The 144,179-nt window shown below is 31.8% G+C and overlaps 2 protein-coding genes and 1 non-coding gene across 3 annotated transcripts; 2 read left to right on the top strand and 1 right to left on the bottom strand.

The window, feature by feature from the left end:
* Nucleotides 1-26,114: 26,114 nt before the first annotated feature.
* LOC129231362 (cullin-1-like) lies at nucleotides 26,115-103,469 on the bottom strand. Its single transcript, XM_054865658.1, has 19 exons — nucleotides 103,349-103,469; nucleotides 101,453-101,612; nucleotides 99,863-100,030; nucleotides 97,714-97,764; nucleotides 95,078-95,168; nucleotides 93,381-93,544; nucleotides 91,562-91,724; nucleotides 81,731-81,969; nucleotides 79,733-79,839; nucleotides 74,048-74,096; nucleotides 67,171-67,302; nucleotides 60,866-60,986; nucleotides 54,948-55,024; nucleotides 51,798-51,929; nucleotides 50,494-50,586; nucleotides 36,580-36,624; nucleotides 36,277-36,498; nucleotides 32,287-32,400; nucleotides 26,115-26,582 (listed from the first exon to the last, which is right to left on the bottom strand). The coding sequence occupies exons 1-19, from the start codon at nucleotides 103,396-103,398 to the stop codon at nucleotides 26,508-26,510; spliced, it is 2,253 nt and encodes a 750-aa protein (XP_054721633.1). The 5' UTR covers nucleotides 103,399-103,469; the 3' UTR covers nucleotides 26,115-26,507.
* Nucleotides 103,470-106,277: 2,808 nt separating this feature from the next.
* LOC129231131 (uncharacterized) lies at nucleotides 106,278-107,015 on the top strand. Its single transcript, XM_054865378.1, has one exon. The coding sequence runs from the start codon at nucleotides 106,278-106,280 to the stop codon at nucleotides 107,013-107,015; it is 738 nt and encodes a 245-aa protein (XP_054721353.1).
* Nucleotides 107,016-108,369: 1,354 nt separating this feature from the next.
* On the top strand, nucleotides 108,370-108,454 carry LOC129231887 (small nucleolar RNA R12). Its single transcript, XR_008581313.1, has one exon. It is a non-coding gene; the product is annotated as a small nucleolar RNA R12 (small nucleolar RNA).
* Nucleotides 108,455-144,179: the final 35,725 nt, after the last annotated feature.

Raw genomic sequence — 144,179 nt, 5'->3', positions numbered from 1 at the left:
GAAATTGGGCACATCAGCTGCCTATTATTTTCCAGCAACGTTTCTGAATCGTTTTTACAGTGTTAGACTTGAAACATACATGTTTCTCTAATGGGCAACTATCTATCGCGTACTCACAAGGGAGAAAGTTATCATACCTCTTCGAGTTAGCAATAGACAAGTTAAGCAAGAATATCGAGCACAAATAAGTGCTTAGATAATTTTCAGTTTTCAAATAATGGAAACAATAGATCGAAGTCAATGTTATCTACTTCATTTATAAAATTAAATTTTTATATGTTTTTAATTTAGTTAATGTATTTTGTAAAGAAGTTATTGATTACAAACTATAGAGAAATCTGAGATGAATAAAGTGTAGTGTACATTCTAAAAGTTTATGTTGGTTTACGCTTAATTTCTACGTTCCGATATTTAACAATCAGTTTCGATATTTAATATCACTTTCAAGTTATTCTGCTTTTATTTTTGGCCGAAGTCGCACTTGCAAAATTTACTAACTGTAAGTATAGTGCTTTTAGCATTGAAAATTTAGTTAGTACTTACTAATATCAGTAAGTACTTAATTCAGTCTAACACGCCCATTATCAATCTCATATATTTTAAAATTTGCTAGACTATTTTAAGCTTTACTAAAAATATTAATTAGATTCTATCAAAATATAGAGCAAAAGAATATTTTAATCCATCTACTTCGCCAGAGCAACGCGTGGCTGGGTCAGCTAGTATTTTAATAAAGCTTAAAAGCACTGGACTTAGTTGTTCGGTTAAATTGATAAGTTTTTTTCGGTAGAGCGTTCGGCTATAAACTATTCGAACTTCGGACAAGTTTGGGCTGTCCGAAAGAATATCAAATTTATATTAGTATTACGCGTTACATGTACTCATAACATACAAACGTAATAAAATAAATGCAGTGGGATTGCTACTTGGTGTTTCGACTCCTTTATGCAGGCTACAGTTATCATTCGGATAAGTTGACTGTTAATTGAAGAGTGTTCTTCCTTTTTCTTTTAAAGCTTTGACTACAGCCAGACCACTCAGCATAATGTAAGCATAAAAAAGTATTAGATTTACCTAAAGGAAATCCTTTTTGCGCAGAAAAACATTTTCATTGTATGCCGAAATGTAGATGTTTCTAATAGCAGTGTTCGACCTTTTGTACAAATGAAAAAATACTACGCCTAATTAAAACTACAAGTTTCACCCAGTAAACCTTTAATTTTTTATTCGCACGAATACGATATAAAGCATTAAAATTATTATCAACTTCATTAGCAAGAAATCATTTTCTACTCCTCTGCTTTCTGCTGAAAAAAAAATTGATTTTGTCTTCGTTCGAAAAATTACACTTTAAAAACGGACTCAGTTCAACTGGTTTTGGTTAAGAGAAACATGTACGGGTATTTAAGCCGTAACGATTAAAGCAACCTTCTATGTGAAATAGTTCAATATATTCAAAGATAAAAACGCTCATTTTCAATCTAATTTATTACTTCTCTAGAATATTCGTTTCAATCGCTACGTGAGATCTTCGTCATTCTTTAATCAAATTCCATGCTTTGCGAAGAATTTTAAATCGTATCATGCTGGTTAATGACAAAACATAGAAGCATGCTCTTATTATTATTATTATTTTTTTTTTTTTTTTTTTTTTTTTGGCAAAAAGCTTTTTTGCTGTTTTTTTACTACGCATTCCTTCAATGAATAGCTTTCGAAAAGGAAGGCGCAATTGCTAGGTTTGTTGGGGTGTGGGGCTGTTAATTAGAATGGCGCCAATTCGAAACCGTGCCAATAAATATCTCTTTAATGTTTCTTTTTTTTCCCGTCATATGCTTACATGGGCAGGACTGTATTTGCCACAACCTGTTTTTTTACATGTACAATTATTGCCTTTTCACGAGTCACTACTCAGTCACACTTTTAATGATATTTATGTTTGAATTGAAAATATGTACGACCAAAAGGTGAGCGATGATCAAATTATCACAACGTTGTATTTAACGAGGTTTTGTTACTGATGTCTTTAAATTACATGCCTTCTCTTCTGCGCTTACTTTTTTTTTCGGTTCTTCTTCATAATGTTCTTCCTTTGAAATTCTTAAAGGGCGAAATACCTTATGAAACGATTCGAAGCACAGTGCGGAGTTCCGCACGGGTCAACTAGTATGGCTTAAAACAAAAGCTTCTGTAGGGCTTCCGATCCCCGTCCCCTTCGTTGGTGTGGAAATACTGCTGTATGTTCAAATAAACCTTCGCAGAAAGAAGAATTTGAAGAAAGAATTGGAACAACAAATATATAACGTTCCGATATACCCCGTAAATATTAAAACCATGACGTCGCGAAAAATTCTTTACTATTTATGACGCAGCTTGAAGAATTTGTATGTCCGAATATGGTAGACTGTTGAACAGGCCTGTGCCTATTGAAAAATATTTTCCTTAAGTTCAAACCACTGTGTTTACACACAAAGTTTGGCAGATGATGTAAACGTGAGGGTATTTGGCTTTACACGAGCAGTCTTGTTAATTAGCCAATTGTGTTTCCAGAATGACAAAACTTAATTTCTTAACTCCTCATGGTACTACCATCCATTAAAAAAAATGGCAACTAAAAATAACCTATCGCTCATTTTCGGGGAATTTCTTTGATTTCGAAGTTTCTTTCCGAATTACCCCGTTGTACACCCTATTTTACGGTACCAATCACCATCCTTTACAGTTCAATGTAAAAACTCTAAGACCGGCTATAGGGCTATAGATCCAGTTCAACAAAGCATTCTGTTTTAAAAAGCATAAACACGCGTGCTTATTTTCGAGCTGATTAACATGCATTACAGAACGAATTTGAAAATCTGCATTAAACTTCAAATATGAGCATTAGGTGGGTTAAAAAACGGACAATTGCTTTCCAAACAAGCGATCTTGACATTATTGCTCTTTCTAATTTCTAATCACGAAGGCAGCGGAGAAATTTTTTCCACGATTAAGTTTTATCTCTAGGCTGCATTGTAAATACCTTGTAATTGCGGGTTAAGATATAAAGGACAGAGGCCTCTGCGGCGTGGAGTTAAGAGACACGCTCTTACTTTAATGAACTAAAGAAATGCCTCGTAATTATCCACGAAAATTGCTCCACTAAGCAATATGTAGGTCAAACATTAGCCATGGACCTTATGAATTTCCTTCCTTCATTAATTTGAGGAATGTCAATGAAAGCCGTATTAGGCTGCAATTCGTGAAGAAATGCCAAACAGTTAATAATTGGTTGATAAAAATCAGTAATCAGCCAATGCTCTTAGACACGAATAAATAATTCGTTTACAATAAAACATTGATTGATCTCAACAAATCCAAAAGATTTTGGGCTTCTATTTAGATTTTGTGCTTGAAATAGATTTTCGCTGATTTTAGTTTTATGCTTAATGAAAAGAGTGGGAGGGGTCAAAATCGATGACAATTTTCCTGCAGGCAAGTTATCTGAGGAGGGTGTTTCAGTTCTATTTTGGGTTAGAAAAATTAGCGTGATTTACATATGGCGCTTACTGCAACGCTGTCCTTACTGAAAGAACGTATCTTTTTCTTTTATACCAGAATTAATACTTAGAAATATTTTTTTTAAAGTATGCATTCATAGACACATTTTTATTTGTATTTATATGAGTGGCATTCTCAGCACTGATGTACAGGAAGTTGTTTGTTTGCTCGTTATACAAATAAATAGTTGCTTCAAAATTTTAACTCAATCCATGAATGAATTTCGTGCTCCTCGAGGGCTCAGGAGCAGATGCGTTGAGATTTCTAATTTTTATGATAAAAAAACTAATTTTTATGTATTCTAAAGTAACCTTGAAATTCAAACTTTGGTGCAATCAAAATAATAGCTTTCTACCTTACTGGTAAAAAGCAATAATTTTGAAGGTGCTAAAATTCATTTTTATACTAATATGTATGGATATGCATAAACGTAAATGATTTCTTTTAGATTTGTGATAAAAGTTAACAGAAACTAATTATCCTTCTTCTATATCAGTGGTGTTAATGTTTTTACAATTTGGGGAACTCTTCGAGCATACCGTTGCGTTTTCTTGGTAGACCCTCTTAATGAAAGAGCAGAAAAAAAAAGTATGTCAAAGTTTTATAGTTCTCAAATTTATAAAATTATTATTGAATTTATGTTTTATCACAAAACAAACATCGGAATAAGATAATGAATGATAAGGTAATTTTTTTTTCTAAAGTGTATTCTATAACTAAGAAACGAAAGCAACAATATTTTAAATTCAAACAAATTGATGAAAATATGTTTTTAATTATAGATATAGCATAGCAATAACATTTTAAGTTATAAAAAAGTAACAGATATTTTGTGATGATTCAGCTGCGATTATTTTTCATTGCAAAATTTTTTTGTTTGAAATATATTTATGTTATCCATAAAATATTCATTTATATTTAATTTTACAAGGAAACCGTCTTTAAGAATTCAATCTTTTATTTTAAAAAATTTCATTTTAATAAAAATTTTTGGGCATTGGTTAGGCAGATAATGATCACTTGCGGATCCCCTGTGAAAATTCCAGGGAACCCTAAGGTTCCACTGAAACAAGATTGAAAATTTCTGCATCATACGAAGATAGCCTGAACATTTTCGAATGCTAATGGATTACTCTGTTATATTATTATTCTTTTCAGTAACAAAAAAAGCTTTTAAACTATAAATGCGAATTTTAAATGCGAACATTAAATGTGAATTATTAATTATTGCCTAGGCGTCGATGGTGCAGTTGAATAAATATTTCGCCATAAAGCGAAAGATATTAATAAAAATGACATATACGTGTTTTGGAGTTATAAGGAAACAAACTCGTGCTACCTCTTCATTCAGTGGTGATTTTTGAAAATATGCAAAAAAAATTTCAGACATTAGAAAAATGCAGGAATTAATTTAATTTACTAACCTTCTTCCTTTTAGGTGTCATGAGCTCACTGTAGTTTTGTTTTTTGTCATGAGCAGCATAAAATAATGTTTCTGAGCCTTGATTTTTTTTCTCGGTGCCTTTCTTGTCTGTAAATGTTTTCTAACCCGTACAGCTAATTCCCTGAATACACGTGATAAATATTTATCAATGGGAGAAAAAGAGCATCCCATTGTCAAAAAAAAAGTTTTAAAAAGGTACCCAGAAGAGCATTAGGTAAGCATAAGGTAAGTAGGTCACCCCCCTAAAACTGAAATATGGATGAAGTTTCAGACTTTTTTGCACTGATCATGTTAAATTTCAACACAGTGATTGGTTTTTGCACATATTTGGGATTCGTGGATTTTTTTTTTTTTTTTTTTTTTGTAGTTCATAGTATTTAGTCAAAAAAAAAATTCTGAAAAAAAAATTGCGAGTTCAAGCAACATTTTTCAAAGAAGTGTTTCCAGGTTAGTTTTTATTATTTTTTATAATAGTTAATTTTTCATGTATAGTTTAACTTAAAGTTCATACAGCAACGAGAATTTTTGTATAAAATATTATTAATAAGTGTTTAATATAAGGGGTCAGACTTACCCCGTACATTTTTGCTAAACGGGGTAAATGGGTCCCCCTATAATAATGGGGAATTCAAAATCAAAAGCAACACTGATTAAATATTTGTATTGGTGAAATACAAGATAACTCTGATGACTTAGTAGGAATTGGTGGTTTAGCTACGAAAACTGCTAAAGCTGGTGATAATGTACTTGTGAAACATACATGAGAGAAAATCATTAAGATTTAAGATGTTGAATGTTAGAAGTTGATGATACAAATTAAAAAATATCGTTGAATTTGCGAGAGCGAATAGAAATAGTGACTTTTTATTGATATAGTGCAGATGATGTTGGAATAATTACTGAAGATGAAGTGATAATGGTTCTTCCTCAGCTAACTTTACATAGTCGCAGTCAGTTACTGCTTCCAATGTCTTTTTTAACTTATAGTTTTGGCAAATACACTCAAATTGATCTTAATTAACTCTATTACGTTCATTAAACACACTTTTATATGTAAAAGTAAAATATAAACCTATAGACTTTCAATAAATTTCACAAATGAAATCGTTTTATTTTTGGTTTTAAAAATTTCCGTGATACAGATTTAAAAGACAGTAAATATCTCATAAATGGTTTCATTTACAAAAAAATAATTCACACTAAAAATTCACACTTTATCGTGTAAGACCCCCTTACCCCTTTTTTAGATGTGCTTCATTTAAATTTTAACAAAAGGGGGGTGAGGCACTTATACGGGAAAGTGGGACACTAATTCGATTTTTTTTTTTTAATCATAATCGTTAAGAATATTTAAAGCATTATTTTAGAAAATAATGACGAACTTTTGTTTATTAATAATGTCCAAGATAAAATAAGACAGTAAGTTTAAATTTTTTTGTTTCAAAACTTTTGTATAAGGTTTCATAAGCGAACTATTCTCAAAAGGGGTCCCACTTACCCCAACCAACCCTAACTAGAAAATCGGCCTTCAAGATATGACGGGTGAAAATTGTTTCTACTGCAGAACGAAGCAATTGCCTGTTTAGTGATATTTTGATAGCTGACATTTTAACCCTAACTCCATCGGATTAACCCTTAACTCCAGTAGATAGCGTTCATTGTTGACCACTTTTTCGTTTCTTCATTTCCCTGAAATGACAAATGACAGTCTTACCAGTAAAACAGTTGAGTTACCAGATCCAGCCCAGCCTTGTCACAATAAAGCCTTTCCCTGCGTGTTAAACATTACCAAAACATATTTTCAAATTATCATGCCGTGGCGCGAATTTCATTATTGATGACGTCAGGAACGTTACTCGATCATTGGCTATTATACATATGAGGATAATCTAACAGTCCCGTAGAAATCGGATTTTCTAAAACTTCTTTTACACGTTTCAATTAAACGTTTTCGTTTAAGTAGTTTTGAGCATCACACCATATACTTTAAGTCCCCCATTGTCCATACTCTGAATTCTGGCGTTCTCTTGCAGAAGTAAGCATGTTGGGAATTTCTGCCCGGATATTGGTAAACAAGCCTAATAGATTTTAAAAATCCCAACGAAAAACCGCAAGGGGTCAAAGTGGTGCAGCGGGCTGGGTACTTCAAATCGACTCAAAAGAATCGTTGATGTGATTGAAATATGAGCCGTTATCCATCTTGTTGAAACCAAAAATCTTTTTAAGTTGTGAGAAAAAGTAGGGACATTCTTAGTTTAAGGACAGTGAGGATTTATGCTAATGATATGATTTTCAAAATCATATCATTAGCATAAGATTTTGAAATATGATATGATTTTCAAAAACTGTTATACAAAACTTTAAAGATACATAAATAAATAAATTTTAAAACAATATTATTCATAAAAATGGGTTTTATGTATAATTTAAATAAGGAAGCTATGTTGCCGAACTCTGTATTACTTACATAGCCAGCCTGTTATTGCGATAATCAACGACAGAATGCGTGATGGGAACAGTTTGAAATGGAATTAATTCGTTGCTGTACGATAATGAACATGAAACGGGAAAGAAGCCACTGAGAGCAATATTTACATTTCTATCTGGGGGGGGGGGGGGAATATGACGTAGCTATATGTTAGCTCGTTTTAAATTCCCACTAAAGTCAATCTGTCTAAATGTGTGCAGAAACTTTTGCTTCAAATTTCTGATGAAGACAATTTGAATAATTATCTTAGCAAACAGATTTGACACGAATGAAATATGATTCTAGACTTACATGTGTTTATCTTTTATTACAAATGTTAGATGCATGTTTTGCATAGTAAGTATTATGATTAACAGTTTTTTTCCGTGCAAATGCGTAGATTTTTTTTTTTTTCAAAAATGAGTTATTTCAGTGAACGTGGATAGAAACTTCAATGAAACACACTTCAACGAAAATCCGACTAATATTTAACAACTGCAGAAAGTTTGCTATATCCAATACTTTGAAATATCATTCATATGCATTCAATAATTTTTTGGCATTGAAAGCATTTTGAGTTTTTTAATAAAAGTTCAATATTTAATTATATTTTCTTTTCTTTAACGTATGAAACACTTCGTCGACAAGGCCGCCGAGATCCAAGAGCCTCTCCCCCTTCCCACAAAACTTACACTTCTCCTATTCTGAACCGGGCCCTACCAAGCAGGGTTGCCAAGTTTGTCTAATATTAGTTAATTTTGGTTATTTTTGATCAAGCTGGGCTAGAAAAAATTCAAACGTTTTATCTAAACCAATCTACATTTCGCTTAATATTTATCATACATAACATGAGAAATACTAAGAAATGTAAAATTTATTGATCAGAAGATTTATAAGGAATATTAAAGCAATTTTTTAACATTAGATTTAGAAAAATATTTAAACATCTATGCTCGAAATTCCTGCGAGCGTCTATCTGCATGTCCGTAACGCCATCTCCTCCGAACTATCAGTGTCTACCAGGTCAATACTAGTACCGTTGGGATACATGACATCCGGGCAAGCCTTTCCGCTTTGTCTTACTCCTGTAAACTTTTATAGGCTGGAGATAAGAGGTTGGACATCTAGGGGCAAAAGCATTAAATGATCGATTGTCACCCGCCTTAGGCGGCATTAAGCAACCGCAGGTGGTGAATGGGGGTTGGCTACAGAGTTCAATGACCGAGACTAGGGCTCGACCGATGGCATGTTTTGGCCGATGGCCGATTGTTTTCCTCCAAATGGCCGATTGCCGATGCCGTTAGCCGATGGCAAAAAAAAAAAAAAAATCAAACAGAAATAAATTGATAAGAGTGTCAGGGATTTAAAGGATCATTGATTCATTTCACTTTACTTCCTTTCTACAAATAAAGAATTGTAATCACAAAAAAAAAATCAGATTTCGACCTAAATTTCTATTTTACGATTACCCAATCTATACTTCACAAGTTTTTTCGCCACATCTGTACCTGCATATGTACCTAAGAATATATAGATGACTGAAATATCCATTTTGAAAGCTTCCTCAGCTAATTATCGCAAATTCTCTTGTGATGTCGTCATGCGCGTAAAATTGCGTCACTCAAAAACGTTATGAAATAGTAAATTGAAAACTCATACTTAAGTAGTATGTTCTAAAAGTTCTAGGACAAGTTTTATAAATCCTTACCCTGAATAGTTCACATTACCGAAGCACATCTATCTATAAAATAGTCAGCTTGAACGACTATGCACTTCTGCCAACGTTCATGTAGCTTTTTTAAGTACTTCTGGAAGACATTTTTCGCAACCTCCTGTAAGGCCTCTTGCGCTGTTGCTTTAACTTCATCGTGGGAAAGAAGACGATTTTCATGTTGAGGATGCACGGCTTGATTGGTCAATACTCTGATATGACAAACCAATAAAAAAAGTTTCGTCGGAGTTAGCTCCATGTGACTTTTACCTGTTCCCAGCAAAAAACATTTGCATGGACGTCGCTTTCATCCGCCAGGAAAAGATAAAGCTGCATCATAGAAGGTAGCAAAAAATGGCTTCTAGGCGTGTTCCCAAAAGTTATATGAACACTGGCAGAAGTACAGTCTTTCAAGGTGACCTTTTGAAATTGGATGTGCTTCGGTAATGTAAACTATTCTGGGCATGGTTTTATACAGCTTGTCCCCGAACTTTTGGATCGTACTACGTACAATCTGCATAGAGTGTAGTTATGCTTCTCCTTTTTTTGACTGCTGTATGATGAAAGAGAAAGAACAACAGCCAAAAAAGAAAAAAAAAGAAAGAAAGAAAGAAAAAAAAGGAAGAAAAACAAAGAGACTGTTTAATAACTTATTGATTTGTTTTTTTTTTTTTTTTCTTTCTTTTTTTAATTGAACATTCAACTAAGATTTCAGTAATATTGTAATAATGTATGGATTTAGGTACATTAAACATAGTTAAAAAACGTTAAATTATGTTGTTTAATCATTAAAAAAAATAAGAATAAAACTATGAAACCGTCAACAAATTACGCAGTTAAAGTGGAAAATTTGCACGTAGACATTTTTTAGTCATCAAATTAACCAAAAAAAAAATGTTACAGATAAATTACAATATTAAATCAAAATAGGAATATTTTTATATTTATTTAAAATTTATGAATAGAAAAGTTTGCATTTTTCATGAAAGCTATAACAGTGACATAAATTTTACTGAAAAAAGAAATAGCCATGAAAAGAGCGAGGTTCTTTAAACGCCGCTACAATAAACAAACTCAATAATTACACCAAGTTAATAACTGAATACATATACTTCTTGATCTGATGTTTGCACACGTAATATTGAACAATTTGATTGTTTAATCTTTTATGAAGCTTTTCAAACAAGTTCAAATTAAATTTTTCAATTTAACAATTTTCTGAAATTTAAAAAATTGCATAATAGAAAATCCTTGAAAGTTTTCTATAAAAAACGAAAATATCTTATTCATTGATTTTATATTAATACATAAAAATAGCTACTTACAACAGAAAAAAATCGATCGCTATTTTAATGTTGCAAAAAAGATGGCGCATTACGAAATATAGGTGAAACAAGTATGAGAAATACGCAAAATGACATTTCTTGATTAAAATAAATAATCGCTAAATATTTAAGAAATGCTTGAAACGACGAGGGAGGGTTAGGGGGGGTGTCACCCACTGATTTTGGAGTAACTCACACTTCGGCCTCATTTTTACTTCCTTTTACAAAAAAAAAAGGAAGTATTGTATTCGCGAAAAAAATTTCACTAAAAAATCAGCCTTAATTTCCATTTTGCTCACCCCTAAATGAATGTTGAGTTTTTTTTTTTTTTTTTTTTTGAACCCGACCACACGCGGATAAGTGCCTAAGAACGTATAGAACCCGAAACATCCATTTTGACAATCCCCGAGTTAATTACAACGAATTTTCTCGTGACGTCCGTATGTATGTATGTATGTGCGTATGTATATCGCATAACTCAAGAACGGTATGTCCTAGAAAGTTGAAATGTGGTACGTAGACTCCTGGTGGGGTCTAGTTGTGCACCTCCCCTTTTGGTTGCAATCGGGTGTTTTTAGAGGGGGCTTTTGCCCCTTTTGGGGGGGGGGAATCATTGTTAATTTCGATGCAAACTCAAGTGGTGTTATAATTTGGCGGACACTTGACGATAATTTGCCAGTCTTTTGGTCGCCAAGTTTTGTTACCAACTTGGCGACAAATTTGGCGATTTAAAAAATATATTTATTATTTTTTTTAATCTGGTTTCAATTTAGCCACTGTTAGTGATATTTAGAGAGTTAACTATTGAATCACATTAAAATTGCCAATAATGGGGAAATAACATTAAGTTGGGGTAAAAAGAAGTCATGTGATGCACACTTTAGCTCGTTTTAGTACAGAACCGCTACCACCAACGCCTCGGAAGAGTTTCTGAATCTACTTCAGCACTTCCGAAGAAAAAATTCAAGTCCCTTTGATTTCCGAATTATGTCACTATTCAAAACGTCTTTAATCAATTTCTTACATTAATGCTCTAATGTCTTCCTAAACAATAGATAAAGTTTGAAAAAAAAAATCTCTAATTTTATGAATGGTATTAGTTTTAAACAACTCAGAAATACAACTAGAGTTTAATTTCAGAAATTGAGGGAGTGGGAGGAGGGGCACGCAAGTGTTCTCGGAAATTAAAAAAATAGTCATAAAAAATAGAGTTCAAAATAATCATAAACATTGAGCAAAAAAACCCTTTCAAAACTTGCATCCGAGTTTGTTTTGACGTGCAGTGGCGGATATAAAATATAGCAAATGTTGCAATTACGCGAAAGGCCTCATAACCGCAGGGACACCGTAGGAGTTACAAAAATGCTTCTCATAAATGTTTTACAACTTCTATGATAGAGAAATAGGGCCCCAAAATGTATTTCGACGGGTCTCAAACTTGTAACTCCGCCGAAGCGATACAGAAAAGACTGCATTACTGTGATTCATATTACAAATATCGAGAAATTAAAAATTACCATCGGTTCAACGGGAATCTAATAAAATAACACAAAAACCGGTTTCGCCATCTCATATTTGTTTCCATAGTCTCTAAATCGGTAATATATCACCAAATGATCGTCAGTCTGAGACGCTATATTAGTTTTGCATTGAAATAAGTAATTAATAGCCACAAAAAATGAGTAAACAGGCATTTCAGAACACGCGATCGAAAACAAAAAGGGAAGTGCACAACTGGAACGTACGCACACCCCACATGCGAAAATTTATCCTTCTACAGCTTAACATTTTTGAGTTATAACTTATGAGAGATACATACGTACATCCAGCTGCAAGAAACAAAACAATAATTAACTTGTTTGGTACCTAAGAATGCAGTATTAAAAATTCTTTCAGGGGTGACAGATAGGGGAGTCATACAGAAATTTAAGTAAACAATTTTGTATGAAAACTATAACTTCCTTTACTTTGTATTAAAAAGTAAAACAGCAAAGGTCCCTTTTTTTTTTTTCAAAAACATCGGCCAATTCCATCGGCTTTTCGATGTTTTTTAAGGCCGATGGGCCGATTTTTCCTGCAAGTTAGCATCGGCCGCCGATGCCGATGGCTAAATTGTTGAACCATCGGCGCCGATGCATCGGTCGAGTCCTAACTGAGACGAGCAGGGGGTGTGACCCCTGGTAAAAAAAATAAATTTTGCATAGAACAAAGCAGAAAATATCTAATAAGTATTTTGGAATGGTTGCAGTAGAGGATTTTCGATATAGGCAGAGCGGTTTCTTTGCAGGTTGGATATTTTAGGCTAATTTCACGAGGCCCTCGTTTCCGACTAGACTGACATGGTACCTCATCGGTCCAGTTCATCGAAATCGAATGAATACGACTATTTTTTTTATTAAATTACTTCATTTTTTACAACGAAAACGTTTTATAATAGTCTGATTAAAATGGTTGATCTGGTATTAAGATAATTGAAGAGAAATTGAAGCGACCCCTCTTTTGAATTACAAGAAGTTCATTCGGAGCTAAATGAGCTTACGTTCTTACATAACACCATTTTTCTAACATCAGCTACATATCTCTCTCAATTCTGCATTAAGGCTCTAAAGGACTTTTTATAGAGTGTTTTAGAATCTATAACAATTTACTGAAAAAAAGTATGTACATAAGGATTATGTTAACGGCTAAGTCTCGCGATTACAAACACCTGGTGCGTATGGCGCTGACGGACCGCACAGCTTCTTCTAGATAATTGGTAGCACAGTGGTTGATTCAGCTATGACAAATGCGTGACATGTTTTGCGTATAACTGATATAAGAACCCTGTTCATCCAATACTTTATGCTGTCATCATGTGACTTAGGATCTTTGCTTCAAGAATAAAAGGCTTCACTCTCTCCACCTTTTATTTCTTCTCAGTGGTTACAACGGGACATGATACCTGAAAACGGGGCTGTCTCGTTCAAAACAGGATGTATGGTCACCTTATGTATAATATCGGGCATTTTTAAGTTAAGTATAAAATATGAGAACTATTACATTTTTTACACAAGCGCTGTATAGTATAATACCTAGGCATTCTGCATTATGACAAATGTAACTTCGGCAAAGTATAACATGCAAAGATCCTGACAGGGCTATTACTTAAATGACGTGGATTCTTAAAAAATACAAATGATATTTCGAAAAACAATATAAAAGAGCCATTAAAAAATATATTCAAAATACGTAAAGAAAATAGAAAGTAATACTAAACAAAATTTTCCTATAAAAATAAGAAATAGCTTTCAACTCATTTGTTGCAATAGGGCAGACTTGAATGACATTTTAAATTACACTTCATTTGCCTTGACATGTAGCATTCGAAGCAAATCGGAGAGGCAAGAAGTAAAAACCAAAACTATAAGGAATCGGAAATACGAAGAATGAAAACTAAAAGTTATGCACTATCAAAACAGAATTTATTTAATATTTTTAAAACATGTTAATTTGCCTTTACCTATCTTACTGAATGTCTAAGTTAGTCTAACGGGAAAGTCATTGATTTAGTTGTACTCATTTGTGTACTGCGTGTGATGTAATAAGAAGGCAACTTGGAATGTATTTGATATCTATGACTATGTAAATAATTAATCGTTGCATTTTTTTTTTTTTTTTAGTTAACTGAATATTTGGTCATTTGACAAATGAGGCGTTCTGAAATCGATTCTGTTTCTGTTTCTCTCATTTTCAAACGCTTATTGAATTGTTCTACAATTAAACAATGTTTGTGTAAGTTATTATTTTTAACTATAAAATTTAAGTAACTTTGAGATGTAATAAAAAAATAATATCGGAAAGGAAATTGCCACACATTACACAAGATACATGATCGTAAAGCTTTAACAATTAGTGTCCCCAAGTTTAATTATATCATCATACATACAAATGACTGTATGGGGATACTGGTGTTTGTGTTTGTATAATCCTTATAACAATCCAGTTTACGTCGGATCTTTGCCAAACTAAGCACAGAGTGCGTAGTTATGTAATAAAATTTTTGGCCGATGGAATTGTGTTTAGGGCCAACTTGACTCAATATTGATTTCCTTTATCCATGGGTGCCCGCTAGGGTGGGCCGAAAAAAGGAAAATTTTGGAAAGCAACTTCTAATAGCAAAAAAAATTTGTGTATTGCCATCCTAAACATGGGGAAACTAATCAGAAAAAAATAAATATTTATGTCTTCAGATCGCGCATTGGCAGCAAAGTTTGAAAAAAATGTAAAAAATGGTCAATTTTCAAATATTTTTATAACAATCCAAATGCTCAAATTTTTTGTCCTAATTCCGTTTAAATGCTTCCTTTTAATAGTCTTTTAATTTATCTTTGAAAATATTTACACTCCTTTACAGTTTTTAGCTCGCGCATAAGCCGCAAAGTTACGTGAAATCAACCAAAAATCAACGTTTGTAGCTAATTTTGTATATTGCAGTATTTCTTCTTTTAGATTTCAGTTATACATTTTTTACAGTAAATGTGTACTATACAACTCTTTGCTGGAACTGCAACTATATTATGTTGCATAAACTACTCAGAACCCACTCCAAGTTGGTGATTGCACTTTGTGTTCCACCCTGCAGTTCCCAAGAAGAATGGTTATTGACAGGACTCACACATTTGTAAAGTAACTTACAATCATAATAACTACTTGGTTTTAAACAAGTTTCTACGTTTAGATCAAGGTTTGAAGTTGGACATGGGACTCAATTTTTACATTAAGGGTTGCGAGCATACGGTCTAGGAAGATTGGGCGCCGCAGATTGGGCGCCGACTATTGGGTGCCGCATATTGGGCGCCGGGAACTTTGGGCGCCGAGCATTTTGGGCGCCGAGCATATTGTGCCCAGTATTCCCGGGGCCTAAAATGCTCGGCGCCCAATGTTTCCGGCGTCCAAAATGCTTGGCGCCCAAAGTTATCGGCGGCGAATTTTGAAACGCTCTCAATGTTTACGGTACGGTAGCTACCGGTTAGTTAACCACGTGACAGCTAATGATCACGTGCTCCAATCAACTGCTTAGAATGGTAACCGGTTGATCATAGAACGCTGGGGTTAGTAACTGGTCGACCGGTGAGGTTCGTCGAACGCAAGGAATGCTTGCGTTCGCCGAGCTCAACTGGTAGCTACCGGTTAATCGATCACGTGACATCTAATGATCACGTGCTTCATATTAATACGGTAACCGGTTGATGATAGAAAGCAGCGGTTAGTAACCGGTTACTCAGTGGTCGACCGGTTAGGATCGCCGAACAAAACCAATTACAGTACATTGGCGAAATGAGAAATAAAAACGAGCGCGTTCTATTAAACAGCATGGTAACCTGGATACATTAAAGCAACTTCGAGTAAAATGCAAACAGAGCCGCCCCTTTAAGTTGTGAGGTAGAAATTGCAATGCGAAATATTGCTGTTTAAAGTTTTAGTTAGCCCCCCCTCCCCCAGGTGGGCACCCCAGCTTTATCTACGTCATAAACCAAGGAACTAGTATCTTAATAATTAGTTGTGCTTCAATACTTTCTTAATAGATTTCTCACAAATGAATAGTGTATAATTAATACTTGAATGATTACTTTACATATTACACAATAGAGTTAATGATTTAAAGTTGATATATATATAGTTACTGATATAAATTATCATCTTAAATAGCTAGGAGATTAAATTAGTATGTTATGCAATGCTCAAATAAATCATGTTTGTTTATCAAACACTGATGTAGTCCTCACAGATGAGGGCCAGCTTTTGTTTTTCTCTCGTCCTATGTCACTGCTTTTATCTTAACTTTGTGTTTTGAAACAGCTCTTGAAATACTCTCCCGTCCTATGTCACTGCTCTTACCTTAACTTCGCGTTTTGAAAGAGCTCTTGAAACACAGTTGAACTCAACTATAATGCACAAATGGACCGCGATAAGTCTTTGTTATAACCGGACACTCATAAGAAGTGGTTTGTAAAAATTGTTTTTTTTTTACTTCTGTACAAGTACCAAAGAAGGTGACTAATTCACTTTGAGCTGTCATTTTTCTTTTTCTTGTGATATTTTTCCTCGAGGAATAACAGAAAACATAGTCAATTGCGGGGCCTCCATGGCTCTGTGGTAGAAACTTCGTCTTCTAAGCCGAAGGTCGTGGGCTCGATTCCCATTGGTGCCCTGGGTGTTATTTCCATCTCTTGGGTTGCAAATCATTCCTGTGTGTGTCCGTAGGCAAGGCGCTTGGCACGCAGTCCTCTATGTGTGTGAAGTTGTTTAGCTTCCAAATAAGTAAAAATCATCTTTTGCTTCACAGACTGAGATAAAAGTTTCCTGCATATCAAACGACGATCAAGGCAATAGCACCCGATGGGAGGTCACTGAGGCATTAAAAAAATTTTATCATCGGCAAATTTTGTCTCACGATTCGTCAAAATTTGGAGCTCAAATTTATTATCATTGGGCAAAATTTTGAAGAACTCCAAATTTTTTTGGCAAATTGAGAATTTTTGCTCTATGAAAAACTTAAGTTCGAGGCACCCCTGAACAGGGGTGCCCACCTGGGAGGGCAGGTCATGGTGCAGACTGCAGCACTGAAATTTTCAGGGGGGGGGGGGTGTTTTGACAGGTACTTTTTTCTTTTTGGGGGGTTCTTGAGTTTTGGGGGGAGGCTTTGCCACATTTAGGGGGGTGCACCGTTGCTCTTTTGGGGGGGAGGCATTCCTGCCCCCAGATGAGGGTGTATCAGATTGAAATTCCTGATTTCTGTATTTTATAAAAGTCCTTAACTTTCATAATTAATTCTTTAGACTAATTTTATTCTCTAAAATCATCATTAACTTAAGACACGGATGACTTAAAATTTGAGTCGAATGAGAGCGACAAATTTAGAAGTCTAAAAGTCCTCAACTACACAATTAAATGAACAATACTACTATGATGGATATAATTTTATATTGAAAATACTGTAGTTAACAAAATATAATAATATCATGATTATTTCAAAATAAATATTGGATACATATTCTGATGTATATCGGTGAACCTTGGCTTATAGCAAGCAGTATTTTTGTAATTCATGAACTGTCAGTTCATTTCCTAGTCAGAAATTGTATTAGAATTTTGAATTCAACCGAAAGTTAGAGAAAAGACATAAATCATTATAACAAATGATGACACCGACCTTTTTTTTAATTCGTGGAGTAGAGTAGTATTTAAAAAGTATATATTTGCTTAATAGAATGTTATCATTTCAAGATATACTTCTGAGGATATTGAAGCTGAATGTCAAGAGAAAGGAAAAAATAAAAGCTACTACCGTTACGACAAATGTGAAGAATTAGAAGTTAAATAGCACTCGACAAACTTTGCTCCAAAAGTGCAGAAAAACTACGAACTATTTTGAAGTCACGGATGCAAATGATGATGTTTCTCGGACCCCACCTTCCTCGATAACAAGGAAACAATAAGACAGTTCAAATCAATTAACCAACTTCTATGGTACTGTATAAAAATATAAAAACAATAGAGCAAGTATTGTATAAATATATGTTTATGATTACTTTCACAAACTTGCTCTTTTTTACCGAGCACTCTTATGCTGTTATAATGAGCAAATATGACGGGTCCAAATAATGAGGGTCCATCGCTTCGTGCTTGTTATAAGAGAGTTCCACTGCATTACATATAAGTGAAATAGTTTATTTCTGTTACTATCCAGCTTTGCTTTCACTGAAGTAGAAAATTAATGTGCATACTTTTTAACCTTTTTAATACTTGATTGAAAGAATGTACATTTAAAAAACAAATATGCCTTGTAATACCACTTGTGACTGTGGGGATGAAATTGTAACACTTGTGGACTTTATTAGTTTAAATATTGTGCCACTTCTGCACTAGCTCCGGGGTTAGGAAGCATTGTGTTAACTGACAGGCAAGTTGTGCAATGGTATTTGGTCATGACTTGTACATCTAGGCAAATTGTCATGGATGATAGTGTTTTGATGAAAAAACATTTTATCCAAAGAGAAAACTTGCAAACTAATGTACAACTTTCAAGCTACTTGCTGGCTTTTTCTACATGGATTTATATAAATAGCCATGATTATCTTCAATGATGTAATAACATTTAAAAGACTCAAATATATTTAGTTTTAATGTTGAAGACATATCTAAAATTTCAAATATTGGTGAGGTAAGTGACAGATGCAAATTGTCACAAAATCAGTGATTTGCAATTTTTATGTGAACAGTAGTTTGCAAAACGTAGTCGTTTGCAGGAAACGTTTGCAAATTAAGACTGCAGTAACTCGTTTTTTCCATCATTCATGAAGACAATTTGGTTCTTAACTCTCATCAAAAAACAGGTTTGTGGTTTGTTTCGTAAAAAATTAAATATGAACAGGGGAGTCCCAAGCTAAAATTTTTGGGAGGGGGAAAATTCTCAATTTGCCAAATGAAGTTCCCATTTCACCTTTTACCGAATGATAAAAGATGGCTTGCATGCATATCATTCATGCATAACAGCTAATGAGAAGAAACGTTAGGCATTAAAAAGTGATTTAAAAATTTTTTTTTTAAAAAATTCACAATATCGTGATATTATATCCACACATGCCCGATTGTCCTCAAAATTTTCTGAACGATGATTTTTTTAGGTCAGAGTAACCTCTCATTGGGGTGCCCCGTATGTAAAATGTCACCATTTCTTCATAAGCTTGACAGTTTAAATATCAGGAGGCCTTTTGTTTTTTCGAGTCGATGAGATTTCGTTTTTTTTTTTGAGGGGGGGGGGGGGTAGATTTCAAATCTGCGAAGGGACTGCTTGCAGCTAAATTTGGTTCTGGTAGGATGAGTCACAGGTTAATTGAGTTAACCAAAAAGACTGGGAATACAAGGGGGTCAAAGGTGAGGCGAAACACAAAATTATGAAGCTAAAAAACCTAAAACAATCAGTAGTGTTTTCCATAAAAGCCTGGTTCTCCATAAAAGTCTGGTTTTCCATAAAAGCCTACAATTCATTTTAATAATTTTTGAAACTCTAAATGAAGTTTCCATAATTGTACATATTATCGCTTCTAGCAACAGTAAGATATCTTAGTGTTGTTTCTAGGCTATCTCACTGTTGCTCTGAGGAGGATTATATACAAATATAAATTAGGGTTATGACTTAACAAATTTTGACCAAAAGCAGATATTGATGAATTTTTTTATTCATAATCAGAAGATATCTATTTTCGGACCTCTTTCGTTGAAGTTTCACTTCATATACCACAGGTCGTGGGTTCTATTCCCCACCCATACCTTAGGTATTATTTCCTCTCTAGATGCTGTAAATTTTTCTTGTGTTGTCTTATTCGTAAATAAATAAAGAAGTCAAACCTCTCGAGGCAATTGCACGAATCTTTCCGTACTGTTCATAAACTATGGACCTAGTAATAACAACAGTTATTCGGTTCAATTCCAAAAATAAGTTCCGCACAATTCACATTGAAAATTCTTGAGTACTTTTAGTGCAGTCAAAATATACCAGTTGAAATGAACTTCAGATTTGCGAAAATTTATGTTCTGCCTCTCTTACACAATTCTGCAGTTAATTTCACCCCTCGTAGGGCAAAAATATTCGTCTGTAATATATTGAGAATGAATTTGTCAGTACAGGTTAAAAGTAGTTCCTGGCTACAGAGCCATTTAGTTTCAAAATTTTCGCCAACCAAAAAACCAGGCTCTTAATATGTATTTGAAATGAAAACTCTCAGTATCTAGTCATATCCTCAATTTAGGAATGAAGAAGTATGAATTGGTGATAACCTAATAATATTAGCAGCATATTTATACAGCAATATTTTTCCAAAAATAGTTATTATTCTTAACATTTCAGTGGCTGAAATAAAAATATTTGGAGATATAGCTTTGAAAAGACTGCGAAAAATTATTAGCTCCAGAAATATTTTTAGAAAAGGCAAAGAATCTGGAAATGGGAAGAAATTATTCATTTTCTCTTTCCTTATTGTATATGCTTCAACTATGACAGGAATATTTTTAATCATTAGAGAAGAAAATATGAAAGAGGATATAAAAATATGAGACTACAAATGAAGCATAACAAGATATGTTTAAATTTAATGTACATTTTTTCTTTTTTTTATTTAGGCTTGATCCTACAACAGTTCTCTCACTCCGCATAAACTGAGGGCTCTTAAATATAAACAATTTTTGAGCCAGTATAAAACAGCAATCAGGCCTCACAACATGCATTCTAATATTCACATGTTTGAGAAGTTTAAAATTATTAATAAATTAACACAAAAGCAATTAAAATGTAGTCATTTAACACACAGTACATAGTCAATTGCACATTTTTGTACTTTTCATTATTTGTTTTAAAAAATTAATCATTTAAAACAAAGAAAAAAAAATTCATTTTACATTGACATCTTAAATTCATTTAACATTATATTTTACATTATTAAAATAATAGAAGTCAAGATTGCTTTACACGTAGTATTTGAAAATAATGCTATAAAAAAAATAAATATCACTTTTCATTATTTCGTCACCTCAGAGCAACACTAAGACATGTAATCCCAGGAATAACACTAAGATGTCTTACTGTTGCTCTGAAGCGACGATTTGTTTTAAAGGATTTAGTCACTTAAATCAAAGCAACAAAAATTCCATATTACATTGACGTCTTTAATTCATTTTACATTGACGCCTTAAATTCATCTCACAATAATGCTATATTTTACATTGTTAAAATAATAGAAGTCAAGATTGATTTACACGTAATATTTGAAAAATAATCTAATAAATAATAAATATCACTTTTCATTATTTGTTTTAAAGGATTTAGACATTTGAATCAAAGCAACAAAAATTCATTTTACATTGACGTCTTAAATTCATTTTACATTAACGTCTTAAATTCATCTCACAATAATTCTATATTTTACATTGTTAAATTAATAGAAGTTAAGATTGATTTACACGTAATATTTGAAAAATAATGTAATAAATAATAAATATCACTTTTCATTATTTGTTTTAAAGGATTTAGACATTTGAATCAAAGCAACAAAAATTCATTTTACATTGACGTCTTAAATTCATTTTACATTAACGTCTTAAATTCATCTCACAATAATTCTATATTTTACATTGTTAAATTAATAGAAGTTAAGATTGATTTACACATAATATTTGCAAAATAATGTAATAAATAATAAATATCACTTTCCATTATTTGTTTTAAAGGATTTAGTCATTTAAATCAAAGCAACAAAAATTCATTTTACGTTGACGTCTTAAATTCATCTCACAATAATGCTATATTTTACATCGTTAAAATAATAGAAGTCAAGATTGATTTGCACGTTATATTTGCAAAATAATGCAATAAATAATAAATATCACTTTTCATTATTTGTTTTAAAGGATTTAGACATTTAAATCAAAGCAACAAAAATTCATTTTACATTGACATCTTAAATTCATCTCACAATAATGCTATATTTTACATTGTTAAAATAAGAGAAGTCAAGATTGATTTACACGTAATGTTTGCAAAATAATGTAATAAATAATAAATATTACTTTTCATTATTTGTTTTAAAGCAGAGGTTCCCAACCTGTGGCTCGTGACCCCCAAAGGGGTCGCAAAGTGTTTCTTATGGGGTCGTGACACTATCCCTACATTTAAAAATATATCACTGCATAGTCAAATTAAAATACATAGGGGAAAAATAGCACTATTTTAGAGTAGCATCAATACTTGAGAGCAATGGCAAATCCAGGAGAAAGACTTTGGGGCTGCAGCAACCCCCTCTCATACCAGTGTAACTGATCACCCAACGTGTCCTCTAAGATTAACTTAAACTTTGGTTAAGGGACTTCAATCTCCACAAATTTCCACGAAAATGTCACGAATTTACCTTCCTTTAATATCATCCAAAATCGTATGAAATTTCATTTTTGGAACTTCTACTTCTAAAAACTTCTGTGGGAGATTCTCTAAACCAACTCTTATCCTGAAAAGTATCCTGTACTTGCATTTTTAGGACTTAAATTTGGAACTATTCCGGGGAAGTGCTGCCAAACCCATCCCATCCCCTAACTTCACCAAAAATTAATAAGAAAAGGATTTTTAGAATTTTAATTTCAAAAAGAAATCGAACTTACTTTCCCAGTTTAAAAAATTATAGATTGCATAAAATTTCGTTTTCAGGACTTAAATTCCAAAAAAAAAAACAAATCTGGGTTGAACTTCTGAACATTTTTCCTTGTCATCACATATAACCTACTATTCTGTTTTGGAGGACTTACATTTTTAAAATTTCCTTGGGAGTACCCCCAATACTCTGTCCTCCCACATTATTAAAATTCATCGAAAATTTCATCTTTGGAACCTTTTTCTTAACGTTTATAAAAATGATCTATAATTGCATTTTTAGAACCTCCAATTCAGAAAATTTCCGCGGAAAAGTCTCCAGAGCTCCTTTTTTCCCCTTAACTTCAACAATGATGATCTACAACTGAGCTTATGTAGGACATATCATTTTCATTTTCGAAAAATTAGAGAGCATCCTGGAAACTCCTCCCCTATTGTTAAAAATCATCTAAAACTTCATTTTCAGGGCTTCAATTTTAAGAAATTTCAATGGGAGAGTCTCCGAGCTTGAGCCGTTCATAACAATATCTGAAACTCTCTTTTTCCGAACATGACCAGACATCTTGTAAATTGCAATTTTAGAACCATAATTTTGAATATTTTCCAGTTATATTTTTAAGAAACTTACGACAGTAGATCCATATTGTTAATTCTCTTTCTCGCTTATATAACGCACTTCTCTTAATTTGATTGCTCATATGCTAGTAATGACCCCCCCCCCCTCCAAGCAAAAATCTGAACTCTCTCTCACTCTAGCTATATATACATTTGGAAAAAATTGAGTGGCTACCAAACGCCCTCCTCCCAATTTTTTTACCTCGCAACTGCATAGTTAAAAAAAAAATTCCTTCATCCACGTCAAGGAAAGTTAATGACAGTAAGACTATATAAGGTTTTTATGACCTCAGTTCCCAAAAATCAAATCTTGCATTTGCCACTGCTAGGACGCAAGAATTTTGAAAGTGTCGAAATGTACATTTGAAGTTATAGAGACCAGCTTTGTTTTTTTTTACTTCTGCAATAATTGCAGAAATTAAAAAGAAAATCAGTAAGCATAAATAAAATATTTCAAGCACCTTGAGTTATTACATAAAATATGCAGTCTTTGTCTTCGCATACATGCAGACATACACACATATTTGTGTCTGTGTTTACATGTAGGGGGTCGCGGGTTGTTTAGTTGGTGAAAAGTGGGTTGTGACGCGAAAAGGGTTGGGAACCACTGTTTTAAAGGAAGAAAAATTCAATTTACATTGACGTCTTAAATTCATTTTACATTAGCGTCTTATATTCATCACACAATAACACTATATTTTACATTGTCAATAGAAGTCAAGATTGATTTACACATAATATTTGCAAAATAATGTAATAAATAATAACTATCACTTTTTATATATTTTTTAAAGGATTCAGTTATTGAAATCAAAGCAACAAAAATTTATTTTACATTAACGTCTTAAATTCATCTCACAATAATGCTATATTTTACATTGTTAAAATAAAAGAAGTCAAGATTGATTTACACATAATATTTGCAAAATAATGTTATAAATAATAAATATCATTTGTCATTTGTTTTAAAGGATTTAGTCATTTAAATCACAGCAACAAAAATTCATCTTACATTGACGTCTTAAATTCATTTTACATTAACGTCTTAAATTCATCTCACAATAACGCTATATTTTACATTGTTAAAATAATAGAAGTCAAGATTGATTTACACATAATATTTGCAAAATAATGTTATAAATAATAAATATCATTTTTCATTATTTGTTTTAAAGGATTTAGTCATTTCAATCAAAGCAACAAAAATTCATTTTACATTGATGTCTTAAATTCATTTCACATTAACATAATATTTTACATTGTTAAAATAATAGAAGTCAAGATTAATTTACACATAATATTTGCAAAATAATGTTAAAAAAATAATAAATATCACTTTTCAACGAACTGTTTAGCTCATTAAGACCACTGCATGATTCAGTGTATCTTCTTCTGTAAACAAAACAAAAGTCGACACAAAAAGATAAAATAAAAATGCGAAGGGGGAGCAGGTAGCAGGGGTGATTGTGTCCAGAGTTCAAAAATCCTGAGAAGTAAAATAACCTTGTTACATAAATAACTCATTTTCTTTCTCTTTCTTAACAAAAAGTGACTTACCACTAACTAATTTATATTTCTCATAAAAATTGATGGAAAACGAGCAAAGTAGCACAAAAGCTCCAAATACTGTTATAAGTTCCAAGTATGAATAACAGGCTAGACTCACAAAAGATCATAAATATCCTGAAATTTTCTGAGAGCAAATCGCAAAAAATCTAGGAATCTATTTTCTGCAGAGCACAATCACTCCTGGGAGAGTTAATAAAATAAAGAGTTAAATGAAGTGCAAAGTTAAATAAGTTACAGACTTAGAACTTACCTTATAAATTAACACAATTAACCCCTTAAGGAAAATGAGACATATGTGTCACCCAAGTTCAACATTTATTTTACAGATGATCAAATACAAATAATTTGTGAATTTTTTCATATTGAAAAATAAGCATTTTATTATTGGCCAAAAAAAAATGAATCAATTGTTTTTAAAATCTACTGCAATCTTTTGAAAACATCACAAATGAAAGATATCAGCATTGATACTGCCATACTTTTAATCATGATTAATTCTATTTGGAGATTAAATGCAAGTAATGTGAGCAACTATCCAAAAATTTCTAAGTTGAATATTAAATTGATCTAATTTGAGGAAACTGTTGAGATTTGAATCTCTTATGGATTATAGACACACATATGTCCCATCAATTTACACAAAACCTACAGTACCAATCTTCATAGAATTGGAAAAATGTGTTATTCATTTGCCATTCAATAGTTCTATGTATAAAACATTTACAATATGCCGCAAATCTTTATGGTCCTTAGAGGGTTAAAATGCAGTTGTTTAAACATAATTCACAGTCAATTGTACTTTATACAATATTTTTAAGGATTTTGTCATTTAAAAAAAGACAACAAAAACTCGATGACATTAATTTGTAAGGAGTCATATTTGTTAAAATCATAGAAGTGAGTTTATTTACACGCAAAATTTTCAAAATAATGTCATAAAATATAAATATCACTTTTCAATAAATTGTTTAGCACTAGAACACAATAGAGTATTGTACAATTTTCTGTAAACAAAACATAAGTCCACATGAAAAATTAAAAAAAAAAAAAAAGTGATGAGGAATACAGAGTAAAATAAGGTACAGATTTAAACTAGGTACAGATATAAATAACATATAGAATTAAACATTATAAATATTTCAACGAACTTTTCCTTTCAATAACTGTGTCAGAATAATTGGAAATATAGCCTCATACCTGTATTTTTCGCCATTGAGAGTGTAAATATATATACATTGACATATATATGTGCACAAACACAATGCGAAGAAGATACAGGTACAAAAAATAAGATAAAAATTTGCATAAGGAACAGATATAAGCAAGGTACAGATAAAAAGAAGGTTGAGATTTAGATCATTATAAACGCTTGAACTAACAATGTATCAGAATAATTAGGAATTAGTTTTACAATGCTCATGATTAGTTTTAGTCATTGTGAGTGTAAATATACATACATTGAAATATATATGTACACAAACACAATGTGCATTTTAAGCAGTGAAGGATGTTGTAATAAGTCATTTTCATAGAAAGGTTTATAAAATATTCGTAACAAAACAGGCAGAATTCCCAGTCCAAGTGCACATGGTTCCACCTTGTGTTGTGCTGTTGGTAAGGAAGAACTCAAACTATGTAATCACATTATTACTATGAAAATATTGTCATGCTAAATAGCTGTAAGTGTCCTTATCAGTACGTTCCAAATATTCCTTTTCTATTAAAATATCTATACATTTCTGAAAAGAAAATTGAAGCAAAATTAAAATTATTCAATAAGTAATCAATGCAGGTATTAGTAAGCTTGCATAGCCTGGACTCCACCTAAACTAAAAATTTGCTGCAAACAAATTTAAAACAGACAAAGCAAGGAAGTTTTTTTTTTTTTTTCTTCCAGCTTTTATTTCAAAATGGCATTAAAGAAGTTCGAATGGAATTCATTGAAATTGATTATTAAAAATGATTAAAAGCGTTCGATTTATATGGAAATATATTATATCAAACTAGAGAACTAGCTGCAATAAAAGCTATTGTTGTATGGATCAGTTTAGCTCCTCTATAATTTTCTACTTTTAGAAGCAACTTTAGAACAAAATCATAAGCTAAAAAGATAACTATCACTTTCCATTTCAAGTAAAATCTTGATTTTCAAAGATGTGAAGCCCAGACTAGTAAGCAAATGAGTTTTTAAAATGTTTTTAACTAAAAGTGGAACTTTTCAAAGAAAATGTTTTTGAATACAAACATAATCATAATTAAACACATTTCATAATAGCCAAAAGAAAAAAGAGAATGAATCACTTAAACTACATGTGTTCCATACTGGGGTTCTGCATTAATTCCAGATACATTTGTCATTAGAAAGCAGGTTGCATTATCGACCGTTTGGGCCAGTTTGTTTTAATTCCCGACTTCTGACAACAAAATGCTTTCTATACAAATATAGTCTAGTCTTACAGCCTTAAACTCAAAAAGTTCAAAAATTGTACTAAAATTACTTAATTTAAAATTACTTATAAAACTACCTTTTGGTGTTTTGGTAGAAATAATATTTACAAAAAAAAAAGAGTTTCTTCTTCTGAATTCTGATGAGTCATTGCTGATAGGTATAACAACCAAAGATATGTACAATGCAATTTTTGTCTAAGTTTTTAAACATTAGAAATTTTTGTTTCAGTGTTTTTTAATTAATCGATGAATAAGTCATCCATCCCTCCCCTCCTCCAACACTTATGAATTTTGTCCCAAATTTGACCTAAATTCTAAGGATTTTTTTTTTTCCAAATAGTGTCAGCCTATTCGTGTCAAAGTAATCCTGATCCTAGAAACACAAAATGAGTTTCTTAAACTAATCTCTTCATATCTCAGGAATGTTGAGAAAATGCATCTTTGACTAAAATGTCAACAAAATAAAAGAAAAGAAAACATTTATAATTTGAAACCAGATCAAAGATAAATATTCATGAAAAAAAAATCAGCAAAATGATAAGTTGATCTTCTTAATCTGTCAAATTATCAAGTCTTTCCTACATTGTAATTGTATCTGTCAGGTTACAGAAATTTTAGTCCAATATGAAAAAAAAAATCAAACAAATATTTTAAAAAAAAAGAGTCCTAGTAAAGATCTGAAGAATTTTAGGGTTTCCATGGTTGTAGTTTAGGAATATTTTATGACAAAATTTAACCCTTTCTTATTTCTGAAGGTGTGTTGTAAACAAGTCCAGCAATTTTTATCTAAAAATAAGTGTCAAATTATGGAAAAGTTGCTAACAAATTTGCTAAAGATATTACAGGGTGGCAACAGAGACTGTAAAAAAATGTTCCCCGACTTTCTTAATTAACTTCACCAAATTTCCCTGATTTACGTTATCAATGATAATGGTTTCCTTTCATTGCCCTACTTGAAAACGATTGCATATTAAATAAAATCCAGTGTTTAAAATGGTTTAAGCTGTTAATTAAACATATATTTTGAAAAGTTTTTTTTTTTTTTAGTAAAAATAATATATTAAATTATCTACAGAGAAATATTATAGGCAATCTAAAACAAATACTTGACTTCCAGTAACTAGTTAATATAAGAATTCCATGAAATGATTAAAACCACTCTTAGACATATTTAATCATGATAAAACTAAAAAGTTTATATGGAAATAATCTTGCACTGAATTTTCAAGCAGTATAATTGTTGCTGCAAGAATAACAAGTAATAGTGAAAGTATAGAAGTAATGTAGTTTTACTTACGTAAATAATAGACATATTTATGTAAAAATAAATTGAAATCTTTTAACAACCAGTCATATTGAGCTATTCTCTAATCAAGAACTTAGGTTTTAATGAATTAATGCAGCATCTTACTATTAAAAAATAATAAAAAAATTTACTTATGTACGCAACTCAAATTCAAATGATTTCATTATTTGTCGAAAAAAATCTTAGACTACTTTAGTAACAATCAACATTGAAATGCAAAAAACTAATTTCAAATGTGTACAGTAAAAACCCTCTAAAGTGGACACTAAGGGGACAGACATTTTTGTCCATAACAGAGGGGTGTCTGCAGGAGAGGGGTTTTACAATTTTTTTTTTTTTACATTATTCAATTTTTACTCTCAATTTAAATATCTTTATAATTTTCACTTTGGTGTCTAAATAAATTTTTAACTTACTAGTTTTTTAAATATACAGGGTGGTCCGTTTTAACCTGCAAGACCTTTATTTTCGCAATTGTTAGTCCTAGAGGTATACTTCCAATTGCAAAAATGTTCAAAATCAGATGCAAAGTTAAGATATTGTAAGTTTGAAGCAAAAATACACGAGTCAAAAAATACAAAATTTAACTTTTTATGCGGGCCCTAGGCCCCCTAACCAACATTTAGAGAAATAATCTCCATTGAAAACTATTACTGACACAAAAAACTTGACATTTGTGCCATCAAAACTCGAGGAGATATTCCAGTTCAAAGTTTTAAGGGATCATACACAAGATAAGATTGGAACTATTATTACTCTCTTCCAGTAAAATGACAGGTCGTCAAATTAAGAAAAACAAGGTATTAATATTTTTCATTGCTATTTAAAAATGAATGCAAATGTTATGCCGTTATACGCAAAAACAAACTAAAAAACCTGGAACAATTTGAAAAGCCCCGCTATGTATACATGTAATTTAAAACATTTGTTAACCACTATATTTTCCCCCAAAAAGTTTTATTGACGGCAAGTGGTGTGAGTCACAAAATGCTCTGTTTCATATCTCAGTTATTTCAAGACAATGAATAAAGGTAAGGGAGCTAAGTTATTAAAGATGGCTTCCTCTTTGCCTCTAGGGTTGTTTATTTTACCTAGCATTGAATGCGCGGAAGGAAAATTCAAGCTACATAAAATAAACTTTAGACAGAAAAGCAATCTTAGGAAGTACATCATAAGATTCAATACTTTGACCTTAAGGAAAAAAGATGCACAAATATGCGGCAGTGTATAATCACACCTCATTAATTTTACTTTTTTTAAACAAATGATTGGCGGAAAATGCGTAGGGAATTTCGGAACTTAATTTTGTTATGAAAAAAAATTTTTTTTTTTTTTCATTTAACCAATTTTCCCTGATTTGTTATTTTTTTGAAACTCGCGATATTTCCCCGATCAATAAAATTCTGACTTTTCCCTGATCTGTTGCCACCTGGTATCATTTTATCTTGTATTAATTGCACAGGCTTTTTTTTTCTTTAGGGGCAACAGTTTAGTAATTGTTTACACAAGAATGTTTGTTTCAAAAGATTTTTCTCACTTAGTTATAATATGTATTTCATGTTGAATACTTCTTATAAATTAAATGCTTGATAAACATGATTAATGCATCTGATATTAGTCCTTCAGAAAATTGCATACGATTACTATGCATATTTCCTTGTGTCCCATTTCATTGCTTTTCCAATACAATAACATAGGAATTTAATTGTGAAATTATCTTGATACAAGTCTTCCTTTTCAATATACAGTGAAATTCCATTACAATGAATACCAATACAACGAAATTTCCGTTTCAATGAAATACATTTCCAGTCCATATAGTTGAAATTGCATTATTTAAATTCCATTACAACGAAATTCCCGTTACAACAAACAAAATTTGCGGTCCCTTGAAGTTTGATGTAACGGGATTTCACTGTGTATCTTTATTTTGGAGTCTGGAATTTTCATCAAAGTGAAAATTTTTAAGGTTCAGTTTTCACTCAAATTGAACATTACTTTTCATGCACTATGTAAATGTAATGTAACCCAGCAAACGACCTTAAAAAGTAAAAAACAAAACTATAACCGAATATGACATTAAAATAGCACACAAAACAGCTAGGAATCTTACTACTTCATAATTTTTAGGTATGACTGAAACAAAATGCCCACTAAATAAAGCACCTCCATTTCTATAGCTCCTCAATCCTTGCATTGTAATAAACAAGTATAGAAGAGATAATTATTCTGTGAATTTGATAAGAACACCAAACTAACATCACTTCTTAAAAGGCGAGAGTGGTCAGAGAGCAAAAAGGAGGAAATCCAAAAAAAAAAACATTAAATCTGGCGGAAAAGGGATGATATCTAAAACTACAACAAAATAACCCCTTAAAGCCATGATATTTAAAAATTCAACGAAAAATGGCCCCAGTTTCAAAGGTAATACAATTTTTACCCATATTAATTATGTGTGAAATAATTTGGCAGCAACTAATACATGGCACAAATTGTTCTTTAATCATGAAATCCCAAACACTTTAACACAGTCTGTAAAGCCTAAACCATTTGAGATTCACCCCGCAAATATTTTATACATTCTTAAATATCTAAAAAAAAGTAAACCACGCCAAGTTTCATTAGCATCCAAGACTGGAATTCGGACCACATTTTTTGGATAACTTTTGCATTTTTTCAAAAGTAAATTTAAGAAATAAAAATCTTACTGAAATAATTAATAAAATAAGCAGATATAAGGTAGCATATAGTAAAAAACCTTCCAACCTTAAACAAGGTATGCCGTTTTGGCGAAGCACGAGTTTGACGTAGTTGGTATGTTCCCCCAACAAGTTTTCAGCAGATATCATTGAGAATAAAGATTCAAAGAGGAAAAATATCAAGAATAAGAAAACAAGGACCGAAATTAAGAAAAATCAGAATGTTTTCAGATTTTTAAGAAAAATAAGAGTTGTGAGGCTACAAAATAGCAAAAAACGAGGATTTTAAAAACCAACAGAAAAAGCTGGAATTCCAAGAGAAGCCGGAAGAATCTCATCCCTGTAATTTTGACTAATTTTACTCCAACAACATAACCATTCCTCAGATGGCAGGGTTTTTCTTCCTTTCCAATAGCTATTTGTTGTTTCTTTGAGGTTTTAGTGAAATGCTCTTTCTACTGCAATTTGTCAAGACCAAGGTTAAGTGAATGTTAGTAAAAATGTCATTTTAATCCAAAATCAACGACAACTGTGAAACAAGCCTTTACACATAACGAAAACAAGTCAAATAAATTACCTTTGTTTTAAAACTTATGCAGAATAAATGAAAAGAAAAAATTCACTTCTTCACACAAAATAATATTTATATCTTTTAAGAAAAGGAGAGCCCTAGAGACCGAAGTATTGATCATATTATCAAAGTGAGGTTATTCTCATTAGTTTTAAAAGGTGTATGAATTTTATGCATACAATTTTGTGCAATACAATCAATTTCTAATTTTCAGCAACAAAACTCATGACTTTTGGGTTTTTACCTGCCTCGAGATTTTCTTTTCTGTACATTTTTTGTTTGCATACAGTAAAAGTAAGAATACGTATTATAAACTAGCATATTAAGAAAATACATCATAATTTTAGACTATAAATAATGAATTTAGAAGTTCAAAAGAAAATGATTTATAATCAGACACATTTTAAAGAAATACTTACTTTAACAACAGGCACTCGAGGCTTAAACCGAGGAGATAACTGATTTAGAACTTCAACTAAAAGCTGTTGATGTTTTAATATTTTTCTCATTTTCATTATCCTCACAATAGCAGCCTAAATAAAAAAGTTACATAAAGCATACATTAGGTTGTATTGAAAACATCAAAATTTCCCAGATCTTTTTGCAGTAGCGAAGAAAAGTTATGAATAATGCCATCAATGAAATGTGTGAGAGATCTTAAAATCCTAGGTTGATATCTTCTGTCGCCTCAGTGGGCTGAAAGTTCAGAAAATTGGACTAAAAATGATTAAATTACAAAAATTAATAAATAATACCAGATACAGTCGTAACTTGGGGAAGCACTTATTTGCAACAACTTTAAACGTAAAAAATTTTAGAATTCTAGGTTCTTCAGCTGCCTTATTGGCATTGAATTTTGGAAATATTGACACATTTTGATACCTTTCTTTATAATTGTTTACTGTTTGCATAATGCACTATCAAGGCAAACTAGGTTTAGTATTCTGCCAAAAAAGTGAACACCATGCATAAAAAATCTTTTGGTGTTCCAAAAATGGGGCATTGAAACATTTGTCTACTTGAAAACTTTAAATGCGATGATTTTGGCATTTCTAATAATTACCATATCTGTAATGAGAAAATAACGACAAAATACACATACCAAGGCGAATTCCTTAAAAAACAACTGCAGTGGAAGCAAGTATAAAAACCATAAAGGAATTGAAGGAATACAGCTTTAAAAGAGTTAAAACCGCTTGAAACTCCTATATGTGTGTAGCGCAGGTCATCTGACCTTAGCCAGACCAAAGAGAATGGCCAGGTAATTAATTTACTGGTCACTCCTATTTGCTTCTTGGTAAGAAAATAGAAGTGTTTCACTTTTTTGACAGAACACCAAACCTAGTTTGCCTTGATTGTGCATTATGCAAGCAGTAAATAGTTACACAGAAAAGTATCAAAATGAGTCAAAATTTGAAAAATTCAATGCCGATAAGGCGGCAGAAGAAAACAGTCAAACCTTGATACCTCAAACCTCCTTGTCTCGACTCTTGATGTCTCGAAAATAACATTTCACTTGCATTTTCCATAAAAACTCCTATATATTTTCCATAGTTATCTCAAAATTTATTTTTCCAAACCCTTTATGTCGAAATTTTTGCACTGAAGCAAGTTTCTAATCTATTTTTTCTTTGGCAATTTTTGTAGTAAAATCAATTCCAGTGACAATTGCTTGAAGTTTTTCATCCCTTTTCTTGGAAATTTTGAGAATAGGTGATTAGGACAAGATAATAGGGGAGTGTGAGTATGAGGGGAAGTGCTGTAGTTCTCTTTATCTCAGTGTTTTCCAGAGAAGAGAATTTTTTTACATTTTTTGAGCATGTTGTCCACTAAGAGGACAGGGGGAGGGGTTGATTTTTTTGTGAGTTTTCAAGCAAAAACTGAAAATACATTCCTCATTTTCATCATTCTGCTTTTTGAACAAATACAAAATCTTTGCCGAAACGTTATTGAATGTGGGGGGGGGGTGGGGGGTACTGGTTGAAGATAAAAATTTTTTTTAATTTTTAGATGAAAAAACAAAGTTGAAGTTATTTGTTTCAAAATCTCATTCTGTACACTTTTGACAATTATAATAAATCTAATAAAATACTGAAGATTAACTTATTAATCATAATTCAAAGTGATCCCATAGTACAAATAATTGTATATAGCGTGTGTGTGTGTGTGTGTAATTGTGAGTTACTAGTGTAATTTGTTTTTCAAAACTTTCATAACAGGAAACCTCGATATCTCGAATTTTTTCCCCATCCCTTGAGATTTGAATTATTGAGGTTGTACTGTAATGGGAGATCACAACATTTCCGCACTACTGCAGAAAGATCTCGGAAATTTGGATTTTTTTCAATACAGCCTAGTGTACATGTCCAATAATAACATTTATAAAAACATATTTGATTTTGTAGTAGTAAAAACTCAAGAAGTTTCTCAATTTTAAAGTAATAGTTACAAAACATCTGTCACAAAACTTCTAATTGAGTAAACTTTAAAACAAGTGCTACATAATGTCCAAACACTAATTGCAAATTCATACTCTTTCAGTTCATGTTTACAAGATGCTAATTTTTGCTAGTAATATACGTGTGAAGGGAAAATTATTTCTATGACTTCACAAGTTGCATTGTAAAAGTCATAAAAGAGAAAAACCTGGTCCCCAAAATGATGCTTTTTTAAAACAATTAAATGAATTCGCTGCCAAGGAAATGCTTCTTACTAAACAATCGGGTGAAAATGGTAAATCAAATGAGAAAAGGTGAGGTGTTTCTAATGTCACATATGACTCATTTAGGGTAACGGCACCAGTCACAGACATGCTTAAGACATCGCTCTCAGGTAAAACTCAATTTTCTGAGCCTTTTAATACATTTTCAGGGTTCATACTCAACTTTGAAAATCAAAAGTAAGGAGTTTTTAAGGAGTTTCGCAGGAGTTCATTTTATTTTTTAAGGACTAGTTTCCTGTTTAAAGATGTTATTTTTTAAAACTTATTTCAGAAAAAATATGTACAACTCTAATATTATTTATTTTTGTTATCATACAAAACATTGAACGCACAAACATACTGAATTTATAGTAAAATATGCATTTACTGCATTTTCTTTGACGTGAGCCGCCTCAAAATCAAATTCAAATACAAGAGGGTTGGGTACATAAAAAAATTTATAGAAGCCAAAAAAAAAAAAAAAAATTTAGAATGGTACTTTAACAAATCTGCAAGATGTTATTTTACAAATAACTATCCGCATAATCGTTATAAATTTGGAAAAAAAATTCGGATGCAGAAAAGAAATTTGTCTAACAGAAAAATCAGATTTCCGGTATTAACAGACGAATAAATAGCGGAATTTTTGGTAAAGTTAGGTACAATGTAATCACTTCTATCGGATTGGCGATAGAAAAACAACTTTAAGGTCATGTAGAATAAAAAACATAAGGAGTTCGTAAGGAGATAATAGCAAAATTCAGGAGTTTTAAAGGCCCTTATTTTCTTTTTTTAAAAAGCAGGAGTTTATAAGGAGTTTGTCGGGAGCGTACGAACCCTGATTTAGACTTTTAAAACTGTTTTTCTCTCATGCATCTACATTTCATCTTATATTTGGCTGCTTCTGGATCCTTTGTCAGTGATCATAAAAGGATGAAAACCCCTTCACAAAACCAATACTAATGTCCGGCGATTCCCTTCCAAAAATTTTAGTGCTGTGAGCGAGGAATTTGCAATAACTATAAAATTCAGTACTCTAAATAAACTAGGGTTACAGTCGTTTCGCGCAAGTCAAATCTTGCTGTTGAACAAGTCTACTTTAAGGTCCTTTTTTCACTAAGTACAAAAGAATATATTGTTGCAAAGGCAAACAAGACATAAGTTTTCTTATGTCTAGTAGGGCAGATATGCTTTTCTCCACATGGGATCTAGTGACCACTTATAACCAAGGATTTTAAGGATTTCTTTTACTTTTTAAAGATGTTCATTACCAAATATTTTAATTAAATTGGGATCAGGGCAATGCAATTCATAATACCTATCTTCAGTTACCATCACCTACCACTAAATTGTGACTTACTGGCTAAAGCAAATTACAGCCGTTTTGAAGGCTAACAGTAGCATCCCACATTGTAGAGTAGGTGCTCATAATGTTTTGGCTCTTCAATGTATATGTAATTGTGAATGACCGAAAATGATTAACATTCACACAACAAAATCATCGTCAAAAGACTAAATATTTCCGATGCATTCATTGGAGAATGTTGACATTTATTTACCATTTATGGTAACATATATACCAAATGGTTCAGAATTGACCATTTGGTATATATGTTCAGAATCAAAAGACAATAGATGAGAACAACCAATCAGAAAAGAAATAGCTTCATTTTTAACAAAGCTATTCTAAGTAAATATGTTCACTCACCTGAATTAATAATTTCCTATCTTCTTCAATATGTTTATGTGTTGTTTCTTGTTCTATTTTCATTTCTGTTTTCATTGGAACATTAATGTTAACTCTTAGTTTCTTATTTTTGTAACCAAAGTAAAGCATAATTAATGATGATTGATGTAATTCATTTTCATCATCCTCACATGTTAAAAGCTTTGACTTCAACAAAATCTGCAGAACTTGTATTAAAAGATCCTAATGTCAAACAAAACAAAATTATATGTTAATGGAATAGTTCAGCATTAAAATTAAAACGTAAAGCTGAAAATGTCTTACATTTTTATGATCAAAAGTATCCAGACTGCCATTTGGTTCCTCCAACTAAAAATTTAACATTGTATAAGTTCAAAATTTCTGAAATTAAATATTTGTACTTATGTAGCAAGTCTAACCAAAAATGTTTAAAAGCTGTAAATGAAAACTTGTTATTTTCAAGTATCATGCACTCCCAGTTTGAAAACATCAATCCATTTCAGTAAATTCAACTTATTAAGCAATTAATATATACATTTTTTTTCAGTTATGTAACATTGAAATATTTCAGTAATAATCAATAAAATAAAATCATACTTTTTCCATTTTCAACAGGACTACTCATAAACTAAAGTCGAACCTACAATTAAATGTATTTTCCATAATGTTTTTTTCTTACATTACTTATGATTCAATAAGCTTTGACATGGTAATAGTTTTCTCAAGTGATTTAGCATTGTATAGATACCCCAGACCAGAATTGTTACCACACATCGTTAACTATGATGGTAGTCTGACAAAAAAACAATAAAAAATACTATCAATATACACTTAGAATGTTAAGATTCAAGCTACAAAAACTACCGAGTAGCAGAATAAAATAGTTTGGAAAATTTACATACAGAAGTAAATAATTTAAGTTTTTATATTCAAATAAATACATATTTCATATTTTTAATTTTATATTATTTTAGGTTAGGTACCAGCAAAATCTCATAAATAACTGGGATAAATAGCTGAAAAAATAGTATGTATTGGTACAATCAGTACATATGGCCATGTTATGCTGAAAGAAAGCTTCGCATTAAACTTAAATTAATGACACTTCAAACACAATTACAATGCACAGCTTCGATTTACTATATTTTAACTTTGGATAAAGCGAATAAAAATTCCCATTACATGCTCCAAAAAAAATATGCTTTTTACTTTTTCATTTATGTAACACTCAATTAAAAAACTTGGTTAACTTAAACCTTTTAATCATTTAAAAAGAAACAAATTTCAAACGCTGTACACATTGCTGCTCCTAATTTTATCACTAATAAATTTTTACAGCTAGTCTGAAATATTTATAGCTTAATGAATTATTCAGTCTCTTAATTTATTTTTTTTTCCATTATTCGTGCTATTTCTTTTGAAACTCTTGGGAAAAGGAATAAAAACTTAGAAAATAAAAAACTTTTGTAGGTTACCATTGTACCGTAGAGTTTAACTACACTAATTAAATAAACAACAAATTTTCAGTATAGTACAAAAAATCTCCATAATCACCTAAGTACTGTCAATAATAGACTACAAGCAATGAAATCACCTGAATAATAAATATTTTCTAACACTTTAACATAGAAAAAAACATTATTATTGAGAGTTTAATTGATATTCATTTTGTACATGGCTCAATTAAGGCAAAATGGTAATTGTTAATAAACTTTTAAATTTCATATTTCCTACTTGAATGCCTGCTACTACATACAAACTTTTTTATCTAGCAAATTTAAATTGATCAAATTACCTAAAAGATTTTATTCAACTGTAAATTATAAACCAAGTAGTCTAACTAAAATATTTTTCTAATCAATTTCATCAGTACTTGATTCTGAACAAGATATCTAAAATATTTGGAGCAAATATTCTATTTGTGAAAGGTATAAAAATATTACTTAAGAAATAGCACTGCTTGACTTGGTGAAAGCATGGAAAATATTTTGAGGAAAATCTGTGCCAAAAGAAAAGTAAATGATATACTAGCTGATAGTAACATCTCAAAGAGCCATTACAAATAGCTTAGTATCAGGTAGTAAGTCATAAGGACGAAAAAATTTATATCCTATTACAGTATCAAACTTATATCACGATGTTCTGACACATAACAATGTTCATCTTAAAATTATTATTAATGTAACTGAAAGTTTTCCTTTAAAATATTTGGTTCATAAATGTCACACCACAACAATTTTTTGTTTGTTTTTTTTTTTTTTTTTGGTTTTTAAAATTTTGTTCTTATGTAAGTAGAATTGCTTCAGCCTGATTTTGTGTTATAATGGTAACCATCATAAAACAAATACTAGGATACATGCTCCTTTCCCCCCCCCCCCCCATGCAAAACAAAACTTGTTTTCTGGTTAAATAAGGAAAAGCAAAAGGCTCGAGTAATAATAGATGATTTACACATTTTAGAACAAGAGTAGTTGTAACCTTTTTGGTTACAGGATCAATATCGAAGATTGAGTCACATGTATTAAGCATTTAAATCTCTTCCATCAAACAGTAACTTTATTGATTTAATAATTGCAAAATGTTTTACATATCCAAGTAGGAATTTTTCTGCATTTTCTTTTTTTCTTTTTTTTAACTTAAAAGACTTTTTTTTTTTCAATATGAATGGCTCTCTTGATGTTGAACTTATGACACATTTAGTTATCCTAAAATAAAAACAATAATCTGAATTTTCGATAGTCTACTTGCAATTGTTTTCACCTAACATAAATTGGCTCACATTTATAAATATAACAGACAGCAGAAAAATGGCAAAGCTAATTTTTTAGAAGAAAATTTCATTGGAAGTGGATGCTGAATAGTTGAATACCACAAACAGATCATATCTTTTGAATTTTACCAAATCATTCTGCAAAATCTTGTATTCATTCATTCATAATGCTCAACATTTGAAATTCGTACGTTCAAGCATTAAGTTTTGTTCAGTAAGTCACAAAAAAATCTACACATAAATTTTGCAGTTATTGTACGAGTTTAATGAGCAAAAATGTCCTACTGGCTTAAATTATGAATCAGCAATTTCTTTACACAAAACTTCAAAAACTGCCTTCATGACGGGAATTTTTAAATTTCTAAATGGTACAAATGATACAAGTGAATGTATAGCTTTCCTGTTTACATAACAGGATACATTACATGCCAGTAAAAAGGATCAAGTTCTCATTTCATATACTGTATACATCTGATCCAAACAATAAACATGTTTTATTGTTATCTAATATTCAGGCAATTCTTAAAGCAATTTATTATAATATTTAATGTTACCACTAGTTTGCTGTATTGCAAGTTGCAATACTGTTCTTACAACCTATTTTGTAATATTTTTAAAAAAAGGTAAAATATATGAATTTATCAGGATGAATAGTCCAGTCACAATACACACACAAAACAGTCGATGATAATTAAAATTAAAGTAACCTTGTTCAAACGAATGTAGATACATTATTAAAGTTTGGTATACACTGTACTACAACATGGGGAAAAGAAAAATGAAATTAAAAAATCACTCAAATTTTTATTGAAAAATGGTAATTTTTATACAGAAATGTTAGCACATAAAAGACTAACAAAAAAGAACATATATCAAAGCAATCTTTGAAAATGCCCATTTATAAATTCTGAAGAGGATGGAAAGCTAGGTGTGTTGAAAGGAAAATAAAGGATTTTGATAGCCATCTTTTGTCCAGAACGGCAATTAACAAAGTATGGCATTTCGACATTTTGCAATTAGACAAGGTACATTTTACTCTAGATGTAGCCATGAATAATCAGAACTATTTCACATCCAGTATTAAAAGTTAATTGCGCAGAAGTAGGCTCTAAATTCCAATTACATTACTGTACATTGTAGCTTTGTGATCAAATGATCGATGTTATTCTAATAGAATTCTGGTTCTATAATAGCCTGCAACAGGTTTATATACACATTATCAAAATAAGAAAATTAAACATTAAAATTTTAAAAAGATAACTTTGATTTAAAAAAATTCTCCAGTCCATTAGTTAAATTCATTACACAAGTAGTACTTTGCAGTTATTCATTATGTACTTAAGATTTATTTTTCCTACCTCTCAACATTAATATTTTAAAACAAAATTTTAACATACAGCAAAACCATCTACAATAAGTAATGTTTGGCAATAATAATTATTCCTTCGTAACATTATAAATTTTGCTTTCCTCAACAAGTACAGATATCTAAATAATTAAATTTTGTGAGTATGTATCAAAGAAAGCTTGTTATAAATTAATTTAAACATATAACATTTGCCTGGATACTTTTGATTGAATAATAATAATATAGTTTTATATTAATAATGCTTTTTGATACTATCTGAATGGGGGGGAAAATGCATTATTATTTGAGCCGTAAGGAAAATAATTTAAAGAAATTAAGATGAAAAGAATTTAACATGATTTCATTTGAAACAACCTTTTGATTTAAATGTATATGAAACATATAACAAGGGGAAGAAAACAAATAGCTTCATGCATAAAACTAAGTGATATTTATAAAGTAACCCACCAAAATACAGTGGATAGGTTCCTAGAATATGCTATCTTTTGCGAAATCAAGTTATTAGACCACAATCAAGTGAGAAAAGGAGGGGGGGGGGTAACTTTCAAAAATGATTAAAAACAAACATTTTAAAAAACAAAGTATTGTGCAAAAGTATGTATGAAACAAAATAACTGGAAGAAAAAAATACTATTCATTTAACTCTTTTCCCCCTTATCGCTTGTATTATTTTACTCAAAGGAGAAAGTATAGAGTTGAAGTGATACCCCCTTCACTTTTAAGATGCTTTTTTCTTCATTTTCAAGTTTTTCTCTTTCTAATCAACTCTTAAAAATTTTACTTTTGAGTTATTAGCTGATTCTAACAAGTTCATTGCAAATTTACTCTTTCAGAAATGGCAAACTTTGCCCCAGATATGTTAACAGTACATCACTTTTTATTAATGATATCAGAATCGAGTTATAAAAGAACTACAGTCAAGTCAAATACACTATAGTTCATTATTTCTTCACTTTTTTTTAAGCTAGTTAAGTTTTAAAAAGTGTTAAGCAAAAATTGGGTTATTTAGAGTGGATAAGAACAGTGCTAAAAAGAGGTATTTGTAATTTTCTTATTGTGTTAGAGTGAAACTGTATTATTACATGCAAGTTTAACTAGGTAAGCACTTGGTTTGCGTCCTTACCAAACTAAATGCTTATTAGAAGTCAAAATTATTCAGGATTAAAGGTTTTATTGATTTTGCTGAAAAATCTAGCACAATGTAGCTCTGACAGAGAAAATACCATAACTTCTTATTGTAGTAAATTCTTGTATATCAATTTGTGCATGTACTTTTTAAATGTACTAATGTGCATTCAAGGCTGCACATGTAATTGTGTACTGTCACTCTGTTGCTTAACAGAAAATAATTTTGCCTTACAAGTAAATAGAAAAGTCAGGATAAAGATTTAAGGGGTCCGTAGGACTCAGTACTAATTTTTGGAACAATTTAAGTATACCAAAAGTGAAAATGCCAATCTTATATAAAGTAAAACTTCATAAACAAAAAGCAAAGGTATCGTCAGAGCAGATGTACCAGCAAAAGTAACAGCTCTTAACTCTAATCACTAGATCTTTACATACTCCACATACTGGAACATTAGAAACAGAGCTCCTGGCCTTTACGACATATTTTAACAGCTGCACTTAATTTGCTTTTATTACCGTAAAATCCCGAATTCCCCCCCCCCCCCCCATTTTTAAAACAAAACTTATTAATTTCAGAAGGGGGGCTATAATCGAGGAGATCTTTTCGAAAACTTAGCCAAAACAGGGTTCCTACTTTTCCAGCAAATTAAAAAATAGGGCTTTTACATGGCCTTTTTATGGCACATTTTAAAACTATTTACGGCCACTTCAGGCCAATGTCGTACACCAATTTTCTTTGATGTCTTAAATTTATTTATATGTATTTTTTACCTATCATTCATAATTGATAGGCAATTTTGAAATACGCTAAAAAGCACTTTTTTTACTTGACAGCAGAGCTTTAAAATGTTATAATATAACTAAAGTTCTATGGGAGCTATAGAGTTAGTATGATAGCTCATTTTAAAGATAATTACAAACAAATTAATTAAGTATGTTTACATAACTTGAATAATTGTTGAGAATTCTTTTTCATAAAATGTTAAGTTTAAAACTTTTAAAAATAGGTTCTTTTTAAATTTTTGGAAAAAAAGACATGATTTTTATTGTACTTTAATGAATACAGAGAATTCAGAGTGGGATCATGAAAGGACTATTAGTTACAGCAAATAGTGCAGGACACATATGGGCAGTTCTCAAAAGGTGGGAACAAAAAAGTTAACTTTGAGCAATTTCAAAAATTTTCGAATTTGACATCAATTTTGATTTTATTCTATAGTATGCATACCTAGAACACAATATATGAACATGAAAAGACAGCAGGTATTTGTAAAAATTGTTAATTAGCAAATTAAATCAGCAATCTGTAGGTAACAGATTTTGGACATTGTTTTCCTGTAGGTAACGGATTTTGGACATCATCATAACGTAAGTTTCACCATTTTTGACAATTGTTAATCTGATTTTTAACTTTTCCAATGAAAATTTTATTTACTACTTTTTAAATTTTGCAATTTAATAATAAAGAGGATATTAATGAAATACTTGAATGGCTATACATGCTGCTCCTTACATATAATAAAGTTTTGGAATGATTTTGAAGAAATTGATGCAAGGTTAAAAATTCCCCTCTGGTAACCTTTAGCTTATCGTATACTGTGTTGTCGCCAACGGAGGTTTGCTTGGCGATTTTAGCGCAAAATGGCTTTCGGTTCGATCATAAGCAGCCATGTTTCTACTGTAATTTATGTATTGTTCAATGTGTAACATATTAATTATGCAGAATACCAATGGATTAAAGAAGATAACATTATAATGACGTTTTTTATTGAGGTTAGAAGACAGTAGATCATCAAAAATTATGAATAAATGGACAGAATTATCCACGTCAAGATCGTAACGCCATTTGGACATCTCACATGTACGTTTAAAAAAAATTATTTTTCTTCTAAGATACTGCATAAAAGCTTATGAAAACACTTTTAAACAATTAAAAATTGATTCCGAGGCTCGATAAACACCTTTAAAATGAAAACATCATATACTTAGTTCTCAAAAAATAGCATTGTAAAGATCGTAAATTTTGGACATGCATCAAATTTCAAACTTACTATTTTCTAAAATCGTTTACAAAGTGAATAATCTGTCTTTACTTTTGTTATTTGTGTAAAATATTAACAAAAAATTATTCAGTGTAAGATTCATACCTTTAAATTTTTTTTGAAACGTATGGAAATAATTTAAAAACATTTTTCTTTAATGGTACATTTGCTCAGTTAACGTTTTGGTATGTCCAAAATTGCGCCTTTTAGCAAAGAAAATATTTTTTAAGGGCATTTAAAGAACATTTTTTCCATAATTTATGTCAATTCTTGTCTCTATACAGTATTATAATTTAACTCAAAAATTTTTGAGTTAATTAAAATGAAAGTTATTTGGTGTTGAAGCTTCAAAGTTGAGGTCTGTGTTTGCTCCCACCTTTTGAGAACTGCCCATTACTAAAAGTTTCATTAATACTTTTAGTAACTGCTGTGTGTGAACCCTTCATGGTCCCACTGAAAATTTTTGGACATTTTTATTAATATGCATTAAAAATAAAACAGGATTTAAAAGGAATTAAACAACACCATCACAAAAACATTTGAATTTTTATATTTTAATATATTGTGGAGAACATTGTTTCTCAAAAATTATTCAAAAGATACAAACTTACATTACTGTAATTCTCTTTAGAGTGAGCAATTGCAAAACTCTTCTGCTTTCATAAAACATGAGCAAAATTTTGCAAATATTTTCCCATATTATTTGCTGTAACTGCAGAGTCACTCATAGTCCATTAAATTTATATTGGATGTATTCATTAAAATACATTTAAGATCAGATTTTTTTCAAAAATTTTTGGACATTTTAAATTTTGCAGAAAAGTTTCTTTTTTGAAAATTATTAAACTATACACACTAAACTCCTGATTATCTGCGGGGCGGATAACCCACTGGCTTTCACACATTCACAAACATGTTTTTTTGGCAATGATTAACTGAATGTAGGTAAATGCATATATTTGAACTGAGTGCAAAACTTGTTTCTAGACATCCCTTTTTTTTTCTTTCCCTTTCAATGGCATCAAACCTTTCATGTTCCCTGAAATTGGACTACTTGAAACCTGATTTTTAAATCTGCACTACTTACTGCTTTAAATCTACACTATATTTATTGATTTTTAAATCTATACAGCTTACGCGTGCAATTGAGTGATTGCACCAACCTTGTTCAAAAAACTTCTCTCCGTTTACCTATGCATTTTTGGTGTAACCTAGCTTGATATGTTTCAATTAATCTTATTTGCTCGCTTATGTGTGAAATCCATTTGCTATAGTGAACGACCCTTTTTTAGCTTTACATACATTTTTTATATGATGTTATTTTAGTTAGGACAAAAATATTTTTTTTCTACCTAAAGCTACTGCATAGACTAATGTATTCTTACTTTGCGGATTATCCACCAATTCGGTTATCCGCAGTCAACGTCCCACCCTATTCCACAAATAATCGGGAGTTTTCTGTATATAAAATGAAAGTGCATGTAAGTACCTTTAAAATGATCTATTATACAACTCTGTTTCACACGCAGAAATGGAAAACACTTGAAAACACTGCTGACAAGTAAAACAGAAGTTCTGTTTAACAACGTCCAAAAATTAATTATGCATCACTTATGAATGATAAATTTAAGACATCAAAGATTAAGGTTTCTGAAAGATTCATGAAAATCTGAGAAGTCAAATTGAGAAATTGTTTTTGGCTGATTTGACACAGAATGACACAAATCCTAAAAAAAATAGGGCCTTTGATTAATTTTTAGGGTTTTTGACTACAAAATATGGCTTTTAAAGGGGCCCCTACACAGGTCTAGACCAAGCCTGATCTGCGCTGTTGTGCAAATGCCTTTTGAGCGCCTTTATGCAGTGGCGTACCAGAAAAATCTAGTTAACACTTGGAGTGAGTTTGTAGTCAAATATAATGAGGAAAAAATAGGTTTGAAATTTAATTCATTGAAAAAAACAATGCGTAAATATTTAATTTTGGAATACAGCGTAAGTTTTTATTTCATATCTCAAAATTATTTCAAGTTTAGTAGCTAATCTGGTAAGTTGATGCATTTTGGAAAAAGAAAATATTTCAAATCTCAAAGTTAACAGTGCTCTAGTGAATCAGCACACACTAAATTGCCAGCCAGCTTGTACATGACAACGCCGCTTTACAAATTTCTCTAATCTCTAATTGAAGAATAATTAACCAAAGTTTTATACCTGTCAAAACATGGCAACAGAGTGCTGATTATATTTTTGAATTTATTAATTGAAGTGTAATAATGAGGAGTATTATATCCCACCTTAAAATCCTGAAACTGAAATCACCCCCCCCCCCCTTTTCCAGCAAGACCAATAATTCTAAAATATGGAGTCATTAAAAAGGCATTGAATTTAATATCTAAAACAAATATGTTCAAAGCTTTTTTTAATTTTACGCACAAATAGTTGAAGAGGGGGGGAACGACCAATTGTGGTCAAGTCCTTAATTTTTGGAACTAAGAAGTTAACCTAAATTATCGTCCACAATATAAAAATATTACGCACAAGTAAACAATATGTGAGTGTGCTTACCGTATTTTTTTAGGTATGATAACATGAAGCAGTCGCATTACCAAGAACAATAATTAAAAATCACAAAAAGACATGTTGCACAAATTGTAATACTACATATTCCATTGCAAGAACCAAAATAAGGAATACCTAATTTGTTGTGCCTCAAATGCTCAATCTTAGGTATTATAGACATACCGAAAGAGCATTTATAGCTCCACAACCAGAAGCAAATTCCTAATGTATGCATTAATTAGCATCACATATTTTCAGTGTAAAAGATTGAGCTTTTGAATAGCATGTTGAGACACAACAAGGCAATAATTTTTCCTTTTATAGATAGGTAGTGAGATGGATTGTTTGCTGCAATGAGCAGTATGATTTCACCGCCACCATTAGATGTTATGAAAATTTTATTTTTTAGTTTGGATATTTTCCCCCTATTTGGAGCATTTTTGACCTGTAGAGCTCAGCGCTATTTTGACTCTGGCGTTGTCGTGTGTCGCACAACCTTGCACATAGGGACGGCGCACAGTGGTTCAAAACGACAAAAAAGCGGAAAAAATTGAATAACTTTGAATATTCACAAAAAATGCTATGGAAAATTGTTAAAATTGCTGTATGGTAATATTTATCTTCCTGCTGGCTAATCGTATTCACTGCGAAGCCCCGATTTTTCGTCCCCCGAATCAACGTTTTCCCCGCGTTTTACGATTTTTATCATCAGGTCACAGTTTTTCCGTGTTATAGTAATATTAATTTAACCCGGATGGAAAGTTTATAGGTTATGATTTTCCCGCATTTTAAATTTTCCCTTGGCAATTAAAAAAAAAGGAAAAACTTTTTTAAATTAAGCAACGTGTTTCCTTCTGTGCATTTTTTAAACATAATCCACTCTGTTAAAAGTTAATCCATGAAAACAGAAATGCTACTGCTCCATCCATAGCCAACCTTGTGGACCCTTTGGCCGCCAATGAAGATGAACAAGATGAGGAAACACAACTTGTCTCTTCTTTCAATACTACATTTAAGAGCTTACTAATAGTGAAAGACTATTTTCTTTATCATAAAGACCAGGAAAAAACTGTGCAAAGTATTTCAATCCTGGATGAATTCAATGACTCATCATTACCGACTATTTTCAACCTAAACGCCCGGATTCGTAACTTAATGTGTTAGAATGATCTAAATTGGTATGTACAATAATGTTCTTTTCGTAAAATATCACGTTTTTACCTTTTTATAAGCGTCATCGTAGCAGCCTTTATTATTATTTTTGTTCCCTTATCTGATTTTTGCTTTCTATACATTTCCCATGCTTTACGTTTTCCCATAATTGTTTTTTTTTTTTTTTTTTTTAATTTGAACTGACGTTTTCCCATGTTTTATGTATTTTATGTTTGATTTAGGTCACTGAGAAACGTGAAATCGGGGTTTCTCTATAGTTCAAATTCATTTGTTTTTAGCGAAAAATATAAATGATGAGTTTTCCTGAATAATGAATTGATTCAGAAAAACTCAATAAATATGCATAAATATGTTTATATGCAATAAATATGTTTATTTAGAAAGACTATGATTGAATTACATTTTGTTTTCAGGGTTTAAAGAGTTCAAGGCCTTTTTGGAAGTAGCTATTGAATATGAAAATTTATCCCTTTCGAACAGAAAACATTTTTTTCTTTCAGCAGGAAAATGCTCATTTTGGAACAGCAAAACTTAATTTTAGGGCATCAAATACCAAACTTTTTATTCAGTACATTTTCTTTTTAGTTAAAAAATAATAATAAAAATAATAGCCTGTCCCTACGCAACAGGCACCATGTATGAAATGCACACATATCAATTGATGAGAGAACTTTAACTAACCAATAATGATCAATCTTTGATTTCTGAAAGTTTTATACTCATATAGACTAATACAGCGGTTCCCAACCCATGGGCTGCAAACAGCGTGTTACTGGTCCGTAGACACTGGTCGAGAATCTAAACTATCAAAATAAATCTTGGGCTCTTAATTTTCATTTTTGGCGAAAATTCACTTAGATGTACCCTCACTCTCACCCAAGAGCTGCTCTCCCTGGCTCATACCCAATATAGTATGTTAAAATAAAGATTTTTTCATATTTCTTAGGAACTTTCTCCTATAATTGAAGATGTAATCTCATGCATCAGAAACTCCTTTAAAGAAAATAGCAAAAGAAATTGGTATTAGCTTCAAGCTTTTAGGTAGGAATGCTCCTCCTTTGTTGAACTGGCATGATTAACCAGTGAATTGAGACACTTGAAGGATCTTTTGACAACATAACTATTTGAATAAGACTTTTTATTGCAGTTTTTTTTTTTTTTTCATGTAGAAATGCATTGAATATTGTGAGTTATTTGAGACAAACTATCCAGTTTCAATCCAGAAACTAATTTCTTCCAGTGATGTAGTTAGGGTGGAGTGGAGGGGGGAAGTCTGCCCCGGGCAGCATATTTTTAGGGGCAGTGATTCAGCACCTTTGATGTGGAAAAAAAAATCTAAGTAAGGGAATCATACTTTGAATCTATTGCTGGAGGCAAAGAAAAAACCCTTCAAAATGTAAGGTTTTGTTGTGACTACAACTGCGTTGCTCAGTGTTTAAAGTTTAAATATTTCCGTAGTGAGCCCCTGAACCTTCCTCATTCCCTTTATGTCCACTAAGACAGACTTAAATTGTATTTTTAAAACATAAATTTAAAAAAAATATTCGGGAAAAGACCCTAACTTCCTAACGTCACCAAAAGCTAAAACTGACTTCAGTTTTGATGAAGATTCCAAAGTCTATCCCCCTAAATGTTACTCTTAACTGTGATTTTTAATGTAAATTAGAATATTTCTACAAGATAGGTGCCTTTCATACCCATCCCCCCTCCCTTTTTGTAGGAAGAATACAGATAAAATTAGTTTCCCTTTTCTTCCTTAAATGAAGTTTTTCATTTGTTCAATAATTTTCAAAGGTTTACTGTATTAGATGTGGCTCAATAAAAGGGCGGCAAATAGAGGAACTGCCCCAGGTGGCAGAAACTAGCTGCGCTACTGACTTCCTTGTAGAGGAAAAACAGCATCAAAAATCCCATGTAGCTTTAACTTTGATGACTTTTACACATAAGGACAGTTATAGGAGCTGATACTACCCCTCCTTCCCCCAGAAAGTAAATTTTGGCTGTGCAAGTAAAATATAGTAGTTAGTGGACCTCAATGGCATTTTTTATAAAACTGATGGGCCGCATAACTAAAAAGGTTGGGATCTGCTGGACTAATACAGTATGCAAATGATGCAAATACACAAGTTTGATATAATTTTTGACAAAATTAATATTTGAAAAAGATAGACCAACTGAATAGCAAAATAAGTGATTTATTTGAAGAAACAAATTGGGTGGAATATGAATATCAATACAACTATAAATATAAAGAATAAATAATGAATAACATAATTAAATTGTAAAATCAATGTCAAAAAGTAACTTTTTAATTACTGTAGCATAATATTAGTTCCAAAAGATGTACACACAAATTCCTCTACAATGGACAATGTAAAAATTAAATGTTTCATCTTAACATCCTTAGGATTATGAGAAGCAAATTTTATGAATAAAGCATTCACCAAATACAAAATTTATTCTTTTCAGTTTAAATTCTGTATATAACTCCATTTATTTTTCTTGAATTAACTGAGTTCCTCTTAAGTTATGAGATTTAAACTTAATAATTTATGCATCAAAAAACAGGTAGAGGAAAAGTCATAGAAGGACAAGCTAGGCTGCCTGATTTGAATATTAACACTTTTACGGCTGTTCAACTGACTGTACGCACTAAACAAGACAGAGCTGAAGAGACTGAAGGCATTCTAAAAATTCAATACAGCTGAAATCAAGGATTTGAATGTGATCCAAAAATTGGCCAATAAGGTTGCTCTGAATAGAACTATTATTATTTCAGCAGAAAAGAGTTAAAAGATAATGAACTTGCCAAACAAAATAGATATAAGAAAAGAGTAATGGCAAACCTTAATAGAATACGGAGACTTTTCTACCTATTATAGACTTCTACAAATTATTTTCATTCAAAATTCTTAAAACTTAAAATAACTTCAGAGACTAACACATAACCGAGTAGCACAGAATCATGTTTTTAAAAACATTAACTTGTATTTGTTAAATATCTTTCCAAGCTCTAAGAGATTTAAGTTACAGGTTTTAATGTACTAAACAGGGACTGCAAAAACAAAAAAAAATTAAATACTTTGTACTGCAAAACAGAGAAAATATATATACACATATCTCAACAAAATAGTGAGAGTCATCGATGTATGATCCAGGTTTAACAAAATATATCTTACCATTTTTATTTGTGTACTTTCTTGCAGCTGTTGAACTGTAAATATATCACCAGTATTATACTGAAGTAGAACAGCCATTTGAAATGTAGAAGCCTAAAAGAAAGTTTTTTTTTTAACCTCTAATAAATAGGTAAAACAATTTATAATTAAGTAAAAATAACAAAAAATGCATACAGTGAACATATTTATAGTATATGTGCACAATGCATTCAGTTTTAGAGTTATTTTCTAAAAATCACTTTTCCATAAACCTTAAACACGGATTATAGCAATTTTTGATAATAAATTCAACTTGTTTTACATAAACTATCATTGAGTCGAAAATTTAATTAACAACTTATGTTTTATTTCTATTAAGTCAATGTGTAGTAGAATGGATTTATTAGCTGAGCAATAACCTTTTCTTAAAAGCAACCAAAACAAACACTTGAAATATGATGTAGAACATACCTAGACGAAAACTACCATAATACTAAGTTTTCCTATAAAATGTAACAAATAACAAGAAAATACTGCTGATTGCTAGTTTACTCTTCAATTTTAAATGGATTTGTAAAAAAAAAACAATGCATGTTTTTTGCTTTTAGAATGGAATGTAGTCTCTTTCACATTATAGCTATATAGCTCACAGTGCAAAGTATTCACACTTAATATTTATAACCCTGCTGTAAAAATATAAAAATAAATAATGCTAAAACAATATAAGTAAAATTAACATATTCGCAAAGAGCATTTCCATTTTATCATTTATCACCTAAGGTGTTATACTTCATTTGAAAATGCTATCTGACCACTAACTGGACAAGAAAACAAGCAATTTAAAAATGAGCTTCTTTGAGAAAACTGTAGACAGTCAAAAAAAATCAATAATTAACTTTTTTTTAAAAAAAATTCTGCATATTTTTATATTTTAAAGGAAATACACATACATAAATATAACCTAAGGGTTTATATTTTATTTTACAACAGCATGTGTGGCATAAATTGGTAAATTTAGCTAACTTCCTGAAAAATCATTTTTAAAAATGTAATTACAAAATTTTAAAAACGTGGAATTTCTCTTTAAATCAAATTTCTTTCAGCATTCTTAAAGAGGGGAACAAAATAATCAAGTTAACTATGTATTTATAATAAATAATTCATTCACATAATAATATTCTCAGAAGTTTTTTTTTAATATCATCTCATGAGTAAATATACTAAGAAAATAAAGTAGGTTATACACTGAAGTTTTTTGCTATTATTTATTTCTTTAACATGAAACTCAAAAGTAAATATTAAATGGCAATATGACGCAAAATTACCTGTAATGAATAACGATTTTTAAAACAATTAGTTACAAGTTCTCCTTTCGACATATTATACAGCCAATGTAGTTTTCGTCCGCTATGTTGACTACTGTAAAACGTAGTAAACCTCTGCACACTGCGTTCGAGCTGTTAAAAAAAAACCAAAATCTTTTAAAAACAATCAAACACATATAAGAAAAATAGGTGGACCCAGCTTTTTGGGTAGCAAGGAAAATCACTGAAAGTTAGAAAATACCGATAAAGTATGGCATAGCAGTGGCTAAGTAAGAATCTCAAAAAAAGTCAAGATTATGACACATTGAATATAAGTAGCAGTTGCGACTGCTGTGATTCCACGGGAACACTTTTGAATGTAATGGACATGGTTACAAAATCATGCTCATTCTTACAAATAATGAATGAATGGATAAATTGGAAAAGTCCTAACTAACACTTCTAAACAAATAAAGCAATTTATGAACAGAAACATAAAAAAAAGTTTTACTGTAGATATTACTAGAAGATTTGTACAAAAGAAATAAAACTTAAACAAGTGAATTAGACAAGCATAAAAGAGGTAAAATCCAAATAATAAACCACTGTGAAATATATATCTGCATAAGAGATTAAAAAATTTTATGCACACTAAAACTGTACTAAGAAAGAAATGAATGCTCTAGCCTTAAATCCCAAACAAAATTAAACTGGTAACAAAAGACAAAACATTTTGTCTTTCAAAAATCTTTCCAGAAAGTACTGCATTTGCTCTTCTAAGCAAATTAACATGTATTGTAACAGAAGGAAACACTTGGGATAGAAATTAGCTAACTGGGACAATTTCCATTCAAAAATTAAAGTTCTAATCAGAAATTCATTGCACAAATTTATTGTCACTATCTTTCTCCTTATCTTTGAAAAGTATGCATATTAGTGTAAATTATTTCACTATCCGTTACAACATACATTGAAAAAATATGAGTAACTAAAGCAAAGAAATTATAGCTTTTCATGTGCTAGTCCTAAACTCTATTGTTTTATATCTACTCTCGCTAATAGGTCTTCAAAATAGTGACACTAAACTAGTTTTCTATTTTTTTTTCTAACATTAACCTATGTTTACTCTTCCATCACACTGTGCAACACTGCTTTTGTTTCTAAGGTCATGAGAAGGAAATGCAGAAATCTGAACAGAACTTACATATATATATATATATTTTTTTTTCCCAAACTTAAGGGATCAGAAGAGAACATTAAATTTCAAATGAATAGTATATTTCAACCAAAATTCTACAGATGACAAAAAAGGGCTCCTGCTCAATTTGGGAAATGAAATTCTCTTATGTTTCCTGGCTTTCGAGAAGAAATTACATGAAATTCTAGATCTGATTCTTGAGTTATTGGCTTTCATGTGATTGTAAAAATTTCAAAATCCATTGACACAAAAAGGCAAAAAGAAACTATTAAGTCTTTTATTATCAGAACTTTTAATATTCTTTCTAAATTGCTTCTTTTTCCTGATACAGTAAGTCTTAAGGTAAGTAGTCATGAATACAAATGTCCTTTCTGGTGTTTTCACAATTTTCCAAGTTTATGATTAAATTATTGATTTTCTCAGTTTTTCTATCACTTTTTCTGATAAAAAACAAACTCCCTGATAATTCCAGGTTTTTCAGCTTCTTCCTTACTAGTGGAAACCCAAACAAGGATCCTACAAATGTGTAACTTTCAGAATGTATGTCTTATCTCTTACATAAAAAAGCCTCAAAATATAATCTGTTGTCACATGCTCATTGTAAGTTCTTTGGTAGTGATGTTAAAAAGTGTGTACATCTAGATAAAAGTGCTCTCCTTGCTCCTTGGAATAAGCACACATGTTCTTTTTCAAAGTTTTCAAGGAAGGCATCACGAAAGCATAATGAGACATCCTGCCACCCAGTTATCAGTCTTCTTTAACTCAGTCACAACTAATTCAGCATAGTCCTCAATTCTATAACTTCCAATGAACATCTACTTTATCAAAACGAATCCAAACTTCCTTCCTCTTCGCTCTGAGAAGCATGGAAATGTGTGTGTCTTGATGCTCAATAACTTTCTTATTCAAAGAAAAGAGCAGCTTTAACTTTAATTTCTGAAACTTTTGGGAACACATGTTTTAGATGCTCTAATGTTGTAGATTCTAGGTTCAACATAGCCACAAATTGCTTCACCCCAAGTCTCAATTTTATAAAACTGTCATTACTATTTTTGGAAGGTATACAAGTTATCCCACAGACAAAGAATGTAATTAAAACAACTTTTTGATGGCTATATTTCCATTAGGAAAGAAATATTAAGAAAAATATCAACAAACTATTGTTTTAAGAATGTAAAAGTTGACAGTATGTAAATACCACTATGACAGTTCAAAAAATGATGTTTCAGTTGTATAACTACCTCTTTCTACATACTTGTTGTTCAATTAAACAGAAAACAATACTATTAAACCAGAAACAGAAAAACAAAAAGTTTCTTAAATTACTTACACAGTCTAATTCATTAGAAGGAGAAAAAAAAAAATTTCTAAACCCTTCATGAGTTTTAAAAGAATTTTTGAGTGAAATCACATTTTTCTATGCATTTTAAATGTAAAATAGTTATTAAATTTTTTTTTAACTTTCATTATTAATGGTTATTGATTTGAACACTTAAAAGCATTTTCTAAGTGTAGAAATAAAAACATTTTAGAAATATGAAGTTGAATTTTTCATACTAGTCGATACGAAATTGAATGTTTCATACTTGTCAATAGCAAAAGTTAAAATACTGAGAGAATCACTTGCCTATGAAGTCATGATGAGAATCACTAGGTGCTGTATTATATCGTTTACAAGCCTCATAAAAAAACTACTCTGATAATTTTTGATTTTTTTTTTTTTTTTTTTGACACTTGATAAAATGAAATAACTATGCTGGTCACACTACTGCTTTCTCGCAAAAGAAGTGCCATGTGGTTTGTTTGTTTTATGGTGAGCTTTTGTTAACTATTTGGAGATATGGTAAATATTTAGTAAAAAGTAAATACAAATTTTCTACATCATTTACCAGCCAAAAACATTTGATTTGAATAAAAGGTAAACATAATTCAAAGTAGAATTTACTAATCTATATTACATGAAACAAAATTACCTCCTGAGGCAAAGCAAAAGTAAATGACTGTTGAAAAGGCCATGATCCAGAACTAAGGACTTGTATACTAAAATCCACTGTAAAACAACAATTGTTAAAACAAATGCACCACAAATATTAGTCACACTGATACAGTAAAGATTACCCATACCAACAAACTTCCTCAAGTGAAAACCAGGAAGATATATATTTCAAAAGTTTAGAAGTAATTTGCGCACAGTTTGAAAAAAGTATTTATGGATGAATAACACACTAACTCTGTTCAAAGTAAAAAGTTATATTGAATATCAACTACTACATATAGCTAGATACTAAATTTAAAAAAAAAAGAAACAAAAAAAAAATAGTTGTTTCACAATAGTATTTACAGTAGAACACTAATCTCATGCAAACTACGACTTTTTACACTGTTGGAAAAATTTGCTATTCAAATTGCAAAGATATTGTCTAATGAATGGAAAAGCTAAAAGTAAACATGAAACAAAAAGGGATAAAAAGCAACTCACAGCAGTTCATTTCATGTAAAACAATATGCTCATATTTCAAATGCAGCAAGGAGTTGAAATTTTTTAGCATAGTAGGCCAGTGCAGTTCAGGAAATCATTAAAAGGATAAACCAGAAACAGAAGATTTACTCAATGCACTAAAATTGCCAAGATACGTAATTTTTATGCTTAATGAGCAGAAGTTGGCGGTTAAAGATTGCTACAAAGAGAAGGTTTTATAGTTGTTTGGAATATTTTTATTCACTTCCATTTAATTTACGTTTTTTGCCACTAAAATGAAAGGTGAACTTTGGTTTTAAAATCCTGAAGGATGATGTGAAAATCAAGTATTCCTTGGTACACCCAAAATACTATCACACCTCTATTTTATGTGTGTATGAAAAACAGATAAACATGAGCCAATATACTACAAAAAGTTTAACTCATCCGGTGTTTGTATTCAAAATAGTTTATATATATATATATATATATATATATATATATATATATAATTCACATTTTTACGGATTTCACGAGAAATAAAAGATCAATTGCTCTAACTTTTTTCACATAAAAAATACACTCCAGCTGCTATTTTGCAACAAAAATCAAGTCTACTATTCATTTAGGGGTCGAGCAACAAATTAAAGATACAAAAAAGGCTTTTGATCATTTTTCATTATAAATAGCTAAGAATAAGCTATAAATTTCAGAAATACGTTAAAAACCTATCTAGAATTTATTTTTATATTTTCGTGAAGTATCTCTTATACCAACGGAGATATAAGCATTTCTTTCGAAAATGCAAATTTTTTTTTAAGGTTTTTGGCTTATATCAAGCAGAGTTTTCTGTCAAATGTTACTACACTTTCAGAATATTTGACAGCATTGTTAGAGAAAAATAACAATAAAATTTAAAGTTAAAATATTTAAAATTTAATGAAATATGAACATTTAAAGCAATTAATTTTTCACTGTGCATGTGCAAAAGATAGCAATTTATAACTTTCATAATCAGAAGCCCAGATATAACCTACAACTCATAAACAAATCCCACCTTGATATCTTTAAAATGTAAAAAGTTATCCGCGATCTAATGAGCCCAATTTTAATAATTCTTGGCCAGACTACAATTTGTGAGGCATCGTTCGCAAATAATACGTTCTTATCATGAATCTTTCTGCAACGATAACAGGAAAGTGTAGCCAGTTTGCGAACTACCCCTTGTCATTTATCCATTATATATATATATATATATATATATATATATATATATATATATATACAGTGAAACCCCTCCTAACGGACACCCCTCAAAGGCGGACACCTCTCTTATGCGGACAATTTTTAATTCCCCAGTTCCAATGCAAATAACATTATTAAACCCCTGTTCTGCGGACACCTCTCTACTGCGGACGAAAAAAATTGTCCCGATAGTGTCCGTATTAGAGGGATTTTACTGTATATATATATATATATATATATATATATATATATATATATGTAATACGAAAAATCCTTTGCTAGGCCCTTTCCGTATTAAGTTCTGTTCACTTAAATGTCAGCTCGTATGAGTCACAGACATTATTTATTACACACTTAAATGCTTCTCATACCATATATGGCTATGTTCTAGGCTCAGATGAGATTCCCCTTAAAGTACCTACCAGACACCTTTTTTCCCTCCAGACTTAAGCCAGCCTCTGTCTGCGGTGCAAAGTCCAATAATATTTCATTACTGCAATCTGCTCCTCCTATATAGGTCACCTGAGATCACATGATCAAGGGATAATTATCTGTAATCTTTTAATGATATTCCCTATATAAAAATCGTGGCACAACTAAACAAGTTGGTTAGTTAAGAAAAGTTCCTGCTGGTATATTCTATGTAAAAATAAAGAAGTTGTGAATGTAGCTCTGTCCTCTTCCTACGTGGTAGATAATCATGCCACAACACTGCAACTTGCGAAAATCAAGATACGTAATAAGAACCAAGCGGCGGTTCTTACATATATATATAGCTTATGAAAGATTTTAAGGTTTAAATAAAATGTTACGTTAGCACAAATAATTGAAGGGAGAACAAAAAATTAATAAATGGAACCAGCACTCATCAGCAGTAGAATCATGTTGGCTTAAATTAACTCCGATAAACATTTTTGAATGGGCGTGGAAGTCTTCATAAAAAAAAAAAGTATAAGAAGGGCTTCTACAAAAAGGTATTAATGTCTAAGCAGTAGAATGGCAGAACAGATAAAAATGAGAGTGTTACAGAAGCGGATGCAATCAAATTTCAAAAGCTACATCTAACGATTGCATCCATCGTCACTCTCCAGCATTTCCCCCTCCACTCCTATTTCACTCTTTTCAACAGCAAAAAGTTCCTTACTTCTTTCTACTCAAGAAAGAACGTATGCCTCAGCAAGAATCCTGATGGGGAGGTTGAGGCAGAAGGGAGTAGAAGGAATATTTGTGCAATCGCTTGAAAGTGCCTGTGAAATGGGCATAGCAAAACAATGAGCGTACAAGTCTTCAGCAAAATATAAGATACATACAAGAAGGGTTGAAAATAATAATCTACAAAAAGTTATAAAGGTTTAAGTGATAGGATGGCATATTAGACAAAAATGAGCCAGTGTTATGGAAACGGATGCAATCAGATTTCGAAATGCATAAATACTGACGCTTTCTACGTCATTCTCGAGCCTTTTTCCTTCCCCACTCCCGAAACGAAGTTCCTTTCTTCTTTTTACCTTAGAAAGAACACGTGAGACAGCAAAAATCCCTGACAGGAAGAACGTGATCGCGATTGATCGCTTGAAAAATGCTCGGCGGCTGGGAAATGAAAAAAATACAAAAAGCGAAAAATTGCGGATCTGCGGAAGATTTTCATCCCTGTGTATACGAGCATCAGGGCACCTTTAAAACAGTAGAACTTTGTTGAAAAGAGTTCCTTCCACTATCAAATTTGATATTAGTCATCCAAGTTACAAGGAACTATTGAGTCCAGGGAAAATTATGTTCAACTAACAAATTTCTAACATATTACACCCACTTGGACAACAAGAATAAACAGTGATGCGCTTCGTGTTCAACAATCATGTAGGAAAATCAACTTGTTGCGCATGTTAAGCCATTCCGTTGATAAAATTTTTTCTAAAGTTCATATAGTAAAATTGTGAACTTCTAGAACAACAATCGTTGAAGGATATGTTTTCTAAAAACATGTAATACGTTGCTATTGAACAGTAATAACTAAAATTAGTAAAATATGTATACAATATGTATACATATTTTACTGATATACTTACTAAATATTTATACAGTAAGGTCTTCTAATTCAAAATTATTGCAGAATTTTAATCTAATGAATAAATTAATTTCCTAACATTTGTTCCAAGTATCCATTTTTATCAACTTACGAAAACATTTATCGTGAAATCTCCTAACCTCACATTTTTCTTCCTGCACTGAAATTTAACATTTCATTTAATTTTGTCCACCTAATGCTATTAAGCCTAGTGCACAAATTAAATGGATCGAAATTGTACATTTTGAAAGGTAAGCACTTATTAACTCAGAGAGATTGACAAACTTAACAATGACAGTAAAGCATTTTACTTTTGTGAAGCTTTATAAATTTCCGAAAGTGGTGAGAGTTGGCAATACAGTCGGATCCCGACTTGGGCGAGGGATGCGTTCCAAGACTCCTCACGTAAGTCGAAATTTCGCGTTGTGGAAAAGTGTTGTGTATATGATTTTTTTATTAACATACCCAATCATTTCAGACATTTAAATACCTTTTAAACTGTTTTTGATCATTTTTTAACAATATGTTACCGTTTCTTACATTAAGTACTGAATTTTTCTCGCATTTTTCAACATAAAATACTGTTACAATGCACAAAATCAATGATCAATGGGAGAGAGAGAGACGTAAAAATAAAACAGTATGGTACCTACAGTATGTAGCAATAATAAAGCACTGCACTGTAAGAGTACTATACAGTAGGTACAATAAGTTACCTATATTATAACTTAAAAATTGAAGATGATTTATCCTGTGCAATCTGATTGTCATTCTAATATATTTTTAAATACAGTAGCTTCGCCTTTACTCTTACAACATTTACATCTATGGTAACAACCCTCTGGTATCCCCTGGACTGACGGATATCCTTCACTTGACTTTTAATTATACGTATGAAGGATTAACCCCCATACCTAATTGTCATGCTATCTTTGGCCCACTTTCTAGTTGTTCACAAGTGTAATAAGAATCTTTATCTTTTCTTAAATTGTCGCAAACTTTCGCTTTTTGTTTCCATCTTCCAACTTTAGATAAAACAGCGTGCCTAGGTGCCACAATATTTCATCACCTTTCATATTTAGAATAAATAAATGAAAAATGAGTGATGATATATACAAACTAACAATGCTATGTTTATAGTGCGGTATGTGAGAACTTGCGCAGTCAGTGATGCCGAAAGGAAGATAGTACATTTACGAATTAAAATTTAGAAGTTAATAACGAAGCCGAAACTTAGCATCATGATTCCTTTCCAAATATTTTAGTGTTGAGAGCAAAAATTAGCTTTAGCTCTAAAATTCGTTGTTCCTGAAAAACTTGCATTATAGGGAGATCGCGTTGTAGCAGGATCTCGACTGTACTTAAAAAATATTGTGGCTGTTATATAGATTGGGAAATAATACAATGATTTGGTAGATGTTGGAATGATAATTTTACTGAACGCTGATAATTCAACCATGCTTTGGCATTTAAGGAAACATGAATACATGTCCTGAGCATTGCATCTCCAGAAAAATAGCAAGAGTTGAAAAGAGAAATTCATCAACACTTACCATATTTTCTCAATCTTGTGCCATCATATTATCACTTATTTTGGTCTTTGCAGAATAGTTTTTTAATATACAAAAATTTTAAATCAGAGAAAGTTTTACAAAAGCATCTCAAGACCTTCTTTAAGGAAAGCTAAAATCATTCTCCAAAAACTGAATTGACAACACTTGTAGATGGGAATCTGTCATACAGAATAATTGATACTATATTCTTGATGAATAAAGTTATCTTTTTAAATTTTATTTGTATCAAGATTATCAATTGAAGAAGCATAAACTTGAGCAATCAACCAATAAGTAATAGTAAATGCTATTTAATTTTTATTTAAAATTCAAAGTAATTTGTATCATGGTATTAGTTAACAAAAATGCAAAAGAAAAGAATAGAACTAGAAAATAAGACATCTTGACAAAAAGAATAATGCATCTTTGGTTATGTGGAAGAAGCACAAGATACTTTTCACTCTTCAAAGCATAAACATGATTTGCATATATTAACTGCTGAGTGTTCAAAATATCATAAGAAAAGACAGCACATATATTACAAAGAAATTATTCTCTGTACAAACTTACAGTCCAGCAGTTCATAGGAGTTAAAAAGGTGTTTTCGAAATTGTTCATTCAGATCTTTGCTGACACCTATATCTTGGAACATACGTTGCAGCTTTGATGTATATTCAAAACCACAAGCTTGCTGTAATAGAAACACACAAAGAAATGATTATTCAAAAGAAGAGAAAGTTTTCAGGGATAGAAGTGACATTTGCCAACAAAAATATAGGAATTTTCTGAAAAAATATAGGAATTCGATGGAAAATATAGGAATTTTCTGCAAACAATATAGGAATTTTTCGAAATAATATAGGAATATTTTGAAAAAAAAAAGGATATACAGGAATTTCGATAACAAAGCTCGCCAGTATGACTTTTTTTTCAAAATGCAATACTACTATTCGATTAAAAACATGTAATTACACTACCTGACATAAGTGCAATACATACGCATAAATAAGTTTAAAAATACACACAAAATCAATTTTACAAACAGTAAAAGAGCGTAAAACTGTAATTTGTACTAAACATATTAAGGCATACTTCTATAAAAATAAAAAAAAAATAGACCAAACTTTTTGTAGATGAACACAAATCTTTCTTAAAATAGTTGTGTCACTAATCTAATTTTTAATGAAAGATTTTGCATGATCCGATACTGCGATGGGCAAGCTGTACAGTAGAATGAAATTCGTGAAGTTCTGTTCTAATTTATGTTATCACTTGACAATGCAGTAAAAGCCAAACTTAAAGTTTTATAAGTTGTTGAAACATGTGCTATGCTGAAATCAAAGTCACATGTCACAGTAATATCAGGGGTCAATCCAGGTTTCATTTTTTAAGTCCCCGTTATGCGAAAAAGCAAAATATTTTTTGTGAATTTTCTTTATTTTTGTGAAAAATAAATTATTGTGAATTTCCTTTTCTTTTCTAGAAAAAAGTGTTCAGGTAAAAATTTAAATGTATGCAAATTAAAAATTTAAATGTATACTGTGTTTTTTTTTCAGAAAAATCTCTGATATACTTTTTGACCATTCCCCCCCCCCCCGAAAATCCTAACTTTTCAGTACCAAATTCGATCATAGTTGAAATCCACGATTTCCCATGACTTTGAAGGACACCCAGTAAAATATATATTTGATTTAGAAATATTTGGTCATTAAAGCAAAATAATCCAGACCTAAAAAACTTGGTGGCCACCACTGTCCCAAAGTTTTAAAGTACAAAAAGTGAGGGGGGGGGGGGGTTAGTTTTTACTACTTTCATAAAAAAAATTAATAAATAGAACCTTGCACTTGTTTACAAAAACATGCATTTTGGAAAATTTAAGTTAAAATAGGTTTTTAAATTACTTCAAAATAAATAAATGAGAAGTCGTTAGGAAACTGCATTTTAGTAATCAAAACCGTTTCTTTAAGTTCATACCAAAGCCTCCAAATCAATGAGGATCGAATGCAATTGTGCAGATAAAATTTCACTTTTCTAGAAACTAATGCAGGGCTCCCAACACATTTTAGTTTTAGAAAAGGGTAAAAGAGGACTAATTTCAATCAAAAAGAGGACTAAAGAGGACCAGTTAGGATTAAAAAGAGGATCTTGAGAAGACCATTCATTTAAACACAAAGAAGCATCAAAAGGCAAATTAGCTGCCTGCTGCTAAATCCCTGAAAATAATTTGTTAATTAACCATAATACTGATTTTTAATGATACAATTCCTTTATCACCTTCTGCACAACTGATCTTTTTATCCATTGAATAATATTATTTACACAAACATTTGGATGGGAGGGGGGGGGGAGGCACTTAGCGCAGCACTTAAGGCAGCCTCCATAGAACTAAATGGGCGTAATGATACATTTTGAATTGAATCAGGGATGCTGGTAGTCTCACTGAAGGATAGATGAAGCTGTGCTTCATCTTTCTATAGTTTAAAATTATTTTTGTGTTTTTCTGTATTGTAATGCTTCTTTAATAGCATTTATATCCCTTCTACACCGATATGAATCCATCACACACCAAACAGATCTACTGTATTGAAAGTTTCCCTAAAAATGTCTGAAATTCTCAATCACAAAGAGAAGCAGATCACATGAGGCATAGTTTTGCAATTTTCATATTCAAAGTATATTTTCAAGAATCATAAAGCTTACATTAAAAAAAAATAATCCATGATTGCAGGGCCATGAGTGCTTTGAACTTTTATGGGGGGGGGAAACAAATTCCCCCCTTTAGCAGGCATCATGCCGCCTGCCTTGTCTAGTGGTCAGAGAAGTCTGACTGCGATAGGAAGGTCCGGGTTCGAATCCCGGCTCGGGCATGGACATACTTTCTCTCTCCTGTCCTTGTCCCCTATAAACGGGTCCTTATGGCATGTGTGTACTGTAGAAGTCGGACTTCACACCAAATTACTCTACAGTTGGAAAAGTGAAGCAGTGCACCTCAAATTGCCAGCCTACTTGGCACACGACAACAACAGCAGCAGGCATCATGACAATGAATTGAAATGATGTACAAATTCAACTTCATATAATTACATAATTCAACTTTGTTTCATATACAGACGCTACTTTAAAATGTTATGTGCTCAATTGTTTAAATTTAATACCCTTCCCTCTCCCACACAAAAAACAGTAATAACCGAAAATAAGCTAATGATAATCAAAATTATGTTTGGAAAACTAAATAAGCTTGAATTAAACAACACAAAAAATATTAATTTTTTAGTTATTTAAGTAAAAATTTAATCGAGTTAATCTGACGTAGCATGTCAAAATAACTTCTAATTGCCATAAATATAAAAATATTTATAAGATGCAAAACGATTGAAAGCTCAGAGAAGCAAATTTTCACGAACCAAGTTCAATGTTGGCATGCTTCCCATAAAATAAATTTATTTATTTTCTACTAAATTAAACCTAAAACATGCTAATCTAAGTTGGAATATGGGAAAATAACATTCGATTGGGCAAAATATTTTAATATTTACATGATTCAAAAAGATTGAAATTTCAAACATTAAAAGCAATTTTCCGCAATGTCCGAGTAAGTTCAATGTTACCATGGTTTCCAAAATAATTCCTACGTTAATTATTGAAATTAAATGAAAAATAAGCTAATCTAAAGTAGTATATGTCAAAATAACTTCCAATTGTCAAAAACATCTAAATGTTTACAAGATGCAAAAGGATTGAAATTATTTTCCGCGAAGTCCGAATAAGATCAATGTTGTTATTGTTTTCAAAATATTTCCTTCGTTAATTATTGAAATTAAACGAAAAATAAGCTAAACTAAGGTAGCATATGTCAAAATAACTTCCAATTGTGGAAAACATCAAAATATTTACAAGATGCAAAAGGATTGAAATTTCCAACGCGAAAAGCATTTTTCCGCGAAATTCGATTAAGTTCAATGTTACCATGGCTTCCAAAATAATTCCTTCGTTAATTATTGAAATTAAACGAAAAATAAGCTAATCTATAGTAGCATATGTCAAAATAACTTCCAATTGTCAAAAACATCAAAATGTTTACAAGGTGCAAAAGGATTGAAACTATTTTCCGCGAATTCCGAATAAGCTCAATGTTGTTATGATTTTCAAAATATTTCCTTCGTTAATTATTGAAATTAAACGAAAAATAAGCTAAACTAAGGTAGCATATGTCAAAATAACTTCCAATTGTGGAAAACATCAAAATATTTACAAGATGCAAAAGGATTGAAATTTCCAACGCGAGAAGCATTTTTCCGCGAAATCCGAGTAAGTTCAATGTTGGCATGGCTTCCAAAATAATTCCTTCATTAATTATTGAAATTAAACGAAAAATAAGCTAATCTATAAAAACATATGTCAAAATAACTTCCAATTGTCAAAACATCAAAATGTTCACAAGATGCAAAAGGATTGAAATTTCAAACGCGAGATGCAATTTTCCGCGAAGTCCGAATAAGCTCAATGTTATTGTTATGGTTTCCAAAATATTTCCTTGGTTAACTATTGAAATTAAACGAAAAATAAGCCAATCTATAGAAACATACGTCAAAATAACTTCAAATTGCCAAAAACATCAAAATGTTCACAAGATGCAAAAGGATTGAAATTTCAAACGCGAGATGCAATTTTCAGCGAAGTCCGAATAAGCTCAATGTTATTGTTATGGTTTCCAAAATATTTCCTTCGTTAATTATTAAAATCAAACGAAAAATAAGCTAACTAAAGTAGCATATACTAAAATAACTTTTAATTGTGGAAAACATCAACATATTTACAAGATGCAAAAGGATTGAAATTTCAAAAGCGAGAAGCATTTTTCCGCGTCGGAGCCGAGTAAGTTCAATGTTGCCATGGTTTCCAAAATATTTCCTTCATTAATTATTGAAATAAACGAAAAATAAGCTAAGCTAAGGTAAGCACATGTCAAAATCACTTTGGATTGTAAAAAGAATCAAAATATTAACAAGATGCAAAAGGAATGAAACCTCAAAGACGAAAGCAATTTTTCGCGATAAATCACATCGAATATATATGTTCAGAAAATTGCACTAATGAAATATTTTTAAAAGAATTACAAGCACAATCCAAACAATAAATAAATTCAAGCAATAAAGAAACTTTTTATACTTGTTCAAGGTTTTCAAACGCTAGAAAATGTGTGTGTGTGACCTTTTTTTTCCCCCCCAAGAACTTTTCAAGGTTTTTCATGGGCGTACGAACTTTGTTTAACACGAGCTGGGGCGGCGTGCTTGGGAGAACAGTAACTTTTAACGAAATGAAAAACTTTTAAAATCTGATATTTAAGTAAAAAGAATATAAAAGCGAACTAATCAGACCATAATGTCAAAAGTCTAAAGCGGACTTTACCATAAAACACGGACTTTGGCGGGAAAAGCGAACCATTTGGGAGCCCTGCACAGTAGGAAAGATAAAATGGCGGCTGCACGGGGGAAAAGTAAAAAAAAAAGAAAAGGAATCGGAAACTGAAAATATAGGAAAATATAGAAATTATAGGAACTTTTTCAGAAATATAGGAAAATATAGGAATATAGGAACGCTGCGATGCCTGAGTTTTAGTTAATACAACTAAATGGTTGCATTTTATGCCTTATTATGGTTCAAGTAATGTCGTTTTTCTCAAATAAATATTTTTTTTTATTACCAGTCTTGATTTTCATTAGTGTGATGAAAATAAAAACTGGTAGCTCTAGTTAACAATGCTTTGCGATGCAGTGTGCAAATTTTTTAAACCTGGAAAAATAAAAATCAATTTGTTTTGTAGCTGGATATAGCACTTTGCATTTCAGAAAATTAACAATATATTTTAATATTTTGTATAAAATGAAATCTCAAACATGAGGGAAAAAAATTCTACAAAGAGTAAGTTCAATGTTGCCATGGTTTCGAAAAATAAATTCCGTTATTATTTACAGAAACTTAATATTAGATAAGCTAATATAAGGTAGCATATGTCAAAATAATTTCCAACTGTCAAAAACATCAAAATATTTACTAGATGCAAAAGGATGAAAATCTCAAACATGAGAAGCAATTTTTCACAATGCTGCATGAGGAATACATGTTCAAAAGATTTCACTGACAAAATATTTTTTAAAAAATTTAAACACAATCCAATATTCGAAAGAATTTAAGCCCAAAGAAAACTTTCAAACTCTTCCAAGATTCTCAAGTACTTAAATATGAACTTTTTTTCAAGTAATTTTCAATGTTTTTCAAGAGCATACGAACCCTACAACATTGCTAACTTTTTAAAAAATAGCTTAAATGCTGATAATAATTAAAACTGTAAGAAATAAACAGTAATGCAGGAAAACTGGAGATTTGTCTGAAAAGTGGTAATTTGCTACCAAAATCAGTAGAGTGGGGAAACTCGGCATTGATGACATTGTGTGCTTTCCAGATTTAGAAATACTAAAATTTATACATTAAGGGAAATTTAAGCCTTTCCTTTCCTTTAATGGTATTAAAAGTGGAAAAAAAAAACTACTAAAAACCAAAGCATAATTCTCAAAATTAAGAAATTTCAGGAGTTTAAGAACACATCTGAACACTTATCTTTTATATGAATTTTAAAACATTCAGGACAATTTTAAGCATTGTACTGAAAAAATAACTGTAGAGCAAAATTTATAAGATTAATTGTTCACATTTAAAAAATACATATAGCTCCCCATTCTGCAGCATTTCTTGGACAATAAAACACACGATACGTTGAAGTAAACCTATACTAGTTACAAAACAAAATTCCATTTAGTAACATTACAGAACAATCATGTTTTGAAGACAGTAAATAAAGATACTAGGATACATACTTTTAGTTTAGAAATCATACTAGCTTCTGCATCATCACTTGCAGACATATGCTGAACTAATCTTTTTGCAAGCATTTTACTATAAAACTTTTGAAAAACATCCTTGTCTTCAATATATTTAAATACTATCATCTGAAACATAAATGATTTCATTTCAATGAAAATATTAATTCCAAAACTAAATTTTTAAACATAAAAATTAAAAAGAAACGTCAAAAAACAGAACTATGTCTGCACCATATCTTAGTATAGTTAAGTTTCAAACTTTTAAAATGATGCAGAAATACAGCAGACCTGCCAGCCTTGCAAAACAGAAAAACAAGAGAAAGAAAAAGTAAAACTAGGAGCAATTTTTGTACCATCGAACCAGGTGAACGCTAGGACAAAACTGATATTTTTTTCACTCTTAAGATACAAATAATAGAATATTCAAATTAATAACTTTCATAAATTAACTTTGAAAAATAAAACACTGATATATGCTTTTTTTTTTTTTGTTAAATTATTCACAACTTGAAACATCTTTCTTCAGTCTAGCTGTTGATTATAGAGGAACTTTAAATGCAATGAAAATAAAGAAATTTTTTCCTTTATAATTATAGAGAGAAAGCATTTATATACATGGTCATGAGAAACAGTATTACCACCTCAAAGAAGTTATAAAATAGCAGCCAACAACAACCTTTTTAAAACAAATATTGATATAAGAGTTAATGCTTGTTCAAAGTTGCTAGAGTAGATGCCACAGTACTTTTCAAAAACATACTATCCAAATTTCGGCCATAACAACAGTCAGATCCTTTTGCTTTAACATCGTAAGATTTTTCTAAAACTTCACAACTACAATAAATGCAAAACTACAAATCTTGATGGCTAAAGTTTGAGAACTTTTTAATTTCTTTTAAAGCAGGAAAAATTGCACTGATGGCTGGAGGTCACAGATTGAACACTAAAGCAGGAGATTTTGCATTTATGGTAAAGTACCTTACATAAATTTGCAGCAACTGCTTTAAAAAGTATCAAGACTGAAATTTCCTTAAATTGTAAGGTAATATGTACTCAATTCAGCTTTCAAACACTTCAAAATAATGCTTGATTTTCCGCAATTAGTAATGCACTTTAGACAAAATAGCTGCACATGTTTTTTATTCGGCATTAAAGAAGTGACAATCAGTTAGTATACATAAAACAAGAACATATTTTTTATTAATGCAAAGGTGCAACTCTTACACTAAAGCTTTCAGTAACAATCTTATTAACTTCCAGTATTTATCAGAAGTTCTAAACACATAACAAATGTAGCTGCAACAATTACTCGACAATCAAGAAAATAAGAGCAAAAAAAAAAAATAATAATAATTAAATTAAAAAATGCAATGCAAGTAGAAAAAAGATATGATCTCGTTTCTAACCCCCCCCCCTTCCCCTCCTGAGAAAAACTACTAAAATGTGTAATACCATTAGGCAAAAAATCCTTTCCAACATTTAGGGCAAACACTCCCCCACAATAAATTCAATTAAAACACAAAATTTGACCAGAACAAAATAAAAATCCTGTCCACCAGTAGAAAAAAGGATTCAGTTGAAAGAATCATAATTAATTAAGAGCAAAACCAAAATCCTACTCCCAAAGAAATAAGAATTTAATTAAAGTATGCAAAACAATTAAAGTAAAATAAAAGTCACGCTTCAGATCAGAAATAACTAAAATTTGCATTTAGAATAAAGCACAAATTCCCCCCCCCCCCCCCAAAGAGAAAAGATTTTTCATAAACAAATGTACCCCATCTGAATAACAATCAGACGAAATACTGCACAATTTGATTTAGTTTTGGATGTATCGCTACAAGATACAAAGCAGCAAATAAGCCCAAGCTCTTTTTTAATGACTAAAATTGAATTTAATTTTAAAACAGAGGCCAGAAAAAACTCAACAATAAATCAGCACACACTGTATATACAACAGCAAAAACAAACAATTGTGCTGCAATGCCACAAAATCTGTCTAGCTTCTCGCTCTTCGATAACACAGGGTTGTTACAAATACTGCTTGAGATGGGCAAATTCCAGTTGGAACTGGATGTTCAAGCTTTCTCCATTTGCCTAGTCTCCCACTGTTTGATGCTGCACACTACCACAATCATCAGTTAATCATTTGCTCTGGGGCTCGCCAAAGGTTATTTATAATTGCGCCAAGCGTTTAAAGTTGATTTTACAATTATTTTATTTCCAATAGGAAATCTGGTGTTTTTTCATAATTTGTAGTTGACTTCAACTCTTGAATTTAGAAACCACGGATAATCCGTAGCATTTGGCATCTTTGTTAATAGCTATCTAAGGATTCCAAAAAAGAATTATTCAAATTATTCAATAGGCATCAAATACAGACATATTATATTGCAATATTACCTAAGAATTTCTGTTAACTTTTTATGTCTACCAGAGTTTTTCACTCAAAAAATTTACCATTTATATTGAGGCTCGTACTTATAGTGCTATAGTCATATTTAATCATGCTACATTTCTCCTCCCCTAGGGAAATTTTTCATGCTAAAGTTCAAAGGGATAATCCTAACAATCAACATAAAGCATTTTATCCTTTGAATCATGTCTGAAACAAAACAAATATTGTCAACAGCTTAGTAGAACCAGAGAATCGAGACAATTTTAACTCAGTTTAACTCATCTGCTTTTAATTTATATCACAATAAAAAAATAATTTCTTATAAATAAAACACTGGTGGCTGAAATAATTTTACCCACCAGTATTTCTCATTTTTCTATCATTCATCATCTATTATTGAACTGCAATGAGGACACACTTGATGGTTCATATACAGGGTGTTTCAAAAAGAATGACCAAATTTGAAATGAAAAATGAAAATTATGAAAGCTATTGAAAATAGACACTTCAGATTAATTTTATATTACATGGATAGTAATAAAGTTATTTTAAATACAAAATTAAAGGTGCTCAATATGTCCTCCTTTGCATGCATGGCATGTCTACACGGCAGTCAAATATGTCCAAAACTTTTGTAAGAATGTCTGCATCGACAGTTTCCACTGCTTACACAAATAATCTATGTCTTTGAATTGTTTATACCAACTTCTAATGCTCTTTGGGGCAGGAGGTTCAACACCAGGGTATTCTCCACGAAAATCCCGCTGAACAGTTGTTACGGACTCGCAATTTGCGAAGTGCAGAACACAATATAGTCCAGTCAAACTAAGGAAAAAATACCCTTAACATGGACTAAATTTCAACAGAAGGTTTTCCAATTGATTTTGTATCAGTAAATCGAACAGAATAACATATCCAAAATCGAACACAATTGGGTCACAGGAACACCCCCAAAATCAGATTTAAAAATGGGGGGCTAGTGGCAATTATCTTCAAAATAGGTGAGCTAGTATCCTTCTTTAAAACATAAAAAACACATTTAGCCTTCCCAACTGGAATAAACATAGGTAAAGTGTCTTGGTTAATTTTTATGTCACATTTATGCCAAAAAATTAGGTGGAACCGAGACAACCCGTCACTTGTATAATTTGAGCATCCTGATAACTTGACGCATTTGTTTCCCATTTAGTACAATGAAAAAAATATGGTTACACCACATGCTAAGAGGTAATCCTCGTAGTCAACTTCTATATAAACTAGAGTTTGAAAAGCTGAGGCCCGCGGGTCGTATATGACGCATATTGCATGCCAATCCACTCCGCTGACAAAAAAAAAAAAAAAACGAAAGAAACATGCATAAACAAAAAAAAAAAAAAAAGAAAGAAAACATTGAAATGCATTTTTAATATTAAAGAAGTTTCTTTTATTGCTCCAGAAATTTAATAAATATTATTTCCCATGTAATCTTTGGCCGCAATCTTCTCATTTAGCATGAGTTGCCATTTATAATGCAAGTTTTTCATTTGCATAAATCAAGTAGATATTGCTTGAGACTATGAATTTTAAGAATTACGTAAAAATTATAATCTCTTTATTAAATAATTCAGTTGCTACAAGTAACAAAACACAACGTTAGTCTAGCACAAAATGTGCAAAAAAATAATAATTTTCACCTTTTGCGAAGTAGTGAGTAACATAAAGAAATGACAAAAGAGGGACAGTACAGTGATATTAAAAAATTAGTTGATGTTCCACAATCTGTATCTCCATTTCAACTTGATTCTACTCTATGCAATATTGTTACAGGTTTAACAGCCGAAGAGGGTATTATTGCTGATGAGTTCCACTTATTTGGTACAAACATAATTTTCAAAATGATAGGACAGGAAATATTTAGATACACTGTTAAAAGATCAGAAAAAGTCAAAACTTTAGGATCACATGCTGCTATTTGTAGTAAAGATGATACAGATATACAAGTAGAGCCAGCGATCCTTTTTCAAAGAATGATGACTATTGCTACTCGTGGTGAAATGAATCTTGCAGATGTGTGTTATGCGTTATGAACTCTGTGCATACACTGCAGCAGCAGCATTATTTGAAGCTAAACACATGAGAAAGGTAGAAAAATCTGAATTGGCTCACAAAATAGTCAAATACACGAAAAATTTGTGTAGTGAAGAACCTGACAACATGGTACTGGTAGATAGTTTGTTTTGTATGGAGGATCTTGCTTATATTGCCTTCCTTGGTGCAGTAACGATACTTATGAGCATATTGCTCTTTCTTATGTTAATTTTGTTCTGAAACAGTACAGGAAACTTGTTATTTTTGATGACTACACAATGTCCTAAACAATATGTCCTTAACAATCAAAGATGCTTCTCAGAGATGACGCTATATGAAAGACCAGTAGAGATATCAGTTTCAGTTCGCGCAAACAATTTTTCGGTAAAAAAGAACTTCTTGGTTAATTGAAAATACAAGCAACCGATGATTTCCTTAATAAGCGATTTATTGCGTAAACAAGGGTGTTCTTTTATAAACATTAATGCTGATGCTAATGTGGAAATTGTGCGTGCTGCAGTATCCTCCTCTGCACATCCACGGTATTAGGCAAAGATACTGATTTGCTGGTTTTACTCCTGTACAAGCGAGAATAATGGGTTCAAGCTGTATTACCGCAGTGATATAAAACGAGGATCAACTCCCAATTCTGTCTACGATATTCTGAACTCGAAGCGATCTTCACTAGGTCGCGAAAACTGCAACTTACTTATTTTTCTTCATACAAGCAGTATACATCAAGAATTTTTTCAATTGGAAAATCCTTAGTGTTTGTCAAACTGATGAAAGATGCAGAGCTTCGTTCTTTTGCAAAGGTTGTTTAAACTGACTCATGCTCGCACTCAGGAATTGCATTTGCTGGGAGAAAAGCAATGCTGCAACTGAATGAATCTCAAGCATTGGAATCTACAGATGCACAACGACACTGAATGTTGGTAGCAAACATAGCTACAGCAAAATCTTTTATTACACCTGAATGCTTACCTCCAACAGATTTGTTCACAGAATACCATAGCTACTGAACACACTTAGAGATAAATATCTGGAAAGCGTGGAAAGATAGGTTCAAACCAGAAGATTAGGGCTGGTACGTTTTTTTTAAAAAAATCCTGCATTATCCAATATTTTGTAACTTACCAAAGGCGGCCCCAGACCATCTATTTAGCATGATTCCCTGCTCCTGCAAAACAAAATTTGCTACATTACGATGCCGGTGGAAGAGTAATGGACTGCATTGCTCTACAGTTTGTGGGTTATGTCAAATCAATGACTGAAAATCCAAGTGTTAAATTCTATGAGTATGATGACAATGATGAACACGAGTAATTTGTAATTGTTTTGAATGTGATAGAAGCTTTTATACTATTTAGAGACATCTTAATTTTATATTTGGAAAATAAATTATTATGCCATGAAAAGCATAAGTAATTTGTGCTGGTCATATTTCGAGAGATGAATTTACACCATTTTGAAATCCTCTTTTAAAGGCCGGATAGGTTTACAATGTAGTTCACATACGGATCGCGGGCCTTAAGTTGTAGACTCTGGTTGTAATATCAATAGACTTAGGGAATGTCTGTTAACATGTGTAGAACAACTTTTCTTTTCTACCCATTATTGCATTGTACTAGAGAGAGAAACAAATGCATCGGGTAATCGGGGTGGTCGCTAGTTATCGGGGTTCTATCGAATTTTTTGGACCGTAACCACTTATCTGGTCTCTTAACCAAAAATTATCTACCCATCATAGCATTGTACTAGAGAGAGAAACAAATGCGTCTGGTTATCGGGATGATCGAGCTATCCAAGTGTCGCGTTATCAGGGTTCTAATTTTTTGAACCGTAACACCATTAACTGGGTCTCTTAACCTATAGTTATTACAACTGAGAATGCTAAATATGTTTTTGCTATATTTAAAAAGAAGTTTGCTAGCTTACCTATTTTAAAGATAATTGCCACTAGCCCCCTATTTTCAAATCTGATTTTGGGGGTGTTGCCATGATCCAATTTTGGATATGTATTTAGTATTGTCTACTAACCCAAAAACTGTCGAAAAAGCTTTTGTTGCAATTTTGTCCAGGTTCAAGCATATATTGCTTGGACTAATATATTTTTTGTAGTGCAGTTGCCATTTTCACAAGCACTGAAATGGCGGGTGAAGAAATAGAGTTAGCGCTACCTGTTGGCAACTCTGAAACTGAAGATTTTCCACATTCTAACAATACTTTTGTTTAATGAAATGGATTAAAATCTGAATTTGTTATGATTTTTTAAAATCAGGTCATTCTTTTTGAAATGCCTTGTATATTTAATTTAAATTTCAAATGAGCAGTGCAAATAAAAAGTACATGTATGAAAAAAGCTCTTTGCACCAGTTACAAAAATATAAACAAAATTATACTAACCACTTGATTTAATATATCTTCCAATTCTGATTCTTCAGGATTTTTTGAGCTAAAAAAAAAAATGTAAGTGTTAACAAAACTAATAGTTTTGAAAACAAATTTTTTAAGTAATCTATCAAAAATATTAACAATTAATAACATTTCTACCATTAATTTCAATGCATTCTACCATTGAATTGAATCAAATAAATTTTGATCTAACTAATTTTGAAAAGGAAGAAAATTCATGAACTGAACCAAAAAATGAAACACAGCTAAGACACTAGAAATTGAAACATAGGAAGAGGTTTTATTGTTAAAAGGGATAGAATTATAACAGCACTACACATAGTATTTATAAACACAAAACATTTCTTCTTCTAAACATAAACATTTAACTTGCTTTTCAAGCATAGGGACATGATGAAGACAATGAAGGATGAATGTTTTCAAATCAAATGTTTCTCTTATTCAGAAAATAAGAGCATGGGAATTTCCATGCTGCTGCTGAGTTCTCTTGCTTGATTTTTAACCTTAACTTAAAAACTGAGTAAAAATAGATCTGAGGGGGAGAAATGAATATAGTTTTTAAGCTTTTTCCTTTATAAAATGTATAATTAATTGCTTGAAAGATATTGAAATAGCCTAAAGGTTCATTTGTTGATACAACAGAATTCTTTTAACTTTCACAAATTTTGTTGGGCAACTTTTATAGTATAAGGGTAATAAAAACATGATTTAAATACAGATGTCAAAAAAGTATCCAACCTTTAATTAATAAATTTCCAACCTCTGGAAGGCAGTGACTGCCTTCCAGAGTGTCAGTCACTGCCTTTTGGTCACTGAGTAAGGTGCAACACAATCTGTTTGTCGGATTACCAATTCTCTCAAGATGACTGAACATGCTGAGAAAGGTACTGCATCAAGTTTTTCCAAAAGTTTGGTGATTCTCAAAGTGAAACAGTTTGTAAGGTTCAGTATCACACACAAAAAAAAGACAGTTGCTGCATTGGAAGCATCTCCGAGGCCGAAAAAGGGGCAACAGATGCCAAGCAACACCATGGTAAAGCTCACTGCTATCTTTGATATCAGTGGAATTGTGCGTAATGAATAGCACTAGTAGAACAAACAGTGACAAAGGTGTTCTATCAACTTGTTATCCTTGACGTAATTTGGAGCAAAAGACCAGACATGTGGACGACGAAAAATTGGCAACAGATCCACGACAACACTCTTGTACATTTATCTTACTTGATCCAAAAATTCTTAGTCAAATGTGGAATTCCAGCAGTTTGCCAACCTCTTCACTCTCCAGACATGGTTCCTTGAGACTTCGGATTGCTTCCATTTTGGAAGTGAAGTTTTTTAAGTGAATGATGTTTTTTCAGTGAAGACATCACTGAAAAGATTCCGTGAGAAGAGACAATGCAAAAAGGGACAGTCGAGATGAACACCATTCCAAAAGAAAACTTCTACAGGTGTTTTCGACAGTGGATGGATAGGTGGGCTAAGGGTGTGCAAGCATAAGGGGCATTCTTTAAAGGAAGTTAGGGTCCCAAACTCATCAGGTATTAGAGATATTTTTTCTAGGCAAATGTCAGATATTTTAGATACGCCTTTATAGATAATTATATTATAGCTAATTATATTATAGCTAAAAACTGCTATACAAAGATTGCAAATGTTGCAATCTTTTCTTTTTAATTCAGCTTGGTTTAAATAACATTCATTTAATAATGTTTCTTGATTACTGAATAAGAATGAAAAAATTTACAACAGTTAAAATTTTCTAATGTTTTATTTTAGACCTCAACCAGAACTAGAACATTAAAATTTAACATTTAGAAAATGGTCTTCAATATGAATCATTCAGTATCAGTCAGGCTAAGAAACAAAGATCATTCTGATTTAAGGGATCCGTATACCTTCAAAGAGTAATTTTTGACTCCAGTATCGATTTTTCAATTCTGCTTTTGTGTACTCAGGGCTCAAAGTGACCAGTTCATAAAATACAGGACATTTTTAGAAAAAATATTGGACAAAAAAGAAGCTAATGTATTTAACAATCAGTAAATGTTGCACACACAATTAAAAAAAAAATAACTTTTGGTGTCACTGATGAACAGAATTGCCAAAATGCTTGCCAAAAAGCAACACCCCCCCCCCCCCCCAACTTTAGAGAGTTGCCATATGCCTTGCTTAAAGTCAAGCTACTTTAAATTCAAAATTAACCCCCATATTTTTTTTTTAAAAATGGGAACACTTCCCTGCTTCTTTTTAAAATAAACACTTTAGAAAGAAAATGTATTTATGATCATTGGAAACATATGATTTTTATACTCTAGGACAATTTTTTTTTCTGCTATGAGCTCATTTTGGCAATTATGCTTAAAATTAATTATATTATTACCCCAGCGGCAGAATTTTATTTTACTTTCTACGACAAATTTTCTGGACCTAATTTCTTTCTGCAAGACAGCTCCGTAAAGCGCAAAATGAACTAATGGACAAACTTAAGTAGTTCTTTTTTTCATTTCTAAAAATGAAAAAAATTATTTACTTATTAACAAATTTTGATCAACTTCTTGTTCAAGTAAATTCATTTATAGAAAAACAAGATTTTCAGTTTTCGCTAGAGAGAAAAAAGGGACTTTGAGCTAAATCTATATAGTTAAAAATTACAGTCAGATCTCCATACATCGAAGTAGCAAATTGGTCAGCAAGAGTTTCTCTAATATCTTGGCAAATAAGGTTAAGACAAACAAGTAGGAAACCTTTTGTTTCTGTATGTGTGTATGCATGTTAATAAAATGAGCTTGCTCCAAAAAACAAACATCATGAGATATTAGATGAGAATTCAAGTTACAATGCAGTTCTTGAACTGTTCAATATGTTTTACAAAAAGAGAAAAAGGTTCATGCTGTGAAACTAAAGTCAAGACCGACTCTTAAAAAAGTTCATGTGAGATCAAGAATTGAGCGTGCCAAAAATGCATTCTTACGGGGAAAAAAGTGTGAAAATGTAATTGTTTATGATGAGAAAAAGTTAAATTAGGATGGCCTAGATGGTTTTTGCTACTTCTGGTATGATCGCTGTGAAGGAATAAACGTATCTCAAAGCATACATTTGGAGGCGGCTCAGTAATGGTCAGAGAAAGTTTTGCAATGGTCGAAAACTGAACCGATATTTTTTGTGCAGGGCAGAATAAATTTAGAGAGTAATGTTGATGTACTGAGCAATATTTTTTTTAGCAAAAAATGCCATTAATTACAAGTTTAAGCAGTTTGTTCCAGCAGGATAATTCCTAATTACATCTTTTTCAAACCTCAAAATGAATTCTTTGGGCTTGTTACGTGAAATTACTGCACTGGTCGGACAAAAAGCATGATCTAAGTTTAAAAGTAACTTTGTGGGACATTTTAGCACCCAAAGTATGAAAAAATGACTGTATTGAATATCGAAACAAGCAATAACTCATTTTTTCTATCGAAAAACCAAGGATAAAAATTTCCTAGAACGTTTTTCAATTTCCATGACATCAAGACTGATAAAAGTGAATAAAAAAAGGGGGATATTATTGATTACTAGGGGTTTTCAGGGCGAAACACTAGTTGTCCTTATAAATTTTTCCTGTTTTAACATCGACATTTTTTATTAATCACCGTAAAACATTTATATTTAGTATTTTCAAATGTTCTGCTATCCACAATGATTTCTAGCATAAAAAGGCATTTTGTGTAAAAATATCACTGAATTATTTCAGAAATATTTTTTTACTGTGCAATTTTTTGTGTGTCCTTATAATTCTGACCACCACTGTAGAAAAGGTATTTTTGCTTATGACTAATTTGTGGGGTAGCAAAAAGACCCAGCCGCAAATTGCAATTCTTAAAGAAATGTTGTTTTAAAAAGTAAAATAGTATAAAATTAAGCAAAAAGATTTCCATTCATTTAAAATCAGTACCAAATGTACTAACCAAATTTGTACAATAAAAAATATCGATTCTTCTCTTTTGAGCATTCATTTCTATTATTGTCTCAGAAAAATGCTGCTTTTTTTATACATAAAAGAGCATATGCCTAAAATTGGCGAACGTCCCCTTTTGAGGAAAAAATAAAATGGCTACTTTGCCCCTAAACGGGACAGTCGCGACTCTTAGAGAGAAGGTAAAAAAATCTTATGGGCCCGGGCTAAACTGGTTAGATGCAATCTCAACTTGCGCTAAGCAACGGGAAATTTCTTTCGCCCAGTATAGCACCATGTGGATTTCTTGTGTTCTTCAATACATATTGACCAAATTTTGCAAAAATTATCATATTCCACTTGATTTATTTTAATGCCACAAGTGCTCATTACGCTTTTTTTTTAAATATTTTAATATGGATTTAGTTTTATTACCTTTTTGCTCCTTTGCCTTATTTAAAAAAAAAAAAATATTTTTACTTTCAGACAAAACGATTAGAGCGTGATAAATTGATTTAAATTCAAGGTAAATGGTTTTAATTTTTTTAAATGTTTTATATGTTCTCAGACCCTCCTCTCTTTATTTTTAACGTATGAGAATATGCTAATTCACTAATTTTATGCTTCAATGAAATCTTAAATGATGTATTCATATTTAAGAACCGACTTGGTTAATCTTACAGCATTTATATCAATACATCTTCATATGAAGTAAATGAAAATTTTTTAAAATGTATGAATGAAATATAATTCTGTAAAATTACTATTTTCAAAATTGCGAGCAACTCACTTTTGTACAAAGTATCTGTTAGTATATAACAATTTATAATATCAACCTGAATATTGATTTATTTATTAAAGATTGATGTTTATTTTTGTAACTACAACAAAGAGAAGGAAAATAATGTAACCTTTAACATTTTTCCTTGATATGCCGTACATAAAATTAAAAATCACTTGCAGTGTCACTCTCGCATTAAATTTTGAGCCTCAAACAAAGCAGTTTTGTTTGATGAGGCAGAGGAAACGACAAAACATTATCTGCCTAACATTAACAGGGGGGGGGAGGGGCGATTTATCTATCCCAATCCAGAAATTGAGAAAGCTTTTGCAATTTTTCATAAATTGTTTCGGTTTCTTTTGAGAGACCAAGAGTTATTGTTTTTGAGAAATGAGAAAGGTGTTATAAAAAGTACAAGCAAACAAAAACTTTCAGAATTTGACAAAATGAAGGAGGAATGTGAAAGCTGCAATCGTCCTATGATGGAACTCATTTTAAAATGCGTTTCTGCTTTTAAATAAACTTTTGAACAATTAAAAAAGATAAGCCATTATCCAAATGTAAACGGAGGAAAAAATGTAAGTACACAATTGTAAAGTTTAGTGCTGCAGAATAATATTTTTTGATATTAACTTATACTCAGCTTTGAAAATTAAAAGTAAGGAGTTTTGCAAGAGTTTATTTTACTTTTAAAGGACTAATTTCTTGTTTAAAGGTGCAATTTTTAAAATGTTACATGGCATCTCCTCACTTATGGGCAGCCCCTAACGAATTTTACGGAATTTTTGCTTTAAACACAGTTGCAAATTAATGAGTTCTTAACAGCCCTTAAAACTTTTTTCTTGAGTTAGGCAATATATTCTCAAGCAAAAAATTGTGTCAGCAATGCTAAATTTATTAACAAACAAAATTACATAAACTATTTATATAATGCTTTACCGCAAAATGCATTGACACTTACCTCTTTTTTAGTAATAGATCACAAAATTTTGCTAACAATTCTGGAGATTTACTAGATGAATTTGCTATTCTTGTTACATTGTTATTATTTATAAATTTTCCACAAGCCTTTTGAGAAGAAAAAAAAAAATCACTAAAAATTTAGGAAACCAAACTTTATACATATAACATTTGACATAACTAAAATTAAGTTTAGAAATACACTCAATTTATAACATCTTTTGCATATGCAACTTATTTTAATGCATCACATTGCTATAACAGAGTAAGTCTTGGTTTTTATTTTTGAGTCCACATTTTTAGCAAAATATTTTGTTGCATTTAGTCAATGAAAAAATGATACAAAAACATAATATGCCTCTTATTGTTTCAATATTCATGCGTAAATATGGGTTGACTACAATTTCATAGTCTACTCGTACTTGAAGTAGAGTACATTTAGCTAACAGCTTTTTTCGCAAGAGGGCTTTAGTTTATATGGCACTAATTTTAAACTTGTTAAATTATTTTGCTGCCTCTTCACAGTGCATTTGCTTCTCAGTTTTCTAATACCTAAAGCCTAAAACACCAGCTTCCAATTGCCAGCCTCCAAATTTCTAGCATAAGATTTAAGTAGAAAATGTGGTGAAATGAAAACAAATTAATGGTTATAATGTTTCTCTTTTTTTGAGCTTTCAACAAGAAAAACCTCAATTCGATTGCTTTCAGCAAAACAATGCAGCCATTGATTAAATGCAACTCCTTTCAAAGATCTTTTTTAAAGAACATCATTTCCCAGTGTGTTAAAAAGTTGGTTTTTTGTTCTTGAAATGATTGAAGAACACTTCAATAAAATATGCTAAAGAGTTTTCCTTTTCAGAAGCTCTATAAGAGCAGCAGGCAAAAAGCTCCCAATAAGCAGAGTAGGCAGCTGCCTAAGGCAGCAAATTTTCAGGGGTGGCTAATTTTGCTTTAACAGTTTTTTTTTTTTTTTATTATTATTATTTTTCTTGAAAGTGAAATATTAGCATTCTTTCATTTTCCATAGCGACATCCTTTTCTTGTATTTTAATGTTTACTTTCACACATCCTATGAAGGCGGGCGTCCATTTTGTTTGGTCAGAAGTAGCAACAAAATTAGGGTTTGACTAAGGCTTTTAGTACCTTATGAAAGTTTATTCAATTTTGGTTTCTTAACAAAAAGTACTGACAAAAAAAGTACTGAGTACTTAACGAGAGGCAATTATTGGAGCATGGAAAAGGTATTAAAATTTCTTTATTTATGGAAGGTTATTCTCAAAGGAAAATAGCTCCTCTGTTAACAATTAGTAAAAGTGTAATACAAAATACGCTAAAAATATCAAGTCTATAGTAATTAAAATTATTATATTATTATAAGAACTGGAAGATCAAAAATAACTGCAAAGCATGAGGACACAGCTTTAAAATTCATAATCACATCAAATCAATGTACGTTGTATTATCCCAATGAAGCATCTTTAAGAATAAAATGATATAGGAGCCTTGCAACAATCACACATAAACAAACACAAAATGAATATGTAAATAAAGCCACAAGACCTTCCCTTAATGCAATAACACAAACAGCATCGGTAATCTTACCATATTTATTAATTTAATTATTGGTATGAGTAGATTTTTATCCCTCTGATATTTACTTGCATTCAATTTTAGTTAAAAAGGTAGTTGGAAAATATAAAAGAGGATAATATTTCCCCACTTTTACATCCCTGACAATCGGATAGCCAGATTTTTAGTAGACAATAGCATAAGAAAAGGTCATATGTCAAGATTATAGGTTAAGAAAAGGGCTAAGCATTAGTGAATAGTGCCACATTGGTGACTTCAATGAAAATTAATGGTCACCAAAATGTTAAAATTGGTCACATTTGGTGACTGGCAATACCGAGTTTTGAGCTCTATTATTAGGTCAAATTCAGTTCTCATTCAATCATAGAAAAAATACCAAACTAGAAATAAGAATTACATAACAGCTTACTTTATCAAGTGCAGCAACAAACCCAGCTTCATTATTAAATGCAGTCATAACTAAGGCGTTATATTTTCGATGTACTTCTAAAATAGTATTAACATAAATTTTAGGATCATTTATCCCACCATCACCACACTTTTCTATTGCTGAAAGACCTTGATAATGAATGTGGCTTTCTAGCCTAGTCCGTAACTCTCCAAGACCATCAAAGATTCTTGAAACAAGTTGAAACATTCTTCCAAGATCTGTAAAAAAAAAAAAAAAAATATCTTATAAAAAAGAACACAATTTTAAAATTTTATTTTTTAAAAACTGTTTGTTCACAAAACTAGAATATAAACAAATCTTTGAAATAAATCTTAAAATTTTTGGTAAAAACCGTCTTTTAAATACATTAAATTGAAATACACTGAACAAAATTGAATGAGAGAACGAACAGATTAACAGTCATAAGAAAATTCACACTTGCAGTGACCACACAGGCGAATCAGTCTTAATAGAACTGCTACAATATTTGTAGAATTTTCTATCATACCACATTTCAACTGAATTTAAGTAACTTTTGATAGTTAATACAAACCAAATTGAAGAGTTTTATGGCTGCATGCTTGTACAGCCTAGTTTTGGTAATTTTTCATACTACTGCATGATTGCAGTACTTTCATTACTATTCAATTACCTAAGTAAACCCACAAAACAATTACCGTATATATTTGAGTACAAGTCGAGAAATTTGGTACAAAAAAATGGGGCTAAAAGATAAGGGGACAACTTATACACCCAACGTAAAATTTCTGAAAATTTTCCCCGAACAATTCACAGGGAAAAAAACTTGAAATCAGGAAAAAATTTCCCAATTTTGTCTAACCATTTAAATAGAAGCTAAAGAAGCAAATACAGTAGGCCCTTGTTATATTGCTAATTCTGATATATCGCTCTTTTCTTCTGTCTCCTGAAATATTAAAGCCTAAAAAAATTAAAAACCTGATTTAAGTTTGAAACCATTCATGAAAACAAGAGGTGTTAGCCAGAAAAGGTTTCTTCTTTATTTGTGAATGAAAAAACGAAGATGCTTCTATTCTTCTGAATTCACTGGAAAAACAGTGGCAATTCCTGTCATCCAAATGTACATACCCACAGAATATTTCACTTGAAGATGTAGTTTGGAAACTACTTGACATTTTCTTTTGTATTGATACAAAGGCCTTTACAATGACAGGGTTGCCACTCAATTTTGGGGCGAAAAAAATTCCCTGTGTTTTCCCTGCATGAAAATGAAACATTTCAAACAAGCCAACACATACCCCCGTATGAAAAAGAACATCAATATCTTGATAAGTTCACAACAGGAAGTAAAATCGAAACAAAAAATAAATAAATAAATAAGGGAAAATAAATAAGAATTCATAATAACTGAAATAATAGCATGGTGGTTGAATATATTTTACTTTTTAAGCAAGTTAAAAAAAAAAAAAAAAGCCTTCTCTTAACCATTCATAACTTTTACACTTTTAGGTCCAAGTAAAGTAGAACAATGAATATTGACGACTAATTTCATACACTCTAAATTAAATTATCATGAAATTCAAAATACATGTTAAATAAAACAATTTAAAAAATCTGTTTTTATGATCAACATTTTAATATTTACCTTTAAAAAAAAATCAAAATTACCATTTTTTTTAACTTCATTTCTGAACACTATTAATGTTACTATTATTACTATTTGTTTATTTATTTTTGGTAATTTATATATTTGGGCATTGATTTTTGCAACTTCAATTTTTGAAAAAAATATTTTCCCTGTATTTTCCAGGTTTTGGAGGAAAATTTCAAAATTCCTTGGATTTCCCCCAACCCCCTTTTTTTGTTATTTCAATTTCCTGTGTTTTCCCTGTTTCTTCAGGTTTCCCTGTGGCATGGCAACACTGAATGAGTGAGAGACAGCAGGTAAGTGTCCTACTGGCGCAAAATTAGAAAACATATGCTCTTATTTGACCGCCTTTTAGTACAGAAAAGATTTGCATCAAAGAATGATCTCTACAAGTGAAAAAGTTCTCTGTAAACAATCTGGTTACTTTTACTTTGCACAGCCATTCTACAGCAAATTGAAGAGATTTTTTCAATAGCCTTTCTAGACTATTGAAAAAATAAAGTGGTATTGGATTACTCACTCATATCTCACGGTAGTTAAGAAAGATAATCTTCAATTCACCATTTGATGTTTTTACTTTTCTGACACTGAAAATTTACTTAAATTTCAATCTTCCTTAAATTTTAATATGAGTGATAGTACATTCGAGAATTACATCAAAATCATTTGAAAACCATGTCAAGAAGAACAAACGCTAATTTACTTGTATGCCTGGATGGATACCTATTTTTTCTGATCTCGATTATATTGCGCTTTTTATTTGTCCCTCAAAAAGCGCGATATAATGAGAGGTTACTGTACTTATATATTCTACTATAATTCTTTATGGTGTGACTCTGAAATACTGACAAAATAATTGCACAGGGTTCATACCCTTCAGGAAGGAAAAAAATTCAAGCACTTTTCAAGGCAAAAAAAAATTTTTTCAAGGCAATATCATAAATGTGTACCAAAAACAGTGTATGAAGATTTCATTTAATGCAAACATATAAATAATAGCTGATATAAAAAAGTAAAGGAAAACAAAATTGTCTTTTCCACAAGAAAAGAAACTTTAATAAAAGATCTACTGTGTAGCAAGTTTTCTGCAAATGTCCAAAAAGCTCGGTTATAAAGAGGAGCAGATCCCATGAGGTTCAATTTTGCAATCTTCACATTCAAAGTAGTATATTTTATAGAATCTGTGAGCTAATATTATTTTTAAAAAAACTTTTGTTAATGCTTTTTACTTTAATGGGAAGAAACCAAGTTCACCTAAGTTCACCGGAATAGCCAGCAGGGAAGTTTTGAAGCCCGCCCCCCTTCCTCCTGGCTTCAACATTTATTTCCAATATTGATAGTGATTTATACACATATAAGGGTGTTTACACATATAAGGGAGAACTGAAAAAAAACACCCAGAAGGAAATTTCCGGTTGTACTATTAAGTTCAAAAATATTAGAGGTTTACAAATTATTTATAAGTATGCAAAGTTTGCAAATCAATTATTCGTAACTTATTTAGCCAATAAAGCATTTGAACTGTCCTCAAATAAATTTAAAAATCAGTAAGAAAGAAAACATTTCATAAAAGTCTCCAGTTCAGTCTCCCCACCTCAAAATTCGCAAAAGCTGCATAAGAAGTGATAAATACATACTCTGAATGTAAACTTGAGCCTGCTTTTACTGAATAACTTATAATAGTCAATAAATGTGCAAGTTCAGATTTATAGAGCCATATTTCCAAACTGAAAAGCTTCACAAGAAGTTGACGTACATTATGAAAAAGTAGTTTTATTTTGGGAACAAATGGGTTATTGTTGAAATTAGAATTTAAATTTAATAAAGTGATAATATTCAGGTGTGATTGTGAGTTCATAAAAAATCACCTGAAAGTTTCACTGAGCTGATCAGGGGGAGGGGGGGAAGTAATTTTTAAAACTATTTTTAAACTCTGTTACAAGTGAAAATTAGCTACTGATAACAAAAATCAAATTCGCAAAATTAAAAAGCATTTGTAATTAAACAGAAGTAATTAATTTTTTAGTTAATAAAAAATATAAAACAAGCTAATCTGATGTAGCACATGTCAAAATAATTTCTAATTGCCAAAAATATAAAAATATTTACAAGATGCAAAAGGGTTGAAACCAAAAACAAGGGAAGCAAACAGACCCGGCTCTTGAGGTAGGCAACCTAGGCGTTTGCCTAGGGCGGCAGATTTTAGGGGCGGCAAATTTCGAAGTTGAATTTTTTTTTTAAATTTTTTTTAAGTATGAATATCTGTTTCAGCGCTATAAGATTCACTGATTCAATGCTAAAATAATAATAATTTAGAATTTTTACCAGTGCTTGGATATGCAAAAACCAGTTTGTAATTCAACTAGAAATTCACTTCCATTTTAAGCACTTAATTATTATTTTTATTTTATTAATATATTACTTTTTATATTATTATTAATATTATTCAATGGGGGGGGGGCACTTGTCAATATCGCCTAGGGCAGCAGAACTACTAGAGCCGACCCTGGAAGCAAATTTTCGCGAATTAAGTTCAATGTTGTCACTTTACTAAAATTAAACATAAAGTATGCTAATCTAAGGTGGCATATATGATTAGCCAAAATATTTGACCATTTTTATTTTTTTGGAAACTCATATCCCAAAAAGATGCATATGAATGATGTTTAAAACCACTTTTATTTTTTCTAACCTTAAGAGCCATTATTTTGCAGTTCAGACAAGGTGTGGCAGTGACCATTTCTGATTTTCCTAATTTTTTTATATGTCAAAGTAGGTCATGAGAAGTGAACATTCTGAAATTTTTAGCCTTCCAAAAAAAATTTTTCTCTCGTTAAAAATTCCCTAAGTTTGATGTTTTGCAGCGCTTTTTTAGAAAAATTCTAAAAGTCGCATTTCGGTGCGCTTTAGCTCTTTCCAGAAACACCACCTCACCGTTATGTTTATATTTATTGGTTGTACTGTATCTAGTGATGATGGCTTCACAGCTATTTTGGTTGGAGGTTGTTGCTTTCTTATGATAAGGGATCGCAAAGTATGGATTTTATCCGTTTTCGCCCAAGTTTAACCTGCGATATTTCCCCCAAAAAGCCACCCCCCGAAAAAAATGTAACATATACTGAAAATTCTTACTATGAAGAGAGTAACTGGCACAAAATTTGTTTGAGGTTTAATTTTTTTTAGGAGAAAAATACCCTGATATTTTTTAAATTTTCAAAAATTGTGCTTTTATAATCGCAATTAACTCAAAACAGCATCACTAGGAAAAAAATACTTTTATATATTATGGTACCTGGCAATGTATAAAACATCATGAAAAAGAAAGCAGCATGGAATCTCTTCTTGTTTTCCAGAAAAAAAAATTTTTGTAGCTCATTTTATGCGCTTTCTCGTACGTAAAAGGTGTGTCCAGTATGCGAATTAGATCTGCTAAAACTTAAAGGATGTAGTAAGAATGTATATATGTGTGTATAGAGAAAGAGAAAAAGACTAGCAATACTTTATTTTTCTGATTTTTACAAATTGATGGTATTTTAATTGCAGGTAAATCGGAAAACGATAAATGGATATCATATATATATATATATATATATATATATATATATATATATATATATATATATATATATATATATATATACACATTGATTTATCGTATCAATCCCAAAATAATTCTTTCTTATTTATGTCCATAGCAATGGAAGAAATTTCATGAACAATATATGCTTCACTTTCTTCTAAATGTCTATTTTCTATGTCATCTTCAAATACCTCTAAAAGGCTGTCGGTTCTTGATGAATCAGTATTATACGCTTTTTTTCCCCTTTGTATATCGGCTAAAACTAGCTTGAATTCGATTTTTTGTCAGATATTCGTTTGGTTGGAATATTTTTATGTCTTCAATCATCTCTGTTCTCATTGCATGTTCTACAACAAAGGAGAAAGCAAAGAAAACATTTTGGAAATCTCATGTGATGGGTGGGCTCTCCCAACTTGTAAAAGTACACGATTTTCATTGAAACAAAAAGAGTTTCTTTATGAAAAGTTCCTTTATGGTGAGAAAACCGGGAGAAAACAGACGCCCGACCAAGTAGAACATGCAGTGAGAACAGAGATGATTGAAGACATAAAAATATTCCAACCAAACCAATATCTGACAAAAAGTCAAATTCAAGCTGTTTTTAGCCGATATACAAAGCAAGAAAAAGCGAATAATACTGATTTATCAAGAACTGACAGCCTTTTAGAGGTATTTGAAGATGACATAGAAAATAGACATTTAGAGGAAAGTGAAGCAGATATTGTTCATGAAATTTCTTCCATTGCTGTGGACATAAATAAGAAAGAATTATTTTGGGATTGATACGATAAATCTATATATATATATATATATATATATATATATATATATATATATATATATATATTTATCGTTTTCCGATTTACCTGCAATACCATCAATTTGTAAAAATCATAAAAATAAAGTATTGCTAGTCTTTTTCTCTTTCTCTATACACACATATATACATTCTTACTACATTCTTTAAGTTTTAGCAGATCTAATCCGCATACTGGACACACGTTTTACGTACGAGAAAACGCATAAAATGAGCTACAAAAAAATTATTTTCTGGAAAACAAGAAGAGATCCCATGCTGCTTTCTTTTTCATGATGTTTTACACATAGCCAGGTACCATAATATATAAAAGGTTTTTTTTTTCTAGTGATGCTGTTTTGAGTTAATTGCAATCAAAAAAGCCCAATTTTTGAAAATTTGAAAAATATCAGGGTATTTTTCTCCTGAAAAAAATTAAACCTCAAACAAATTTTGTGCCATTTACTCTCTTCATAGTATGAATTTTCAGTATATGTTACATTTTTTTGGGGGGGGGTGGCTTTTTGGGGGAAATATTGCAGGTTAAACTTGCGCGAAAACGGATAAAATCCATACTTTGCAATCCCTTATCTGAAGAAAGCAACAACCTCCAACCAAAATAACTATGAAGTCATCATCACTAGATACAGTACAACCAATAAATATAAACATAACCGTGAGATGGTGTTTCTGTAAAGAGCTAAAGCGCACCAAAATGCGACTTTTAGAATTTTTCTAAAAAAGCGCTGAAAAACGTCAAACTTTGGGAATTTTTAACGAGAGAAAAAAATTTTTTGGAAGACTAAAAATTTCAGAATGTTCACTTCTCATGACCTACTTTGACATATAAAAAAATTAGGAAAATCAAAAATGGTCACTGCCAAAATTTCCGTTTTTTGTCTGAATTTCAAAATTTTTTAGAGGTCATCAAAAGTCATTTTCGTAGTCAAAAATGGGACTTATAGACCTTTGCATTTTGGCCCAAATCTAATTGAATAACAATTATGGCAGAACATTTTACATTTTGATGTTTAAGTACATTAGATAATAGTCTCACACACTGAGTTATGTAGCTGTAACTTAATAATTAAAATAATGGCAGCAGGCCAAAGTTCAAGGTCAAATGTAAAATTTTTACTCATTTTAAAGAGTCATAACTCGCTTGGGGATAAAAACAAAGGGAAATATGGCAAAAACTAATCACTGGAGTCACACTAATGAGAAAATATAGCTGTAATAGTGTGTTTGTTTACCCTTTATTGGTTACAGCCCCTCAAAGATCAGAAAATTGAGAAAAATGACATTTTTAGACTCCTGTAAACCCAAAGGGGATGGAATTAAAAATAAAATTTCTTAGCCAATTGAATATTCCATTCAAGTACTATACATGTTATATATATTGTTTTGTGTATTTAGTTTTTAAAAAAGATACAGGTCTTTGAAATTGAGCAATTTTGCTTGTTAATTCACACTCTAAAACAGAAATAAAAAGTATGAAAACTTCACTGCACTTTCTTAAATTACGTATAGTGTGCTCTATGTAATATATTATACTGGAAAAAGATATTTTAAGTATAAAAATAATTATTTTAATTTGATAACGTAGAAATATTTGGATATAAATGAGTAGTTCATACATGATTGACAGCTTAAGTAGTTAATTTATAGACTATCTAAATACAGAAATTTTCAATACATACAAACATACGCTCTGTACATTAACCTATGTAACTTGCCTAAACATGTGCAAAAGCATTATCTACATAGTTGAAAGGAAAAAAAAAGGTGCGTTTTTCATTTCTTGCTTCAGTGCAGTTTCAAGAAAATGAACTCACACAGTAGTACTATAGTTCTGGTGGTGACACAGCATATGGCGTACTGAAATACTTTACTCAAATACACAACAAAAATAGAAAGAACTTTCTTATGTAATCACGAAACGGATGTCAACTTGAGAGCTGAATGGCATTTCTATGCAATATCACACTGTAATGGACATTGTAACAGAATCAGAAGAACCGTAAAAAGAATTGATACTACTAAGACTAGCTTGCAAAGAACTACTAGAAGTCACATTTTTTAATTCCTACAGAAATGTATACCTTCTGCATTTTTGCTACTAAACATTGCATGTATCCTTGTGAGCATTCAGTATATTAAACTAGCTGAAAAAATGCTGCAAGAAATGTTGGACTCTGCAAATAAAATTCCCAATACAACATTTAATCACTGCTTTATGCCACCATATTTAAATATTATCACTGTAAAATTAGTGTCCCCTAGCAATAGGTATGAAGAATAGTGTGTTACTAAAAAAACTATCAAAAGAAAATGCCCATCATTGTCAAAAAAAGTTATAACATAGCTTGTGTTGATCACTAAATTTAGAACCCATGTCATTGTCTTGCTCCTAGTACATTTTCAAAGCATCAAATTATGAATGTGCCTTGGTAAAGCATTCCAAAACGCCATATACTTGAGTCACCATTACAAATTACTAGGTGACTACTAGGTGAGTTCATTTTTTCAAAACTACACTCAAACAAGAAATAAAAAATGCACTTTTTAAAATTTAATTTTGTATATATAATGTTTTTGCATATGTTTAAGGCAATTTAGATATGTTAATGCACAGGACATATGTTTGTGTGTATTAAAAATTTGTGTGTGTAGATAGGCTATAAATTAACTACTTAAGCTGTCAATCAAGTATGAACTACTCATTCATATCCAAATATTTCTAAGTTATCAAATTAAAATAGTTTTTTTTTATACTTGAAATATGTTTTTTCAGTATAATATATTATATAGGCCATTTAAGAAAGTGCAATGAAGTTTTCACACTTTTTATTTCTGTTTTAGTGAGTAAATTAACTAGCAAAATTGCTAAATTTCAAAGACTGCATCTTTTTTACAAACCAAATACATAAAACAATATATATAACATGTATAGTACTTGAATAGAATATTCAATTGGCCAAGAAATTTTATTTTTAATTCCATCCCCTTTTGGTTTACAGGGGTCTAAAAATGTCATTTTTCTCAATTTTCTGATCTTTGAGGGACTGTAACCAATAAAGGGTAATCAAACACACAGCAACAGTTACATATTCTTATTAGCATGGTTCCAGTGATTAGTTTTTGCTGTATTTCATTTTGTGTTTCCGTAACCTACGCGAGTTATCCCCCTTTGAAATGAGTAAAAATTTTACATTTGACCTTGAACTTTAAACTGTTGCCATTATTTTAATTATTAAGTTACAACCACGTAACTCAGCATGTAAGACTATCATCTTATGCACTTTAACATCAAAGCGTAAAATTAACTGCCATAAATGTAATTCAAATAGATTTTGGCCAAAATGCAAAGGTCTAAAAGTCCCATTTTTGACTGTGAAAATCACTTTTAATAACTTCTAAAAAATCAAGGGTTAAGGTTAGAGAAAAAATAAAAGTGGTTTTAAACATCATTCATATGCATCTTTTTGGGATATGAGTTTCAAAAAATTTAAAAACGGTCGAGCACATTTATTCGTTGAATTTGTATGGAATGACCCTTTTACTAACTTTTTAAAAGTTTTATTTTTAAAAATCGCGGCAAAACATTCCCAATTTCATTCCGAAAGTAAGAGCTTGACTTATTGCCTCTGAAAGTAGGTGGGGGTCAGCTTATGCACAAGAGCATAATGTTTTAACTCTGCATTTATTGTTCAATTAGTGCTTTCATTGCTAAGGCAAACTCAAAAAAGAACTATTTTAATGACAAGTTTACAGTAAATTGAATGAAAATGAGGAAAAGCAAGTTACCTTCATTTTTGTCATCATTTAGAAGGTTTTGAAATTCTGAATGAAATATCTCAAGGTGCTTTTGAATTAAAACTTTTTCACACGTTTTGGCAACAATATCAAGTGTTGTCTCATGAAGATATAACTGAACACGTCTTTGCTCTTCTAGCAGTCGTTGTTCAGCCTAAAAAAAAAATTAAGTAATAACAGAATTGTCCTTAGCTATATAGCAGTAGTTACCAAACATTTATCAAGAAAAATTGATAGAATAATGAACATTGTTATTCTTAAACTGCACAGCAGTTTCATTAAGATATATAGCAGAACTTTAAGCAACTGCATATATTAGCATTCACTTCAAAATTTTGATTTACTTTTACAATCTTACGTAAAACACAAAAATTTTATTTTTAAAACAAACAAAATACTGCAACAGAACAGGAATACAAAAACAAAAAAGATTTGGAATTATAAAAAAATGAAGAACAAACATCTACAAGAGGATTTAAATCATATTATAAAGTGGACAGGTAAGTGGGGTATGGCAGTTAATGTTGAGAAATGTCGTCAAGTGCTGTGTTAAAGTCATCTGAATAAGTATACAATTTATTATGTATCAACTACTTTAGTAGAGTTGTGGGTGCTTGAAACTGCTTACAATAAGAGGTTGTAATGAGTGAGGGGGTAGATAGCTTTAAAAAGGCCATAGATCTTCATTGGGGGGCAAATAAACTGACAAGGACCAGCCCAGCTGAGCCCAGAGCCTGTTGAAGGTCATCACATTTATCTTTGATAATATTTAAACAATCTTCAACTACTACACAAGTGTTTAAAATTAAGATCTGATCAAAATAAACTATGGAATTGGGAAAATATTGCTTGGCAACAGAAAAACACACTAGAAAAATAACATACAAGATAGGTTAACTAGAGGAAAAGCATTTCAATTTGGGGTAGTACTTTTTTATTTATACTAAAGGTCAAAAACTGTTTAGAAAAATTTACATTTTGGCAAACAAAGCAAAATTTTTCTGAGAAAAGTACGAATTTCCTTAAAGCATGATTATTTAAACCTGATACTTCCTTTTATGCTTGCATTACGCTTAGTTTTATGAGTGGAGCCAAAGCTTTAAAAAAAAAAAAAACTTTGGTTAATGGTCAATTTAACTATGTAAGAAAAGTTTACTTTATCAAGGATATGAAACAGAAAGGAATGATCTTGTTATGTTAATTTTACTGCCTTACAAGTATTACTTACTGTATGCTCTATGTTCATGCAATGTGCAATTTTGATCTAAGTTCGCTACAATGGTAGATTGTCCGACGGGGCACAAACTCAAGTCCAGCTGGTTAACAGCCAAACGCTCTACTGATGGTGCTATACAGCTCTCAGGCTCAACAATGAAAGGTAAACTTATTAATTTCACAGAACAACTCCGTCTGTTGCTTTTAAGGGTTTTTTTTTTTTTAAACAGGCAAAATATGAGGTTTTTTTTTTTTTGCCAAAAGCAGCAGAAGGAAAATAGGATTAGAATTCTAAAGGAAAAAAATCCAACCTGAATTTGAACCGACGGCCCTCCCACAATGCTCCAGAAAACCACACAAATGTGTCTTCAATTCCAAAATTCCTGGAAGTGATGTGTAGTAAAAAAAGAAAAACATTTTCATTTTTGGGACAAAAAAACAATTTCTAGACCATGGGTCTATTTTTTTTCATTAGCCAGCAGGATAAGTTTCAAAATGAGGGGTAAAACATGAAATTTGACTACAAAATAAGGAAGGTCTCGCACAGCAACAGAAAAACAATTTTAATCTTAGACAATCAAGTTTTTCTATTAACCTTTTTCATATATTCTGTGACAGGATTTTGTCGAATGAAATCTGTACTCTCTGTAGTATAGAACCTTTCCGTATCACCAAGGAATGTATTTTCAAAAGCTTCTTTATAAACAGAAAGATTTTGCCCTCTCGCAGAAGGATCATCTTCATTTAACCCTAGTTCAACTGCAAGACAAATGAAAACTATTTAATTAAAAAATCACCAGGTTTTATTTAATTTGCAATAAGAAATGTAACAATATATTAGAATCTATCTCAAGAAAGAACACCAATTTAAAAATCAATCATTAGATAATTTAGTTGCTTAATGGCAAGTTCTTCAAAATAAGAATTTGTCAATTAAATAAATTAAAAATTATCACAAATATAGATACCTATCCACATTAAAACTAACAAAATATAATTTTTACTTTTGTAAAAAAAAAAAAAAAACACCTTCAGAGTGAATTAAATTGAAAACTGGACAGCGTTACATTTTGGTGGTTTTACCCCAGTAATGGCAGAAACAAAATCCAAGATCCTTCCAGAAGCAAATAGATTTTTGCCAAGGTCGGAGGCTTCTCCCGGAGGTTGACACAAAGCTTAGGCATTCTATACAGTAAAAACAATTCAGAAACGTTCCTGGAAAATAATGGGAAGCTGATATGCCCAACTTCCGCCAGTTACATATCTTGCAAAAAACAGGAAAGTTTTCCGCTAAATGTCAGTAACCTTTCTGAAAAATTTAGAAATCTTCCCGATGAAAGCCAGTCATGTCCCGGGAACCTACAAGTAAAACTTAGGGTTAAAGTAAGATTCCATATACGGCTCATTTCACATGAATTCGCCTAAATTAAATAGTCGATCATGCTGTCATGTCTCCGATTTTGTCCGTTATTTTCTTCCGAATAGATATCTATAAGACAAGCTCAAATAAATTTTTTAATTTTTTGAGTAAAAATTACGCTTTGGAGAATTTTTTCAAAAATTCGATTTTTGATCATTTTTCTGAGTCACCGTTTTGGCATGAATTTAGAAAATCTCTCTAATTTCTCTATTTTTCAACCAATTAAGCTGAATTTGGTATCAATTTCAAGCTGATATTTTTCTTTTTCAGTGCAAACAACAGAAAGTATTCTGTGAATAGTTGGGAGTTGCCACTCCTTATCTAAAGTCAGTTTTTAGGCTTTTTCAATAGGAAGATTAAATAAGTCATATCTCTGGAGAACCAAATATGATCTTCATCAAAAATTTTTCATAGCATATTAAATTATTCTTTTGCTATGTATAAAAAAGTAGAAGGGTATTTTTTGTTGTTGTGAAATAAAATAATTAAGTTTGTTTTGCAGAAAATACAAGTTTTCTATAACTGTCCCTTTGAGCTTAAAAAAGCCCAAAAACTTTTCAGAACAATTGATACTCTAATGTCGAAGGATAAAAATTGATTTATATCGATAGTTTATCGTTAAAAAGTTGTCCACTTTGGAAAAGAATTGTGCAAAAACATTCATGCATGAGTATTGTAAGAGTGGAGGATCATTGTCAGGTGTTACGTGATCCAAACACGTTTATGCTATGAAAACTTTTGAATAGTATTCATTTCTTAAATTTCAGAAGTTTTAATTTATTTCCCTTTTTTCTTTAAACATTGATCAATAAGTAACTATGACACAATGAAGATACATTAGATGCTACAAAAGGTACAAATTTTTACTTTACCATAGCAATTCATAACACCACTGACAAGCCTAGTATTGATAGTTTCTCCATTTCTTTCTTTCTCGATAAGTTTCAAAACAGCACTGGTAACCTAGTTAGGATGAAGTAATCTAAATAAACCACACCAAGAAACAATAATCTAAACATTGGGGAAGTGCAAAAGTTCTAGCTGTTTTTGGATAGGAAATTTTAAATGGAATTGACATCACACATGACATTGTAATGATGCAAATAGTTTCCCATCAAACGTGAGGATGCCTCACATACAGGGTGTTCCGTTTTAACCTGCAAAAACCCCTATTTTTGCAACCATTTGTCCTAGATGCATACTCCCAATTGAAAAAAAATGTTCAAAATCAGATGCAGAGTTAATATTTTGACAGTTTGAAGTGAAAATAAAAATGAGTCAAAAAATACAAAATGTAACTTTTTATTTAGGCCCCAAGTCCCCTAACTTATATTTAGAGGAATAATCTCCATTAAAAATTATTACTGACACATTGACTCTATTGAAAAAAAAATTCTAACACATAAAGTTTGAAGTTAGTACAACCAACATTCACACAGATATGAAACGCAGCGTTTTGTGACTTACACCACTTTACATTCGCCGTCAATAACACCTTTTTGGGGAAAATATAGTGGTTACCAAGGGTTTAAAATGTGTGCAAAGAGTGGTTCTTCAAATTGTTCCAGGTCTTATAGTTTGGTTTTGCATGTCATGGCATAACATTTGCATTTAGTTTGGAATAGCAATGAAAAATATACTCAGTTTTTTCATTTTGACAACCTGCCATTCCTCTGAAAGGGGAATAAGTTCCAACTTTATCTTCTGTACGGTCCTTTAAAACTTTGAACTCTAATATCTCCTTGAATTTTGGTCGCACAAATGTCAAGTTTTTTGTGTTAGTAATATTTTTCAATGGAGATTATTTCCCTAAATATAAGTTAGGGGACCAGGGCCAGTATAAAAAGTTAAATTTTGTATTTTTTGACTCATTTTTACTTTCGCTTCAAACTTTCTATGTCTAAACTCTGCATCTGATTTTGTACACTTTTGCAATTAGAAGTATGCATCTTGGACTAATGGTTGCAAAAATAAAGGTCTTGCAGGTAAAACGGAACACCCTGTATAGCTGCATTGTCTATCACAAAGTTACTCATCACAAAAAAAAAAATCTCAGAAGGTGTAACATGAAAAGTGAGATGGAGCATATAAGACAGTTTGTTATAAGAGTTAGATACAAAGAGTACAGCAGCCGCATATGTAGCAATGTTTGTCAAGTGGGGTAGATGCAATATAAGAAAGCACATGTTATGAATGGATTCGTAAATTTAGGGAAGGAGACAAAAGCCGCTAAGAAAGGAAACATTTCTTGCTCCCAAACAGTTGCAGTCCTAGTCTTACCCTTACATTGACCTAAATTAGAAGCTAATTTTTGAATCTGCAATCTAGATTCAAATAAAAATCCCCCCCCTCCTAAAAAGAATGACATGCTTGTATATATTCTTATTTTTGTAGTCTACTCTTATGCAATTTCTTTCATTTATCTATCAAGTTAGTGATAAATAAAATATGTTATTTTTCAAAAATTGGCAAGTTTAATAAAAGCTGTACATATAGATAAGGTTATACGTATCTCCAAATTTACACCAAGTTAGTTTCATTAGTAAACATCAATTTGTTAAAACAGTCAAACCCCATGAACACAAACTTGCTTAACGCGAAATTTTGCTCAGCGCAAAATAAATGCCACTCCCGGTCAGATAAAGCTACAAATTAGTGTTAAATCAATCGCTCAACATGAAGAGGATTTCGATAAATTCCGGCATAAGACGAAGAAAACTTTAAGATCTTTAAAGAAAGGGAAAAGAAAAAAATTAAACACCCAACTTTTTGCATGAAATTACTATTGAAAGTTGAAAGATCTGCACTTGGACACAAGCGATATAGATGGCAGCAAAAAAATCTCTCTCCCTGCCGTAGGAAAATAGTGAAAATCTCATTGCTTCAAGAAAGTACGAACTTTAGCTGTTACCCATGCTAACAGTAAAAAAGCTTGGATGAACCATGAAATTTTTACCGAGCGGCTAATAAACCTAGATTTAAAATTTCCTCATGAAAAGGGATAAATTTGTCAAATTCTGGACAACTGTTCTGCAAATGCAGAGATTTAAGGTCTAAAAGCGATAAAATGTGTTTTTTTACCCGCCAACACTGCAGCGAGAACCCAGTCTTGCGATCAAGGAAAAAATCAGTTGTTCGAAAATGCACTATCGTAGAGAACTGCTCCAAACAGGTATTGCCTTTTTGACTTACTTGTGTTTCTTACTTAAACTATAAATATAAATGCTTGTGTGTACATTTTTGCGCAAATGCACTTTGGTTCCTATACTTTTTGAGTCGCAAAAACCAAAAAAACTTGTCTGCTTAGATAAAATCCGGTAAATGTGGAAATCAGTTAACGCAAAATGCAATTAAGACGAAATATTTTGGGGTCCTCGTCAAGTCCGTGTGAACAAGGTTTGACTCTACAATATTGCTAGTGGTCCTTTATGTCTCAATTGTGTGGGATCCTTCTCTCAAAAATGGTTGTGTACTGTTAACTTAAAAAGATACAGGGAAAAGTTTATACCTGTTTATGTAATGGCCGGAACAAAAAATCACGCCAAGAAACTAGAGCAAGCTAAAATATAGAAGACAGTAAATATTAAAACAATATTTATCTGATTACTATAAAATAAGGTGTCTTAGTAAACTTATGCATGTAAAATCACAGAGTAATGAATATAAAAATACTAAAAAGAAAAAATAATTAATTATAAACAGAAATCAATACAGTAGCATGTACCATATTTTCTGTGAATTATCTGTTAAAAAGAGAAAAGTTAATGTGGTGCAGATTATACTTATTTGGATTATCAGTGTTTTTTTTTTCTTATCACCAATGCATTGAACCTCAATATTTACAGCAGGATTCACCGATAGAAAGTGCATGCTGCCTAAATATTGTTTATTTTACATAGCTTGAATATTCTTTCGCTGCCAGCCTGTATGTTGCTTATTTGACATTGCATAAATGTTCCTCTAACGCAATTCGGGCCATATAAAATAAAAAAACAATACAGTGAAGGAGGAAGCCTTCATTTGCACAAGATTAGACTGTTTGCTCCCTTGACTTGATTCTACATTTTTCAAGTAATTAGCATACAGAGTTGTCACTCAATTCTGGGTGAAAAATTCCCCGTGTTTTCCCTGTATGAATATGTAGCATTACAAACAAGCGAACACTGATATTTGTATAAGAAATGAATATTCTGATAGGTTCATCTCAAAGGAAAAAACAAAATACATAAAAATGAGAGGAAGTGAAAAAGAATTCATTAAAACTGAAATAATGACATAGTGGCTCAATATTTAAATTTAACTTTTTATTCAGAAAAATACTCCTCCATTTATTACTTTGACTTTAAGTTGCATGTCAAATAAAACATAATTAAAAACCCTTAAGTCAAATCACTATTCAAACTTTATTCATGAATTATTAGAAAGTAATTTAAATTTATTTGCCCCTTCCCCTCCCCCTAATTAATGCTCCCAATTGAAAAAAAAAATTGGGAGCATTGATTTTCTTCAATTCAAAAAAAAGTAAAATTCCCTGCATTTTCCAGGTTTTTAAGAAAATTTCAAAAATCCCCTGGACTTTTCCTGTTTATGTTGATTTATTGAATTCCCTATATTTTCCCTGTTTCTTCAGGTTTCTACCTGTGGCATGGCAACCCTGGCGCAGTATAATCATGATTTCAAGAAGAAATCATTTTGTTACTTCCTTTTACAAAAAAAGGGTTGTTGAATATTGAGTTTTTTTTCTACTCTACCACACGTGGAAAAGTGCCCATGAACGTATAGACCCCTGAAATAGCCATTGTGACAATCCTTGAGTTAATTACGAGTTTTCTCATGACGTCCGTATGTATGTCTGTCGCATAACTCAAGAACGGTATGTCCTAGAAAGTTGAAATTTGGTACGTAGACTCTTAGTGGGGTCTAGTTGTGCACCTCTCTTTTTGGTTGCATTCGGGTGTTTCTAAAGGGGTCTTTTGCACCTTTTTGGGGGGAAATCATTGTTAATTTTGATGCAAACTCAAGTGGTGTTATAATTTGGCTGACACTTGGTGATATATCGCCAGTCTTTTGGTTGCCAAGTTTAGTCTTGGCAACAAATTTGGCGATTTTTTTTTAATCTGGTTTTCATTTGGCCACTGTTGGTGATATTTAGAGAGTTACCTATTGAATCACATTAAAATTACCAATAATGGGGAAATAATAAATTGGTGTAAAAGGAAGTCATGTGATGTCATCAGTTTGTTTTTAGATTATATTTCAGAATAATTTTGATTACACCTTCATGGTAATTATTTTTCCACATTTTTAGTTTAGTAGTTTAAATAATATGTTAAACCCAAACTTTATTTTTTTAGGTTGTATTATCTGCAGTTATAATCCGCAGTGGATAATACAAAGCTTTTATTTCTCTGGAGCAACTTTAGGACCTGTGGATTATAGGCCACACACACAGTAAAATACGGTACAGTTTAGATTTCTGAAGAAAACTATATGAAAATGAACTGTACATATATAACAGGTGAAATGTCACTTTATTCATAGAATTACATCATAAATCAAAATCCTTAAGTATGAAACTTTATTCAAAGTTCTGAAAGACTTTCAATTCCTTTCAAAGATTTCTACATTGTAAACACAAAATATTAAATAGTACATACTTGATAAATTTCATATATTTGCTTCCTTCCTTCATCACATTCTCTTTTTACCCAATGCCTATTTAGATAAGAGCATATGCCATTTAAAACTTTACTAGAAAACTGATATTCTTCCCACTGTCTTGTATAAAACCGCAAAACTTCTTCATCCATCAAGTCAATTCCATCCTAAAATGATATAAATAATTTGTTTATAAACTTTTACTTGAAAGTTTCAGTGAGTGCAAGAAAAGCAAACATTCATATTTCATCCATACATGCAGAATATGTTCGATCCGATGATCTAGGATCGGGGGAAATTTGAGCCATTTAGGGAAATGTTGCGGACTGAGTTTTAACAATCTATTCTTCGTGATTGAAGACTTTTCCCAACAATAAAACGATATGCTTACATATCTGTCAACGTTTAAAGATTACATGTAAAATTTATTCTTTATGGCAGTGTTTTTTACACTGCCATTTCGATTTTTCACATTTTGAAATCTGATTGCATCTGCTCATGTAGAATTCCCCCGTGTTCGTCTTCAATGTAATTCTATCACTTGGACATTATTAACTTTGTATTTACCATTATTTACAACACTTATTATATTTTATATTACGTAGTAACGAACTTATAAGATTGTCATTTTGCAGCTCCCACTTGAAAACTTCAATCTAGTTGCATCCCAGTAGCCCCCCTCCATTAATAATGTAATTCTTTACTATACATATATCTATATAATAACAATTTTTTCTTTTTGTTTTTCATATTTTTCCACCGTGTGTCTCTTGAATCCACTTTTTTTTTGCATCAATTTTCTTATATTTTTGTTAGCTATTTGCTGGCTAAGAATTTACATGTATTAATAAGTATTAGATATAACTGATTAAAATTTACTTATATATTTACTCTATTTTTTGAATACCTAAGCCTAGAATAAATATAAGTTTCTGACGATGCAGTTTTAGTATTTCAAAATTTTATATTCCTACATGATACAGAATTAATTTTAAGCCTGTTTAAATTCGTGAACCCTCAATACTATAATACTTTTTGGTCTCAAACATTCTGTGAAATTGATAGCGAACTTCATTTACTTTTGATTCATATTGAGTAGGAATCAATAAATCTATTGATTTCAGCTAGTGTTTATTCACATGGAATAGAAACCAGTTATTTCAGCTTGTTTTTCTTGGAGAAAAACAGAGACTACTACAGTTTCTGTTAACATTTCCCCAGATAAAAAATCTCAACCCTTTCAACGAAAAATGGCTTTTCAAGGAGGAGACTCGAAATTTGGGGGCCTTTAGTGGAGGAAAAATTAAAATTGAGCCAATAGCTATAAATTATGGACCAAAAACAGTTTTTATCAAATCTGGTCTCAATATAGAAATGGTCTTTCTGAGACGTTCGTTGAAGTTTAAAATTATGGAAGGCCAATTTCATTGTTCAATCTCTCATTTTTCACCAGTATATTTGGTAGCAAAAGATACCTAATGAAGGTAGACTAAAAAGGATTACTTGGAATGTTTAATTTCATTCATTGTTCAAAAAACATATTATAGAAAATATATTACTGTACTTACAAAAATTTTCATAATTCTTACTTTTAAAAGATTAATAAGGTAGCACTTCAAAAATTCTTTGAGTCTTTTATATAATTCATGCCCAACAAACTGGGCACCACCCAGTGGTGGACCTTTCCTGCCTTTATTGGATGACCTTGACAAAGACTGATGAACACTTGTGCAATAATCATAAACATGTCTGAAAACTTTAAGGATAATTTGATATGAAAAATATTAGATAATATATATATTAGATAAAATAATATAGAATTTTTCAAATTACAGGAAAAAAAATCATAAATCACTATTAGTACATAATACAAATTCAATGGTACACATGAATTTTAGTTTTCATTTGAATGACGTAACTAACAATTCAGAAATGATACGATTGGTCCACAAAATTGTCATTCAACTATCAAAACATAGAGCTAGATTCAACAAAACCCAGGATCTTTACTATAAATAACAAAAACAAGAAGAAATAAACAGTGAAGCAGAAATTGCAAGATCAGTCACAAGTCTCCTGTTAAAACTGAGTCAGTTGGCAACTACAGTGAAACCTCCTTTAGTAGACACTCCCACAAATAGTGGATACCTCTAGTCTCTTAATAAAAGTTGTTGCACAAGGGCGCCTATATAGAGGGGCAAGTGGGGGCTCAAGCCCCCCCCCCCCAGAAATGAGAACTTCCTTGCTTTTAGCCCTTTTTTTTTTGCAAAAATATATTAAAAATTCTTTTCTAGTCATTAATGAATAAGTAATTAAAAATGTCAAATTTTACTATCTCTAATCTGTATTGAAATCAGTTTCCATGGGGAAAATATTCTGCTAAACAATGGGAAAATTTTTTGAGCTCCCCTTAAAATTTTGCATATAGGTGCCCTTGTTGTTCCATATAATTCAATCTGAAGAGTGGACACTTTGAATAACTCTGTGTGTGTGATCTGAACAAAAAATTTTCCTTTTTGAATTATTCAACAAAATTTTCTATTAGCTAACCATATAAAGTGAAACCTGTATGTAATGATACTGCCTATAACGATATACCTAATACAATATTTCCTTTTTTCCTGCAAATTTTCTATTCACTCAATGAATTTCAAACCTGTGTACAACAATAATCAATGTCTAACAAAACCTGTTAACAGAGATATCTTTTGCTCTTTAGAAAGCCCAATGAAGAACCTGACTTTTTTTTTCTCTCAAAAAGCAACTAAATAGTGTCCAGAATGAGAGATAAGAAAAGAACATTCTGAACAATGTATTTGGTGAGTGCAAAAGTGCTAACCGTTTTTATTACCTGCAAAGAGCAAATAAACGAAAAATGAACAGTACCTATTACTGTGTATAATCACCAATGATATATATGATTTCTTGCCAACTTTCTGGTCGGAGATGAGTTCCATAGCAGACAATTTTCGGCAGTTTCAAGCCGAAAAATCTTAGATGGCAATTTTTACAGCAAAAAGATCATTTTCTGACTGAAGGAATAGCTCATTACAAGAAATTGATGATAGTAAGTTGGAGCCAAGTCAGTAGAATAGGGAGGGTAGGGTAAAACCAATCCAACCAAAACGCAGTAACTTTTGGCCAGTGATGATAGCAGCATGTGATCTAGGAGGACCTCCAGATGAATTATTACCTGCACACCCTACCACACACTCAATAACATCTTCTTGAGATGAAATTCAGCTTTCGAAGTTGATGCAGATGGAACAGAAGGACAGTCAAACAGTCCTATGACACTTTACATACACCTCTCTCCTGTCGCCTATCTCCTGTCATAACTCCATCAAGAATAAGTCCTTGTCGTACCAGAAAAAAAAGGAAACACAGGTGGCGGTTCCATTGCAAATTTGCAGATCCAAAAACAGGTAGAACTTTTGCACTTAACTCAATATTAGAATTAAAAGCACAGAAATTATAAAGGATACGTATAAAGCTCCATGTAACGTATTTTTGACATATTTTGGTGTTTATTCATATAAACTTGTTCAATTCCATTTTTTAAGTCACCCCATATTTGATCCAAGTCTATTTGTTTCAGTCCATGTGTATTTTGGGACTTGGTTATTACTCCCGAAGGACCAGGAGAAGCCATGTTTCCTATAAAAGGAGAAAAATTCTATTAAAAATTAATATAAAAGAGTTACATAGACATAAAATACATTTAAGCTAAAATTTAAACTTTTAAACCTGAAAGATACAACAAATGAGTAGCGATGTTTCAAAACTTGCTATAGTCAACTCTCCCAAGGGACCAGCTAAAACCTTCGAGTTATGGGAAGTTTTCACAACAGTATCAAGAGTTTGGGACCCAATGAAAACTTCGAGATAAAGGAATATTCGAGTTATAAAGATTCGACTGTATATCCAAATTAACAATTTTCCACAAGAGGAGTTTTGCTTCTAGACAATGTACTATGTAGACAGTTTTATACAGGGGAAATCAGTTTTTTAATATTTATATCCCATTTTGAAGTGAATGGATGTCATAATTTAAAAGAATGTGTCAAAAACTTTAAGAAACATTGCTTAAGTTAAACTTGCTTAGGTAAAATTTACTATAGAAAGTTTTGAAACATCACTACTCAAATAATCAGCAGCATAGAATTACATCAAGTTTTAAATGTCTTACATTGCAAAAGAAAATATTTTTCTTATTTTTTACTATACGATTGAAATTTTGTAAATTTCAATGTAATGAAGGACATATTATCATAAGCCGTTATTTTTTTAGTGTTCTTGTAGCAATTTCATAAAAAGCTAAAAAGTTTTTAAAATGAAGTAAACTTACTTTTTGATTTAAACCTTGTGGAAAAAGATTCCCATTTTAAATGTGATAGATAACCGACAAGCGAAATCCACTAAGTGTCTAAAAACTCAACTTTCAATCAGGTGTTTGTCCAGTCATGAAGAAAAGTACGTCAGAGCTCAAAAGTTGAGGAACTTTTGTCTGGCTGCATAGCAGAAGACAAATTTAAAATTGTAACAGTCAAAAGGTTAATTAAGTTGAGTTGGCTATACGATTGCATATGGGATAGAGGTGACTGCTTGAGTAGAAAGTCAATCAATATCACTTTTATCATTTGATTCCGTACTGCTGATGAAAGTTTGTTTTGATGTGAGATGGGGGCTCAAAATTGATTTGTCCAAGCAGAGGATGTGGAAGTTTTGTTTGAAATATGCAAAAAGAAATAAGATTGGTTGGCCTGCTAAAATTGCAGGGAGAGTGCCAAAACTGCACTTTTAAAGTTTAAAAGGTGTTTCTTTAAAAGGAAATATAATGCGAGGAGTTGATATTTTGAGTGCTAGGCCTAACAGGGCCGGAAGGTCTGATTTGGCAGAGAACCAATAATGGAGCTGGTCTGTTTGGATTCAGTTTATCAAGAAGTGTCCTCTACAACTGAATGATTCCTGCTTTGCTTGGAAGTCAAGCAGCTTACCTTTGCAGCATATGGTGAGGTATCCTCTGCCGTTTGCACAGGTGTGCCTGAAATGGAATGACCATTGAAATGGTATGGTCTGCTGTTCGAGAGTGGAACGAGCGGAAGAATTCAACTTATCCGAACATTCGACAGGAGGATGTTGCCTTCGTGTTTTCAGTGTGCCAATTTTAAAGTGTGGACTGCCAGTGGTATGGACGTTTTCAAAATATTTCATTCTAAACAGTACCAATATAGTGGAATTGTTTTTTGGGTGGACTCATTTAAAATATCAAGGGCGTTTTACAACTGGTATTTAAATAGGAAATCTTGTGATATTTCTCTGTGATATTTGTTGGGGGGGGGGGATGTTACTATTTAAATTATATGTGTGGGGATGTGATGATTTTATAAATGATGAATGTTTGTTTTTCCTATTTAGCACCCAAGAAAAACGCCAAAATATCCATTGAGACTACTCTAAATGAAGCGCTAAATATGCTGGAGACATGGAGCAAAGAAAACAATATGAATGTAAATTTAGCTAAAACCGCAACCCGACGTTCTCCCTGATGCATACCTGCCAACCTCCGAGAAAAAAAATCCGGAAGATTTTTTATTTTTATCCACAAGATTTTAACGCAAAATAAAATCAAACAGGACCCCTACTTTCTTTACATTTAACAATATATTAGTTATGAATTTCATATCAATTGAAATTACTTTCGTTTAGTAAATATTACTTTTATTGCTTTCTTTAAAAGTTTGGAAATAACATTTGTTACTCATCTTAAAAAAAGAACGAAGCAAAAACAGCTCGAATTGAGAGAATGAGAAGATAATTGGCGCCGAAATTGTGCCCCTAGTTGCCCGCCGCGACGCTTGCTTTGATTGGATCCCGATGAAGTCATGCGCTGTATCACTCAGTGACGTCATAATTTTGCCTCGCTTCTTCTCGTGCCATTCTCTTACGGCAACCTTTCCTTGGCTACTTGGCCTAAAACGCGGTGCCGCATTCCACAAAAGTATCCTTAGCGCCAAAATTGGTGAGATAATTATTTTTCCTACAAAACGTGAAAAATCCGGAAGATTTTGCTCATAACCGGAAAAACGGAAAAGGACATAAAAATCCGTAAAACTTCCGGGAAATCCGGAAGGGTTGGCAGGTATGCTGATGCACCAAAATTTAAAACCTGAATTATATTACTACCAAAATAACCTATTAGAGTGCACAGACACTTTTACTTACCTAGGTGTTGACAATAAACTGTGCTGGAAAAATCACGTTGATTAAATTTCTGACCGCGTAATAAAACGCTGATCCATCCTAAAAATACTTGCAGGCTGTCTTTGTGGCTGTTCGAGTTCAACGCTGGTTTCCACCTACCGTACTTTCATTTTGCCAGTATTCACTTATTGTTGCGAGCCACTAAGAACTATGACGAAAAGTTCAATGGAAAATCAGGAATCCATTCAAAATCAAGCACTTGGACTTATAACTAGTAGGGTTAAGTCCATGCCTATTGAGTCAATGCTGCTCCTTACAAATATTAAACCACTGAAGACTGTTTTTGAAGAGAAAGCTACCATTCTGTATGAAAAATTGTTGCATCTTGATGATACCTTTTTTGGAGAAACTACCAGAATCTACCTCGAAATCTTAAAACCTAAGTGGCTTTGTCCAGAGAGTTCTTGCCTGCAAAGGTACCACCATCTCCCTAATATTGTTGATAAGGCTTTGAAACCATGTAATCCCTTAGTAATTCATGAAATAAGATCCAGATTAAATCTTCAAACTTCAGTTCTTAAAAACGAAACAGCTCCTGAAGTTCTGTGCCTTCTTGCTCTGGAGATGATCTGTAATGATCTGTACCCCGATCTTGACTGGCTAAGAGTATATACCGATGGCTCGTTTTCTAAAGACCAACCTAACACTGGTGCAGGAATCTTTTGTGATTTGTTCAGTTTTTACACTCCAATAGGAAATTTCCGTACAGCCTTCCATGGAGAGGTCTCGGCCATACGTATAGCGCAGAAACAATTAACCACATCCACTGCAACAAGTTTCAAATCCTCTCTGACTCCAGATCTGCTACTCAGAGCATTTGCTCCATTTGCGACCCATCCTCAAGGGATACATTGGATATCCAGCTCACCATCAAAAAGTTGGAACTAAATAATAAGATTATCGTTCTCCAGTGGATCCACTGCGGCTTAAGTGGCAACGAACAAGCCGACACACTAGCAAAGAGGGGTTCAGCTGTCTCGCAAATATCACCCAGCAGCGTATCATTCCGCACCATGAAAAGACTCATCCATAACTAGTTTTCCTCTCAACATCAGGAGGAACTGAAGTCACGAAACAGCTTCAAACATAGGAAAGATCAATCATACCCGAATGGTCCTGCCGTGAGCCGGTTGCCATGTTTAGACTTTGTGTACAACATGACAACCTGGTTGGCTGGACATCTCTTTAAAATTGGTGTATATGCTTCTCCAAACTGTACCCTTTGCGGAGATCTCACCCTAATGGATGGCCACCACATTTTCCACTGCAGAGCACTCCAACGAGCTCCTTGGTAGAAAGGTACTTTTCTCCGCACGCACCCCACCTCTTAGCCGTGGGCCTTGGAGGCAAGAAGCCGAATGAGACAATGACTTTTTTTTTCCATTGTTCTTTGTTTTAGCTCTGTTTGTATTTTAATTTGTCAAGTTCTCTGCCATTTGAAATAAATATAAATGTTTTTTCCTATTTACACGTACGCTCAGGTTTTGAATAAATTGTTATTTGTTTTGAAATGAGTATGTATTCTTTTCTCCCAGGCAGATCACACCATCTAAATTTTTTTAGTTGGTTTAAGCCAACAGAGCAATAGCAACATACAGAGTCGATCCTTTTCAATTTGAATACCTGCCCGGTTTATTTATATAAATCATGCTCTTTATTATTGTTTGGATAAGACAAACTGTGCTAAAGATGAATTGAAGGTCTTATTCAGTTTGTTTTAATGAGTTTTGACTGTAATCACATACATTTTTAAAATAATTTCCACTTCATCAAAAGCATTCCAACACTTAAACGTCGAAAATGTTTTATCAATTTATAAGAAAATATGCAAGCATAGAGAGGCATTGCATGATGTTCTAGGCCATATGCACGAAAGTCTATATGCTTCATGTCCAAGTTTTAAAATATCATGGACAACCAAAAATAATCTACAATGCAGTAGAAACTCTTTAATTTGAACATGCTAAAAACAAATTACGCTTAAGATGAACTACAATTGCATTCTCCCTATTTTATTTACAAACAATGCTATTTATTATTTTTTGGATAAGACGAGTTGCAGCTAAGATAATGGGGGTTGATATTGAAGTTCCTTTTGAGTTTGTTTCAACGAGATTGGACTGTTGGTGGTTTTTTGAAAATTATAAAAAGAGAAATCAGACATTTTGTTTGAAATGCAACAAATACTTTCCATGGTATGGATGCAAACAAAAAGGTTTTTTTCGCACTCCTCAAGAGGGAGGAAAGGTTGATGAAGAAATTAATAAGGAATACACTTGAGACTTTTAGTGATGAAAAAGAGATTTTAAACAGCGACTTTGACTTTTTTAAATTAAGAAGAATAGTTAAATCCCTTAAAATGAGAAAAAGCCCAGGTCCAAATTATATGCATCCAGAGTTTGTAAAATACCTAGGATATAAAGCTCAAACAACTTTTTTGTTTATTTTTAATCTAAGATGAAACTCTTATGTACTATGATATGGAAAAAAGCCACTATAATTCCTATATTGAAAACCTGCAAATAACGTTAAAAGCTACAGAATTATTGCACTGACTAGTGTTTAGTCAAAGATAACTTAAAAGATGATAGTCTGTAGACAAACTTAGTTTTTGGAGAGTAACAATCTTTAAACAGGCTGGATTTAGACAGTAACACTCCACAGCACAACAGGTTTCTTATGTTAGCCAATCCATTAAAGATTCTTTGGACAAACTTTTCTTTGTCTTGGCAGCTTCTATTGACTTTGAATCAGCCTATGATAAAGTATGGAGACTATACATTATCCAAAAATTACAAAACTTGGGAATTAATGGTGGAATATTTATATGGATCAGGAATTTATCACGTTTCTCTGCTGTGAGATTTGGTTGTGACATTTCTAATTTTAAACAAACTGAGATTGGCCTCCCAGAGGGAACTGTAATTAGTTCTATTCTTTTTAGTGCTACTAAGTTTATTCTAAGTATATTATCATTTATTTATCATATGTATCTCATAATGTACAAACAACTAAAGTCATTTAAATGTGAACTTACTGTGAATGTTTGCGTTGTATGAAAACCTAAAGAATTTATCACTTTGCTAAGCAACTTTCGTGTTCGCTATCACTTCGTGAATCAAAACAAAACTTCTTGAATTGCCAGTCTCCCCTTCAAGCATCGAAAGATAAAATGTCATGAATTTCTCCAAACTTCTAGAAGCATTTTCACATGTCTCTTTCCGTATGTGGCGGGCCTATGATGACGCTTTATGCTAATTAGGACGAGCTGTACTTGTACAGATTCATCCGTCAGCTCACTCTCTTTCTAGCATTTAGTTTTGTGTTTGCCTGCTGGAAGGTTACAGTAGGGGGTTTTGACTCTCGGGCTTCATTAAGCCCATTGAGTTCCCCATTCATATTTTTAAGGATGTATTAATTAAAACTTAGGTTTTTTTATCATAATTTTGGACATGATCCAATCCGATCTTAAAGTATTGTCTAAACTTCGAGTTTGTGAGCAACTTTGAATAGATGTTAGTATCAAGTATTAGGTAATGCAGATCATGGAATAATCAGAAGAATGGGGACAGAAATAAGATTGAAGTTTGATATAGTTTTAGGTAAAGATTAGTTTTTGAGTATGGCTTTGAGTTAGTAACTTTTTCTTTGTTGTTAATTATCTTGTTATTGTTTTTATCAGGACTTTTTCACCATTTAGTTTAAGATGAACCATACATAGAAAATGAATTTCTAAATTGATATTTTAGTTGCTCTATTTATGCTTTACACTTTACTAATTTATTAGCTCTGGATTAAGTTATTCTAAGTGAAACTTGGGTTATTGCTACTCATGCAATATGCTGGAGAATTATAGCCCATCAGACCGTATGGTTTGCCATGAAACCGGTCTCTGTGTTCAACGAGCTGTGGAAGTGGCCAGACGTCGGTTACTGTAAACCTCCGTGCGCCGACCGTATCATGGGGAAAATAGTACTTGATTAAGTTTTGTGCTAAATTTTAAATCTCTGGAGGAGGCTAACAAAATGATTCGTGAGGCTTACAGAGGCTCTGCTCTATCCTACTAGCAAGTTTTAAAGAGGACCAGGAAGAGGTTCAAGACGAAACCACACTCTGGATGGCGGTCAACCAGCAAAACCTACTACAATAAGGTTCAATGTTCATCCATTGTTGGACTCTGACCGTCGGATGACTATCAACATGATTGCCAATGAACTGAACATGTCTTCTACTGTTGTGTTTTGCATTGTTACTTATGATTTAGCAATGAGGAAAATGTGCGCAAGCTCATGCCAAAGCGGCTTGCCACAACGTGCTGTGAGTAAGCGAGTTCCTGGCTAAACAACAGGTGATAACGCTGTCCACCCCCGCCCCCTATAGTCCTGACGTCGCCCCAGCAGACTTTTTTTCCTCACATTAAGGCAGACCTAAAAGGAACCAGTTTTTGAGCCATAGAAACGATCCAATCAGCCGTGACGAAGACCTTGGGAGAGTGCCCCGTAGACGCATTTCAGGGTGCTTCCCAGTCATGGCAAAGACGCAGGCAAAAATATGTAGAGGCCCAAGGACATTACTTTGATGAATTTTAAGTGTTTGTGCATATCTGTTGAATAAATTGCTTTTTGAAAAAATTTGCACTATTTTTGGAATGGACCCTGTACGTGTTTGACATATAAAGATAAAAACATCCAATATAAGGATTCTAATAAATACTTAGATTGCACCCTTGACTCTCCCTTAAATTGGAGAGACTATACAGAAAATTTGAAAAATAAAGGTATAAGAATCTCTTTGAAAACGACTGGTTGGCTCCAGGTTGGAGCTGTGATAGAAAGATATAGCTATTTACTCAGGAGAGTATACAGAATTACATTTTAGGAGGGTCATGCTCAAGAACGTAAGTCTTACCTACAAAAATTTTCTTCTACAAACAAACACCCAGCCTCCCCCCCCCCCCCCGTAAAAACGTTTCAAATATACAAACAAAAATGATTGAAATCATAAAAATTCTTCAAATATGCTTACAAAAATCATCGAAATCATTAATAAAAATCATTTTTAAAGTTTTCTTTTAAAATACATTTTTAGTTTCAGAATGTAAACCGAAATTTTTTGGAAACGACTACTCAAAGCTTTCGGAAACTTCGGATCACAAAACTAATGGTTGATTAAATATTTGCATAATACCAGACAGATATTCATCTTTGTTTATAAATTTGCATGATACTCAACACATCCATCTTGTGTGCAGAAAAATAACATCCCTTAAAATAATAGTAAAAAATGCGGGGATATTCTAATTAAAAATTAAATATTCTATAAATATAATTCGGACTTGATAAATTACTCACCAACTGTTTAATTTTAATTGAAGAAAATCGGAGGTTGACGAAGACATCACAGTCTCAGAGTCGGAAACAGGAACTAAAGATATGTTTCCATCGGTTTTGGGTTCATCACTTTTTTAAACAGTCCAAAAAAAGACTACACTGCTTTGTCACCCGAACGCTTCATTGTTTTGGTAATAGGTCAGGGGTTACTAAAGTGGGTGCCGTTGCTGCAAGAAGGGGCGAGAGGTCCCGCAAGCTGTCCATATTTTCAATATGCATGTATAATTGAAATAGATTAGGGTGCCATGAAAAAATTTTAATTCGTGAAAGGGTGCCGTGAGTCGGAAAAATAGGGAACCCCAGTAAGATGTAGTTCTCTCTAACAAATGCAACTTTTTTTCAACAAGGTTACCACCTAATACGGTGGGCTAGTTTATGAGAACCTCTGTATAATGAGGTTTTGAACTAACACAACACTCGAACTTTACATCTCTTGCATACTATAATCCAAAACACTGATTTAAACTAATTAACTATTTACAGCACATTTAAAAATAAACTCAGCACAACTAAAAACAAAACTATCTAAAAATTACAACAGAAAGAAATTACAACCTACAGAGACTATAAATAAAGTAAAACATTTACACAATCAAATGCTTTATCCATTGAAACAATGCCTGCAGCTTTGGATCTAGTCTTACAATAACTATCGTTGATTAAACTTGTTGCATAAAAAGCGATCGGGAGTCAGACATTTCTTTGTTACTTTTCATAATACTGGCTTCTGAACACAGCGCCGCAGACTAAATGTCTCAAGAAAAGTTATTTTACTGTCTACATATTTTAAATACATATACTATAAATAGAAAAGTGACAGTTAAAACTTAAAAAAAAAGAATTCAAAAACTATTTACTGCTTCTTATTATTCCATGTTTTTTTTTTTTCAAGCATTCATTTTCACTACTTAAATGCAATGAATTTTGAAACACATTGCAAAGTATTATCGTAGATTTTGAATGGGGGGGGGGGTCATGACCCCCCCCCTCCTTGTATCCACTCTTTACGGTTTTGATCAAGTTCTTTATTTTTTAGAGCAAACATTCAAATACTGTTGCAGGTTTGGGAGCCGGACATGACCCCCCCCCCTCCTTGTATCCTTGATCTACTTAAAAATTGTATATACAACCAATTATCGGTTATTGTGCAGAGATCCTCACCATGGATCCGGAGTATGTATTTAGTATTCTTGAGGTCTTCCAAAACCAGGCGTCAGGGTTAATTACTGGAGCAGTAAGATCACCTCTTATTCTTGTGATGCTTGCTGCTTTTGAGCAATTCAGAATCTGTTCATGAGTTTATCAAAACGAAATCTGTCCTGTTTTACCAAAAGCTAGTACGTTACGTTTACCTGGCAACTCTTTTTGGAGGAATTAAAGTTATGAAGTATCTAGAAACCTTAAAACTCAAATCGGCTTTATCTAAGCTACCCAAACAGAGTCTGATGCTTTGAATTTGAGCAGAGATTATTTAATTTTGCGTCTTTTTCCTTGGCCGTTGGAGTATTGAAACTTAAATGTGCTTCGATCTTATACAAAGAGTTTCCGGGAAATTTCTAAATGATATGCCATTAAAAGCATATGCAATGGAGACCATTGAAATTCTCTATCCTGAAACTGATAGGTGTTTTCACAGATTGCTCCACACTGGACAGATCACACTGTGCTGGAGCTGGTGTTCCTAGTGAGCTTTTTAGACTTTATTTACCAATGGGACCTCTTACTATTACCCCCTACTCTAAAAGTGCACTACAGGTCTTTTAGGATGGCCAGAGCAGTTCCCAAAGAATTCTGTTTTCAAGTGTAGGTCTTTACTTAAGGAGTTGGCATAAAGAATTGATACCTTTTATTATTTTCTCGTTACTTACTTAAGTCTTTATGCTGAAGCATTTAATATTGAAAGAGGTAAGTTTAAGTGAAGTTTTTGTACTTACTGATTTTTACCATTGCTGCCTTACTCATCAAATCTTTGGATGTAATAGAAGCTTGCACTAGTTGCCACTTGGGGGCATTCTGTTAGCATTTCCTTAATAGATGAATTAGGGGGCGTTTCTGCTGACCAATCAGGATTGCACACATGCACTGAATCATGTATTTAAGATTGCAGTCTGCATGTTTGAAGCATCTTGGCTTCTGGATCTTCAGTTAGTATCAGTCATGCTGTAGTGGTATGTTGTGTTAGTTTTACCTGCTGGGTCATTTAAGTAACAGATCCATAAAGATGTTTTAGTATAAACTTGGTCAAGCTAGATTTTCTTAGCTGGTAAAAGAATGTTGATAGTTTATGTTGCACAGAATATTGAAAAATGTTGATGTTGTTTAAATATTATTTATTGATTTTAAATTTGTTGCATATGCTTGTTCGTCCAAATAACCATTGAATCTGTATTAATTGGTGAAACATCTCTAGGGTTTATTTTTCATTATGGCAATTTTAAAGTTCTCTGTTTTATTAGAAGCAGGTTTTTATGCACTGTATAACGCTAAACCTGCTAAACGCTAAAGAATAAATATGTTATAGAAATGTGTAGATATTCACTTACAAAGTAACCAGGCGATTTCGTGTTGGATTAACAAGGAACTGGATGAATAGTCCAAAATAATATTAGTGACCGAACAGGGAGTACGAGATTGAAATCAAAATTTCAGGGGAAGTGAATATTTGAATGATAAATTATGGAGGGTGAAACAGAAAACTTAAAGAAGAAAAGAACCACTCTAAGATCTTTGACAACAAAATTATTGAATAAAATTGAAGGTTTAATTAATGATTGCAACATAGAATTAACTGATAAATTAGAAGAACTTAAGGATTTAAATGATCATTTGAATGACAAGTATGACAATTTAAAGTATAAATAATAGCACAGAATCTGTGCTTGAAGAAAGTGAAATCGAAGTAGAAATTATGGTAAACGAAGACTATTCCGAAAAAATAACTGAATGGGTAAGAAGATTTGCAAACATTATACGAAAGAAGAAGGAAAGCAGAACTTTAACACCATTAACAGCAAAAGAATTAGAAGAAACTGTAGAATTTTGGATAAGAAAAACTCAGTCAGAGCATTATGCTGCAGAATTAGAAAACTTGAAGAACGGTAAAACTGTTTCAAAAAAATCAAGGATCCGAGATTCAAATCCTTTCTTAAGCGATAAAGGGATACTGCTGCTTGGAGGAAGATTGCAGAAGTCGAACTTGAGTTATCAGGAAAAACATCCGAAGATTTTACCATCGAAAAGTAAGATCTCAGAATTGTTAAGGACTGTCATGAAAAGGTTACGCACTGTGGAATAAACTATGCTTTAATTCAAGTTCGTGAAAGGTATTGACTAGTGAAAGCAAGACAGATTATCAAGTCAAATTTGAAGAAATGCACTACTTGCAGACGGTATAATGCATATCCAGGAACTCAAATGATCGCTCTTCTCCCAGCAGATAGGATTGAACACTCGCCGTCTTTTGCTACAACAGGATTAGACTTTGCTGGCCCTCTCTAAGTAAAAAACATAATTGAAAAATATTATATTCTTTTGTGTACATGTGCAGTTACAAGGGCACTGCACCTAGAATTAGTCACTAATTTGACTACGGAAATGTTTCTACCTGCGCTTCGCAGATTTATATCTAGAAGAGGACTTTGTTCTATCATTTACTCGGATACCGTAAGGACATTCAAATGTGCTGAATCAGAGTTACAGAGAATTAGGAAGATGATTAATGATCCTAAAGTGAAGGAATATTATTCTTCAAAGGGTATCATCAGGAAGTACATCGTCCCTAAAGGAGCGTGGTGGGGTGGATTCTACGAGAGAATGGTGTGTTCAGTGAAAACTTAATTGCGAAAGGCAATTGAAAAATCATCCTTATCAACTAAAGAACTAGAAACTGTTCTAGTAGAGATTGAATCAGTCATTAACTCGTGTCCAATAACATTTACCAATTCAGATGCTCATGAACCGCTTCCTTTGACGCCTGCAAATTTAATTGTGGGAAAACGACATATCTGACTGTGAAACTGTCAAATGATTACATCAACAGTACTACAAGTAAGGTGTTAATAAAAATAAGTTTAATTATAGCGAAAATATTTTGAATAGATTTTAGCTTAAGAATGCGAAAGGACTATTCGCTAAATCTGAGATCTGCAAATTTATTCCAACCAAACAAGTGTTCCAAGTTCAAGGTAAACGATATAGTGCTGATCTTCGATGAACATTCTCTGCGCAACCTATGGAAATTAGGTAAGATAATCAAAACATTCATAGGTAGAGATAAAAAAATTAGAGCATGTACTGTTAAGACTGAAAAAACTGTTTTCAGACATCCAATTCAACTGCTCTATAATTTAGAAAATTCCTAACTGAACAGGGAACATTGTTTAAGATGTAAGAATTATTATGAAACTCTAAAAATTTAATTAGGTTATTTGCATTTTATTCATTAGTTTATTTAATCAATATTTCATTTGTATACCAGTGTTTTATCTGTTTAATAATATGCATATTGTTTATCATTTAAATCTGAGAATTCTGAACCAGTTGTTCATCAGGGGCGAAGATGTTGTAAATTAAAGAAATGACAGTATAGAGGGTGCTGACTGCTCTCTATTTCTGATGTGCATAGTTACGATGAGTAGACTAGAACTATGAGTTGTAAAGTGTAGATGTGTTAGTGTTATCTTAGAATAAATATGTTATAGAAATGTGTAGATATTCACTTACAAAGTAACCAGGCAATTTCATAGTGGATTAACAAGGAACTGGATAAATAGGAACTGGATAAAAATTAAAACCTGTGTTTCGTTTAACAAGAGATGTAGAATGACAGAGCAGAATGATTCCCAGTTATCCTAGGAAGACTGTAGTGGCTTTCTTTAGAGGTCTCACTGGACATGACTGCTTACGAGACCATCTCTATAGAATCAAAATGGTGGATTCCCCAGAATGTTCTTTGTGTGACTCCAAACAACCAATTACTTTTGAACATTTAGAAAGTTGTATTGTATTATCTCAATATGAGGATAACTCGCGAGGCTTAGACACAAATGTTTGGTATGTGTAAAATTAAATTTAATTATTTTCAAAACTAGATGTCTATCAAGAAATGTATTTGCAATAGTAATAAAAGTAAGGATAGAAGAAAATTTCGACAATATATGTCTCCTGAGTGATAAATTTGCAAAAATTTTCCACGCCCCTGCTCTTAGCAGTCAAAAAATGAAGACCACCATCTTTCACAGACCAGACATGGCACTATTACAGAAAATTGAACACAATCATTAGTGGCTAAAGTACAATAACTGGTAGCAATAAATAAGAATTGAACTTAAAAAGGTATTCTAGTCCAGAAATTCAAAAAAAAAGTTTTTTTTTTTTTTTTTCTTAATTTTATATTTTCAAAGTGTAGACCTTTAAGAATAAGCTTCTAAGAGGATTTAAGGAAATTCAAATTATTTTTGGAGTTCAGTTAATTTTGTTAGAATAAATTCTTTTGCTCTCAATATATACTTGACAAATGAGCATCTTGAAGATTCTGTTTGCATATTATGTACTGCATATTTTTCTAGTGTTAATTCAAATTTTTTATATAAAATGGATTCAGAAAGTCAAAAAGGAAGTAATCCAGCAAACGAGATCAACAGCCTATCAAACACTTGGAAGAAAAAGTTTCTGAAGCTTCAAAAAAATGCAGAAAAGCTTATGGCTGAAAGATCTGCCAAAAATACAGCTTATGAGCTGGAGAAAAGAGCATTTTATAAGGCAGAGGTGGTTGATTGAAAAAATGTACATAAAACATGCCATTAAACCACTCAGACTGCCTGGAATGTTAAAGCAAACTTTAAACCTGTTTTTCTCGAAACTAGTTTTTCGACACAGTTGACAAGATATCTCAAGTTCTAATGGGCCGATTTACATGAAATTTCGCAGACCTTCCTAATACTATCAAAATAGTCTCCACGTAGGGGTTTTTGTAATTTTCGATTTTTATTATTTTTTAACAAATTACCAAAGTAGAAAAAAGGAGCCAAATAATGACCTCTTTTGTTCAAAGACTATTTTGTGAGAAAAAAAAAATCTAAATTCTCTATATCCACATAATTTTATATCCTTGTTTAACACGAATTAATTTTAACTTGATGTTTCAGAACACCAGAAGATCCTTTTTTTTTTCGAGTTCTCACTTTGCCAGCCTCCACCAATTTCCAATTTGAATTTTTTTTTCAATTATTATTCATTTTTATACATTTAAAGTATCAATAAAAAACTGATAAAAACGAATAGTGAAAATGGTAACTTTTTTTTTTCATTACGCATGTAAAATCACCTCAAAATTAAGCCTAGAATACCCTTTTAATAAAACAAAACTTGATATTTTCTTTAAATAAAGAAAAAATGGAGAAAACTTACTTTATAAAAGTTCCAAGATTGAACAGAATAAGATCAAGGCTTATTGTCAGTGAACAGCTAACAATTTAACGTATTAGTGTCATTTTTAAACGAAGCTAGCTGCAGAACATGGCATACAGGCAGATAAAAATGAATGCACTAGAAAAAAAAAAGAATTTGTTACAATGATTGAAATAGCAATTGGATTTCAATCGTCTATTCAAAATGAAATTCCTATATTTTTATAGTTCAAATGGATTAGTTACATAAGCAAATAATTACAATTTAACAAAATTACGAAGTATTTTCTGTGGGCTCCCTTCCCCTATAAAACTTATAATACTACTCCAATTTAGAGCTGGGCCCCTACCCCAAAGCAGAATACTACTAAATTTGCGACGTAAGTCGCAGAATAGACGCCTGAGTAGCAGAACAATTCTATTCAAATGTGAGAGGAAAACATAAAAAATTTTCTGCTGAAGTTTTAAATTTTTGCAGGAAAATTGCAGTTTCTGTAGGAAATCTACAGGTTTTCTGTATTCTGTCTGAAACTGCAGATTTTCTACAAATATCTTCCAACTGAAGATATAACTTTTGCAGAATTTGATGCAGATTTCTTCAAATTTAGAGAAAATCTGAAATTATCGCAAAGCTCGTGCAAAATGTTGGAATTTTAGGTATTATTTGCAGGAACTTTAGATTTATTTTGAGCTCTAAGAAATCTGCAAAATTAAGATATTTGCAGAAATAGTAGTTTCTTGCAGAAAATCATTGTTGATGGCCTGCACCTGCTTCATGCCCGATGTGGCGATATAGGATGAGATTTTTTGGCCTTTTCAGAAATTCTAGCCTTCTATATTTATTTTGTAAAGTTTTCCTAATTGTTTCACTTTTTCTGGTCTCAGAGCAATATTTCTACCAATTCTGAGACCATTACAGAGAATAAGGTTGACTAAGTTAAACTAATAAAACACATGTAGCTGTTTGGATAAATACTAGTGAGGTGAGATATGCTGTCATTTGATTGGTCAATCGTTTCCCCGTCTCGAGACGCAGGGCGAAGAAGAAAAAATTCTCACTAGGGTCTTTGAACCTAGCACGAAATGTGGCAACCGACTATTTTCTCGGCGGTCCTTCCTTCTTGTAAGGCAGAAATAGACGTCACATGAAGTTCTGGATGACTTGAAAGTAGATCGCCATGGGAGAGAGTTTTCTGCTGAACTCATAAATTTTGTTTAAAACAGAGTCAAAACAAAAATTTTATTTTTGATCTTACATTACAGTAGAAAAGGTTTAGAAAAAACTTATAGATTCATTATTTATACATTCGTTATGAAGCTTACACTAAAGGGGTTGGCAATGTCAAATTTACCTATTTTACAATTTTATTTTTTACAAAAACGGTTTGATTAAGTTTATTAAAACCTTTTGTGCATTATTGTGCATGGTGTCGAGAATATCCCATAAATTTTTGATCAGAAAATATCCACAGACAAGCCGGTGACAGAGCTTTTCCCAGAGCACCTTTGGAGATAAGATGATTTGCAACGTTCACTATACCTCAGCTGACATTTAAACTCAAAATCTGAAATCAAATTCTATTTGAGTTTAGTCAAAGTATTGATTAATTCCCCCCCCTACATTTTCAGATCTTTTTTCTTTGACTTTAAAATTTTTGGCAACCATTTGAATTTAAAAGTGCGATTTTTCATGAAAAATTCCGCTATTTGATTAGTAAAAACGCATTAAAAAAAAAAAAAACTCAAACTCAAAGTAGGGGGCAGGTTTTTTATATGCAGAATGTGTGTACAAAATTTGAAAAGGATTGGTCATTTGGTTTTAAAATGGGAGTGAACACCAACTTTTAAAAAGTGGTTTTGAGAAAAATTCGTTTAAAGTTTTAGAAAATAAAATGCATCAACTCCAGCTCAATAGAAGACAGTCCTTGTAGCAGTTTCAAGTTCCACAGACTTTTCTTTTCCATTCTTTATTTATATTATATTTAACTAACCCCAAGCAAGCAGCACTAACATTCTGATTAAGCGCAGCTATCAGAACAGCTGCATTTTTCGTGAGCTGTCAGAGCTATAGTTTGAAGGAACGGAGACTGAATATTTGATAACTTTGAGAATTTTGCTTTAAACGACTTTAAGTTTTGGGAATATATCTTTGAAATGTTTAACTACAAGACGAAATAAAAAAAGAAAAATCACTTACTTACCGCTCCTTAAAAGTGGAGTTTAGCGCCTTTGGACGTATATTCACTGTTAGTAAAAAGAGTATACCTATAACTTTCTGATCATGTTATTCACGAGCTGTTACTGTTACCATTATTCGTAGCACTGACACTTTTCAAGAACAACAAAATATTGTGGCTAGATTCTCGATTCAAAAACTTCCTGTAGCTCTTCTCATTATAGAGTGCATTACACTACTTTTCCTCAAGACAGGCGTAACTTTCTCAGTCGTGTTAAGGGAAAGTTTGGGACTTGCTGGTCATAATAATCACTAAAACTCATGAACTTTGATTCAATTTCTTAAGAAACTGAAATACTTAAAAGGTTAAATGTTAAATCCAAATGGTAACTTTTTTCCTTTCCTTGCTTCGATTAGTGAATGATGAAAACATTGTCCATATTGACATATGAAATTTGGTTCAGTGTGCCGCAAGAATCGAGCCAACTATCAAGTGTGCAAAGTAAGAAAAGGTTGAGAAGCACTGCTTCAGAGGGTAATGTGCTAAAAACTGACTGTTTCATCTAAATAGCCAGTGGAATATTTCATCTAAATAGAACAATTGTTTAAAGTAGCCCCCCAATGCAGAACTGAAACTTTTTTCCTTAGATTTAAAAAAAAATCTTGGGATTTTTTTTTTTCTTCCTTACTCTCTTTCTCCATTCTTTTAAGTCCTTGTACTATGTAGAAAAAATTGTTGTAATTAGAAATCTATAGTATTTTTTCTAACTTAAGACAGAAGTTTCTTACGAAGTTAGAACGATTCGGTAAAACTATACAATCAAGTATTAAATGCTAGAAACTAAGAGGTTAAAATAAAGCAAACATTTTAATTTAACAATAAAAATTAGTAGTCTTTAAAAATAAAAGAAGTCTTTGAGACTATTTAAAAAACGTTTTAATATTATTTCTTGTCAAGTGTATAAACTGAACTAATTGAATGGCTAAGATGTTACTTTCGTTACTAATTTTTTTAACACGCCATTTCTTTTGAAGAATTTAATGTATTTTTACTACTGATCATTTTATATTTAATTCAGTGCTGGGTTTGTCCGTAGGTTGGGGGAATGATCAAAAATAAATTACAGTCGCGTCTCGACTTACGCAAGGGATGTGTTCCAAGATCTCTCATGCAAGTCGAAATTTTGCGTTGAGAAAAAAGGTAAGACTAAAACTTTCTATACCCCCACCCCCCATCGAAATTTTTTTCTGCCTGTGCCGCTACTCAGGGTCCACGCTAGGGACTTCAAATCACTTGATAGTTAAATTACCCCACTTTTGAAAGTATTAGCCAAACTTGAAAAGTATGAAGCAAAGATTAATTTTGTAAAATTTTACTTTTCTACAGAATTTTTGTCTGAGAATAGAGTACAATTTTACCTTTACTAATATCAGTGGTGTCACTATGGAGGGGCGGTCCGCCCCGTGCGTCACTTGTCTGGAGGGCAATACCCCAAGTGGACGTTTTTGAAAGATATGAAGCTAAAATGCATTTTTAAGCTATTACAAATTTGAAAATTTTTCAGGGAGTAAACCCCTGGACCCCCTCACTTTTATTTGTTTTTTTTTATATTAGTCCAATTAAAATTTCATTTTCACACAAATGTAGTTGTTTCTGAAAATTGTATGAATTTCATGGGTTTTTTTTTTCTTTAGCGTTTGTAGGGTGACACCACAAATTACCGCCCCGGATGTCACCCATGCTAGATTCACCACTGCTAATATTAAAGTAAAAGTGACTTACTTTGTATATCTGTTAGTTTATAATTCTTTCACTCAATTACTCAACCGATCATCACGAAATTTTGTATACACATTGCCAGATGTGCAGAATAGAACACAGGCTACCTTTCATCCACAAAAAAAAAGTATTCCGATATTTTTATTTCAATTTTATAGAAAATCATTAATTTGCGAATATCTTATAAAAAAGGCATATGTATTTAATTTTTGGAGAATTTTAAAACCCTCAAAAAGCTGCACAGTATGAACTTTACCTGAAATTTGAGAGAAAACTAGAACACTCCCTGATTCTTCATTTAAATTGATTTCCTATTCTAAAGCGAGGCTTATCTTCATTTTTAAAGTATCGTCTAAGGTTGCTAGTCACTGAATTGAAATTAAATCAAGTTAAATTTCTGATTCGTAGCAGATGATATTTTTGTGAAGAAAAATTATAAAAAACAAGCATGAAGAATTTTTTTAAAAAGTTAACTTCTTAAATAAAATATTAACTGCTTTGTAATTATAGTTATTTGTAGAAAAATTAAAGATAACTTTTTTTTTAATTCAGAAAGAACAATAGATTTAATTTTTATGTTTTTTTAAATATCCATTGTGCTTTCTACCAGTTTCAATAGCTTTTGTGAAACACAGTGGATAGGCAAAATTCTATTAAGTTGATGTAGGTTTTAGAATCACTTTTAGTCCAAGTATTAAAATATTTTTTTTTTTTTTTTTTGAAATTTTCAGAACATAATCCATTAATACAGGGAGGAGGTTTTATTTCATTTGAAAAAGATTAAAGCAACTAAAGCTCCGGGACCAGATAATATTTTTCCAAAAATTTTAGTTGAATGTGCAGAGGAATTAGTGGATGTTATTTTGAATATTTTCAATGCTTCTTATAACTCGGGGATGGTGCCAGAGGACTGGAAGCTGGCTAACATAACGCCACTCTTCAAGAAGGGGTCTAAAGGTATTGCTGGGAATTATAGACCTGTAAGTTTGACTTCGGTGATTTGTAAGATTTTCGAAACTTTGATCAAAATTAAGATCATGATGTTCTTAGAGACTAATAGTCTGTTGACTAGTTTGCAGTATGGTTTCAGGAAAGGTAAATCCTGTACTACTAATTTATTGCATTTCTACGACAAGGTTACCTCAGCTTTAGATAACAAAAAATGTGTGGATGTTGTTTATATTGATTTTCAAAAAGCTTTTGACAAGGTACCGCATGTTGCTCTTCTCAGCAAGTTAGCTGACATTGGAATAGGAGGAAAAACTTTACTTTGGGTTAGAAATTGGCTTACTGGTAGGAAGCAAAGAGTAGTTGTGAGAGGAAATCATTCTAATTGGAGTGATGTTTTAAGTGGGGTTCCTCAGGGATCAGTTTTAGGGCCTCTTTTGTTTATTATATTTATGAATGACATCAATGAAAATATTTCTGGAAGCATGAATTGTTTTGCTGACGATGTAAAAGTTATGGGGATTGTCGAAAATGAAGAACAAGTAAAACAGCTGCAAGAGGATTTATATCATATTACTAAGTGGGCAGATAAATGGGGTATGGCAGTTAATGTAGGGAAATGTCAAGTGCTACACTTAGGTCATGGAAATAAGCGTATGAGATATCGTTTACAGGGTTCAGTCATAAATCAGGCAGAAAATGTTATGGATCTGGGTGTCTTTATAAATCAGGACTTCAAGTTTAGTCAACAGTGCAGTATTGCTAGTAACAAAGCTAACAAAATGCTTGGGTTCATCAATAGATCTATTTCAAACAAATCTAAGAAAGTTCTTCTGCCTTTATATAGGAGTTTAGTAAGACCTCATTTGGAGTATGCTGTTCAGTTTTGGTCGCCTTATCTGAAGAAAGATATTTTTGTATTGGAAAGGGTTCAAAGAAGGGTAACTAAATTAGTAAGGGGACTCTCAGATTTAGATTATGATACCAGACTTAATAGGCTTAACATGTACAGCCTGGAGCAAAGGAGAGTCAGAGGGGACATGATTCAGTTATTTAAATTTATCAAAATGAAAGATGTAAATGGATTAAATTTTTGCGGGAAAAGCAGAACAAGGGGTCATTGTTTTAAGCTATTTAAATCTCAGGCTAACTTGGAAATCAGGAAAAACTACTACTTTAGCAGGGTTAGACTTACCGGAAGAGGTGGTAATGAGCAAGGGAGTGGATAGCTTTAAGAGGGCCATTGATCTTCATTGGGGACTAATTAATTGACTAGGACCAGCCTAGCTGGGCCCAGAGCCTGTTGCTGGTCGTCACATTTGTATTTGTATTTGTATAAATTCATCTAACAATCATCGTTCTAATGGTCATGTCAACGTGGAAAAATCACGTGTAATGCTGGTTAATATATAAAGATGGCAGAGGTTTTCAGATTTTGAAAAAATCCAAAGATGTCTAAATTTAAATTTTAAGCCCGAAAGTTACTCTTTTCTACACATTGACGGGAAATTTTAGGCTTTCTTTTCTGCCTGATTGCTGAACATGAGTCACCTGAAACAACTTTTCTTTTTAAGGTAGACCGTTCAACACTGGGCAATGCAGCTAGTTTTATATGAATAGCAATTAATTACTTATTTTAAAAATGTAACATTCTGTGTCTAAGACTCTTTTGAAGGGAGTTTTTTTCCTGCAAAATTTTTAATAATCCTTTGAGATAATTTTGAGGATCAAGAGGAATTATTTTTGTGCATGGAAATTTCAGAGAATTTTCTGTTTTTCTATACATTTACCAAATTAGAGTTTGTTTTGCTGAATTTAAAAATTTTACTACATTTGACGAGGCAGGAATTATTAATGCGGCCCCTGCTACTGGTGCTTTTCAGAAAACTTAAGAGCGAATAATGGCAAGTTACAAATAAGTGTAGGAAGATGCTTCCACATTTTAGAAACAACTGATTTGCAGTGTTTCTATTAGATTTCTACTTGATTCTTGTATAGTGATGTGGATCGGGTAAATACCCAGCATGTAGGCAAATATTTTTCGAGTATTTACCAAAGACCTGGGTAAATACCCAAAAACTAGGCATTTTACAAAAAAATGCAAAAAGTGAATGGGAATTTTTTTTATCTAAATATGAAATAATAGGTAAAACTGATACACACATATGTATTACACAGTTTATAATATTTTTTATTGTGAAAGACTTAATGAAATAATGAAAGAAACTTATTGTGAACCAAAGTTTTTTTCAATGTCATGATTGGAGAACTATAAGCAATTTAATGATGAACTTCAGGATTTCAAAATCAAAATCTAGGTTAGTTATATCCAAAATGAAAAAGGAAGCATGAGGGATGTTTGGAGGAATAAACTGAGGAGTTATTAAGACTATGATGTCATTCATTTATTTTATTGTGCTGTTTTAGTGATAACATGGTAAATATAGAAAGTTTTCACATTAATAAGCAAAAAAAAAATAAAATATTGTTTTGTGTTCCCTTGCTCATTTGCTTCCCGGTACTTCATGATGAAAATTTATTCAAACAATTTTTAATACACGCAATTAGTGATGTACAGTGAGAAGGTAAATATTTTTTGGGTATTTATCCGAAGGCAGAGTAAATCCCCATGGTAGTAATTGCACATTTTGCAAAAAAAAATTAGGTGGTATTAAAAGGTGATGATTTTCTTTTTGAAAAATAAACCGTAAAATGAAAGATTAAAAATATAAAAATTTATATGTTATAATTTTTTGAATTAAGGGCTTAATGGAATCTAAGGCTTAATGAAAAAATGAGATACAGAATACGCCTGAACACTTGAACTAGGTTTGGAGGAAATTTCTGCAAAAGATATAGGTAAATAAATAGTAATAATAAATTGAGCGACATTTCGTTACATTTTCATGTCATGCAGGGACATATTACTGGGTTAACCCTTTCAGGGGCAGCGGTCGCGCTGTGAAAGCGCTGATTTATAAAAAATTTTCTCTGTTTTTTCTGAATTCTTTGAATCAAAATCACTTGAGTCCTCTTCTTTTAAGTTCAATGAACAACATTAACTGGCAGAATAACAAAAAAATATTTTTTTTTTGTAGGCTCAATTTCTTGTTCAAATCATCAAATTTTCAATTTTTCGTTTACCCCAAAAATTGGAATTTTTTTCAGATTTTAAAATTTTTAATTAGCATTGAAAGAGTGAATCATTTTTCTTCATTTTACCTGAGCTAGTCAATCATATTGTTCGAAAAGATTCAAATTCATTTTTACATGCATAAACATGTTTTTGTCCTTCCCCAGGTGGGGGGTTTGAACAAATGGGGAGGGACACCACCCCCAGCGAAAAAAATTCCGAAAAAATTTTTTTAACTGAAAAATCGATGTCTAGATGATCAAAAAAACCCACTTGTGGTGTTTTTTCTTAAGATTTCTCAAAAATTAATGACGTGCCCTTGAAAGGGTTAAAAAAGACTAGGACCTTAAAAAATTGATTTTTTTTTTTGTTACCAGTTAAACTTTTTACTTTTTGTAGAATGGCTGTTTATATCTAAAATTTGGCTATCAACATTGATTAGGCATATCCAACACATTTAATGTGAATATCATATTAGATTGCTAAGTTGTTTCACACAAAAATTCTTGAAATATGTGATCAAAATACAATTTTGGGGCAAACATTTATTGCTTTGTACATGGTTGGTTATATACATAGTAGAATACATGCAGATTTTAGTTGAATATAAATTTTTGAAATAAATACCCAGGTATTTTACATCACTATTCTTGTACACATAAAATTTTCACTTTTTTACTCAATTTATTTCTTAAATTATTTATATATGATATAATTTTTCCAGAATTAAAAAAGCTCGCCATAATCGACTAAAACAGACAATTGGCAACATAGCATATATTGGCACTTGCATTTAGGTTTGTAGGTCAAGGATAATAGGTACTTCAGAATAACATTCCAAATAAACATGTATCACCACAGCACTATCTTAAATAGAGTTTACCTTTTGGGGGGTTGATCATGAACTCTCAAATATATATAAAAATACCATACTAGCATTGGCACTAGGTTTCGAAACTAAGGGCCATGGGGGTTTCAAAGTAGGAAAATAAAATGTAACATATTGTTTGATAGCATCATAAGTGCAATATATCTTTTTTTTTAATGAACAGAGCGCTGGGTGGAGTTGCAATGCGGGCCGGATAAACGGAAAAGAGGGTCAGAGCAAACCTGTTGACTGTTAGGGAGTCATTCCATGTCAACTCAACACACTCATTTTACCTCACCCCCTCAGATTTTGATAAAATTTGGCACACATATAGTGGGCACTAAGAATAACAAAAATACAAAATTTCAAATTTTTATCTTGAATAGTTTTTTGTGTACGGCCTTGTAAAGTTTTCAAAAAATCGTGAAAAAACTACAAACAAGCAATTTTCAAATTGCTCTAAAAGCTGTCAAAATTGAGTTAGAGAGGTGGGACTGGTGTTATTTTGTTGCTTTTTTAATGCTCTTTTAGGAGATATGCAACATGTCCTATGTAGTAGTAAAAAAAGTTTTTTTTGGTGCAAATCAAATTTTTGAATTTGATTTTTTTCAAAAAGTACCACTTTTAAAATTTTCAAAAAAATTCTATAAATAGACAGTACTTTCATAAACTGCCATGCAAAGTTTTATGATGGGATGGTAATGGGATCTATGCCAAAAAAATATATTACTGACCCCTATTTTTCTTGAATACCAGATTTTGACCAAATAATAATTATTTTATTGTAGTAAAATATATTGTAGTAAATGCTTTCATGACAGATATGAATGTATTGTACTTTAAATTCTTCTTATAAAAATATTAGTAAAAATTAAGGCAAATAAAATACCAAAATTTAAAATTATATCAATTTATGCTGTATGAAATACAAATACAATAAATATTTACAATAAAATTTTCATAAAAACAGTTTTGACCAAATAATAATAATTTTAATGTAGTGATATAAGATTTTATGAAAAATCACTTGAGTAGGGGAAACTGGGAGGTTTGACCCACTTTTTACTAAGGTATTTTTTTATTTTTTTTTTAAGTTTAAATTAAAAAAATTCCTGGTTGACTTTTTTCGAAAGGAAATACATCCAAGCAACTTTTTACATTGCTGTTATTTATTTAAGTTAAAAATTATTTTCTTTATTAAAGATTTTTCAAGAGTGTTCAAACTGGGTCAAACCTCCCCACTTGAGGGATGTTCGACACACCATAAGAGAGGTTTGACATAAAACTATATATACCCTATATATAATATACATTAAATTGTTTATGAAATAAACACTCTGTGCTCATAATGAATTCATAAAACCTATATTTCTAGACTATATATGAACTGTGGTTTTGGGGCAAAACTGCTAGTTCTGTATAACATAATGATGTTTTAGAAATCTACAATACAAGTTGAACATACTTTTGTTGTTTGGTGAATACATGATAAGTTATGTTAGATGTGACATTTCTCAGTTTTTTTCTATCTCGAACACTATGATTTGTTTTCTTCAATGGATTACAACACTGAACTCTTACCACAGTACTGTATTTTTCACTAGTTTCCATATTTTCTAAAAAAAATTCTTAAAACTTGCATTTTAACTACAAGTTTTAATCATAGATTAAATTCGCTAACACATGAGAAATACTGATGTTCAAAGTAATAATTCTTTTATGTGAGGTATCACAACTATTTTACATTATGGAATGGATAACTTAAAACAGTAATAAAATTTAAAACACTACTTGTTAGCAAGGTCTCTAGTCACTGAATGAATGCTTGTGGAGAGTCTGGCTTAAGCAAGTTAGAAGAAATACCAGACTGCCACATGGGGGGGGGGGGGGCATGTGGCAGACTTGGTGTTTGTTTTAACTTGCACAGAAAGGTACCAACTTGCTAGATCGGCAGATACTGGATCAAGTGAATGGAAGGGAAAAGTTTTTTTTAAATAATACTTGCTTATCAAACTATTTAGCCACAATATTTATTGTAAATTTATCAACTTTTCATACAGCATAAATTGATATAATTTTATTTAAATTTTGATGCTTTATTTGCCTTAATTTTTACAAATATTTTTATAAGAAGAATTTAAAGTACAATGCATTCATATTTGTCATGAAAGCATTCACTACAAAATATTTTGCTACAATAAAATAATTATTATGTCAAAATCTGATATTTATGAAAAATAGGAGTCAGTAGTAATTTTTTTTTGACATAGTTCCCATTACCATCCCATCATAAAACTTTGCATGGCAGTTTATGAAAGTACTGTCTATTTACAGAATTTTTTTGAAAATTTTAAAAGTGGTACTTTTTGAAAAAAATCAAAATAAAAAATTTGATTTGCACCAAAAAAAACTTTTTTTACTACTACATAGGACATGTTGCATATCTCTTAAAAGAGCATTAAAAAAGCTACAAAATAACACCGGTCCCACCTCTCTAACTCAATTTTGACAGCTTTTAGAGCAATTTGAAAATTGCTTGTTTGTAGTTTTTTCACGATTTTTTGAAAACTTTATAAGGCCGTACACAAAAAACTATTCAAGATAAAAATTTGAAATTTTGTATTTTTGTTATTCTTAGTGCCCACTATATGTGTGCCAAATTTTATCAAAATCTGAGGGGGTGAGGTAAAATTTTAATTAAAAGTGTGTTGATTTGACACGGAATGACCCTAGCTCCTTTCTAGTCTCAATCATCATTTTATATTTAACTAAAAAAATTTCAATAATAGCAGGGTTCATTAATGACAAAAAAAAATCAACTTCATTCAAAATTATCTTAATTGGCATACATTTAGAAGTTGTTTAGCTACAGACACTAAATATCTAAAAATGATTTGATTAATGTTAAAAAAAAGGAAAACGCGTAAGTGACGTGTAGAATATTGAACATCTTTGATAATAATGAAATATCGTGCGAAAAGAAAGTAAAAAGAGATGAATATCACGTTTAGATACTCCGTCTACTAAATACTCCAAAAAAAAAAAAAATTCACATGAAAACTTAAGAAAAAGAAGTATGTATTTCATGTAGAAAAAAAAAGGGGTTTATTACTAAAAATACTAACCATAATTAAAGCACTACCTTTGGCATAGCTAAAAAATTAAAAACATCGACACAAAGAAATTATATACAATATGTTCATTGTTACGTCTTAAAAGTTATTTTGCATTGTATATATCAAAAATATCCCCACAAACAAGGAAATTTTGTAACGATAGTAACAACGAACGATTGAGAATTCAAATGTCAGTGTAATTTAGAAATAAGTACATTTTTTCTTCGAGGAAGCACCTGAAAATTACTATGTTAAGTGCGTAAAAATCCTGGTCCAATGAAACTAGGTCGGATAAAAAAAATTTAACGAACGAAGAAATGATGATTAATAACGAAGATTAAAAATTTGTGTGTTTTTTCATCACCAGAAAAACAACAGCATTACTTACAAGTCCTATAATAATGCGATCAACGCTCATAAACACATAGTTCAAGCTAAGTGATGAAGTGAAGAAAAATGAAGTCACATCAGCAACTTACAGTTACAGTATCACATGTATGCCACTCTTTAACAATTCACTCCATTAAAAATACGCTCTTTATAACATGCTTTTTTTTCCAAAACTTTCGTACAAATTACGTGATTTTCTACATGATAGCGTCAAGTCAAGAAGCATGCTACTGCTTATCTAATGCTTTCTAGAGAATCTATTCAATGTATCTTATTAAACTTTTAATGATTTATTTCAGTTTTGCACAGGGATTCAAGAGAAACACGGCCTATCGCAATGCACCGCTGCGATCACTATTTCTCCCGATTCCCTCGCAAAAATTGCGATTGCTCTCGAGCTGTCATAAGTTTGGAAAATCCCTCGCAAGTGCAGAAAAACATCAATGGCGTCAGCAGGGCCGATCCTAGCAGGTGTGCAGAGTGTGCGCCGCACAAGGGCGGCCAAAGCAAGGGGCGGCCGCTGGCCGCATCATATAGTTCTTATAGGGCCGGATTCAAGTGAAACACTACACAATCGCAAAAAAGACAATCGCAATCGACGAGATTTGCAATCGCTGTTGGCAGTCGAATGGACAGTATTCATGTGACGTCACTGCGGGTAAAAACCGGCACTGCAGTGCATTGTGGGAGCTGTAGCAGACGAAAATCCGGTACTACAGCGTATAATAACACTTGCATTTATGCGACTTATAAACTCTTCTATTTAAAAATGAGAGGTTTTTTAAGTTTTTAACTAAGAAACGTTTCATAAAGAATGATGAACGATTCATTAAATACGAAAAACTCTCTTTATTATCGCGCTTTCATGGGTTTAAGCCTCTTTGGTTCCTCATCAGAAACATGGTGAAAACTCGAATTCTCGTTTTACTTTTCCCTTTTCTCGGCATTTTTCATGCATTCATAAGTCTGTTTAAACCCTAAGCATGTTCATGACGCGTAAGAAGCCCAGTAATCATTAAATAAAACAATGTTTTTTAGCACTACTCACACTACGTAATTGGTCAAAATACCCGTCACGGAGTAGGAAGAAGGAGAGAAATGTTCTACGGGTTTGCTAGTGTAAAAGTGGCAACGATTGTTCACTTTTTCCAGAGCGCGCTGTCGGCGAACCGCTCCCGTCAATCGCAGCAGATCAATGTAAATGATGCTAAGTTTCTCATTTTTTTAGAGGCAGCTATTAAAGCAAAAACAGAAACAAACTACTGGAAATTGGTTGTAATAATGGACCAATATAGTGGACGATGTACGGTTTTCGTCCACAGGAAGTTTGCACAGTATTTTGATGGAAAAATTAATTTTATTTTTCATCACCAACTTGCCGAATTCGTCTGCTATTAATATTGCACTGTGCGATGTTTTATTTATTACGAATTGGAATTTTTCAATTCCTGTAAATAATTGACAAAATGAGATTATTTACGTAAATACATTTTTTTAATTAGTTGTAAATTTCGTGACATGTTTCGAGAACTAATTAAAGCGAAATAATTTTTTGTTTTCACGACCTTAAACAAATAAAAATAAATGTTAATGTTCTATTTACTTAACTTCAAGCTGATATTGATTATAAAAATTTTATTCATGTATTTACTCACTGCTTAGACATAATTATTATCATTGCTTTTTATTATTATTGAATTTTTTTCTACAACGAAATCGAAAAAAAAATCGGAAAACCTTATTCATTTAAAAAATACATGTACAATAAGAGTAAATTTTAATTTTTGAAAACTTGATTAATTTCAACAGAAAATCCCACAAATATCTCAAAAAAGCGTTCCAAGGTATAATTACATGAATGAATAAGGTTTCTCGATTTTTTTTTCCATTTGGTTGTCGAAATAAATGCAAAAATAATAAAAAGCAATGATAATAATTATGTCTAATCAGTGAGTAAATACATGAATAAAATTTTCATAATCAATATCAGCTTGAAGTTAAGTAAATAGAACATTAACATTTATTTTTATCTGTTAAAGGTCGTGAAAGCAAATAAATTATTTCGCTTTAATTAGTTCTCGAAACATGTCACGAAATTTACAACTAATTAAAAAAAATGTATTTACGTAAATAATTGTACTACATTCTCATTTTGTCAATTATTTACAGGAATAGAAAAATTCCAACTCCTAATAAATAAAACACCGCACAGGTCAATATTAAAAGCAGACGGATTCGGCAAGTTGGTGATGAAAAATAAAATTAATTTTTCCATCAAAATACTGTGAAAACTTCCTGTGGACGAAAGCTGTACATCGACCACTATATTAGTCCCTTATAACAACCAATTTCCAGTAGTATTTTTCTTCTTTTGCTTTAATAGCTGCCTCTAAAAAAATGAGAAACTTAGCATCATTTACATTGATCTGCTGCGATTGACGGGAGCGGTTCGCCGACAGCGCCCTCTAAAAAAGTGAACAATCGTTGCCACTTCTAAATAGGAAAGATTTATCTCCTCCCTTCTACCTCCCTGATACCCGTAGACGGACAGCTGATGGGACCGTTGCCAAACCGTGAATAAGGTCCATTCAAGTGAAACAATTTGGACAATCGCAAGTGAGAAGTCGGGGTAGGAGCTACTGGTCGATGATAAGCGCATGTACTTGGAGCGATTAACTGATGTCAACCAATGAGAGAATTATGTTTGAGCTCCCTGGGTTTGAGATGGTTAAAATCGTGATGCAATATTTGTTTTGGTGTTGAATTCATGTTCGCTCGCGTAATGGATATGTTCCGTGCTATTTTTTTTTTTTTTTTTCAACTTTCAGTTCTACAGTTGGAAAAGAAAGCAAACTGGATAAAAAATGTTACCGTTTAAGGAATGCTTTATGTGTTCCACATGCATATTGTATTTGTTTTGAATAAAACGCATGATGTTTAAAGGAAAATTACGATTTGATAATCATCCGATGAGACTGAATCTGATGAGGATCAAAGACTTTCAAATAATTTTCTCACAACGACAATTGAATAATACTTAGAGAATTTTGAATTTAAACTGCCTATTGTAATATCTGTTTGATTTGAACATGTTTGTTTCCCTACGTTGAATACATTTGCACAAGTAGTAAGTAAAAATATGTTTACTTATGAAGCAAAATGAGAGTTTTTGTTAATAGTTTGGGTTATGTACAAATTTAAATTCAAAAGTTGGAGCCAATTTCTAGAATAGTAACAAATAATCACATTGATAAGATACATCCAGTTTTGAAATGGTGATACACATTGTGCAGAGATAAGTTCTTTTTACTTCAACTAAACACATTTTTAATGTATTTTACTTAAATTAGTTCATCTAGATTATAATAGGTCTCTTTGATTTCGTTTAAACAGGTGTGATTGCAGTATGTCTTCTTTGTTATTAAGGAAGTCGGTTGTTTTTTCATCAGTAAAATGTAAACTAATTTATTGTTACCCTGAAATAAGTGTAACTTCAAAAAAGAAATTTTATTCAAATACAAAATTATAAAACTAATTACACCTACAGTCATTCAAAATATTTTTCGAGCGACGGGACCAATGAGAAAAAATCGATAATGAAAAAAAAAACAAAATATCGATAAATTCTCTCGATTATCGATAGTATATTATATTTTAACCGATCTTTAAAATAAAAGATTATTCTGTTAAGATACACTTAAAAAAACACCAAATTAATTACAGTCATGTAATAAATTCTCTACTTTTTTTTACAAACTCTGTGACTGCGAAGATTGGTTTGCTCCGGGTAAAAAAAAAAAAAAAAAGAAAACATCAAATCATTAAAGTCATGGTATAAATTTTCTACTTTTTTTTTTTTTTTTTTTTACAAACTCTGTGACTGCGAAGATTGGTTCTGTAAATTTCGTGTTAATGAGACCATTAGAGATGCAAAAAAACTCGGAAATATTTGCATAATTAATAATATTACAGTAAAACCTCTGTGTATCCGGACTGACTGGTACCAAAGACAATTCGGATGCTCCGGGTAATACGGGTATATACTTTTTTTAAAAAACACTTTTCTAAAAAAAGTACATCTAAAAATTTTATTATACATTCTAAAAAAACACATGGGGACTCAAATATTAGACATCATGGTATAAATTTTCTACTTCTTTTACAAAGTCTGTGTAATAATGTTCTATGTCGTTCTGGGTAGGAACTGGAGTAGCCGGTTCAAACAATTTTGCATCATTATACGCGTCATCGATAGTCGACCATAACTCGTCAACATCGATCGGTCGATTGGAATCTTCGTCATTCGAAGATGGAGTAGCATTCGAAAAATCATCTGCCAGAGCATTCGAAGATGGAGTAGCATTCGAAAAATCATCTGCCAGAGCATTCGAAAAATCATCTGCCAGAGCACTCGAAGATGGAGTAGCACTCAAAGAACAACTCAAAAGGGCCGTTCACATGACGTTTTTCTACCTCGCATTTTCTCGCTCCGGCTCTGCAAAAACCCGGATCGAAAAATTCCTCATTCACATGTGAAAAGCTGGTTTATCCCAGAGAGCGGATTTACCCAGCATCCTTTGCGCAAATCCTAAATGGAGGAAGTAAACCGTCACAGTTGGCGCAGTGCATTCTGGGTAACAACCCGGCTTTTCTCCTACCCCCAAGCAGGAGGAAAAAAATTCCAGCATTTCCCCAGCAAATAACCGGCTTGCGGTCGAAAGCAGGGTTTTTCCTGGGTCGAAAAGCGTCATGTGAACGGCGCTAAAGTGTAAGATGCTGCCACCGCCGCCGCCGTATTCGAAACGCGAGGCTCGATCACTATAGGTAAAAAAATTACCTGGTTTTCGCCTCGTTGCTGCCGTTGTTCAGGTCGCGTCGTCGTCTCAAGTTCACTTTTAAATGCGTCGATCGTTTTTTCCCTCTCGTCATCGAATCTCGAAAGGCCAAATTTGGTCAAGATCGGTCGGCGAATGCAATCTCGATCCGAAAAAACGAGAATAGACATTTTTGGGGAGCGGTGATACAATAAATGGTTCCAGGAGGAATGGCGTACGTCTTTCCGACTTGCCAGACAAATTTCTCGAACCAAGCATAGTCAAAACTATCGAAATGTCTCTCTTGTATCACGAGTTTGTCGCCGATCAAGGAAGAGGGATTTTTCAGCACGTGATAAAAAAGCGGCACGGTTTTCAACTGGACGACGTGATATTCGTCGGCGAGCACGGACCGGTATCCGGTCGTGAAATCTCTTTTCACCAAATACGTGTTTTTATAAAAAAAAAAAAAAAAACACAACCGCTGATCGCTGTAGCGTTTCTTGTTCCTTTCGCGCAGCATTTTTTTCGCGTCTTCCGAGTAACGCGATTCCTCCATGCCGGTGGGTAGTCTCATTTTCGAAATCATCTTGCTCCAATCGCGAGGTTTCTGATAACATTGCACGAGTCCAGAATGCAGAGAACGTTCGAAATTGGCTTCCAGAAGCGAGTTTTTTTTGTCTACTCGAGCATAATAAACCATGGTGGATTTCATGAAAAAAATGAAAGGAGTCGCGGAAGATTTAAATCTTTGCGTAAACTCGGAAGGTACGACTCTCGTACCCATGGTGTCCAGGTCCAATCTTTCCAAATCGAGCACATCGTCCGGGGAAGATACGCGTCCAGCAGGAAACACGTCGTACATGACTAACGCCAGCTCCGACCCAGAACGACTGTTGCGAGCTTTTTTTTTTCATTTCATTTATATAGATGTGCGTCGGACCGGAAACAAGACGCCATTCGAGATCGTCTTCCTTCGAGAGAATTTTTTCTATTTTTATTTTCTCCCCTCTCTCTCAATGCGTGATGGGCGGTCTCTTTCCGTCCACAAACATTCGCGCCGCCAACATCATCCGGAATCGGTGACAATCATCGTCTCTACAGCTGGGACACACGCGTTCCGGAAAATATTCGTTACGTAAATCCCACATGCATTTCACTTTCACGCTAGTCATCGATTTACCGGTATCGATCACGTTGTCTCTTCAGTAAATCGTGAGTCAGACCGTCCGCGGCGACGAAAAAACCAGAAGAACATCGCAACCGTTCCACGTCGTATAGCATAAAATTGAGATCGAAAGGTCCGTCTCGACTCATATAAGCGAACCCGTTACTCACGGAGTGACCCTTTTTCGGATGAGCCGCCACGAAAGCGGGAACATTAGCAAAATAAGAGATCGGTCGTCTCTCGGCTCTCAGTCGATTTCTAAACACCCGTCTGAATTGTTCGTACGAAGTGGATTCGGAAACGTATTCCGTACTCGACGAGTGTCACGCAGGAGAGGGAGAACGATGAACTGGTTTGGCGGCGGCGGCGGCGGTCGTCGGTGGCGTAACTGGACGAAATTCAGACAATTCTTCGTTCGAAGGATGAAGTTTTATGTGATCTTCCATAGAAGTGCATTGAAAAGAGAGTCGCTTTTTTCTTTTAAAAAATTTTTCAAATAGATTAGTAAAACAGGAAACTGGAATTTGGCGGGACGATGCTTTTCAATACGCTTTCTCGGAAGCCCTTTTCGAAGTTGGGATGGTTCCTCTTGTAAAGATTTAGAGATTTTCAAACAGTTTTTTCATGCTCGTTGAATATATACATAACACTGGGTCTGTTCATAAACCCAATAACCGTGATAATAAATGATACAATACTTATTTTAATCAACGATTCTATAAACGTGTGAATATCGTTGTTGTCGACTAGTTCGTATATAACATCACGATTGAATAGTACTAAAATTATTAGAAAAACTTGAAATTGAGATTGGATAAAATCGAACATGTTTTTGTTAAACTTGAAATTGAGATTGGATAAAATCGAACATGTTTTTGTTAAACCAAACAGCGCTTTACATAATCTGCTTAAAAGAAAACGGATGAAATGAAAATTCACGAGTTAAACATTTCACCTAATATATATGATCACTCAACCAAAAAAAATAAATTTTTTTTTTTAAACTCATTTCGAATCGTCAGTCTCTGAACCACTCGACTCGTCCTCACTGTTTTCTGCTTCGTTATTTTCTTCATTGATGTTTTTTTTCTTTATCGAGTTTTGCCTTTTTACGTTTTTTTTTATTCTGATCGCTTCTGTTCCATTTCTCTCTGATCGCTTTCAAGTGACCGTCTACCCGCGACAAATAGTACTCGACGTAGTGCCTATCTTTTTCTTTCACGCCGTCCTTTTTTTCTTCGCTCAACGCTTTGCGGAGTATATTATAGACACGGGACGGGTTTCGGATGCTCCTATGCAAAAATCGAACCAGAGAAACGTGACACTCTTCGGCGGATCCTGCGGCGTCGATCTCGAAATCGAGGGGATAACGTAAATTTCCGACAAATTTACGAAAATCCGTCGTCGTGTCGTCGGAGGCGGTCCGTTTCCTTTTTTTCGACGACGTTTTGGAGAACCGATCGGGAGCGAAAAGTATTTCCAGCTCGAAATCGAAACACGAGTCCGATTTTTTCTTGTTCATGACTCCGGCACATTTCGTCAATTCACTCTTCGAGAGACGATCTCTGCCAAGTACCGTCTCGACGGCATTCCTTCCGTCGTTCGTCAAGAGAGTCTCGATTTTTTCATAAACGTCGAGCAAGAGTCGTCGACACTGGGGAGGAATTTTAAAGTCCGTCGTCGTTCCATAGACGTTCGAAAGACGAGCACCCAAGAGTCGAGCGTAACGTTCCAAGACCCGAGAATGGATGGTCCGGAGAGAAAAATAGACGTTTTCACCTCTCGCAAAACGACATTCTTTCAAAAAGGCGGCGTCCAGCGCATATTCTAGATCTAGATCCTCGGCCGACAACATGTCGATATTCGCGGCGTCGACCATCTCGTAACCTTAAGCTATGTGAGGTTTAGTTGTAAATCGAAAAGCGACGCACGAGAACAGCTTTTTTATATTAAAAAAAATTTTTTTATAATAGATCCCGACAACTTTAACAGACATGACCGAGAGAAAGGATTTAATATTAAAAAAAAAATTTTTTTTGGGCTCCTCCCCTTTTTCAAATGTGTTGGTGGTCGAAAGGTTAACTGTTGAAAAAGTCGAAAGGCTAACAGTTGGAAAAGAACAGACATGACCTAGAGAAAGGACTTCAAATTGGGATAAAAAAGGGTATAATATATTTATCTCCATCGGAATCATATTAATAATAACAATAATAATAATAATAACAATAATTAATCATTATAATAATAATAATAATAATAGTATATAAATATAGGGTAACTTTGCCCCCCTCTTATGGGTATAATATAGACAACATATTTTCGTATTCCGGGCTCATTTCAGATAAAATGAGTCCGACGAAAATAAATATATCATACCCTTTTTTCTAACAATTGTAAGACACCACTATTTACAACTGTCGTATTTAAAAAAGCGCTAACTCAGTTAGACAATAAATTTTCAAAATGTCGAAAGGTTAACTGTTGGAAAAGAACAGACATGACCGAGAGAAAGGACTTCAAATTGGTACAATAAAGGGTACAATATGTTTATCTTCATCGGACTCATAATAATAATAATAATAATAATAATAATAATAATAATAACAATAATTAATCATTATAATAATAATAGTATATAAATATAGGGTAACTTTGCCCCCCTCTTATGGGTATAATATAGACAGCATATTTTCGTATGCCGGGCTCATTTCAGATAAAATGAGTCCGACGAAAATAAATATATCATACCCTTTATTCTACCAATTGTACGACACCACTATTTACAACTGTCGTATTTAAAAAAAGCGCTAACTCAGTTACACAATAAATTTTCAAAATGTGATAACAGTTACGTTTTTTTTCGATCGACAAAATTGAAACTTTTGCTATTATTTTAGAAATTCTTAGCTTTACACTAGGAAACTAATTTTACATCTCGATACGACACCACTATTTACAACTGTCGTATTTAAAAAAGCGCTAACTCAGTTAGACAATAAATTTTCAAAATGTGATAACTGTTACGTTTTTTTTTTCGATCGACAAAATTGAAACTTTTGCTATTATTTTAGAAATTCTTAGCTTTACATTAGGAAACTAATTTTACATCTCGATACGACTCCACTATTTACAACTGTCGTATTAAAAAAAGCGCTAACTCAGTTAGACAATAAATTTTCAAAATATGATAACTGTTAGGTTTTTTTTCGATTGACAAAATTGAAACTTTTGCTATTATTTGAGAAATTCTTAGCTTTACACTAGGAAACTAATTTTCACTATTTACAACTGTCGTATTTAAAAAACCGCTAACTCAGTTAGACAATAAATTTTCAAAATATGATAATTGTTTGGTTTTTTGTCGATCGACAAATTGAAACTTTTGCCATTATTTTAGAAATTCTTAGCTTTACACTAGGAAACTAATTTTACATCTCGATACGACACCACTATTTACAACTGTCGTATAAAAACAAGCGCTAACTCAGTTAGACAATAAATTTTCAAAATGTGATAACTGTTACTTTTTTTTAGATCGACAAAATTGAAACTTTTGCTATTATTTTAGAAACTCTTACCTTTGCAGTAGGAAACTAATTTTCACTATTTACAACTGTCGTATTTAAAAAAGCGCTAACTCAGTTAGAATATAAATTTTCAAAATATGATAACTGTTACGTTTATTTCGATCGACAAAATTGAAACTTTTGCTATTATTTTAGAAACTGTTAGCTTTATACTAGGAAACTAATTTCCACTATTTACAACAGTCGTATTTAAAAAAAGCGCTAACTCAGTTAGACTATAAATTTTCAAAATGTGATAACTGTTACGTTTTTTTTCGATCGACAAAATCGAAACTTTTGCTATTATTTTTGAAACTCTTAGCTTTACAGTAGGAAACTAATTTTCTCTATTTACAACTGTCGTATTTAAAAAAAGCGCTTACTCAGTTAGACAATAAATTTTAAAAATGTGATAACTGTTACGTTTTTTTTTCGATCGACAAACTTGAAACTTTTGCGATTATTTTAGAAACTCCTAGCTTCACACTAGGAATTTAATTTTCAGTATTTACAACTGTCGTATTTAAAAAAAAGCGCTAACTCAGTTAGACAATAAATTTTCAAAATGTGATAACTGTTACGTTTTTTTTCGATCGACAAAATTGAAACTTTTGCTATTATTTTAGAAACTCTTAGCTTCACACTAGGAAACTAATTTTCACTATTTACAACTGTCGTATTTAAAAAAAGCGCTAACTCAGTTAGACAATAAATTTTCAAAATGTGATAACTGACATATCCCGACAACTTTAAGAACAGACATGACCAAAAGAAAGGATTTAAAAAAAAAAAATTTTTTTTTTTGGCTCCTTTCCTTTTTCAAATGTGTTGGTGGTCGAAAGGTTAACTGTTGAAAAAGTCGAAAAGTAACTGATGGAAAAGAACAGACATGACCTAGAGAAAGGACTTCAAATTGGGATAAAAAAGGGTATAATATATTTATATTCATCGGACGCATATTAATAATAACAATAATAATAATAATAATAATAATAACAATAATTAATCATTATAATAATAATATTATATAAATATAGGGTAACTTTGCCCCCCTCTTATGGGTATAATATAGACAGCATATTTTCGTATTCCGGGCTCATTTCAGATAAAATGAGTCCGACGAAAATAAATATATCATACCCTTTGTTATACGAATTGTACGACACCACTATTTACAACTGTCGTATTTAAAAAAAGCGCGAAACTCAGTTACACAATAAATTTTCAAAATGTGATAACTGTTACGTTTTTTTGATCGACAAAATTGAAACTTTTGCTATTATTTTAGAAACTCTTAGCTTTACACTAGGAAACTAATTTTACATCTCGATACGACACCACTATTTACAACTGTCGTATTTAAAAAAGAGCTAACTCAGTTAGACAATAAATTTTCAAAATGTGATAACTGTTACGTTTTTTTTTTCGATCGACAAAATTGAAACTTTTGCTATTATTTTAGAAATTCTTAGCTTTACACTAAGAAACTAATTTTAAATCTCGAAACGACACCACTATTTACAACTGTAGTATTTAAAAAAGCGCTAACTCAGTTAAACAATAAATTTTCAAAATATGATAACTGTCACGTTCTTTTTCGATCGACAAAATTGAAACTTTTGCTATTATTTTAGAAACTCTTAGCTTTACAGTAGGAAACTAGTTTTCACTATTTACAACTGTCGTATATAAAAAAAGCGCTTACTCAGTTAGAGAATATATTTTCAAAATGTGATAACTGTAACGTTTTTTGTCGATCGACAAAATTGAAATTTTTGCTATTATTTTAGAAACTCTTAGCTTTACACTATGAAACTAATTTTCACTATTTACAACTGTCGTATTTAGAAAAAGCGCTAACTCAGTTAGACAAAAAATTTTCAAAATAAGATAACTGTTACGCTTTTTTTTCGATCGACAAAATTGAAACTTCTGCTATTATTTTAGTAATTCTTAGCTTTACACTAAGAAACTAATTTTACATCTCGATTTGACACCACTATTTACAACTGTCGTATTTAAAAAAGCGCTAACTCAGTTAGACAATAAATTTTCAAAATATGATAACTGTCACGTTCTTTTTCGATCGACAAAATTGAAACTTTTGCTATTATTTTAGAAACTCTTAGCTTTACAGTAGGAAACTAGTTTTCACTATTTGCAACTGTCGTATTTAAAAAAAGCGCTAACTCAGTTAGAGAATAAATTTTCAAAATGTGATAACTGTTACGTTTTTTTTTTCGATCGATAAAATTGAAATTTTTGCTATTATTTTTGAAACTCTTAGCTTTACAGTAGGAAACTAATTTTCTCTATTTACAACTGTCGTATTTAAAAAAAGCGCTAACTCAGTTAGACAATAAATTTTAAAAATGTGATAACTGTTACGTTTTTTTTTTCGATCGACAAACTTGAAACTTTTGCGATTATTTTAGAAACTCCTAGCTTCACACTAGGAATTTAATTTTCACTATTTACAACTGTCGTATTTAAAATAAGCGCTAACTCAGTTAGACAAAAAATTTTCAAAATGTGATAACTGTTACGTTTTTTTTCGATCGACAAAATTGAAACTTTTGCTATTATTTTAGAAATTCTTAGCTTTACACTAGGAAACTAATTTTCACTATTTACAACTGTCGTATTTAAAAAAAGCGCTAACTCAGTTAGACAATAAATTTTCAAAATATGTTAACTGTTACGTTTTTTCGATCGACAAAATTGAAACTTTTGCTATTATTTTAGAAACTCTTAGCTTTACAGTAGGAAACTAATTTTCACTATTTACAACTGTCGTATTTAGAAAAAGCACTAACTCAGTTAGACAATAAATTTTCAAAATGTGATAACTGTTACGTTTTTTTTTCGATCGACAAAATTGAAACTTTTGCTATTATTTTAGAAACTCTTCCCTTTACAGTAGGAAACTAATTTTCACTATTTACAACTGTCGTATTTAACAAAAGCGCTAACTCAGTTAGACAATAAATTTTCAAAATGTGATAACAGTTACGTTTTTTTTTTCGATCGACAAAATTGAAACTTTTGCTATTATTTTAGAAACTCTTCCCTTTACAGTAGGAAACTAATTTTCACTATTTACAACTGTCGTATTTAAAAAAACCGCTAACTCAGTTAGACAATAAATTTTAAAAATGTGATAACTGTTACGTTTTTTTTTCGATCGACAAACTTGAAACTTTTGCTATTATTTTAGAAACTGTTAGCTTTATACTAGGAAACTAATTTTCACTATTTACAACAGTCGTATTTAAAAAAAGCGCTAACTCAGTTAGACTATAAATTTTCAAAATGTGATAACTGTTACGTTTTTTTCGATCGACAAAATTGAAACTTTTGCTATTATTTTAGAACCTCTTAGCTTTACACTAGGAAACTAATTTTCACCATTTACAACTGTCGTATTTAAAAAAAGCGCTAACTCAGTTAGACAAATAATTTTCAAAATGTGATAACTGTTACGTTTTTTTTCGATCGACAAAATTGAAACTTTTGCTATTATTTTAGAAACTGTTAGCTTTACAGTAGGAAACTAATTTTCACTATTTACAACTGTCGTATTTAACAAAAGCGCTAACTCAGTTAGACAATAAATTTTCAAAATGTGATAACAGTTACGTTTTTTTTTTCGATCGACAAAATTGAAACTTTTGCTATTATTTTAGAAATTCTTAGCTTTACACTAGGAAACTAATTTTACATCTCGATACGACACCACTATTTACAACTGTCGTATTTAAAAAAGCGCTAACTCAGTTAGACAATAAATTTTCAAAATGTGATAACTGTTACTTTTTTTTTCGATCGACAAAATTGAAACTTTTGCTATTATTTTAGAAACTCTTACCTTTACAGTAGGAAACTAATTTTCACTATTTACAACTGTCGTATTTAAAAAAAGCGCTAACTCAGTTAGAAAATAAATTTTCAAAATATGATAACTGTTACGTTTTTTTCGATCGACAAAATTGAAACTTTTGCTATTATTTTAGAAACTGTTAGCTTTATACTAGGAAACTAATTTTCACTATTTACAACTGTCGTATTTAAAAAAAGCGCTAACTCAGTTAGACAATTAATTTTCAAAATGTGATAACTGTTACGTTTTTTTTCGATCGACAAAATTGAAACTTTTGCTATTATTTTAGAAACTCTTACCTTTACAGTAGGAAACTAATTTTCACTATTTACAACTGTCGTATTTAAAAAAAGCGCTAACTCAGTTAGAAAATAAATTTTCAAAATATGATAACTGTTACGTTTTTTTCGATCGAC

This window comes from Uloborus diversus, chromosome 10, assembly GCF_026930045.1.
Source record: "Uloborus diversus isolate 005 chromosome 10, Udiv.v.3.1, whole genome shotgun sequence".
Taxonomy (NCBI): Eukaryota; Metazoa; Arthropoda; class Arachnida; order Araneae; family Uloboridae; genus Uloborus; species Uloborus diversus.
The sequence above is the reverse complement of the archived record's forward strand: the minus strand, read 5'-3'. Positions and strand labels throughout refer to the sequence as shown.

Coding starts and splice junctions, on each gene's coding strand:
- LOC129231362 (XM_054865658.1), bottom strand. CDS start 103,398: ATGAATAAACACCAAAATATGTCAAAAATACGTTACATGGAGCTTTAT. Junction 36,625..50,493: donor AAAGTACACAAATAAAAATG/GTAAGATATATT, acceptor TTAAATTTTTAG/TTGGAGGAACCAAATGGCAG. Junction 26,583..32,286: donor CTCGAGTGCCTGTTGTTAAA/GTAAGTATTTCT, acceptor TTTTCTTTTCAG/AAATGTATAGATATTTTAAT.
- LOC129231131 (XM_054865378.1), top strand. CDS start 106,278: ATGACGAAAAGTTCAATGGAAAATCAGGAATCCATTCAAAATCAAGCA.